Here is a 122,220-nt window from a genome sequence, read left to right as displayed (position 1 = left end):
GGGGAGGTTTGCAGGACCACCTCAGAGACACTTGGCACTTCTGAGGAGTAAGCACAGCGCTCGCCAGCTGTGTCGTAGCCCCCGGAGGTAGATCTGGAGCCCTTGGCCAATTGTTAGAGTACTATGTATGCTTAAAGGCTTGGATCTAGGCCATCCTGTACAGAAAATGCCTTTTTCAAGTGACAGCAAGTCCAAGGCCTTGGAAATGTTTAACTTTCCACTAATGTATGCTGTTAATTACGTGGATTACTTGAGTTAAAGTCATGAGGTCTTTGCTTTTTCCCTCAGGGACTGGGTCCTGAGTAGTTTTCCCTAGAATTGGTGTTGATGGGGGATTACACAGTGGCTGACTATTACAGGGAAGATGCTTTAGTCTCCTTTGTAAAGGAGAAAAATGAAGACAAAAATATAGCTTTGCAATGAATTTCATTTTCTTAGCCTTAACCATCCCTCATCATGCTGAACTGGTGCCCTAAACATGCAAAAACATTCCATAAGTAAGCAAAAATATTTATATATATTTATATGTACAAAATGCCTGAACAAGCAAAAGCCACCAAAGCATAGTCTATATCCACCTCATCTTCTCCATTTATTGACTGGGTGGGGGTAGGGTTGGGGAAAGTTAAGATTTCTCCTTGCTGAAAAAGCATCTTGCACTTTCTTTATATTACTACAAATGAGGCAAAGTAATTAAGGAATAAATGGAATAATTTTTAAAAGGCAAAAGTTTGTTAACTGCAGCTCAGCTTCTGTAGCATTTTCTTTACTGGAAAACAGCTTACTCAGATTTCGTTCCCCACCTGCTTGTAACATTAAAGCTTCTCCCTAGTTAAAGGGGAAAAAAAAAAAGGGTTACTCTCAAAGTAGAGCAAGGATGCTATTTCTAGTGTGTGCATCTGTGTTAATTGTGCAATGGCTTGTGAAATAATAGCAAGTTTGAGTTGTTTTGGAGGGTTGGTTTTTGGTGGGTTTTTTTTTTTTGTAGCCTTGAGACAATCTGGCTAAGAGATCTTAAAGCTCAGCAGTAGCTAAAATGCAGTGGAAAAGCCAACCAAGTCACAGAGGACCATCTCTAAATTTTTCCAGGAAAAAAAAAAATACAACGGAGCAGCAAGGCTCGTTTCTCTCCTGCTGAACTGAGTTTTCATTCACACACACTTCTGAAAACTGAAAATTACTCGTTTATGGTATACAAACTTTGTTTCAAAGACCTGAGGCCATCAGTAAGCCATACTGACCACTTGCTATGCACAGTCCTTCTTTCGAGGAATGTCTGTTGTGCCATGATCCATTCTTGGAAAACATTTATCTTCCCAGTGTGTTATATAACACTCACTAGAGCTTAGAAGCCACTGTGAAATGGTTTCCACTGCTGTTGTCTCCGTTGAAAAAAAAAAAAAAAAATGCTTCAAGGGCTTGCAGAAACTCTGCCACGTTTTACTTCAGCCCATTTGTGCACTTGACACTAGGGCACAATTTAAAGCCATCTCATCTCTGTTTTCCATTTCTGTTCTCGAGCCCCAACCCTTCTACCTTTACAAAGTAGTCCAAGACTCATGATTTATAGAAGTCTCAGTATCCCTAATGGGTACAACTTTGTTTTTGTCAGACAATTGCTAGAGAAAAATGAATTTAGCTGTTTCCAGACTGACATTAAGAACAGCAGCTCAAAGACAGCATTCCCATTCTTTACCTCCAGCTGCACTTCTGTGGTTTTTTTTTTTTTTTTTCCAGTGAAGAGGGTTTTTTTCCTTCTAATGTTTATTTAGTAGTCTGTCTTGAGCTGGTGAGCAGTGAAAGAAGCCTCCAATATCTCAGTCTTGCATGTCTTAGTCCCCTGGCCCTAGAGCTGATTTTAGTAGTGAGGGAGCGATTATGCTGCACTGATAATTCCACGCATCTGTGCTACTTTCTGTGCAAGGACTGCAAAGTGCTTTAACAACCTCAGCGCTCATGAGACATCATTAGCTCCTCAAATAGGAGCTTCCCCTTCCCTAATCAGACGCCAAGGCACAGCACAGATAAGGGGGTGATGAAACTGTAAAGTGGAGTTTGCACTTCTGCTGATTGAGTCCACGTTCTGCGTCTTTCAGTGGCTTGGTTCTTGTTCAAATGCACGTTTCCAAACTAGAAATAAAAGCATGCCAAACATTGTTCCACATAGCAGCCCAACCTGCCTCAAGGAGCTTAGAGCAGATAGATGGAGAATCTATCTCCATCTGATAGATGCTCTGCTATAGTCCAGCAATCAATGTGAAATTCAGACAAATAATTACTAAGACTGACATGACAAAAGCCTCTGAGGCTTAAATGGAATATGAGGTCTTCCATCCATCTCTGCTGCAGAGTTTGCTCTTGGCACTTTTCTTGTTGCTAGGACTGATGTAAGATTACTGGTTTGTAAAATGAGCCCATTCCCAATTTGGTTGAGAAAAACACTGAAGTGTTAAAGGACTGTTAGCAATGTGTCACAAAGGCAAGGACCTCTAAGCTCAAAACATGCGTATATTTAGCCTATCATTAACCAGGGTGTTCTGCACCGACAGATCACATCATTGTCATCTGCTCAAATGCAAGCCTGTCACCAGTGCTTCTTGCCATATATTCCTTCTTGTAACAGTTCTTCCCAAACCTACCTTTGTTTCCAGAGCATTATGAACTGGAAAAGCTCCTATATCATCATCTCATGGGTGGGGAACAGTTGAGAGTATCTGTGTCTGTACAGAAAGGGCTTCTTCATCTTCTGTTCAGAGATGGCTCTGTGTCTTCAGAAAGCTAGCCCTGGAGAAGTTTCCTGCCCTACGCTTTCCTTTTACTTCCCTCATTCCATGGATTTAGAGCATCCAAATCATCCTGCAGGTCCTTGGTCAGTCTGGGAGAGCTGGTGACACAGAGTTGGCCTTTCAGTTGAGTTTTATACCATTACTTAGCTGATCCTTCCTGCTATTTTGTGAATCTCAGATGAAACAGGGTATTGTTTCTGAAGCCTATACTGATTGCAATCACTGTGAAGGTGTTGCCTGCTTTGCCCCGTTAGTGCTGCCCGTCAGATTCGCATGGACCCAACACAGGTATCCGCATCACCACACGCACTGCTCCCATGGGAATGGCTGTAACATTCCTCAGCTCTAAATCGCTGTCAAAGAGGGGCTTTTAACATGGTCTAGGGAGTTTTTTGGTGTTTGTTGGGGTTTTTTGTTTTGTTTTGGGTTTTTTTTAACCCTTCTACTCTGATGGGTCTGGTGAACAGCTGTTAGGTATCATGGAAAGGCCTTAAGTGGTAAATCCCTTTTGTATCACTCTTCTGAAGTAATATTTGCTTGTAGTAGATGTCAGGGTGGTCCACACGATGTGCAGCGCAAAAAATCTTACCCATGAAAACATCACTCTGCAGAAGCACTCGTTTGGTGTAACTGCAACAAGCTTTGGAGGTGGGGGGCGCACCTGGATGAAGAACCTAGTGGGAAAGGACTGTGACACTGTGCTGTAGGGCCATGACATGCAGGACCTGATTGGATAAACAAATTGGGGAAAAATGAGTGCAAATTGGGACCCAAGCTTCTTGAACAAACAGACTTCATGTTTGAGCTAGTCTCCTGAGTTTTACAACAGAGCATTTTGTCCCATTTTCACTAGTTAACAAAAAAAAAAAAAAACCAAACCTAGAAACTGAAAGGCCCAGCCTCGTACACTAGGTTCATCTGTCCAGAACCCCAACCCACTTGATGTCCAAGTAACTTTGTGGTCTTGTTCTCCAATTAATCTGTGTCAAGGTGTGTGCAAAAGGTGACTGCTGAACAATTTGCACCTGGCTATGAAATGGAGTTACTCATTTGATGGAAAACCAATTGCAGGTCTCTTGGACTGACTTTTGCAACCTGGATTTTTCTTCTAGTTGTAAGCCAAATCTTTGCCTGGCATTGCTGTACTGAAATTAAAAATAACTTGACCCCATGGTCTGGGGTGAGATTAAAGAGAGCAAAACTCAGACTTGTGCCAGAGATGAATCTGATCCCATAGAGTTGCGGTAAATTGGCAGATACAAGGAGGAGTTTAAGGGGAAGAGCGGTGGGTTTGAGGAGGCAGAGGGAAGCTCAGAGGTTGGGCATGCAGAGGGAAAGGAGCCAGGGGATCCTTTCTAACTCTCATCTTCCCAGCATGTGTACCCCCCTCCCCTGCTGCCCTTGAATTAAAAAGGAAAGGCTGATGTTTAACACGAACAGCTTGCACAGCTGCTTTAGCTCCATCGCTGGCCTCGCTCCACACCCTTCCTTCCACTGTACATGTTCAGGAGCCATCGATCTCGGAATCAGAGCACTGCTGCACATCAGCACGGCACGGAAACACCACAGTAGAAAAAGGAACAGTTTGGATGCTGGAAAAGGAATCTCCCCTGCTACGTTTCGTTTTCATTTATTTTCAGTCTGTGCAACTTACATTCCATCAAATGCAGTGGCAGTACCAAAGGCAACGAGGGGCCTTAGCTGGCCCAGGGCTTTCAAGACGACTCCGTGGGGCTGCGCTCACAACATCAGGGCTGCGCTACAATTCTGTTGCAAAGTTCCATATTCTTTGTTATTCTAAAGACTTCCATTGAAAATGTAAATTCCAGAGGTAAAGCATACACTGCAATTGCTTTTTTTCTTTTGCTTTTTTTTTTTTTTTAATTTGAACCTCCCAGAGCAATTTTGTAACAGCCAAGTCTTTCAAGAAACACAGGTGTGACCTCTTCACAGTAAGAGATACACAACTGTGTTCCTGCATGGGACAGGGAACCACTTTTGTGACACCGGTTTTGTTCTACACAAAGGCACGCTTGCAATAAATTTTTACAAGTTTTGTACACCATGAGCTAAATTCTGAGTTCCAAAAATGTGAAGTGTGGCAACAATAACAGAATGGGTTTATAGTATCACTCTGATATCTCGTCATGTGATTTTATTTCTTCAACAAAGTTTGTTTACAATCAGCAACTTTGAAATACAGTCAGATATATTACCAGTTGCTTTTCTGTCTTGTTCTTCTCTGGAATAAGGGGGGAAGATTTTTGGTAATCCTCTCTCTGGGTGTGTGGGTGACAGGACACGGAGAAAATACTGCTAGATAAATTACAGCTTCTCACTCTCAGACCGTTAGAGGCAGAAGCCTGACACCTTTATCCAGTCACTGAGTACAAAGGCATTTTCTTTAGAAAGAACTGAGTTTATAAAGTCTTTCAACGTGCTCTGCACACAGGCATAGCAAAGGGGACTACTGCCCCCCATGCCCTCCTGGCACCCACAAGCGATGTTTCCCAGCCACCTCAGACTGGAAGGGGTGGACACAAGGATGGGGGCGCCTGTCCCAGCTCTCGGAGGTCTCTCTGCTGAACGGTCCCAGTCCTTTGGCCTCACCGCTCTGACTTCCTTGCAAGATTTGTCTTTACCAACAGTGGTGCCCACTGAAACCACAACCTGCATGCCAAATATGTGGGGTTTGCAGGCAAAACCAGACACGCATCATCTGCGGATGACAGCTGTTTCACAGCTCCAAGTTGACAAGTTACTACGACCGAGTTTAAACCTTCATCCACAGAGGGAGCAGAAACCTTGCAGGAGAAGAACGTAAGTGGGGTTACAGCAGGTATTTGCCAACAACGACAATAAAGATTTCCCCCAGGCCTTGGACCCATGTTCCTCATTCTCCTGTGGCCACAAAGCCCTGCCCCAGGGACCAGGCCACGGAGCATCCTCCCAGCATGGGCTGGTGTGTCTCAGCACTGACCTCTTGCTGTGGCCTGTCAGGTGTCTGCCCTGTCTTAACTTGCTCGGGACATATCTTCATAGTGACATATCTTCATTTCTTCAAGAAATTTAGTTTGCATTTAAGTTGTCCAAAGGAAAAAAAAAAAAATCTAGATTTTCAGGAAAAATAAAACATTAATGGAAGGGACCAGTAGTGAGCCCTTTGACCTTTTCAGTATCTGTGTGACCCCAGTGTCTAGGAGGTGACTATTTGAAGTTGCTTAGCTAGTATCAGAAAAGGGGAGGGAAGCAGATTCTGGCATGTTCAGCAGAGCCAAGTTCTCAGAAATCTTTGTGACATATGGATGGATAGCTGAATTGACAGCCCTTGGTGTTCTGTGGACCCTTCACACAATCAGCTCATCCAAGAAACGGGTTCCTTTTCTCCTGTGCCTTGTATTTTTTTGCACCGTAACAGTCACTGCCAAATAGATGGGGAGGAATCCATAGGTTTTTACTTTAAGACATCGCATCCAAGATCAAAAAGTGATCAAACCACAGCGCTTGCCTGCAGCACACAGTGGAGGCTGGCTCATCCCAAGCGCGCGCTGGGGCTGGAAACATGCAGGTCTGTCCTCAGGGAGATGGATTAGCACAAACACACCCTGGCTGGTGGCAGGGCTCCGTAAGATGCGAACGGCCATGCGCAGCACAGCACCTGCACGCGAAAGGAGCTCCATATGTCACTTCACAGGCACCGAAAGGCAGGAGGGACCTAAGGAGCTGATTACGAGACCCTGCAGAGGGACCCGCCGCACACCGGTCAAGTTGTTCAGCTGTGTCGTAAACCAGATGAGAATGTCTCTGAGGTCACTGTCATGGCTGGAGAACCACCCCTGGCAGCACGTCGCTTTGCTCCCTGGTCCCTGGATGCGCTGTGGCCAGAGCTAACGCTGTGTGTAATCAGGCTACGTGATCAGAGTTGCGAGGAGCAATGTGAATGATCTTTAACACACTAATTGAATAAAACAAGCAATTTAATTTGTGAATTTATGAAATCCAAGATCCGATTAACACTGAGACACACACATGAACACAACCTCAGCACTGTCATTTGAAACAGTGCCATCCTTTCAGATCAGGCCAGGGCCTGCAGTAACTCAATCTCCTGTGAAACTATTCTCAAGAGAATTTGCAATTAAAAATTCCAGCAATGTAGTCTTTCTTAATTAAGCCAAACTTAACATTCCATTTTACAGTGTCTCCTAATATCCTGTTCCACTTACCCCTTTATCCCCAGAGGGGAGTAGAGAGAGAAAAGTGCCAAGTCGCAGATGCCGCAGAGAAGGATACCCCCAGCCATCACTAAGTCAGAGCACAGGCACTCTTAAAGCACCTTCATCCCAGACTTGAAAAAGCACTTCACGTGTGTTAATGAGCAGCATCTCATCAGACCCCTGCGAAGCGAAGTCATCTCGACTCGCTTCGGAGACCACCTCCATGCTCCAGTTTCTGTAGATCACAGCACTGGTCGGATGCGCGGCCAGCACCACTTTGTCTTTGGGAGTGAGAGTTTACAAAAACAAAAGGCAAAAGGGGATGAGAATTGAGGAGTCAGAGACCTCTCTCTCTCTCTCTATTCTGTGGTTCCCAGTTCCCCAGGTGAGGGCTTGGACGGGATTCCCCAAGGAATGCCTGCACTGGCATCACCCATCAGATATTGGTGCAGGATTCAGATATTTTACCAGATTTCTTTCTGCCTTTCTCTGCAGAATTTGCTTTCTGTTACAAGTTTTGTCTGGGAATCTAAAATCCTTCCTTCATCCAAGAAGCAAGAGCAGCAGCAAAGCAGATTCTCGGGCTCGTGGGGAATTTGCCATCCACAAACCTGGATGAGAATTCCCTGCCCCGCACAGACAGGCTGCTCACCTCCTGCAGCACAGCCCTCGCCCCGCACCGGCCCGGAGGTGGCTGGTCCCGACTGCGATGTCAACACGCTGAGGCGCAACAAGCCAAAATACACTCCTTTTCCTACTTCGGTGACTCAGGGTTGGATTGCATCCTGAAAAGAAGGGTTAAATATTCCTTCTGCCAGATTTGGACTCCCCAAGAACAACAAGACAGGGTTCAAAATCGCAGCGTTGTCTCGTACCCTTTGGGAAAACGGCAAAGCAAACCACTTCAATCTCTTCTGGACAGACACAAAATTAAAAAAAAAATAAAAAAAAAACAAAACAAAAAAAACCCCAAAAACAACAACCTGCCAGGTACAATGATGCCAAATGATCTACAAAAATGGGAAGTTGTGAGGGAAACGGGGAGAGGAGAGAGACATTTCTTTAATTTGCTGTGAATAAGATAAGCATCTGCAGCCAGTCACTCCGGAATAAATTGCGAATCTCTCTTAGGAGTTGGAAAGGTTCATTGCCTAGTCATCTGTCTGTATCTTAAAGCCTTTTAACATTGAAATTGTTGGAGATAAAGACAAATACATGGATTAATGTACATATGTATCTCTTGAACATTTGGACTGAAAAAGCTGGTTTCCAAACACAAGTTGTATCTCCATCCAGCCACAGAAGGAAGTCCCCATCCAACACTCGCAAAGAAAAATGTAATTCTGTACCTGTCAGCGTTCCTCCAGTTTGTGCATTGTCTGATTCATTGTCTGAATCATCTTTTTTTTTCAGTCCTCTCCGTTACTGTGCCCAACAACCCCACCAGCTGGTACAGAGCTACTTCTGAGCCTGGATGGAAGAGAGGCGTCCCAACAACTACCTTGGCATAGCGTTAGCATAACATTTTTGTGTTCAAGTAATCACCTTTTTTGTTTCTGTCCCGTGATTAACAGATCAGGTAAAGCACTGCTCTATTCAGAAAAGCAATCTCAAAAGTGCCACTGCAGAGTTCCACAGTTTCTCTTTCAAGACACCAGATAACATCAAGTATTTACCAAACCAAACAGGGGCGATGACCCACAGTCTGCAGCCAGACTGAGTAATCAGCACTATTGAATTCTGCAAGTCAGATTTAATAAACTTACTAAAATAGGAGCAAGACTAGCACTTTCAATGAAGAAAATGTGTTACTGCAGCCAGGAGCTTGCTGCCTGTGCCTCTGGACGAGAGAAGCTCTGATGTATCCGAAATGAACTTCAGTAGGACTCAGACCAGCTGCTAAACATCTGTGTTCCTTACAGGGATCTTGGCCAATGCCCTAAACAGGCACTGGATAGTTTGGACAAGTCATACATATTCAAGCAGCATACTCTTACCTGGGATGACAGCAGCCGTTTCAATGCATTGTGCACTACAGTGATTTCAGAAGCTGCTTTTACATCACGTAAAATATTCCTGCCTTCCTCCTGGCGCGGGGCGTAGACACTTGAGTGGGCTCAGTGGGTGCCAGCAACAGCTTCCTATTGCTCGCGCAAGAAGCAAGAGATTCCTCAGCGTTTGTTCCCACAGGCCACCACGAAGGATCTGTTTCTCAGGATTTGCCCAATAGCATCACTACCAAATTTCAGTGGAAACATCTACAGAGGCCGTGTGGCTCAGCAGACCAGTTGTAAATCACGTACCGTGAAGAGCTTGCAAGGCACTGGGATGAATGTTTTTCCGATTACTTCCCAGCAGAGCAGCCTGCAAGAGTGACGACCAGGTGCCTGACAAAACTGGGTGGTGAGGGAGCCTCCCTGCTACAGCCCAAACCTCAGCGGTGCTGGAAATCCTGTCCTGCAGCTACGTAGGTGGGGACCCAATCTCGTGCCTGTGCATCAGGTTTAACCACCAGATCCACCAGACCAGCCCCCTCCTCCTCTCTCTGTGTGCTTGTCCTACCTGCTGTCTCCTCAGTTTTATTCAGAAAACTGGAACAGAAAGAGAGAAAGAAATAATTTTTTTCTGTTACTGTTCCTTTTTAAACAACGCGGAGTTATTTATAGCATGGCTTGGCTCATTGTTGCGAGACAGCAGCGCCCTTTCCCAGCTGACAGCCTCCCCAGCAGTGACAGCCTGGCAGGGTTTTGTCGCCTGCGGTAGCTTAACCCAGTTTCCCGAGTGGTTAATGAAAAGCAGCAGTGGGCGAGATCCGCGGCTGCTGCTGCTCTGCGGGACCCTACGCAAAGGCTGAAGCGGCCAGGAATGCAGGAGCAGCTCTGTCTTCTTAAGAGAGATTTCCTCATAAAAGGGTGGCTGCAAAGTCATCCTCCCTCGTTGAAAACAAAGCATCACATCTTATCCGGTGTCAATCCAGTGGGGAAGTTGCCCTTCCCTCCCGTCGGCACCTCAGGGCTGTATGATGGAGGCACTCAGAGGAGAGCACGCCGCTCCCCAGGCAAGCGACCCAAATCCTGCTTTGCCCATCGACACCGCAGGGCACTGAAGAGGTTTGTGTGCTGCCTCCTCTCCCCATCAGTTAGGGGATGCTTTCACCCTTGGCAGGCACCAGGGGACAACCCAGGGTTTGGGGCAACGCAGCCACTCCATAGTCCCCAGGGCTGAGAAGTCGTCTCCCCCGCAGAGGGACAGCCTTCAGAGGTACCAGTAACGGGGCCAGCATCACACACGCCAGGCCCTCATCCGCATGGGTGCATGTCGGCACAGCACAGCCGATGGACCCGACTTGGCCCTTCGTGTCCCGAACAAGTGGCAAGAACAGCAGACTTGTAGGTCTCCGAGCTGCTCAAAGCAGCAGGGATAAGATGGAACATGGAATGTTTTAGGAAAGGGTGGTAAAGGGTCACTATAGTGGGATGTTTTGGACCTTTGGCACCTTCATACAGGCCTTGAGTTTCACGAGATGCTCCTTGGGCGGTCTCAAGCCACTCGAGTCGAGCTGTGGCCAGCTATCCACCGTAACTTCACAGCAGCGATTGGAAAGATACACAGGACTTACATTTGGCGTGGTTGCCAAAAGTTAATTAAAACAACAAAAACAAACGAAGGAGAGGGCTGTGCATATGACAGGGTTCATCAGTCAAATCGGGTAGACCTTGTGCTTATTACATGCATCAGACCAAACTCCCTGCAGCGAGCTTTCTCTACCTTTCCACCTCCTCAGGGCTAATTTAAGAGCTGTTCTTTGCAGCCCATAATAATCCTGAGGGAAAAAAAAAAAATTAAAAACAAATTCTGTTCTGCCAAAAGGAGGAAACTGGGACAAGGGAACCAGCAGGAAACTTGTCTGGCTGCTATCTCTGGCTTTCCTAAGGAGACTTGTGCTCCAGGGCACCCAGTGAAGAAAATGGAGGTGCCAGGGGGACGAAGGGCTTGAGCTCTGCCCGCGAGGGAAGTCGGGTAAGTAGGAGCTCATCTGCTGGGAAAGGGAAGGCCACTTCCCACAGACAGGAAAAGCAGTGGGGGTTGGTGTGTACAGGTGCACACAGAAATAACTGTACCATGCAGACTAGCAGACAGACCAGCATTTTCTCTGTGGATTCCTGATGCTCCGGCAGCCTCTTCTGTGCATACAATCCCCTCCAATCCTTCCTGCGAGGGGAAAGAGCAGTAACCACCCCTGCCCTGAAATTCAGCCCCCGACAAAACAGAAATGGTCCCCTCACCAACAGAGCTGTTCACACATTGCACCCCAGCTCAACCAAACGCTGAAGACACGTTTGCGGCTGCTCTTGCTCCAGCCTTTGCAGAGGCAGGGAGCAAGGCTGACGTGCATGCCACCGCCAAGGCAAATACTGAGGCAAAGGTAGAACAGAGCAAGCAGTCTGAAAGGTCATTTTCAACTCTCATGGATTTGGACCCACCCTTTGTGTCCCTCGTGACATAAAATGACCTTTTATTTAGCCAGGTCTAAATAAGATATTCCTTTCCTCTCAATGTTGAAGTGCATGCTTTGCTCTTTTCTTAAAAAAAAAAAAAAAAATCTTTCCTGAAACTCACTCGAGTTCCTGCTTCAAGGCCATTGCTCACTCCTGCCAGGCTCAGTTCTGCTCCACACAGGTTGGACATGTCTTCAGCTTCATTGCCAGAAGTTGTTTTCATCCATATGAAATGGATCACAAGAGTACAGTACCGGCACGAACAGAAATGGTGGGGCTGTTTCCCACCAATCCCACGGTGCAAAAGCCACTTCCCCCTGTTTATCATCATTTCTCTGGCAATGGTGCCGAGGGTGCGCCATCGTGAACCAGGACCCGCTTTGTGCCACGTGAGGATACGCAGCTCATACAAGCCTTTCTCCAAGCACTGCTAATAGAGGTCTACATTCGGGTACAGCACAAAGATGATCGTGTTCAGGCTAATGGGAAATTCCACAGCATGTTTTCACAAGTCCACAAAAATTTGTTTTCTTCAGAAGTGTGTGTGAGCTCTCAGAGACTGTCCTTAGGGACTGTGCAAGGAAGAGACACCGAGAATGTCAGATGCCATCTTCTACCTAAAAGGCTATTGAGAATGCTGATTCTTACAGGTTCATATTCATAGCAGTTCTGGATAGAAAGGAAATTTTTAAACTGGCATGTGGAATTTGGTCCCTGAAGGCACTAGCCTTATGCTATTCCTAATAAAATACAAAATTAATTTCCCAGCCTTTTCTAGGCTCATTTTCTCATGTTTCATCTTTCTAAATGAAAGTCTGAAATTTAAAAACTTTTTGCAGCCATTTGCCAATATAATATCAAAATCAATCAAAAATCTTTTCGTATTTTATGCAAGAGGTTAAGGACATCACTTGATTGGCAAGCTATAGTAAAGAATGGTAATTTGAAATGAGAGCTGGAGATTGAATTCTCTACAAAACATATTAAGTATGAGTTTCTTAGTAATTCTGGCTGCACTCAGTTGGCACTGCCACCTTGCATGTTCCTGGTGATGGACTGTTGCTCACCTGGCCTGCTCTTCTCCAACATGCTCTCTGCATCCACGTATTTGTTGAGCCTTGGGTATGAGCTACCCAGAGCACTTCAGCTGAAAACTGTTCGCCGACGTGGACCAATGGATGTGCTAACCCAGCAGCTGGGCTTTGGCAACAGCAAACACCTAAGGAGAGAGCAGAGGAATTAAATTAGCACTGAGTTAATAGTTTCTCCACCTGCTCTCCAAGCTCCCATCAATCTCCAACTTAGAGATTTCCTGGTACACATTTTGCATGTTTACATGTTTTACAGCCTTTTTTTTCCATGGAAAGGGTTTTCAGATCCATGGAGTAATTTTCAATAGTGTGAAATACTTAAATTTGGTAGCTAAAAACATCCTTTTTTTTTTTGTCTTCTCATTCATCATTCATAAAGAACAGCCAAGATTTAACTCCCTATCTGTATTCTCCTTACTCTTCACAATCTAACCTCTTCTTGTACAGTAATCACGCCTTTCCAGCTCAGATCAGATGGAGCGGGATCATTCTTGCTCCTTACTGATAAAGGACTTCAAATTAAGAGGGGAAAAAAAGTGGGCCATGGCATCTGCTCTGTGCCACTCTGCTTGTAGTTGAGTTGTGTCTATCTACCCTATTCCATTTTCCCCACACTCTTAAAATTTGCCAGCATGCTGTGTGAATATGTTGATCTATTCCAACATATAAGCTTGTTCTGAAAAGTGGGAACCACGATAGGTCAGAGGTCCCAGGTGGACAAATTGTTTTTGGGATGTTCCCTAAGCAAACTGACACATCCTCAAGAGTTATCAGTTCAGATCAGTAGCCTGCAAGCATTGCTTGTGGACATCTAGCAGTGCTTTGTTTACTGTTTTCATCAAAAAAACCCCACCCTGTCTTATCATCTACAGGGCCAACATTGATTTACCTTGCTATACTGGATTTGTCAAGGAAAGTCAAGGAAAGGAAAAGGAAAGAAGTAGGAAAGTCAAGGAAAATGTACTGCCCCCCAGGAGCATTGACCCAGAGCCTCTGAGAGCAGTGTTGGAAAGCTGGCTGTCTTTATCCCAAAGCCCAAAGTACAACAAGAGTGGTAAGCACCCATGGGAATCTTACACAAGTCACAGCCACAAGGGGGCCTCATCCTATTTTTACTGGAGTTGAGAGGAAGACCTTCATTCCTCACCATCCCTCCATCTGCCTTGAGGATAGCTCAGAGAGCAGCTGTGGCAATGAATGGTCTGGAAAACCTGCTTCTCAGCTAGTTTAAGAGGCTCAGACTGTAAGGAAAAGAAGTTGAGATGATAGAATAAAGCCTAATGTAAAAAAGAATGTTTTGAGGAACAAAACTTAATTAGCAGACAAAATGGCTGTGCGTTGAAGCTAGACATTCAGCTTGGAACCAATTACTCATTAAAACAAACTTACATTGGAACAACTGACAAGAAGAGAAATAGATAACTGAAGAATAAGACTTCCTAATTCTCAGATTCATCAGTTTCCCACAATGTTTAAATGCCTAAATTTTATTTTTAAAACCAACAGTGCTAAATACTTCTGAAAATTGTACCCAGTCTTTTATATCTGAGCTGAATGCTGTTGTCAGAGGTCACATCCAAACAGAAATTGAGGACTTGGCACAGATATCACTGTCAAAGAAGTTAACAGCTTATGCTGTAGAGCACAGGACTGCTAGATCTCGTTTTACCTTAAACTATGAATTTACTGACTTTGAAATACATTCTAAGCTGCAGTTCTGCAGATGCTTCCCCACACCCTCTCACTTTTCACCTCTTTCTCTTCCACTTTGCTTTAAAAAAAACCCAAAACCCCAAAAAACCCCCAAAAAAACCCAACCAACCTTTTCTACAGTTCCTACCATGACAAAAGCCCTGACCATCACCAGTGACCTAAAGTTGCCACACTCTCTCAAATAACTCGTTCAAAAGGAAAAGCAAAACCAACTCCTTCATACAATTCTGAAACCAGCTGGCAGAGCCTAATACCAGTATGGCTTGCACCATACCGCACAGAACACCAACTGCATGCAAGATGGAGAATGTTTTTATCTCAAGATTTTCTAAACCAAAGTGTTACATCCCTTCCAAGTAGGAAAGTCCCTATTGAACATCAGCTTGATGTTGAAACTGAGACTTGGATGCAACTTAAAGACTTACTTTCCCTCTCTCGCTCTTCCTCCTCTCTTGCCGCTCCAGGCACTACTGGCTAAGGCTCAGATACCAGCAATAAGGCTGTTCTGGTATAGGTAGTAGCATTTATTATTATTATTAAAGTCATCTGAACTGGGAAGAAAAGCAGAACACCCCTCTGTTCAGGCTGTCTCACGAGTACAAGAGATTGGATTTTACAGTCTAGTTAAGCCAAACTCAAATGGCTTTCAACTACTGAAAGTAACACCACCATTATATTTCTGGGGTTTTTTTTTTGCCAACCTTCCTTACATCCCACATTGGCTCACCACAAGGCATTCCTAATTGCTCCTTCTAACTGCTGCTAGCTCACAGATCAGCACAGGACAGTGACAAAACTGCAGCCCTTCAAAAGGCCACTCAGTTCTCCAGGATAGACACAAAAGAATAAAGTTAATCTTGTCATGCTGCTTTATGGACTTAATTGGCTCATAGAACAGGCACCAACGCCAGCACAAAGGAGGAGAGGCAGGGTCAGCATCCCTCTCCTCTTCAGCAGCCTCAAATGGGCTGGCTCAGCTGAGCACGAAGCTGTCACCTGGGAATCCACCTCACATCCACTTCCGAACCAACTTACTGGTCAGAGAGAAAGGTGGCACAGAAGTTAAGAGATAAGCGTTTTGCAGAGTGGTGCTCACCACACAACCAGAGCACAAGAGATTCTTGGTAGTCATTTTCTAACCCTCTTTTTACCACAATGCCCAGATTACCAAAGGTGAGGTTTCATTAATACAGGTATGGTAGAAAACATAGCTATTTGCTACTTCCAGATCCTTTTTAATAAAAAAATAAATCCTTGGATTAAAACATCTGATGGGTGGAAGTAGAGACTTTAAATCAAATGGGTCCCTCTTCCTGCATCCAGAGCAGCAACCTGCTGCTGTGCGGCAAGAAATCAAATCAAATCAAAAGGCTATTTTGCACCCATTCAGACAACCTCTTGGAGGGCTGTACAGAGAGAACATCTGTGGACTGACTTTATTCCCAAATGTTAAGCTTGATTACTCGCAGATCTTAAAATAGCTAGTGGATGTTAAGCTGTAAATAAAATGTGCAGTCAAACAAAAGATGCAACCCTGACATTTGTGCTCATTCTGTAATCACAGCTTATTATCCCAGACTATTTTTTTCAGTGGATTCTATTCATTTGAAAGCACTCTGTACAGGAATAAGCCTCTTGCTAGGGCATTGTATAACAAATTATTGCTATGAAATGATTCATACTATTTCAGGCTGGATGAGGACCACGTAGTGTCTACATTTAATATACGCCTAAGTACGGCAAGGTAGACATTGATATTTGTACACAAAAATATAACATTTTCAAATAACTAAGGTTATGGCAGTAGCATCCCAGGCAGGAACTGGACAGTGCTCTGCAGGACTCACTTTAAGCAAGGTAACAGTCCTTACCTCAAGCAGATTACAGCCTTTTGATCTCTCCCAATATTCATCTTTCTTTCCAAACACACACAGCTAGCTTCTTGAAAATGCAACATTTAAAATACATTTTTGTTAATCCACAAAGAGGAAAGATCAAATGTTCCCTTAAAAAAGGGGTATAAATATACCTGGCTTTATGCACTGGGACAGGAAAGCAGAGTAAACCCACGCGTAGAAACTGGTTAAAAAACCATGACCTGAAATTCCAGAAAATTACATTGAACGTGAACCTTTTTTCATGTATATATTGGGGTATAAGGCAATGGAAACAATGGGGTTCTGGTCAGAAGTAATGTAAAATTTGCTGCATAGTTCATTCAGTCCTGATACTTACACTAAGAAATTTACTGAGAATAGTATGCACAGAAAATGTGTAAGACTCCAAGCAGAGACAAGAGACAGACTTCTGCATTTAACATTGGATTAGATGAAGAGCTTCTGCTGACAGAAGCCTGTTGTAATTATCTTTCAGTATTACCTGTCAGCTCACAAGTGTCAGAGGGCATTTAAGATGGAGAATCCTCATTTGAGTTCTCAGATATAGTCTGCAAATACAGGGTTGTTTCTTTTGTTTACTGCAGTTTGTCAGGGCCTTTTTTTTTGCCAATCATAAATATTAAAGATCTATTTGCTTGATTTAATTCAGACTTTTCGAAAGGTGACAGCTGGTCACTGACTTCTGGCACACAGGGAGAGTAAGTTCGCATGCAAGAACTCTCCTTTCCTACAGCCTGAAAGGTAAAAAATCTTCCTGTCAGTACAATTAAGAGAGTAGAAGTGTTTAAGTCTTTCCTGTAAATACTTCTGCAGATTATGCTAGCTGATCATGTCCTTGGGGCTACCTGTAAAGCTAAGTTTCTTAGACCAGCAGCAAAAAGCCTAGTCCTGTATGCCACGGAGCGGGGAAAAAAGGATGTGCCCCAAGAACTGATTTGAGGTGTCTCTGAAGCCAGACAGAAACATCACAGATGAGACTTTTTTTTTTTCTTTTTACCTCATTCATTCTCCTGCTTCCCATTTACCCTCCCAGAGAACATCATACCTTAGCAGCCCCCTTTACTCTTACAGCAGTAGGAGAATCTCAGGTTTTCACAGCTTTCTATCACCCACCATGGAGGATTTGCTCCCTCCCCAACTGTGCCAGTGCAAGTTCATTTGCAAGCTCCCTAAACTAGACCTGTGAAGTCTTTGCCTCCCAAAATACCTTTCTTTTAAAAAAAAAAAAAAAAAAAAAAAAAAAGGTCTTTTTTTTGGTTTGTTTTAAAAGATCTAGCTTCAAGTGCACCACAGACATCTGAATCACTACCCTGCAGAATAGAGAGCATAAAGACAACACGAGGAGATGAGGACAGGCACCCCGAACAGCTACGAGAGCTGCTGCTGCAATCATCGCGCAGGCTTGGCACAGTGGTTTCTGGCAGCAAAGAAGGACAGTGGAAGTCCAGAGAAGAGAAGATGAGGCAGGAGGGGGAGTGCCTTAACAGTGTATTTTCAGGAGACTACAGTCTGTTAAATCACTCCTCAATGTAAAGCAGCTCCATAAATAAGACTATCTCCTCAAAGTTATCACATTAAATTAAATACAAACAAATTCTCCTTTCATAAATGTGAACATACACCCATACATACACACTTTTAGAACAGGAACTTCATGAAACAACCAAGTGAACTGAAGCATTTGGAAACAATTTACAAGCTCCAGGCAGACTTCTTGGGTTTACTCAGTTGTATTAAACACCACACATTTATCTATAAAGCATTCTTCTTTATTTAAGTTAAACAATTTTTCAAGGATGGTTTCCATCTATAAAATGAACAAAGTACAAGCTCTGTACAGCAGACTTTTCAAACCAACTGAAAAAAACAGTTTCCAAACTATGTTTTGAAAATCTGCAAAACAAACAAATATCACCATTCTTGCTCTGAAGACAGTAAGAAAAGTTCTCAGGAGACTCCATTGCAATTTGCTTCAAGGGTTCTTAATTTATCTTTCAAATGGGTGAACTTCTTCAACATTACAATACTCTAAAATCGCAGTAAGTAACTTTGGCACACTGTCATGTAAACATATCAAAAGGATACCACTTCTCGTCTGTTCTCTCAAGTAAAAGCTACATACAGCTCCTATATTAAAACCCCTATGCACAGCATCCGTGGGGAATTAGCGAAAACATTCCTACTTTATATGACAGCAGTGACATTAAAGACTTAAGAGATGGAATATGGATTTTTTTTACTAGCAATTCTGATTCAGAGATAAGAGGGAGGTCACTATTCAGAGTTGCAACTGCTGATTTCAGTTAGTAGTACCCTTACTATGATCAAAGTTGCAAATGGAAATACCTCCATGGTACAAGCTGAGCGGCTGTGTTTTTTTCTTTTAAATCCTGTTTTCCAAAACCTCAAACAGTTGACTTGCTGCTGAGCCCACATTTCAGCATTTATTTTTCCAGAATATGAGCAAATCTACTGCTATGATTATGAATGCTGCTCTTCAAGTTCTCAGATAGGTTAAAAGGCTACAGATAGGGAAAGACTAAAAGCTGAAAAATAATTTATCCACTGTATGGCCTCTAAAACAGGCAAGTTTTGGACAAAGTGGATTGTGAAGAAGCGAAAGAAAAAAAAGTAGTATTAATTATTCATTAAAAGAGTCAGATGATGGATGGGAGAAACTGGATTTAATGCTCCCATCCAAAAGGTATGTAGGTACTTGCGAGTCACGACTTCAGACACACAGGGTATTTACGGGCACACTGACTGGCACAGGTAAAGCCATTTTCCCAGAAGAGTACCACCTCTGCACCTAATGTACAGATGCAGCCAAAGGAAACTGGAAAAAATCAGGAACTACTCTACTTCCTGGAACAAAGAGGGGAACTGTACCAGCATACGATAGTACAGCAGATGTTTTTCCTCTCCTTATGATCATCCTTTACGTTTTTCCAAGATCCATCATCTTACCAAAACCACTTCCTGGCACTGTATGTCTGCACTAATTTTTGTCAGTGCTCTTTCATTTATTAGTACTTATTTACCTTTCCTTTTAAAAGCTCATTGAAGCATTTGCTTTTAATAAAAAAGTATATAGTCTATGCAAACATAAGAAAGGAGAGGTCAAAGTTGGGGTTAACTTTGACGGTATTATTTTGATATAAAAATTACATCAGCTGGACTGAAGCTGCAAAATGCATGAGTTTTACAATTAAACACACATAGGATCTGCTGGTATCCAGGCTGATTCCCAGAGCCAAGCCTGAATCCATTCAAAAACTCCATTTAAAGAAACAAAATGGAAGAAAATTCCCCAGTAGTAAGTCTATAAATTAAGCAAGTGCAATTCAGAGATATTACATAGCTGCTCATCCTTGCAAATTAAAATTCAGATCTTGTGCTGTTGACAGTGACGCTACTATTCAATCTTATTTCTACAGCTCAAAAGGGGAGTTTGAGACAAAGAAATTTTTCTCACTAGGGCCCAGAATAAAACTGTGTTGAACCCACATGGCTGCATGAGAGATCTGCACTGTTTATATAATTTTGTAACAAAGGAAGACGTTTTTTAAAGACAAAGTACACAGAAATGATCAACACAAATACCAAGTACAAGTTTAACATTATCCAGAGCACATGTAATGAATTCCCAAGTTGGAATAAACAATCCGAGCAACCATCTGTGCAGATGCATTGGCTTATTCTGCTATTTTCTTTCTCCTCCTGAGTTTCATGATCTCCAGTAAGGGTGAAGCGTTAAGAAGTAGATCCAGTTTGCAAAGCAAAAGCATCCAGTGTTAGCACAGACATCATACTCAGCAGCACAAAATCTGCACCTTCATCAAGTTTCACTCTCCTAGCATTCCAATCCAATTTCTGGTTATACATATGTCAATCACTTTGTTGATAATTGTAGGATGATGTGAAATGATATAAATTGTTGGGAGTTGACAATATATATACTTTTATATATTTATATTTAGAGTCCATCATAGAAAAGTTCATATTCAAATTACCAAGTACACACAGGAGAAAAAACCTTCAAAATGACACTTCTGTTTCTGGAAACAACAAACCATGAATTCTATGCAAATGGAGTTTTCAAATGACCTTCTCCTAGTAATTTTTCCCACCCTCCCTCCCACACCCTGTTCCCCACAGGTGTTTCTTCAGATTCTTTTTTTATCATACATCAGTTGTTCCTAGATTTAATTATCTGCTGCACAAGTACGTAACTGAAGACAGAAAGGAACCATTGAAGTCTTCACACCAAGAAGGAATTGTGCTGCAGTCACGTTCAGCAACATCTTTGCAGTGCTCCAAGTCCCCTGGATCTCTGGTGTCTGCTTCAGCACTCTCCTACTTTCAGATACAGGTGGAATACTGAGGTATATAAGTTCCGTGGAAAGTTTTAAGAAATACATCAGTAATTCAATCAAAACTTTGCCCAATGTCTATGAATCAAAACAGCATTTTGCTTGGAAGTCCTTCTACTGCTGTAGATTAAGTGTGAATTTCCACTGTTGTGACAAAGAAGGACTGCAGATCTCAACGGTGAGACCACCATTTTTGGCATTTCGGCTGTCTAGACAGAGGTTGCTGCCCACGTGCCTCAGTTTAGAATTGCTTTCAATTTGTTCCCATTTCTGGAAGAGAAAATACAGTTATTGAGCTGGAAAAGCAGGAAAAGGATGAGTCCTACATCCTGTCCTTTGGCCTCTACATAAGCTTCCCTGGCTTGTGCTTTGGCAAGCTGAGAAAACTGCAATAGCAGTATGCAGTTTAGATGAGGCTTGAATAAGAGTATATAAGTTATGGCAAGCCTTGCTGAAACAACTGTTCGTTCAGCTAACACACTGCTATTGATACAGAATACACTAAATCATTTTCCTCTACTTCAGCGCTTCTCAATACGCTGTCACACCATGTTACTTGTGTGAAACCTTCAGTCTGAAGAAAAAAAAAAAGTCACAAAACCCATCCACATAACACTAATTCTGAAAATAAAGAAGCAAGAAGCACAATCACTAAAGACAACTTCACAGAAATTCGTCAGACATCAAAGACAACTAGTCAATCTGTGCTGTCAAAGCAGCTCTTCGCCCAAGGTGATACAAAGGATAGAGTAAATCCCAAATACAGAGTATTAAAAAAAGTTTTTCCTATTGTATTTCTGGCACATTGTGCCTTTAAACCTTATCAAGAAAATCTTGCTTCTTTAGTTTCTTTTTCTGAAAAGTGGCAAGAATATTCTTCCTTCATCAAGAAATAACTGAAATGCTATCTGTCTGCACAAACTGAGATACAGAAGCGAGGAAGCTCGCAGAGGATCAGAACTGATGACTTGGCAAAACCAGATGAATTGTTATAGCACTAGATAGAAGAGATGGTATGACTCTGCAAATATGATATTCCTCAGGCATGGGAAATAGATTAAGTTACAATGTTGCATTAATAAAAAGAACTGAAGAAGTCTAGTGCTGTTATAAACAAGTCACAGCTAAAAAGAAGAAAGGAAAAACCAAATACCAAACCACACTTCTGAGAGACAGACTACATGACCTTCAAACTTCACTGAACAAGACCTTTCATAAATACACTGTGGAATATACGTTCTGTTTCAGAAAACAGAATTGGTAGTTGAAGATTGTTACACATCAGTGCTGTGAGGTGAAACCTTTATACAAGGCCACTGTTGGAATAAAAACCTCTGTTTGTTCATAAAAGATTGTCACTGGCCTATGAAAATAAAAGTTGCTATTCCTGCTGCTCTCCCCAGATGTCAAGCATCCTAACTTTACACACAAACACAGAGAGACAGAGGTAAAGAGTGGAATGGATAGAAGATATGACCAGCAACGCACATTCTTGCATTCTCATTCACAACCCTCTTTTTCCCCCCACTGTTTGCAGAAAGCATTCACAACATACTAACCTGTCTGCTGTCGTTTTCCCTACAGCCCTGAAGTTTGATTAGTGAACCAGGTGCTCTGTCCACAACAGTAAGGCACAAATCCATATGTTTCACTGACTTGTCCTTTGTTAACGCCCATTCCTAGGAAAAGGAAAGAAAAAAAATGTGCTCATGTTAGTATACACAATTTTGTACAAGCTGCACGTGCTACCTCTGCATATATAGCACAGGTTAAAACCCTATAAATAGCTACATAAGAGCATTAGACCAGTTCATTGCATCCCATAGAGCAGGAGAGGAAACAAGGCCCTTTTCAAACACAGCAATTCCAGTTGTTTCAGTATTCCCAAGTCAGCTCAGGGCTGGGCTGGCTGTTTGCCCCCTCTGCTGGCTTTACACAAGTACAGCGGGTAGTCACAGTTCCTCAAGGCTTAAAATATTTGTCCAGCTATATTTTTATCTGTGTGTGTATACACACCCTCCACATCTTCTATGTAGGAAAGATTTATATATATGTAAAAAATACATATATAAGTTTATATGTAAAAACGCTAAAAGTAGCATCCCTGGCCACCTTACCCACACACTAGACAGAGCATATGCACCACAGTGAGGAACCAGTAGTCCTTTAATGGACAGGGACCCCCAGAAAGCAACACACAAAAGGGAGAATGTTACTTCCTGTCCAAGGCAGTGATGTACAATTTGATTGCCTTTAAATGCACTTAAATATGCAACTCTTAAATAGAGAGGCAAAGAAAATCCTTTCAGTATGTACTGTTGCCTCGCTTGTTTGGTCTCAGCATCCTTCTACACACAGCCTGATCTTGTGCTGATGTTCAGACTCTCTCCATGCATTTCTCCCCAAAGTCTGGTCTCCAGGATCCTGACTGGTCTTCATTTGCCTAAATATCCTGGGAGGAAGGAAGCTGGTCTATCAACTAAAGCCACACTAATTACCTAAATCATGCTTGTCACTACTTCAAATGGCACGATTAGCTTTTCTCCAGCAACTAAAGAGGATTCAGAGTTGTATAATACACAACTCTAGATATACATAGCTTGGCTACATTTAAATGTTATTTTGCAATGAGTGTTTCAGAAAGAAATTAAACGGCTAATGGCTAATCCTATCCCTTTTTTTTTATTATTTTCTGATACCATATCTAAATTTTTGGCTTGCATAATAACTTTTAAACTCAGCAGACTTAATGATTATTCCTTTTGAGAACAGATGCTCAGGAAACAATCGGGACTTCTAACCCACACGATTACAAGTAATCGTCATCAAACAGGTAGCAAGCCATTAGATGGGCATCTCATTATGCAAGCAGCAGAATAATGACAACTATGCAAAACAAAGCAAAGGCAGGAGAACTCTGTGTATCTCTGTCTCCCAAACCCTTAAGCTGAAAACTTTTCCTTTCACTCTCAATATGTTAATCTCAGATGACAGCAAAATTACTTGCCTTCTCAGTTCTGTCCAGTTTGTAAAATAGCAACAAGAATCATTAATAGTCACTTTTAACAACTTAAGGAATTAAGCAAGTTATTTTCAGAGCTTATCAGGAATCACAAGTGTCCTTGAAACAGATGGCCCCCTTATAAGACTTATACTGAATAGTGACCGTTGAAAATAGTACCAGGGAAGTGGTAAAACTCGTGTTTGAGAACCCTGCAGTCATTAGAGCCTTGAAAATATTGCTTTATATACCTCTTCACCCTTCCATCTAAATGCTGCAAGAGCCCCAGACACAAAAGAAATCACACAAGAAATTAACACACTTAAAAGCCAAAGGTATTGCTTGACAAAAGCTCCAAGCTGTGCTGGTGGAGACATCTACATGATGGCCCTTCATGGTATGAAGCACAGGGTACAGATGCTTTCCCCCAGTGATGAGGGACTAGGACTAGCTATAACAGATACGATGAAGCAAGTTCCACTACACCAGAAGAGAAGAAAAATTGCAAGCAGTGTATGTGCTCAGGCTGGAAGTAGGATAGCTCTACATAACAATTTGAACATCAGGACATATGAAAAAAGCTGTGTCATAAATCAGAAATATAAAGTTAGACCACTACTAATCTGAAACCTTCCCCTTGCACTTAAGTGCATTTGGCTTTACCTTTAGCTCCTTATCACACCTCTACACATTTGTACATAATTGTCAAACACATCACAATTTCTTCAGCCCTTTGGAGGTGCACATCTACCTTTTTAATCACTGAATTCTACTAAGCTGTTGTAAGGGGGAGGTGGAAGTAATTCTTAACTTAAATTTTGCATTTTAAGTCATGTTGAGCATAAGCCAGAGTAGGAAAAGATCTCCATAGCCTATAATATCTGAGTACTTTTCATCCAAATCCCACCCCCTCCAAAATATCGTGATAAGAATAGGTGCAAAACATAAAATATGGATTTAAAGACTCTGTTCCCTATCCCTCTTCTCCCATGCTGTTCATTTCCCCCAATCCAGTACAAATTCTGCTTGGACATAACCTAGTTTTGACCCGTTTTGCCTCAATCTGTCTGAAAGTCCTCTCACAGGGACACTTCCAGAACAAAGTGTTTATTGGTTTGTCAATGTCAGCTTCACAGAAGAAACTACACAGAAAAGAGGGTCAGATTCAGAGGAGGAGAGTTTGAAAGAGGAAGATAACTTTGTGTATCTATAGAGAATACACAACATCACCAGAAACTTCCAAGATTTCTGCACCAAGGCAATTCTGGCATGTCCAAGCCTTTCAGAAAAACAAACAAACAAACAACAACAACAACAAAAAAACAACAAACCAAACCAAACCTGCAGTGTTCTAAGAAGATGAGTGTACTTTCATAAATCTAATAGAAAAAGCCTCCCCAGATATATTCTCTTTAATGATAGGAAAAAGAGGCATCTCTCAGATGTATCACGTTGATCCGAATGCATTGCCAACATACATCTTCCAGGAAATAACTTCTTTATATTAGGCTTTGTCTGATTTTAAGATTTTCCCCTTCTATTTTAAATCAGAGCAAGCAAAATTCTAATACTTATTCAACACTAGACCTGTAACTGGTCAGCCTTCTATTTTAACAGATGTACTTGAAATACTAATTTTACATTTGTTTTATAGTCAGGTTGATTCTGAAAAGAATATCGTGACAAAGCACCACACAAAACAATGAGCATGTATGCATATATTTTGTGACTTATAATTAAGTCAGAACTGCATAAATAGATTATTTGAAATAATTAATGCTCTCATTTACAGATTTGACACATTTGCAATTAGTTTAAGAGTAGGATTAGAAAGGATTTGTTGAAACAGTCCTTTTATTGTGAGTAAATAGGATACGACATCTAGGCACCTCTGTTTTCGAGGAGAGCCAAATGAGGATTTTAGATAGATTTTTTTTTTTTTTTTGATATCCTGCTACCACAAATTGGAAATGACTAGTAAGGCACCACAGTAAAGCATTCTTCTATTTTGCTGACCTTAGGCCATATGCTTAATATAACTCAAATCTTTTCTTAAGCAAAAATCCCCTTCAAAAAATCAAACAAAAATTCATTGAAAAAAGCATTCTATACAACTCCTGGGAAGGAATTACTGGTCTCTAGCATAAAAGGAAATATTAATAGAGACAAAGGAAAGGAATGATCTGATGCACACAGAATGAATCTCTGGGCTCAGATTCTAATCCTGAAAATGCAAAGTTATATTTGAAGGAAAAGTTATTTAGACGATCTGTTATAACAACCGATCTGCTGATTGGGGTTCACCAATCACCAGTACACAGTAGCTGCTTGAGTTAAAGTTTCAATTTAAAAAAAAACAAAACAAAAACAAACAGAACAAAACAACAAAAAACCCACCACATATTGTGCAAATAAGTAAATAAATAAATGAATTATGGCATACAGACCTGGTTTCCCCCGGCATTATGACATTCATAAACTCCAACAACACCATCTGCAAAATGGCCCAAAGTGTCAAGGCAATTGGTACCCTGCTGCAATGCCCCAAAAGCTATATCTTGATGATCAGGTACCCTAAAATAAAACCAGAAATATCTGCTTAATTCAGTTTCTTTAAGTTTGGTTTTTAACTCCTTGTCTTTACTTGAATAATTTTTAAGATAACAGGTCAAAGATAAGTGATGACTACTATCTGGAAATCTCAATTATCTTTTGAGGAGGGAAGGCAATTATCTGATCATGAACTGATCAAACATGAGTAGACTTGCAAGCTTAGGACAGAATACAAAAAGACTTCTACTGGAGTTTGAGGATGAGCATACAAACTCAGCACAAAAAGCAAGTTAAAGATGACTTGACTTATCATTTAAGGTCACTCAAGCTTAATGCTATCAGTTGAGATCCTCAAGCTCTCTTGTTTTTTCAGCCAAGCTAGCTTGTAGCAGAAATATGACATTCTACATTTTATCCAAACTGTTCTTACTGTAGAATAGGGGTTAGGAATTACTTAAAATTAAAAAAAAAAAAATTAAAAAAAAAAAATCAATGTTTTGCTGATATCTATTTTCTAATGGTTGCACATAAAGTGCACTGATACAGTATGGAAATACCTAGGCAAACCCATTCAACCAAGTACAGTTGTGGACTAGAATCTATGAGTTCATGTCAAACAGTAAAGCAAGGGCATATTAGCTCCTTTTAAAACTTCAGAATACGAGTATAATAATTTAACCCAGCAGAATGAGCACAAGAGAGATGACAGAGTAAAACGACATTACACTTACAGTAGCACATTTTCCAGGACAGCTTGCAAGATCTATTTTTTTCCTGACAAATTAAACAAAAATAAATATCCTCTGGCACTTCTAAGAGAAAATAAAGAATAACTTACTTCCTCAGGATCATCCTGGTTTATGAAACTCCTTAGTATGTGTGGTTCTGTATGTGTTTCACTAGGGCTGTAATGGTCAGTGCTTTTGCATTCCAAGCCTGTATGCCACTAGCAGTTACCTGACTACACTGACACGAAGCACCCCCAGGAAAATAACAAGTGTTCTTATAAGCCACATAGTGCATCTTACCATGACACTACCAATATTAGACTGACAGCAGATAAACTATTTTATAGACTCAGATATGACAGAAATACTTACTAATGGGTTATTGAACAAAAATCTTTTTAGCCTTTCAAAAAGTGTTTCTCTTTGAGGATTCTTCATGAGTTAGGATGCATTCATGTTAAAGAAACTGTCAGCAATGTTACCCTTCATTTCCCTCTTCTCTCACTCCTTGCCCCTCCTCAAGTTAGTGATTATCCAGTGACAGAGAACAAGAGACAGAAAGAGCAGAAAACTCAGCTTCTTAGAGTCTTAGGCATCTACCCTTGTCTGCCAAACATGCAAAGGCACTGTTGTCTGCTGACTCTCTTGTCGTGTACTGAGATTCATTCACCTCACTGGGCTAAGCATGTGCTTAGGTGAAGGCAAAAGCTTTAAAAGGACAACAACAGGATACAGAACAGCATGCTTTTGAGCAAACGGCTTGTGTAGGAGACTAACTTTGGGCTCAGATAAGTTGAGTCCTTTGGACACCGATCTCTGAAATACCTGCTAGTGCAGCTGTAGTTGCGGACAGTACAAAAAGAAAAAGCAGCTTGCTAGGGAAAAATGGCTCTTCAGGAATAGAACTAATAAAAACCAAAAGGTGCCACGTGAGGCATCGCTTTCACAAATAAATTAAAAAACATCCTTTATATGCAAGGAAGGAGAAAGAGAAACTGCTAGTTTCTGAGGAGGGGAAAAAAAAAAAAAAAAACTCCAAATTATCTCTGAGTCAGCCAAAACTCACCGTAATTCAGGATAAACATTTTCAAGATACCACTTGAAGGGTTTGCAGCTAAGTCTCTTTCTGAGTTCCATTCGGCTTTGAATACTAGAGTGGGGGGAAAAAAGGAGCAGTTTTCAAAGTCAGGCTGCTGTCATCTTATACATTACAGAATACACAGAAAACTCAAGAACAGTAGAACTATATCTTAAAGAGATAACACATGAGAGCTAGCACTGCTTTCACTTCAGAAGGTGCTGTCTCATGAAGACTAAATGAATAAGGCAAAGAAGCACTTGTGACTTACTTGCCATAAGGTACATTCCTGGCTGAAGGCACTGCTGCATAATAGAAATTTTTAAACTCGTCCATCCAGACTTCTGCTGCCCTGCGTGTATTCCTAGGGAAAAAAAAATCACACAAAATACATAGGTTATATTTTCTCTAGCTGCAATAAAACCATGTCATCCATCCTTGAACTGATTTTAATTCTTGCTTGTACTACATAGTCAGGTGCCTCAAGCCAGGCAGAAAGTCCTCCATTAAAGATCCAAGTAATAGAAAACCGTTGGAGAGTAACATAAACAAAATAAATGCATTTAGAATGAAATTTGTCTTTTCCATACTTATCACTGCTTCAGATTTTTATCCAGAATTTAATATCTTGGAATTCTTTCTGCAGACTTCATGGAAGTTGTTAGGTTATTGTTTGTTGGTAGTTTTTTGGTTTTTTCTTTTTTTTTTTCTTTTTATAAAAGAGTAAGTTGACAGAAGTCATTCAGTGAGTGCTCACCTGGACAAGCAAGTTAATTGGAAACACAGAAATCTCAACAATTGGCAATATTTAATAACGTGTTTTACCTTTGTGAAAACAGATATGTTGCCATAGGCAAGACATTTTCAGTCTTCACCCTATTCCCACCAGCAGAGCATTCAAAGTTTGAAAAAGACAGAAGCTGTCGTGACATTTATGGCTATGAACCAAGCAAGTCTGCTGTAGCTGAAGTAACAGAGAATCAGTAACTAGAAAATATTTTTAATGCTTTAAGATTCAGAGATTAATTATTGCAATAAATGTGAAGAGCACTAACCCAAATTCTTAATTTCTAATCAAACACATTTCTAACTAAAATTCCTGTACTTAAGGAACTGGTGTCTTTAAATCTCCTTTTGGACTGCAAGAGGGCAATGCCTTTTTCTATCCCCTGGCTTCCATCTAAAACTCATTTACTTCTATTGTTTGTAATTTTATGCTTAGAAAATTAAGTCCTATTTCACTTGCAAATACTATGCTCTGAAGCTTATTTTACATTTGGCAGTAAGTTCATCTAAAGCAACTGGAGTAAACCCAGCCAGCCAATAACTTCTTTAATATGATTTTTGAGTTCAAAAGACAAAAATTAGTCAGGATAAAGTGAGTTTTTCTTGCAGGTTGCTGAGAAGGAAGGACCTGGGGAAGAAAAAATTCACAAGACAGAGTTCAATCATTTTTTTTCTTTGAGGACTGATTTTTCCTTGCAAAGATTGCTTTCAATATTTTGTAAGCAAAATCCCATTCAATCCAGATTACAGAGCTATTTCAGTTTATCTTCACTTGTAGTCTCTCAGGCTTGTGTGAGTGTCAGCCAGCCACTCAGCACCTGCCCCTCTTGCTTGCTCAGCAGTCAGCTTGGCTGCCTACAGGCCAGATTTTGGTGATGGGAGAGAAACTATTCAGCTTGCCAGGGCTAAACGACTCCAATAGCACTTTCAAGGACAGAATGCATGCCCGTATCATGCTTCCCCATACTCAGGGATGAACAGTTCAGACTTAGGGCAACACAAAAATGGCAACTGTGTAGATGCTGAGAACTGCCTAAACTAATAGAACCCCAACAAAGGCAGGGCACTGAAGAACACAGCACAGGGTGCACTCAGCACTTAATGCTGAGCCACAGCTAATGAAACGTAGCACCAAGAAATCAGAGGTAGCTTTGCATAGAGCAGACTGGGGTCTGCAAGGTTTGTTAGCTCGTCTGAAGCTGGGTATAAAGGCAGTGCATACTGGACTAACAAATCCTGCCAGACACAAGCTGTATCTGCCCATACCGTACAGCCAGGATGTGGTCTCCCCTCTCATGAAACAGGACTCCCACTCTCTCATCCAGAATCAACAACTTGTTTTGGGTGCCAAAAGGCAGTGCATACTGACTAGTCAGCTAAAAATAAATAAATAAATTTAAAAAAGAAAAAAGCTTACTCAGAGCACTCCAGAACAAACTGCATACAAAGGGACAGATGAAGCTAACATGTCCTGACTGCAAGACCAGCACAGATTCCATGCACCAGGTTTCTTGGCACCATGATCCTACACCTATCTGATAATACCTGTGTTACAGGGGTATCCCATTACCTTAGGGTTCTCATTCTCTCATTGCTAAAATTGATTTTAAGGCATTCTCTTACATTGGTTTGACACACAAGAAAGCTAACTGAGGAGGCAACCTTCAAATAAACAGGAACTTGTCAACCCTGCTTTTAAGTGATATGCAACTCTCCTAGCTGAACTAAAAAAAAATAATTTAAATGAAGCAAAGAATTTTAATGGCATTTCAAAATTTGAGACAGTTGGGCAGCTGAGGACAGAGGTAATAAACCACTTGCAGAGAAAGGTAGATCTTGGAAGGGATGTACCCAAGACACAGGATCTCCTTTCAAAGTCATTTTGAACACAAATGACTAAGAAAACCCAGTGTAAACGCAGAATCATCAGCCCCTGCTAACATGATGCATTTCTGATACCTGCTGTATCCTTGCAGGCACATAGCCACACCTTTCTCCTACTTTTCAGCTGTGCTACGTTTAAGTACTTATTTAAATCACAGGAAAAGCAGCATCTTGGCAACAGCCTGAAGATTAAAAAGCTGCAGAGAAGTGGGGAAAATTGCACAATGTATATATTTATTTTTATTACCCATGGTCCTTGTTATGACATTATCACTTTCAAACTTACTGTGTAACTAAAACAGTTGCACCCTTAGCTTACATCATACAGTTTAATTGGTAGATCTTTCTGCTCTCCTGACGGACACTATAAATACTGAATAGAGATGTGATGTATTAAGAGAAGATATTTCATTAGGAGCTTTTGTTTTCCCACAAGAATTATTATTCATTTTTCACTGTAGCATAGAATACAGATCTCAAAAAACAGGAGACCAGAAAAATCCCTACTATAACTACTGGAAGAAACAGGATTTTATTTTAGCAGACTATTAAATTCATTAGAGTCATCTTGGTGGCATAACCAGCGTGGAAGAATTACACACTAAGGAGGTTCCTCAATCTAAGGTGAAACACAAGTCTAAATATATTGCCAGCTTAGAACATTTTTATGAATTTAAGTATATCTGCACTCTCTGTGTTGCTTCATGTTAAACAGAGTTTGGGCTCCATATCCCTTCAAGAATAAACAAACTATTTTATTTGCAGCTTTTAACCCACTGAACCTTTAGCTGAGACTTGTACTCCTTAGCCCCCTGAGCATCAAGTTCAATTCTCTAAACCAAAACCAACAGTGACTCTTCAGCCACAACCGACAGAGCCTTGGTCAAAACATCCACCATACACTCATGCAATGCCTTCACCCACATTCCTTAAACACTACGAGGATGAATCAGAATTGCTATTCTCATCCTATAGAGGAGAAACTGTGGAAACAGCTCCAGTATGTCAGCTACCGCAGTACATTGTATCAACAGCAAAATTAACAGGCATATTAATCTAAGCCCTTACCATTGCAGTTTCTTAGGTCTATAGAAAAAATACCTTTAAACATAGCATAGGAAAGGCAAATATGATATAGAAGGATGTTGCCAGACTGGCACAAATGCCAGAATCAGTCTACATAATCACTTGCATATCACATACTGATGTATTAACAAAAAGCAAGCAAGGCACATTCATGACTTAAATCTATTCTGGCTCTTAGTGAATGATGAAACTGTTTCTGTAAAATGAAGATTTATGAGACAGTTGTGAAAATAAAGCCTTCATTAAAACCAAATAAAGACAAAGTTCTCAAAACTGAAAGAATGCTAAGCTAAGCATTTCCTTCTTTCCCAGATTCTCAGGTTATGTCTGCTAGAAATTTTGTCTTTTCAGTTCTCAGGTTCTTCTCTCAATCTGTGTAGTTGCCTCAAAGTCATTAATTTCCTTTCAATTCATATTTTTCCATGAGATAATATTGCAAATGTTTCTAAATACAAGATCCTTAAAATGAAACTACTGCCACCTGCTGATCATCTGAAGAAATCCAAACATTGCTATTTAGCTGAAGACTTAACAGTTACCTTGCAAATACGGTACCACTCCCACCAGGAAACGTGTACGGATGCTGTTTGCGGAATACATGACCCACTCTGCTGCAAGGGATGATTTCTAGGCTCCCACCACACTGCCAAACTCTGAATGAGATTTCTGAAATACAAACATGAAAGAAAGACAAACATCACAAAATATTGTAATTTCATAGTACATTATTTACAGAGAAGGATTTCAGTGATTACTGGTGAGAAGAACAGTAAGACAGTTTTCTGAGTTTTCTAGGAAAAAAAAAAAAGGCCTATCTGAGCATTTATTATTCTCCAAGCCCAGGAGAAACAATCACATTAACTTGGAAGCAAAACTTTATGTCTTCTCTTATCTGAGGTTACCAGCATTCCCCAAATTCATAAACCATGCTGCAATTTGCCAGAGTAAGTTAGGCTGTATGTACTACTACTGTGCTTTATCTAAAGGGTAAGCAACAGTAGATCCACTTAACAGATAAATTAATGATCTAGCTTATAATAAATTTTTTCATCTAAAGATGGAATGATACAGTAGACAAAAATCAAGGCATGACACAACAATCAACAGATTCAAGCTGATCACTTATTATAGCAGATGACCAAACGCTCCCAAACTCTGGCTGTAGAGGGAGTTATAGCAAGTCAATCTTGATTTGAAGACAGAATGAACAAAGACGCAACTTCTGTAACCTGAAGGTTATGGACAGTACAATTGTAAGCCAATTTAGTAAGCTGATCCAGCTAGTGAGGACAAGAAGGTCTAGAAATACTTGAACACCTTTTCCAACACAGACCTTTGACAGCAGAAGTCACCTAGTGATGACAAAGAACCTTTCCTCATTCATTCCAAATATGCATAATAAGAAGGGTGCTTCCAGTAGCACTGTTTCAATTTTGTTGCTTCCCCCTTTAGTCTATCAGCTGCTAGCAGTTGCTGAGTGCTACCCTTAGTTTCAAGTCTCTTTATAATCATTCAGTATCTTTCCACGGATTTAACAACAAGCTCTAATTTGAAGTGTCTACCTTTTCTGACTTATAGTAAGTGGTATTCCTTCCCCCAGAAGCCTTCCTCCCACATATAAAAAATAAGTCATAAAATAGCATTACTTCAAAAATTGAATTTGAAAAAAAACAACCAACCAAACAAAAAACCCCAAAGGTTAGAGAGCATGTTTTCTTGATGGTCTGTCTAGAGAAAAAGGGGAGGGGGCAGGAATTTAAACTGTTGACAGTGCAAGTTAACTGCCTTTCTTCTGAACGGTCTTTGATTTTGCAAGGATCATTTCCTATTTGTTTTACTTCAGTGATAAATTCTGTTGCATTGGGGCCAATTAGGCATATTTATGAATCCTAGACAGTCAACATAGTCCAATCTACAGGCAGATCATCCTTCAAAAATATTAATGACAATATCATCTTTGCCAGTAACTTAGTCTTGATTTTCCAGTTGAATTAACATGGGACGACAGCCAAAAGTAATTATTAAAGCAACTGAACATGACATTCTCTCCATACATTTTTCACAGCGCTGACTTCAGTCTTATGTCTCTTATTTTTAGTTTAGAATAAAAAAAAATAATTAGAATCACAGTGAACAACTGGTCACTTCTATTAAACAAGTTAGTAACAAAAGCACTTCTATATTTCTACCAGAATAAATTACACATAGATAGAAGACTTCAGGCTTTCCCATATCTAGCTGAAATTTGGTCCCATACTGCTCAAATTGTGAAAGCAGAGGAGTAATAGTTTTCTTGTACTTTGAAGCATTATTTATCGACTTTTGCTAGAAAGTTCATACAGTTATTAGCCCAATATGAGGGGAAGCTGCACTCAGTGAGCACAGGCTAGCAAAAGAAAAGAGGGAGATCTGATCCAAGACAAAGACCTTTGCATTAGACAAGCAAGTCAAGACTAAATGCTCAAAATCTAGCATTAGACTTACTGAAGTATTAGGAAATATACACCTCTAAAATGAGGTAAAGTGACATTCTGTTTAAAAATAAAGGTTAAGCACTTTCTTTTTTAAATAACTCATTTGAAGGTTTAATCCAAAAACTCACTGTCATCTATTGAATGTATGTAGGCACTGAAAAAGTATTTGTTTTATAAGTAATTTAAAAATATTTTGTGTCAACTTTTTTCATTGTTCATAGCTTCCTCTAGTGTGTACATTAATTTGATTAATTCTCCTCCAATAAATGGCCAGAAATGTAAACCTACATGTATACTTTCTGGCACCTTTGATTCTGAAGAATCTCAAAAACAAGTGAAAAACAGTTCTACGGGAAAGAGCAAACAACTAGTAATTAGGAAGATGTAAACTAATTCTTATTTGCACCAACACGGCTTCTAAAACCTGCATGGATGTTTAAAAAAAAAAAGTAATGTACAGCAATTAAAAATTTTAAAAGCCCACGAACTCCCTTAAGACATCTTTTTGCCATACTCAAAATAATAGAAGAAATGTTACTATTGTAAAAATATCAGTGGGCACAGTGTTTCATGTCCAACATTCTTCAATTGCATGAGGTTATGTTACACCTCTCAGTAACAGATTTGCTCTATTGTAGTGTGTCATCAATATAGAAGACAGGGAATGTCTTACTTGCTCCCTTATTTTAGAAAATTTTTAAGAAAAGCCTAGGTTTTCCAAATTAGACCCAAACTTTCTAATGGCCCTTCCAGTTCTCCAGTGTATTCCAATCCTCCTATGCTTACCAAAAACCATTGTAAAGATTCTGAAAATTAGAGTTTAGGAATTCAAGACAAGACTGAACAAACCTTGATCCACATTTTGTAGAACAAGCATGTGTTAGTCTCATTTAGCAACAATCTGAAAATGCGTCGTATTTTCATGGTAAGAGCTGTCTCCTGGCTAATTTAGGCAAAATACTGCAGGCTCATCTTGAACTTTGTAAACCTGAGACTATACTAACATGTGAACAAAATCTCCTAACAGCTGCTCTGTACATGATTAAAGCAAAAAATTCTAGCAGGTTATTTGCATGTAACATCAAGCTGCTGATCTAGAGACATATTTGAGAGTAAAGTGGCCTGACAAATGCGTATGCTGAGTTTTAAACTGCACATCACAGATATCCGGTATCTGGTGCATGAGTCATTTATTGCCAATTAAATCATACGCCATGGGATTTTCACTCGCCTTCAGTTAATCTGGCAGCTATGAACAAATTATTAGCTGTCTGCTGTACTGACTGCCTTTGCCTTTTCAGGGTGCTGAGAAAAAGCACCCTAAAGTCTCCATCTTCCCATGGAGGAAGAGGAACAGAATGCAGCAGGAGCAATATAAACAGCTTTCTGCATGCAGTCTTCTCACCCTGAGTGAGGAGCTGTCGCTTGTGCCCTTTCCTGCTCTCAAGGCCTCAATTATCAAAGCATAAAAGCAGCTGTTACATTTTCAGAAAAAACTCAGTCACTCAAGTACGTGCTTGCAGCTAATCAAATATTTAAGTGCCCTAGTCGCAAAAGAAGATTTCAGAGTGAATGTGAGTATTGTTGCAGTAATGTGAGTATTGTTGCAGTCCAATTACTACCTAGGACATTAAAAAAAAAAATATGATATCCATATTAACACAATTTAGCAATATACTGCCAAAATAGTTAGAAAACAGAAACACAGAAAGTAATTGTTCAAAATATATATGAGGTTTCTTTGAGTGTTGCATAGGAAGGTCAGAGACTGGACTGTAAGGATGCCTCTTCCAGCCTTTAAGTTCCTTACAGGAGCGTTAAACATTTGGCTACTGTGTCTCCATACTTTGTGCTGCATATAGCAGACATTTCCCTGTAGGCCAAGCATATGCTCAATGCATATGCATATTTCAGTAACTCGAAATAAACTCATGGGTTTTTACAAGTTCAAGGTATTTTAGGATTTTGCAGCTAGCACATGCAGTAGAGAAGTGTCTATCCTTAAAACTGGTCCTAAAACATATTACTTAAAATGTCAGAGATGCATATCTACCTTAAAGAACTAAATTAATGACAGACTGGAAGTCTTGAAAAGTTGTAGAGTTCTGCTCCTCCCAAATATTTTTTGTTATAATACAAGTATACTGGTCTTAACTGGAGAAAAACCTTGTATAATGCTGTAATGTGAAGAGCTGGAAAAAAACAAAAAAAAAAACAAAAAAAAACCACTAAAGCCAGATTTAACCCTCAAGTCAAAGAACAAATGGTTAAAGCACAAGTTCTCAGTCCCTCCTCTCTCCTCCCTAAATCTCACTCACTCAAACATCTGAAAATAAGGGATTACAGCAAAAATGCCTTCTCTACCATAATTATCTCATAGGACTACAGTAGCTGTATAAAATAAAAAAAACTCACTAAGTTTAGATGCCAGGCAGTATAGCACTATTAATGCTTATTAGTATTAAGAAACAGATTATTCTTCAGTCAGCTTAGTTTTAATTGACTTCTTAAGGTGTATGTAAGAACATTAAACTCATGAACTCTTGTGTTCTACTTTTCATTATTAATTTCAGCAACATCTTAAAACATGCCTTAAATTGTCAGCATTTTAAAACATCATTGTATTTTAATCAATAACTTTAGATGAGGATGTAACTTTCAAGCAAGATAGCATTTTTGAAAGTAATTGCCTATCTACATTGAGTAATTTTTTTATTTTATCAGGCAACATCCATTACAAAAAAAATTTCATGGCTTAATGAAAAAATACTTTTTTTCTCTCACATTTAGCGTATAATTCCTACCTAGCTTTAATTCTTTCATTGAAATAAACCTTTCTGATTTTGCCAATAACGCATGTGAAATTATAACTCTGGTTTTAACCCTCTTTGCACAACATCAGGCAGACCATGACTCTGTGACAGTAAAGGCAATCATGAAAGCTGCTTTCTTTCAAGACTGATCCAAAGGTAAATAATACACATACCTAAGTTTTCTCCACCCCAAACATCCATCATCATGTCATACTTCCCTAGTTCTTCAAAATAGGATTTGTCCATCACAAATAACCCACCAGCTATCATGGGTGTCCTAAACAGACAAGAAAAATTAAATTAAATACTCACAGAACCATGAACTAGGGAGATAACTATTATGTGCACTTCAAGGCTAATATCTCCTTGAAAAAATTTGCAGTGCTTTTGTATGCAACTAATTTTGCATGTATTACTTCAAATGTTATCTACAGTCATTTCTACGACATATATATCACTACGACCATCTTCTGAGGCAGTTTCCAAATCTCCATTTGGCTCATAAGCTCCTCAAGTAAAGGGTGGCAATTTGTGCCAGCAATCAAACATTAAAACTGATGCTGTATTTTTAGCCCTCAAAGCATACCAGCTTTAAACAAAATGACATCTACTTTTTGTTAAGGATAAATAACATACTAGTATGCTTTAAAGTATTTTTTAAATACAATTTATTTCTGAGAGTCTCATAATGCAACATAAATGTGAATAAAATTTCAATACTAATGAAAGTGACACTTAAGATTCCCTTTCAGACTCAGAGAAGATGATTTCTAACTTTATTTAGTTGCAAACTACAATCTATTAGAGGAAGAAGTGGTGGTACAGACATACTTTATGGGAGCAACTGGATTTCCTTGCCGTGCTCTTCTTTGTTCTGGTGTCATGTAATCCCACTTGAACACCAGGTTCCAATCAAAACCTTCAAGAAGAAAATATTAGAATACAATGTTAAAAAGACTGTAGTCATCATTCAACTTGTAGTAACAATGTTGATGGAAAACACTGAGATCTGTAATTTAAATTAAAAATTTAAAAACTTGCACAAACTTCTGGCTAGAAAACAAAAAGAGCAGGAATCCAGATGAAAGGTAAAGAAGTTGACAGGACAATTAAAAAAGTAATATCAAATAAAAAAAAAACCTGATTTCTCTTATTGCTATCTATTACACAAAGTAACAAATCCAGTCAAAAAGTGACAAACCAAAAGCCTTATATATGAATCCAACACCTCATATCCTTACATCAAACAGAACATCATATGAAGATCTCCCAGCCATTACAAATGCTTCCAGCACTCTTTACTGTACAACTGTATTTCAACTCTTACCAAATGATCACATATATTTATGTTTACACAGGCTTTACGCAGTACTCTTGGTACTCCTCTATTAGCAGGAGCTCTCCATCACGGAGGTCACAACAGGTTATGTAGCTCCCACTTATCTTACTCACATGTAAGTATGTATACATACACGTGTACACCCAGCAGCAGCCGGTCTGGTCCTTTCGTGAGTTAAGCCCAGGAGCCCATAAAGATCACTAGAATAGACAAGACTAATAGGTCACCTACAGCAGCTTTCTACCTGACAACTATCTGAATTACCTCCTTTAGGCAATGATACACAGCTGGTATAATACAAACCTCCAATAGGAACAACTTCCCTAAGTTTTTGAGCTGGGTTATGCACTTAAGCGTGAACATCTATTAAAAAACTACACAAGGCCCATAGCCATCTCCCAGTACACCTAGCAAAATCGGCCTTACACCAACTGCCTGCTGCCAAACACATTTAGATCCTATGAAGTCATGTAATGAATGATTTCCAGATTTCTGGTGCACAGATGTCAATAGTTTTCTTTTTCTCCAGCATAAAGATAAAACAATTACTTTGTGAGGAAGTGGGGAAAAAGCTAACATAAACAGACAATAATTACAGTCCTACAAACTGTCTGCATCTGTAAACGTGCACAGTAACAATTGATGCAGAGAGCTGAAAACTAAACAGTTTTCATTTTAACTCATAAGATATTTATCACATATGCACAATACAGAAATTATCCTGAACAGTCTTTACAGCACACATGGCAACTCTTTCACTCCATGTTTGAGTATTTCATGAAGTGTTGCACTGTAAAAATGAAAGACAATCTAACTACTCTAAAATTTCAAGTAGCAAAACAGCAAAATGTCTACAATCAATAGTGCTGCAAAGCCTCCAGCATGAAAAGTAAAAGAAGCTCAAATATTTCCATGCAGTTAAAAAGCTGCATTTCATCATACATACCCAGCAAAATTACTTGCATCTGTGAAAATCTGAAAAAAATCTACTCTGTTCTCCAGCAGAAGCAGTAGAGATAGAGTTACATATACTCCAGTGAACACAAGAGGTCTCTTTTGGAACACAGCACTCTGTTACAAAGTTCAGACAAGTGTATAAATTGTCTACCCATAAAAACTGGTTTTCCATCTCCACTTTCACCGACTCTGGGAAAAAATCTGCACTCAGTGAGATAGCATCAGTAACTCTAAGAGGAGTATTTTTAAACACAAGTGCATATCCAATATGAAATTCTATCCAGTGTAACAGGCATCATAGGAATACACTAAATTATTAGATCTCAATTAACTACAGTTTATTCCAGTAATCAAATTGTTTCTCAGGGTGGCATAAAGGCTTTTGCCAACCCCCTCTAAAAAAAAATTTGTAACAAGTGCATAGATTTAGTATTGGCCAGACTTGGGAATTATTTCAGCCTCGTCCACTTTTAAAAGTTTGTAGCATTTGCTAAGTTGCTTGTCTTGCGTGATTAAGTACTTTCAAAACAGACCAGGCACAAATGCTGTCCCAGCTGTCTCAGCTCTCCATGCTTCAGCCACACAGATATTGTATCTAAAGTTGAAAGCATAGTTTGGTTTCCATGATCAGACTTGGCCCCAGTGAAAGCTTCCCATGGTGCCAAATGCTGTAGTGGCTCTAACAGGGTAATCTGTCCTCTGGGAACCAAAAAGAAATATATTATTCACATTCCAAAAGACCCCCAAATACCTTTAAACACTGATATGTGCAAAATTCCTATTGTTAACATTTAAAAAAGACAGCTTCTCACTCCTCAGTCCAGAAGTATGGAGGCTCTATGCGCTTTAAATATATATATATATATATATTTTAAATCTATTTCTATTCTGTACAAGAGGAGAAAATGAGCACAAAAAAATTTAAAAAAATTAGGAAACAATTCTGAAGATAGGCATGAAAAGCTGTAACAAGTGAAATGATCTCTCCATCTTCTCACACTTCACTTAAGAAGAATTAAAGAGCATGAACCCCACAGGAACCAATCAAAGGTTTCAATGAAATAAACCCTCCTCCTATTGTAGACAACAATAAAATCCACATAATGGTATAGAAATTTCCATACTCAAGGCATAATGAATAGATTGGGTAAAAGCCTTAATGTTTTAATAAAATAATAGCACAAAACTATACATTAGCATACTGTGAATACATGCACGGTGGGTATTATTTCAGAAGATTAATTAAAAGGATATAGAACCTCTCATCTCCAGATTACTGACTGGAAATGGAAGTATATGTGATAATTATGCAAGTATTGCTTTTATTTTAGTTTACTGGAACAACACTTGGAGCCAGTTAGAGACTAGTAACTAAGAGAACAGACCCAAAATTGGTCTTTCCTTCCTCACTCAAGAAAGTCCATTTAGAAAAAGTTGAAAGACTGCAGGAACAGCAGTATAATTTCTGTATCATTGCTCATCTCATATCCTTGTGCAGGCAGTTCAGTTTGCAGGGTTGTGGGAGCAATTATTTTTTAAATAAGGAAAAGCACAAAACAGCTATTTGAAATGCTAGCTTCTTGCTTACAATGAAAAAAGTACGGGTAGGATTTTTCTTTTTTTTTTTTTTGAGTACTTCAAGTCTTTTTGCTATTTGCTGTCAACAGTTTACACTAGCTAGACACAGTGAAACTAGTACTTCTAAACTCAATTTAACAGGAAATTTTGTAACTGTAAAGGTAAAAACAGTACAAATTTTCAAGGTCACATGTTACTCTCTTCACAATTACAGATCACGGCTAAGAAACATTTGTTTTTTAAACACATTCCAAAGCTTTCAGCTTATTCAGAAGAGTTTAATTTTTTAAGCAAACCAGCATCTTGAAAAAACTCATAGGCACTGCATTGCTGATGGGCTTCTACACTAGAGAGCTATTAAAGCCTGTCTTATCTAAAAGGAGAATCATAAGCTCTGGCCATAAGCTGCTTCTGACACATTTACACAATCTTACAAACATTGGAATGAGTACTGCACATCGGTAAAAGGCAGCACAAACTTATAAGAATTAGTATAATAAAGATGAATTGCTTTAAAGCAGAAGATAAGGCCAATTAAAATCCAAGCCTAGAAACAACTGACCTATAGAACTTGAACTAGGTATATGAAAGGGAAGAATAGTACATCGATTGCTCATTCCACAACTGCAGTGATTATGAGCTTTGATTCCTGATGCTTCCTGTTTGGTTTTTTTGTTTGTTTGTTTTTTTAAATTTCTATTCCAGTACAGGTACATACCGCCTTTTAAATCAGCTGACGCCCCCACGTACTGGAAGTTGTCCATATTAATTACATCAATAATAGGAGACACAACTCTGGTCTTGTCCTAAAATAGACATTAGAAAGTAATATTGAAATAATGAAATCAATATATAAAGACTCAGGCAGCATGAGATGTTGAACAATTCACCAGGATTTCATTAGCACAGTTCCCCCAGCTCTCCCTCAGCTTCAACTTATGGCTCTGAATAGCCAGTGCTGTGAACAGCATTGCTCCGCACTGCTTCAGAAAGCAGAAACCACACAATATGGCTGGAAATCCTCTTTCTGTTCTAGGCTACTTATATTCAAGTAATCCTCCTCTTCTGACTTGCTCTTGAAGAAGGCAGCAAACTTGTACTTCTAAAGGCAGTCGAGCAAACAGCACTTCCATTCTTACTTTTAAAACCAGCTCAAAGCAAAGAAGCATCCAGGCAATTCGTATTCTCCACAGCAAATCTCTAGTCACGCAGTGTACTATAGTCTTCTGATTTCAACCTTTAATGAACACCTAGGCCGTTCTGTAACCAGAAGAGTCTTAGGTTAATGCTAACCAGTTTCACACTAGGAGAATCACATCTTATCTCTTAGATAAGAGAGAGAACCTAAAAAACACCTCACACAAATGAATGCTATTAATCTCCAGCAGCCAAGGTTCCAGTGGTACAGATACCTCGCATCCCTCCGTCCAACTACGGTCTCGTATGCTACTCTGAGCAATGTTAATTACCTTTCCTGATGTTTTTGTACAAATAGTTTAAAAAAAAAATCTCTCCAAGAACTCCACATGCATTATCCAGTAGAACCACAAGACATCAGTACTCTAAAAAAACACTCATCTAATATTAGAATTACAGTATCATGGTTAAGCCAGTTTGTCTGACTTACTGGGGGAGGGAAAAATAAGTTACATTTACACACTGATGCATAACTTTTACAGTAGTTTCATGGAACATTTTGCTTGAGTTCAAAACAAAAGTTTGAGCTCCACCATTTAACACCATTCAGACAAGACAGATAACTTCAAAACAGTGTATCACCAAATCTGTGACTATTAAAAAGTGTTTTGAACGAACAGCAGAAGTTTTTGTAACTTTGTTAAAAAGAAACAGTTCTCATGGTTGAAAAACCATATCAAGCTAAACGTATCCATTTTAACAATTTATTTCATAAGGTTGTCCCCAAACAACTATATATATATATATATATATTCTAAACAGTAGTTCAGCAAAGCATCCCCATTGCTAATCAGTATTGTACAGAACAGATTGGAACTAAACTAGGATAAGAATAACTTGAGCTCATAACAAGAGACTTAAAAGTAACTCTCAGTCAAGTGCTTTGCTTGGTCCAAGAAGGACATTAAACACCTGTTTTCATTTACTGAATCTTAACTATTCAATCTGTGCTGATTTTAATAAGCCCTAATTACATAGTTGGCATTTACTGGGTCATTCTGTCTCGGTGAGCAAAAGGTCACTTCTGTATCAGCCGAAAGGAGAACCCAAGAGAATCCAAGCTGAACACTAAGCTAAAAGCTGAAGACTCGTTACTGATATCTACATTCCTTTTAAGTATCCCTGCAGCTATACCACCCAGGCCAAACATCTGCTTTTATGAGGGATGTAATATAACATCTATTCAGGTCCGCTACTAAGTATTAACTAGGCTGGTGAAGCAAACTAGAAACACAGACAAGAGACCAACCTGTCCTATTCCTCCATCAATCACATTTTAGCTCCTGTTTATCTGTAGCCCTAAGTCCATGTTTATAATGGCAAGCGTACAGTTTTGCTAATTGTTGTACTTAGGAGGCAATCATGATTTACTGCACCTTAACTGCAAAACCCTGTGTTTGTGTGCCCTCCTATACCATCAAATCACTCCAGGTGCACCCATGACCTTATTTTAGACATTCTATATACAGTGATAGAATTAGAAAACTCCTTTATTTGAAGGCTGATGAGACAGAAGATATCCAGCCTATCCAGTTATTCACAATGCATCCATCAGCACGAAATACAAAAATTAAACCACCCTTCCCTTCTTTCCTTAGTTGAAAGTGAGACAGCTTACTCATCTATGCCCATCTATGCTCTCTAAAAACCTTTTCTGACTAAAATTTGCATCTGCTCAAATGGTTCTACTTGGCACAGTCGAACCTAGTGGTAAGAGTTGCCCCAGCTATCAGGTGTCACATTAGGTAGAGCTTCAGTTAGGCTTCAACTTACATGCTGCATAAGCAGGTAGTATGTTGTCTCTGCACATTTGGCACTTCCTCAGGCTTTTACTGCTGGTCTGATTAGTTCTATCAGTAGCAGTGTGACACCATGCTAAGATCACTTGCTACACTTAACGTATTATTTAAACAACTTACAGTTGTTTCTCCAACACAGAAATACCCATGTTGTGAGCATTCAGTTCGATGTACAATCACCACTTTGTTGGCATGGAAATATGCTGTTTCTTCCATGATTTGAAATTATAGATTTGCTCAGTAGAAGCAGACAAAATATTTGCACGGTCTTAAGGTGATGCTTTGTAGGGCACTACAAAGTTGTTAATGCAGCAACTGCTAAAAAGAGCTTGTGTGTCTCCAAAGTATAGGGAGTTCATTCACTTATAATACTAAAAAGCATCTACTCCCTTTAAATTATCCTAAAGAAAGATACTTATTTATCCATAACATGATTAAATGAGAAATTTGATGTCCATTTTAGAAACAAAAACAAGTAAAAAGGAACTTTTCTTTTTGTAATCTCCTGTTTTGCTCTGAGGGGTTGCCACCATAACTTGTAACGTAACACACAATTTGAAAACCATGTGCTTCTTGGTGAGGATAATGGAAAGAAATAGCCTGTGAATATTGCAGCTCTTTAGTGCCTGGAAATTTGTAGCAGACTTTCATTTTAATATTTCATAAGGAGGTTATGTATGCTCTAGAGAGTTAGAATATTATATACTGTTCTCATAAACCACCAGAAATTATCCTCAATATTCAGCATACATTGCTTCCTCCTGCCCCTAAAAATCTCAAGTCACTTCAAAGATTAAGCTTCACACCACTCTTAAGAGAGAAAATATAAATATTTTCCTTTCAGCTTTGTGTCAGTTAAAAGTTGACTCATTCAAGGTCACAAAATCTGAGACAGATATTGAAAAAATTCCACATATCACTTCTTAATCTTAGTCCTTTCTTCCTTTTAAGATATTCTTTGTTTAAGAAGACCTTCCTAAAAGTGATATAGGACTCTCAGCTATGCTATGAAAATGGATCAGTTCAGTTCTGCACCAGAATCTTCCAATTTTTATTTTTCTCATAGAACTGATGTATTATTAGAATATAACAAAGTTATTAGAAATCAAAAAAGTCAAGTAGAAAAATGTTCACGGAATAGCTAGTAGTTACACATGTTTTCAAGATAGTGTATATTTATTTCTATGTTCACATTTTGGAAGAGCTGAAGGGTTAAACTCCACTGGCTCCTCATTTAATCTCCCCTAACCAAGGCACACACACAAAAATCTAGAGGGTATAAGAGACAGCCCTAGGGAACCAGGCAGAAAACCATTCTCCAGGCGTAGCAATGAGGGAGAAGATATACCAGCTCTAGGTTACACAGGTATCTACACTCTGAACTCTAAAATATTCACATTGTATGTATGTTACTTCTGCTTTAACCCTTTGCTCAAATTGCTGAAGAAAAATCCCTAGTAGTGTCAGACCCCCCTAGGAATGCTAAGCAAGCACAGTCAGTAGACAAAGATACTCTAATCAGGCAACCATCTCGAAGAAAACTGTGGGATGGATCATCCTTCAATTGAAGAGGAGAGCTTCATGCCCCAGATGCTCGTAACAGAAGCAAGAGGTCAAAGGCACAGTGGTTCCAGCACACCAGACAGAGTATTGTAGAACTGATTCAATTCAGACTGTGTGTGTTACAACATAAAAAAAAAAAATTATAGCTTCCCAGAAACAACTAATCCCTCAAAACTCTGACAGAGTTAAATGGCAGATGCCCCATCCCTGAAAACATTCAAGGCCAGGTTGGATGAGGCTCTGAGCAACCTGATCTTGTTGCAGATGTCCCTGCTTTGTGCACGGGGGTGGGACTAGGTAACCTTTAAAGGTCCCTTCCAATCCTAACTATTCTACGATTCCATGATAAATGCCAAGTGGGCAATTCTGGAACAAAAGGAAAAAAGAAAAAACCTCACACTCCATCACATACAGAACAGATGCAGCAATGCATGAGAAAATACTGTATTAATGTATAGTAGACCTAACCTGAAAAAGTTACCTTTGAGGCCACAAATTCATGTCTATTCAGCATCTTGTCATTGAGACTATCAAGAAAATGCCGCCAATTAACATCAGATAATATACTGTCTGTACTGTGAGCAAAACCAATCCATTTAAAATAACAAAGAGCTATCATATACTATATGTAAACACTACCCATGCCTTAATTATTTGAACAAGCAGAAAAGTTAGAAGCTACTTTGTCAAACCCAACACTTGTTGGCTGGGAATCTTCCCAGATGAAAGTAAACTGGAATTCCACATCAATTATTTATTTAACAGTACATCATCAAGCTTTTAAAAATGGAAATCTATATTCATACAGCTCAAAACTACTCAATGGCACACATGACTAGTGTGTATCAGTGACAATTGTGACGAACAAGCTTTGAAGGCTCTAATAATTCATGTGCTGATAAAAAGTAGCTGCTGCACGAAGCAAAATATGCACCAGTTTCTCCCCAAAGTATACCACATGTAACGCTGGATCTTCACAAAATTATGAGCAATTTAATAAGAGGTTTTACATTCTGTTATGATGAAAAAGTAACACTTTTTCTTATCCCATATCAGTTTCAGAAAGCTAAATGAATATGCTCTGAAAAAAAGTCATAGACAAAAAAAAAAGATAAATGGCAAAATAGCTGTCTTACTAAAAGTAGAGTTTTGTTGATCAAAATTACCATTTCTCTTCTGATTTTTTGAACAGGTGGATGCTTCAAGTCATTTATGCAAAAACACTTTAAAACAGTTCCCACATCCTAAAATCCATTAGTGCTTTAGCTGCAAGCATTCTCCACTTCCTTTTGAGAAATATTTAATGCCTTCAAGTTTATTTTCCTAGTTAATAATTACAGAGAAACTCCCCCGAACCCTTCTGAGGCTGCAACACTTTACAACAGCACAAAAACAGAAGGAAGTGCTTTGTAACTCACACTCAAGGGCTTTGTAGGCTCTAGGTACTTTAATAGTGTCCAGGTTTGAGCTGACTGAAGTAATTTCTACTCCAAAATAGAATTTTAACTGCTGATATGTCTTAGGCAACTTACAGTATTTCTGGAATACACACTAAAGCATCATAGAACCAAACAGAATAAGGAATATCAATCATCAATTAATAGATTCTCTATTGGCATATTGAGTATATGGGTGTTACTTCCTTTTTTCCCCCCACCTCTCTCCCTTTTGAGGGGACGTACAAAGGGTAGTGTAGGGAGGATAACCAAAGAACTGTGCATTAACAGGAAAGTAGCTTAGCAAAACCATTTTGACCAGAAGCATTTTGAAAGAAAACCTGTCCAGGAAAGGGAGTTTACCAGAAAGGGAATGCAATTAAGAAAGAAGAAAAAAAAAAAAAAAAAACCTGTCATTTTGAGTGTTCCCCAGTGCTTTTTGGGATCACACATGATTCACTTTCCGCTTCAACGGAGTTCCTCCAGAGCAAGTTAACAAGTATAACCAGCCCCTGGAGAAAACAGTACACTTTCACTCTCAATCCTCTCAATTGCTTTTCCGGGACACGGACTAAGCGTCATTTTCATAGCAGCTGAGAGCCCACACTCCCTGATAAATTCCATGAGAATTTTGTTTTCACAGCTCAACCTCTCTCCTATTATCACACTGAATCTTAATAAGGCATAAATACCCAGGTAAACTAAATTACATTGAGATGATGTTGGTTGTGGAGAACTACACTCTGCTCTGAAGATTTTCAACACTTACTGAGTAGGTCCCTAAAGAACCAAAGATGCATATATTTGAATTGCTTGTAAAGATAATAATAAATATTCACATTTTATGTTCTTGTGTTTGCAGATTAAATGAACAAAAAAGTGGGTTTTAATCACGGAACACTCCGATCATCTCCATCATGTCACTTCAGAGAAAAAGCTTCCTCAGAAAAATGCATAAAAATTAATGTAGTACAAACCAGATGGCTTTAAAATTTAAAAGCTTACTCCTTCAGGAAATTACTTTAGAAGAACCCTTTACTAACCTCAGCTACTCTTTCCAAAAGCGGTTCCAACCAGTGTTCATTGCATTCACAGTGACTATCCAGGAAGGTCAGTACTTTTGCTTGTGCTGCATCTGCCCCTCTGACACGGGAGCGCATCAAGCCTGAGAAGTAAAGATAAAACATTTGAATTACTTACTGAGGAAAACAATCAACAGTAGTGAGAAACTATTGCATTCCAAGTTAGTAATGAATTAAATTACTCCAACTCAGATGGGAGAAAGACAGAAGTTCCATTATCAAAATAAGAATCTACTTAACAATTCGACTAGTTAACAAAATGACTTTACAATGATCAGCTTGCAAGCTTTGAACCTGCTGCACTCTAGTCTACAGGTTTCAATCTGATTTAAGTAAAAGAATTAAAAGTACCTTTAAAAATAAACTGATACACAAGTATAGCTGGGCCTGTATTAAATAAATGGTATTTATACTGATAAGCGTTACTCAAGGCACCATCATTAACTTATCCTCCCCACTTTTTTGCTGTCCCCATCTCCATCCCAGTTCTCACCACAGTATGACCACGGTTCTATCAACTTCTTCTAGAAATCACCATGGTTCATTAACTCATGTTTGAGAGGCTTTCTCGCAACCCCTTTAACTGTCTTTCCCATATGCTTCTTGCAACTCTCTTGTTTTGTGGTTTGGTGTGGGTTTTGGTTTTGTTTTTTTTTTTTTCTCTTATCCTGAAAAGATTTATTTAAGCAGCAGCTTCTGGTAAAGCCAAAAGGTTCTTCTCTTCTCTACACCTCAATTACACAGATCCTCTCACTGATTTGCCCTGTTCTTTTCCTTCCTTCCTTCCCTTCCAATATTTGTTCGTTGGATGATCTTACCATTCCTTTAAGTCCCTTGCTATATTTACACAAATACCCCACAGCTTCCCACCTTTTATTCCAATAGAGAAAATAGCCAGCTTCCTCTCACTCCTTTGCCAATTTCCTCCTTACTTTTCTCTACGACTATTCAAAATTAATTGATTTCATTGTCACTCCAGAGCAAAGCCAAGTAATTACTTGGGTTTGTTCCTTTCTACATTGTTTCCCTACCAAGTCTGCGCTGATTTGTTTGTTGTTTTTTTTTCCCCCTCTAACTGAAACATTGTAAAAGACTCAACCCCATTTCTTTCCATTCCCTCTCCAAAATAAATCTGCAAAATATGACTCTGCCAAACAGAATACAAGATGCTTAAGAGGAAAAAGCTTGTTTGGTCCATTCAACATTCAGCAATAAACAGCCTCATCAAGATCCCCGTACTACCTGTTACCACAAACAGGAGTACTGCACCGTTGTAGACATGAGTTGTGCTGATGCTCTCTGACAGTACATTCTGCACCTTATCTGTTGCACATTGGCAGCTAACTATACCTCATTGTTTTTATGCTGTCTTCCTAATTCCATGTTCTGAATCTCTTCTGTTATGGTTTCTCCACATCAAACCATTTTTCAAGCACTCTGGCTATGTTTGTCTTACTTTCACAACAACTCCTCCCTTCCCAGAGAATACTACTTCTAACTTATATTCTTATAGAACCTACCTTCTTGCTCTGCTTTCATAGAAAACACACAACAGTGCTTCTAATTTCCTTTTTGGGAAATGCTTAGGTCATTAAGTCTTACACAGTCACATTCAGTCTTACAACAGAGAGTTGAGAAGGTTCCCCTGAACATATATTCACAGGCTACCATGCCCTCCAAAACACATCTGTTCCCACAACAAATTCTGGTCCTACATATGAGACCAAAAGCTACTATCACATATTTCTAAAAGCAAGGCAGTCAATGTCATCCCCTCCACAGACACCATCCCTTCATTTTAATTCTTATTTTAAAACACATTGCTCTTCTTTGTTGTTCATACTACTGCAATACTTTTAGTGTGGTTGATTTTACTGATTCTCTTAAATTTTACTTTGTATGTGTCTGAGATATCAGTATCAGCCCACTTAAAAATGAAAACCAAAGCGAGTATCAAACTCAAGCATAACAAGCCAGCAATCAAATAAAATCCTAAAATATTTTAATTTTTAAAATTATCATCTGGTTGCACATACACACACCTAGGCAAAACTTTAGACATACAGTAGATCTCACAGGTAATAATTCAATCCTAATCTCACAAAAAAACCAAGTAAGGCAGTACTATACTCTCAATTTGCAAATTGTTGTTCTTTTCTGACATACTAAAACATTCGTCAAGTCATATTTTATTTTCAGATATACTGATAAATTTTTTAAGCATGAATGAAAATTCAGTTCATCTGAATATGCAGTACAGAGTTAATATTCATAATCACTAAAAATAAAAATCAAAAAAGTTGTTACTTCATTCCATTTTTTCCATGACTATTATCTCCATCTAAGTGCTGTACTAATCAGATTAATGATATCAACTTACTCAGAACTTTGCAACTACAACAAGTCATAAGACGCCTGCTTTCCTAACAAGCCTTTGTTCACAAGTATATCCCAAACACTGAGAGGCCAGTTTGCAATAACTAATTATGAGACAACACAAGGTTTGTGCGCGTCATTTCCAGTTTCTGACAATCTAATGACTCTAGCTGCTCCCCAGGCCAAGCTGGCAGCCTAGAAGTTACAGCGCCTATAAAAATAAACAAGCACATAACTGCTAACTCAGTCAGTTATTTCAACTGCCAACTCTCAGTTATTTCAAACAGTTGTAGAATAACAGTTGCCTGTATCTAACACTTCAAGCTTCATAGCCAGGAAGCTGGCTAAGTGATATGAGACCATAATTCACAAAGCAACAAAGAGGAAAACAAAAATTTAAGACAAGTTTGTCACATGGCACACCAGCTTCAGCAAAAATGGCATACGTGGTTCCAGTCCTCTTGGCTGCTCAAACCCTCTGAAGTCTGTCAAATAAACTGTTTGCCAGGGTACCCATCAACTAGGTCCTTAAAATTATCTCTTATAAGGGAACCAGTAAAATAAGAGAGCTATTTTTAAGCTGGATCATTTCAAACAGAGTTTACAGTGAGATCTTTACATACCATGGAAGCAGCTTAACTGAGGATTCAATATAGTAAGAGAAAGGAGAGGCTGAGAGTGAAACGCAGTTTTCAAGTCAGTGAAAGTCAACAATGGGCAACTGCAGGCACACCAACATGGCATTAATCAGAACTAGTGTTTGTACTTGCACAAATGCATTTGTTTTTATTGCTCCCACTAGGAAGTTGATTTATACAGTGAAAATCCCCCCTCCAATATGGAATGTATAGCAGAATGTTCCTTTAAAAGACTTGAAGATTAACAGATAAGGCAGCACAGTGGAATTTGTATCTTCCCTCAGATTAAGCCTACCTTCTCGGCGATCATTTCGAAGAACTCGCACTTTTTCAATTTTTCCCAAGAGAGCACCATCCTCAGCTTTAAAAAAAAAAATAATTTAAAAAAATAATCAAGTGATGAGAACCAGCTTGATATCCAACACTGTATACCATAAGAGAGGCTGTCTTCAAAGAACAAAAAAAGATTTGCTGTCGAAAATGTTTATGGTCATAAATAGTTAAATATAAGACACATACTTAAAAAATAATTCCTACTTGTCTCACCAGAAATAAAGAAAAGTTACCAAGCTAAGAAATTAGTACCCTCATTGTCATTTAAAGCAAATTTAATTTTACACTCCTGAAATACTTTTTATTTATATAAATACTTTTAATTTATATAACAGTTTCTACATTGCATAAGAAAAAAAAAAAAAAGACTTCTATAGAATTAAATAAAAACTTTTCTTTGCACATAAGAAAGTTCACTTTTTAACCAACATTAAGGCTTAAATCTATCCTAAGCTACCTATAAACTAACAATGCAAATGTAGACATGAACTTCCTTCAAGAGAGGTCCATTTCAATCATTCAAGTTTGTATTGTGATATCCTAGTACTTCTAAAACCTTGACTTATTTTCAATTCAGTAATTTTTCCAAGAGACTGATGGAGATGAGTATTCACTTAAAGCAGTGCTACAAAAATATTTGGTGCAAGCACCATGGGCTTTATTTTTTGTCAGATAATGTACTATGTAAAGGCTGTTTTCAATTATACACTCTGCTCCTTCAGCTAGCAGGAAGTAATGAAATAAATCTGAAGTATTACCACAATGATAGATATGGAAGAACTAAAAAATTGCTTTTGGATCAGTCTCTGCAAACTCCTATTCATGTGACCTATTAACTGAGTCACTTGCTAGCATCTACAGAAAAATCTTACCAGAATAAACAAAATCAAGTTAATATCCTGTAAAAGTACTTACAATCATTACTGTAATCATCCACCAGTATGATTTCCTTAATAAGATGTGATGGGCTTTTTTTAAGGACACTGAAACAGACAAAAAAAAAGTTTTCAATGCTAAGCAGTTTTAATTTTCCATAATAATGTCATAAAAGCAGTTAACTTTGCTAAGCCACAGTAAAACCTAGCCAAGGATCTCATCTTCAGCATCAACTATTGGCTTATTCTTATGGAAAGCATTTGTGAAGAGAGGCACATGTAGAATCGCTCCTTGCAAAATTCCAGCCTCCAGAAATAAGTGGATTAGGTAATTTGTAACATAGAAGTCTTGCAGATAGCTTTAGGTCAAATATCACCTGAGAATCCATCTTCCGTGAGTTTTTCTTGAAACTAGTTACACAGCCAGCCTCCAAACATCATCTAGTAATCAGTTCCACACTTTCCTGCATTTGTAGTTAAGGGGAGTGATTTTGTTTGTTTAACACTGCTATTTCAGAATGTAAGAACTGGAGACAACAATGAAATTAAGGCTCAGCTTTCCCTCTGCAAATGGTTCAGAAAAGCACAATGGATTGTTACTTCCCTTCCTTATCATAAGCTATTATCTGACACAAGTGAATGGCCTTTAGCAGGGCAAGAGGACAGCAGGGGGGACGAGGCGGGGCAGGGGAGATGAAAAAACAAACAAACAAAAGGTCTAAGGTATACCTGACAACAGTTCGAAGCAAAGCAGACCTTGCCTCATTATGAAAGGTGATCACCACACTAGTGGCTGGCAAATCTATCCGCCATTGTTTCCGCTGACACCTGAAAGAAATAATACCCTGTCATTTAAATACAGTATTTACACCTCAGGCTCAGCAGACAGCCTTCTTCATGAAGCAGTTATCTATTAAACTCATAGACACACACACACTACTTCTACCTAGGAAGAATGAAATATCTTGTTTGCAAGTGATTGCAAGATTATAATAAACTCCTGCCACTTCTGGTAGCTGTCTTAGTACACAACAGACTAAGAAGTCAGTGTCAGATAAAGGCAAGTTCAGAAAACTCACCAGACTATCATCACTGCAGTATGTCATAAATACCTTTCATGCAACTGAGTATGAAACCAGAGCACTTATTTTACATTAAAAGCATTCAACAAATTTAAGCAAATGAGTATATTTTCAATGATAATGCATAGGTTCCCAGGCTACTCTATGTCTCTTCAGAACGGCACATGTCCACTTCTCCCTTTATTTTTAAAGCGCCTGTAGCATCCTGGTCTTGCTTAGAGATAAAAACAGTTTTCTGTTCTAATAAGAAGTTGTAAGGATTGTAACACTGAGAATTTGAAAAATAAAGATAGTTGTTACAACATTGAGCCAACTAAACATAAAACCACATCCTTCCACATCATAATGAAATATTCCATGTATGTCAACTCATTTTTTTATCACCTAATAGCCTGAAATTAATATAATAAGCAAAAAATAAACAAATCCCCAAACACTTCCTGCATGACTACGTCAAGTTAAGCTGTTTAAATCCATTGACAATAAACCTAAAAGAGACACTACTCTTCTATTAGAAACTAACAGTAGTAGAAAACACTATATATTGAGTTTATGTTGAATACAATCACGATACCGATCGCCATTCATGCAGTAGCATACACGAGTGACATACTTCCTCACATATCCTTTATTTAACATTAGGGGCAGAGTTTTAACAGGCCTAGTTGTCTTCAGAGGTGATAAACCCAGCTAGCATACACCTGTAGCAAATCCAGCAAGTAATTCTGTACTCCGCACAGTACTAATCAAACCAGCTTTTAATGGAAGACAGGTAAGTTATGTTGCTCCCTAAACTTCTGAAGCTAGGCCTCTGCCTATATAAAAGGCCTCTCCAAATCTAATTAAACACCTGCTACATGCATCATAAGCCACACAACCTTCAACTTCTTGGAATCAGAGAGCAAGCAGCAACGTGCTTTTTGCCCTTGCCCACCCTACAAAATCTCAAGGATCTACAGTTTTCGACACAACACACCCATAATGTCACACACATCAGCGCTTGCTATGAAACAAAACATCATTGTGCTGTGGTGACTTCTCTTGAAGTAAAACAAAATCCATGTCAACCCTACAATTACTGTGTCAGATCAGCAAGGCCTTATCTAGCTTTGTTTCTCAAACAGTGGGCATATAAGACGGCTTCATCACTAGCACCCAGCACTGAAGTAATAAATCACAGATGTCTATGCGTTCCTAGAAAGTAAAGAATTGAGAACTTCTTTATCGTAAGCTTCTGGCAATTCATCTAGACAGTTACTAGATATCCAGCTATTATACACCAAAGCCTACGGTGCCAAAAGAGATATTCTTTTTTTCTGCTAAGTTTGAAATTGCTCAGAGAGCACAAGCCTACTGTGCATGTAGCTATCACATGAAGCACTTGCATTAGAATAATTTAGAAAGTCACATTAAACTTATACTCTTTGCACAAGAGAGCACTTGAGCCAGAGCACATCTTAGGGTGGAATTACTCAAGGCAATGAAGCCTCTCAAATTTAAGAAAATCCAAAAGAAAAGCACTACTGCATATTTCTGAAGGAGAAATTAAGACATTTAGACTTCTAAATAAAACTGGAGGAATGTTCCACTGAGTATTTCTGCTCTTAGCTCTTCAAAAATCCCTGCTTTAACTGACTCAGTAGCAGTCTTATTCTATTCTATTGTGCTAACAGCTCCACAGTTAAAACTCAAACCAAATAAATGGGGATTAGATTTTCTTCCTTCAAGTTACAGCACTTAAGTTCAAGTTCTATTTTATTCAAATGTATTTTCTCATTCTGCGTGTAAAATTAAAATATCAATCTAGACTCTCAATACTTAGGATAGGTCTTTAAAATCAGTTAGAACATGAAAAGTACATTCTTTCCCCCAGAAATTTGAGTTGCTGGACTAGTTAATATCCTTGACAAATTTTCTGAAACCTCCATGGTTTGTTGAAACTATTTTTTGACAGAAATATCCACTTTATCAGTGCAAGGAAAACATACACCACAACAGATATCTGGGTAACAAAGGGACAAGGAAGTTTGTTTCTTCTCTGCTTAAGAATAAGTCTTGAGTGTGAGGTCAGAAGCTTCTAATACTTGACGAATTAAAAAGAAAACATGGTTTAGTCCAGCTAAAGTACTTACCAGTAATTCTCAGGAATCATGCTGATACATCAGGTAAGAGATGTGATCAGAAACTAGTGGTCTAAAGTAAGCATGGTGGACATCGGTCCACAAAAACCGTGGAGCATTTCACCCTTCATCCTACTTGGGAGACTATTTTACACTGACAGGAGGACAGCTCCGGAAGTTTCCAATTACAGCTCTGACACTCACATTCTGGATCTCTAAAATCTACCATGACAGAGATAGCTCTCAGTTACATGTCATAAACAGACTGCAACAGAAGGAAACCCAGAGGTTTCTCAAAGCTGTTGGAAGCGACAGTTCTGAGCATCAGCTGGAGTGAGAATCCACATTCCTGCTCAGACTTCCTCTCTCTGCTGCCGTTCTTATGTTGTATCTGCCTGTTTCTCACTTCTCCCTTTTGCTTAAAATAAAGGCAAGCAGCTTAAACAGGCAAATGAAAGCGTTTTCTAGTACTGTTCACAGGCTTTCACAAAAAGCAAGTAGAAAACTTCGGTCTTAACCTGATGCTAGTAGAAGTTTGTCCAATGCAGAAAAGACTAAACAATGTAGTATTCAGAGAGATGCATCATTACATACACATTTACATATCTAACGCAGAATCCTGATAAACTGCTTCTAAACAGCCTAAACAATTTCAGCCTTTAAACAGTATTATTATGTAGTTATTTTAAAGTCAAACGGCCTCTTAAAGACATCAATACAATTAATAAAAATTTGCTTAAGCAGAAACAAGTATTTCCTTATCCAGTTTTTTTTAGTTGAAGATAAAAGATTGAAATAGCACCATAAGAGATCTTAATCTTAACCCAGCTGCCTCCAATTTTATTGAAAATGACATGCTTGCAAGCGTCACATGCTCAGATCTGTAACACATTCTTCTTCCTATGGCTATTGCTCTTGCTCTTTGCATTGGACAATTCCCAAACAAATATTTCATGCAACTTTTCCAGTTTCTGCAGTGGATTTCCTTGCTAAAATAGAAGGAAAATGAATTGCAACATAGCAGCGAAAGCATCATGGACAAATTGCAGGAAAGATTGCTTCATTTTGGGGTTTTTGGGTTTGTTGGTTGGTTGATTTTTTTTTCTTAAGATGACGACCATTTACAGACTGATGGGCACTTAAATCTGCTCCATGTCTAAGTAATAATCACAGCACAGATACAGCCTTTCCCAAGAAACATCTTTCTTCATTGCAGGGTTCTTTTCCAGCTCCATTTAGTGAAAAAAATCCAGGCAGATCAGCATATAATCACAACACTAATAGTTAAAACAAACATAGCCACTGTAATACAATGTCTCCTGTCATCTCTCTTATTCAAGTTCTTCTCAAAGGAGAGCATTTGCTTGTTAGACCCCTCAGAGGTTATTAAATATCTAGAAAAATTCCAAATTCAGCATATCTGAATTATAGAAGCTTCCAGAAGTTGGTGGTTGAGCTTTGCTCTTGTGGGAAAAGAACATCTGGTCTAAAAAGTTAGAATGCATTTCTTGTGGTGAAAAAAAAGTATGTGATCAAGAAAATTCAGGAGTAATTTTAAAATCCTCAGTATACCTGGGCCATCGTGCTTCTCACTGCCTTCAGGACAACAAGCAAAACACCAGATTGTTCCTACTTTTCCATCCAATTAATGGCAAATTATACAAGACTTGCTTTACTCTATCTACAGATAACTCGCTTAAAAGAACCTAAACCCATGCTATTATACAAGGGATTTAAAAATGACACAGTAACTGCCTGAGTTTTTTTTTGTTTGTTTTGGTTTTTTTGTTGTTGTGGGCGTTTTTTGTTGTTGTGTTTGGTTGTTGGTTTTTGGCTGTGGTTGTTGTTGTTGTTGGTTTGTTTTTTTAAATACAAATCTCCTTTGCTATGCCATTTCTGATTAAAGATCTTTCTGGAGAAAAAGCAGGCACCTTCCTTTTCTCTCTCCTTCTCGTATCTCCTCCAGCTTCTTCTACCTACAAAGAACGCACGTTCATCCTAACTGCAGAATTAGTTAGGCAAATGAACCATACACAGTCGGATAATTTTATGCTTTGAGACTATGCTGGCTTAGTTTTTAAAACCAAGCTCAATCTGCTTTTTAAGTTATGGAAGTCCTAATGAGCAACTATTGTTTTAATATTAATCAGTTCTGCTTAAACAAGATTAGTGGAGGTCACTCAAATTCTTTTTAAAATTCAAGTCTTCCCTACCCACAAGAAAATAATATGTTTCCTTACTCTCAAGCATACTGTTTCCTGAGTCTGCACAAGCAGTCTAACATAACAAAGATTTTTAAGCATGTGAAGTGTAACTCTGTCTTATGTTCACTGGGGTGTGCATAAACGGATTCCTTTAGGTCTGGAGTTGACAATCATCATGTACTTAGAACAGAATCACAGAGCAACTGAGATGAGAAGGGGCCCCTGAAAATCTTTTAGTCCAAACTCCCTGCTCGAAGTAGCCACAGCAGGCTGTGCATTGGGCTTTGAATATTTTCATTCAGAGAAGAGAGACTTTGCACCCTCTCTGGGCAACCAGCTCCACTGTTTGATCGTCCTCATAGTGAAAGAGACTTAAAAATATAGAAACCAAGAAAAGCCATCAGATAAACAGAAACAAAAAGAGACTGAAATACAGCATTGGTTTGGATATAGAATATACACTGATGGTAGTCATGGAAACAGAAAAACTTGAATAAGATTCCTTGTTCTTTAACCCACTGTTCAAGGATTGCACCATAGTTTACTGTTCCTGTCATTTCAAAAGCTGGAGAGCTCCTTCTTTAGAAAAACCACCTGCTGCTCAAAAGCCATAAATACAAAAAGGTTAATCCAAGTCAAACATGGCTCAGCTTGGCACTTACTGATCATGCCTCGTGTCAGGAATGCTTCGGTCCATTCGCAGTTTGTCACTTTCTACCTGATTGAACTTATTGCGGGCATAAGGATCCTGTCCAGATCGCACCATGGTAGCGCCAACATAAGCATCTTGATCAAAGTCTTGCCACCGAACCTTTCCTACAATAGAAAAAAAAGAAAATATCCAATTTAATCTTCACAATTTAAAGAACACGATTCAGCAATCCAAACATAACTGATTAAATAGCTTGGTTTTCAATTTTGCAACAAAGTAATTAAACCTCAACAGTATTGTTAAGTGTAACATCAACAGTCACTTCTGCATATTAAATTCCTCTAGAACACCCTGAGAATTAACACAAAATTGAACCATTTTACAGATCTCAATTTATACAAGTGATCACTAGACCATGTGTTCCGGTTTTGTTTATTGGGGGGTGGGGGGAGGCTAAGGTGGTAGCTTCTGTAGGAAACTGCTAGAAGTTGTTCCCCTTTGTTCAGTGGACTCGGCCGGGCCTAGGGCAGACCCGCTGTTGGTCAAGGCCGAGCCAATTGGTAGCAGAATGTTCAGTGATAACGTATTTAAGAATGGGAAAACAGGAAAAAAAAAAGGAAGAGAAGATGTGAAGCAGCTGAGTGGGGGCAGAGCAGGAGGCATGAACCTTGTGGGCCTTGCAGGCCTCACCCTCTGGCCTCCTGCCAGGCAGCCGACTGGGCTTGACTCAGTTCGGCCCGGCTGCAAGAAGTGGAGAGGAGATGAGAAGTGAATAAGATGTAAAAAGATACTGAGAGGCATCTGCCAGCCTGTTGTGAGGAACGGCTCTGGATGCCAAGGTCAGTTCAGAAGGAGGGGGAGAAGTAATGCGGCTCCTGGCCAAGATTCCCCTGCAGCCTGTGGTGACGACCATGGTGGAGAAGGTTGTCCCCCTGCAGCCCATGGAGGTCCACGGAGGAGCAGAGATCCACCTGCAGCCCGTGGAGGGCCCCATGCTGGAGCAGGTGGATGCCTGAAGGAGGCTGTGGCCTGTGGAGGGCCCACATTGGGGCAGCTGACGCCTGAGGGACTGCACCCTGTGGAAGAGATGACCCACGCCGGAGCAGTTTCACAAAGGACTGTGGCCCGTGGGAGGGACCCCACGAAGGAGCAGGGGAGGAATGCGAGGAGTTCTTCCCCCGACAATGACACAGCGGCGTAAAACAATGCGTGATGAACTGACTGCGACCCCCATTCCCTCTCCCCCCTGTGCCACTCGGGAGGGGAAGGTAGTAGAGATAATGTTAAGCCCGGGAAAGGGGGGGGGGGGGGGGGGGGGGGGCGGTGTTCTCTTGTTCCCTGTCTCATTCTCCTGCTAGTTTTAGAAATAAATGAGTATTTTTTTCCCCAAGTCGAGTCTGTTTTGCCCGTGATGGTAATTTTAAGGATTTCTCCTCATCCTTATCTCAAACCTCGAGCCGTTTTTCCTTATATCATCTCCCCTTATTCTCTTGAAGGGTGGGGGGAGCGAGAGAGAGACTGCGTAGTCTGGTCCCAATCAGGGCTGAACTACAACACCATGCTTCATCTTGTCTGTTCTATTTGTTGATATTTTTAACCCCAACTACCACAATTTCCACCTAAAAAAATCCCTCCACGTATCAACAGGCATTAATATGGCAGATGATCTGACTATAAAGTTATCCAAGTAACATTTATTTTTTAAGATCAGACCACACTTCAAAGACGTTATAATTTAATTTACTGTCTCCTTACATAAGTAAAAGCACAGTCCGTTACAATCAAACCATTTGAGGAACAGGCCTTTCAGAAGTACCATACAACATCATTCTCAAAAACCAGCATTTCATGTAGGCAGAGCACTAGATCACTCTCCAGCATGACCTAACTGCAACCTTCTTTACAATCAGGACTGATTCACAGATTAACTCCTCTTTAACCTGGACTGTATGATTACGTGACTGGTTGTGGCACTAACATGGAAAGGCAGATTAGCACCCAGACACCAAGAATAAAATTTCAGGACTTTCACCATCTTCAGGTGTAAAACAGTTTTAAGATGTTTAATAAATATACTATCAGTTCTTATCTCTGGTTGAACATTTACTTTTTTGCCTATTGACAGCTAAACCTATGTTCTCTACAGCAAATTTATACCACCTTTAACTCAAAATCAGAGCTTAAGTTCTAATGTAATACAGACATTCTTGTTTTAACATGGATGTGTATAAGAATCTCCTGCAAGCATGTTGCAGTGAACACAGCCTGCCATTGGCATAAGAAGATAGAAAGCAAAAGCCATCTTTTAGTATCACTGTTTATTACAGATGTTTTCATAATTAACACACAAAGTTTTTGAGGTACTTTTAACTAAGTTCCCTAAGTAGCAGGTTGCCAGATATGTCACTTCATTCAAGCACAGCTTTTAGACAGGTATTATAGCTCAGGCATATCCTGAATTAAGCTGATATGCATAGAGGGAATACTACTCTAACAGCTACTAACGAGTCAGAGGTGGCTCAGATGTTTCAAGGTTTGCCTTTGCTCCGTCTCTCAACCTGCACAGCATGGAAATTAAGGCAGGCCTCATTTGCAGCTTTCTATCCATAACCTATGCCCCAGTTACAATGCATTAACTCTTGCTAGAAGATTCTGATATTGAAAGAACACTTTCCATCATTAAATAATTGTCCGTTGTTTAACCAGACAAATACCAACTTGATTGAAAATTCCCTATAATCTCAGAATCATCCAAGGAGACATCTACAAAAGCAACTTGGACCCAAGGTGTAATGTGGTTATCAGATGGTAGTGGAGGTTTTAAGGCAAAAATATTAAGGATAGATGGTTATATTAAGGGAGGTGGTTTTGGGTTGGTTGGTTTGTGTTTAAGAAACTTCCAACATCCAAGTAAGGTCACAGACTAAGAGAAAAGGGCCCATACTTTTGGATTACTGGTTTAAGAGCTAAGTAGTTAATAATAAGGAACGATTTTTACATCTGAATTATCATCCTAAAGAAGTTAAAACATGCCCACGCACACACAGAACGCAGAACTAGAGAATTAAACAAAAACAGACTGCAGAACATTTAACAGACATTTGGTGAAGCAGCCCAGAGAGGAAACTATAGGAAAACAACTGAAAGAAGAAATACAGATTTCCAAATTCCACTTGCTGAAAGAACTCTAAAAAGGAAACTTTCCAGCTGCCTTTGGTAGCCCACAGATTGCCAAGAGTTTTTCTTAGCCTTTCAAGTTCTTTCTTCAAAATATTTCCAGGAATTTACTTTGAAGATAAGTTTACACCTCAGTCAGCTATCGCACTAAAAATAGCCCAACATAGAGTTACACAAAAATTACACTGAACCTCACTTGCAGTAAGACTATACAAAATGCAAAAGTGACTTGATTCTGGACACTAAAAGAAATAGAAATCACAAGATCACCTGCCCATATAACTCTCTCCCCTACCACTTCCCAAAGCTTTTGTAACCTCCTTGGTAACTAAACTATACTATCACCTTTGCTCCTAATTTATAATACAGCTTCAATCTGGAACATATATTCAGTATTTTCTGAAATACAGGACATTTTTTAGACTGCTTTTCCAGTCTAAAAAATAAAGACTTTAGTGCATTTTACAAAATATAGTCTACACTTGAAATGCATTTACACTCCAGCTTTCAGTGGATCTTAATGCTACGCCTGCTACAGGACTGCCACCCTCATCCGCTCCTCCAGTTGCCTTCCATCCAATGGAAAGAGTAGCTAAAACACAAGAGGTCATGAGGGCATCACATCAGTGGTTTGGGTGATGCTGTTGCAAGCATTCCTCTTAAACAGGCTGTATTCTTTATGAACTACAACGCGCAGCTATAAGCTGCCCACACAGTTTACAAATGCTAACAGCTCAAGTTAACTCCTGGAAAATGAAAGGCTGATCCAAAGCTAAGTATAATGTCCAGCCTTACTTTTGCTAAACGGCTTGCCTTTTTGTCAATTTATCATCTAAATTTTGAAGTTAGAAGTGGTTTAACAAACCTTTTCCAATAATAGGTATCATTTCTCTTATATGCTTCCCTGAGGTACACAAATAGGAGCATATTTGATTTTCACTTCTTCTGGGGAGTTAGCTGGCTCTGTAGTTCCCCGAGTTTCAGTGACTTTGCCAGGCAGAATAAGTATCTGAAAATGCAGCTAAATTATTTCCAACTGTTCTGGTTTTGTGTAGTAGGGGGGCTACAGTGGTAGCTTCTGCAAGAAGCTGCTAAAAGTTTCCCCTTTTTCTGGTAGACTCAGCCTGGTCTAGGGCTGACCCACCACCACCCAGGGCTGAGCCCATTGGCGACAGTGATAGCTGGCCTCTGTGACAATGTATTTAAGGAGGGTGGGAACAGTAAGAAGTGAAGAAGAGGCGAGGGCAGAGAGGGGGAGGCATGAGCCTTGTGGGCCTTGTGGCCCTCATCCTCTGGCCTCTTGTCAGGCAGCCGTCTGAGCCCAACTTGGCCTGGCCTGGCCAAGAGAAGTTAAGAGAGGAGATGTGAACCCTGCTTTGGTTTTACTAATAACAAATTGAAATAGTTTTCCCAAAATAGAGTCTGTTTTGCCCAAAATAGTAACTTGAATGATCTCTCCCTGTTCTTATCTCAAACCTCAAGGCTTTTGTTATGTTTTTCCTCCTCCATTCTCTCACAGGGCAGGGAGACGAAGAGACTGCATAGCTTGGTTGGAGTGGAGCTAAACTATGACACCAACTTAAATTAAGCAAGTTTGTAACTTCATATTCAAGCAAATGTGTATTCACCTTTACTGACACCTAACATGAAAAATTATTTTTTTAAAGTCAACAGTAAATGAACCGGAGTCTGCTACCAGAGCCAAATAGAGCCAAAAAAACCAGCAACAAAAATCAGAGCCAGTTAAGAACCTGAAACCAAGGTATGGTGCAGTGCTAAAACTTGGTTTTGAAAATAAGTGGGGTTTTTTTGGGGTGTTTTTTGTTGGGTTTTTTTTTGGTTGTTTTTTTTTTTTGTTTTGGGGTTTGTTTTTTTTTTGGTTTTTTTTTTTTTTTTACAGACTGTTCTGAGCTTGAGAAGCTGAGTATAAACTCAGCTAAAGAAAAAGGTGAAACACAGTCAAGGTGCTTCTTTTTGTCCCATGTATTTCCCAACTCTGAAATCTTGGAGAATGCAATTTAAAAAAATAGCGCAATTCACTGCTATTATTTTCAATAATAAGCTAGCCGGTTTTAAATAGGAAGCATATTTTGATTTTTTTTCCCTCTGGCATAAGTAGCTGTATTTAATAAATAGTGCTAGTTTGGCACATTCAATTCCATTCCAGTTTCCATCCAAGTAGAGTTTGACATAAATAATTTAAAATGTATAATTTACTGTTTTCCAAGACCTTAAAACTAGCAAATGCAACACTAGTCCAGAAAGCATAGAGTAAATTTGAGAAGAAAGGAGACCACTTCATAAGGCTAAATATACCGAAAAGCAGTGACAGCCCACAGAATACAACAACAAGTGAATTTGGCTTCAGGAACCAGGAAGGAGGCAAAGCTCAGCTCTGCCTCCAGCAGAAGGCCCTGTCAACCATGTGCAATATGAATCTGATCTATTAGGGATGAGTCAGATAACAGTAAGAGCCAGCTTAAAGTGAGATAGAAAAGAAGAAAAAGCACAGCAGATAAATCTGCACACAACCAAGTGGCAGGCAACAAAGAGTAGGAATAGATGGATAAAAAATCCCCTAAATAGCTTGCACTCCTCTTACTGACTCAATACAGCTTAAAAGCAGTAGAATACTCAATATAAATACGATTATTTTGACTTACAGGCATTAGGAGATTCCAGATCTTCATTAACTAACAAAAAAAAAAAAGGAACTGTTTGAGTAACTGCTGAAACTCCTGTCGTTACAGAGAAGTGGTTATATAGTGTTGCTTTAGTTATCCATGCAGCCAATTCAGGGTCAGCCTAACTACAAGAGCTAACAACTATTTTCACAAAACAAGAAACAGACTTTTCAGCATACAAAAAAAAGTCACCAATTGATAAAGGATGGATACACTCTGATGTACCAAAGGTAAAAAACCCAACAGTTTAATATTTATTTTAAAGCCATTTTAAAGATAAAGACAATTCCTTAATTCCTAAAAGTTCTGAAAGATACTACGCTGCATAATGCTGAAACCTGAACTACAGGTCTCCTAATCTCAGTGGAAAAGAAAGAAAGTTTTGAACCAAAGCTCTCCTAAAATTTGATTGCTTTGCTTTAAAACAGTGCAAAGAATCTGCAGAAATATGAATTCTAAGCTTCACTGCCATAAGGATTCAAAAGTTTGCCTACACAAATTTAAAATAATCAAAATAGTGATTTGAGAGTGCATAATTCTGTCTGTGTAGCCTTTGATGTTTGATTCGAGACTCTCATGCTATTTTGCAGTAACAATTCTCCTGCCTGTTAAATCAAGCCATAACAGATTACTAATCAACAGACGAAATTAAAAAAAGCCCTGACCTGCTCTATTTACACTTGATTTTACTTGTAGCTTCAACCCTTCTGGCTTCTGATATCTCTTTCAACCTGTGACCCTTTCCACTTCTTTTAATACTCAAATGGCTACTTAGGGCCACTGGAAAAGGAAGGTCTTAGAAGAAATGTATAGTGTTTCACCCAGAATACATAAACATTCAAAAAGGGGAAATAAGAATAGTAGCTGGAAAGTACAAAATTGGCTGACCTATAATCCCAGTAACAATATTTGCAGGGAGTTCTGTTAAGGGAAAAAAAATACTTGGAAAGATCTGCCAGAAACAAAGTTAAATAAGCCAGGCTCCTCAGCTTCAACTTTTTAGGATTTATTTGCCAATTCATACACAAAGTAAAAGTTTTGCCAAAAAAGCATACACACATAACCAGAGTCTTGCTTCCCCTCTCCACAAAGCAGCTAAGACAAGGTAGGCCAATGGATACAGGGAAAAAAGGCATGAATGTCAAATAGCTTATACTGTACCAGGAGTCTGAGACTGTAAAACAAAAATCATACCTCATATGTTATTGGGGACAGAAGTTTCCAGCTGCTTAAAGGAAAGTTTACCTTGGTTAATTCTTTCTCCAAGACCTACTAGTATTTCAAACATTTGGCTAAGACAAATTTGTAAGCCAAACATTAGGATTAATAGAAGAAGGGTAAAAGCTATCTGATCAGAAGCTGTCCTCCTTCTATGGTAAACTTTTCAACACAGTGTAAAATAATTCAAATCCATTTTACTATTTCAATAGTAAATTGAAATATGTCAATTCTAGCTATATATTAAATCTCATTGATGTGAAACAGCTAAGCTAACGTAGTTCATGGAAGCAGTCATATGAAGTAAAGATTCCTTATCACTTAATTTTCCTAGCTCATCCTCAATATCATTTCTCTCAAATGAAACAAAAATCATGCTGCTTTGTTATTTGCCAGCATGTGACAAATACTGAATAAGCATGAGAAAAATAAGGTATGCCATCAGTACATTCAGAAAAAATGCCACATCAAAAGCTAGACAAAACTAAAAAAGTATGAACCTTGGTTGAATCTTCAGTCAGAAGCACAGTCCCAAGGTGACTTGTCTGTTGCCTGCCAGCATTATCCATCAAGAGAAATTAATTACGTTTCTACCAGAGGCTTTTACAGCACCTCCAACCTACTGCAAGAGAATACAAACGTACTAGCAAAGAGTCACTTTCTTTATGGTTTTAAACCCAAAAGAGCAGTGAAGCAGGTAAGATTTAAAGAAGCTGAAGCTTTAAGAATAGAGAAGTACATATTGCTAAAATAATCCTAGCACTTCTAAACTACAAAGAATGATTAGAATCAGAACAACTACTGCATTTTACAGCTTTCAAGGATAAATGTTTTATAGCTACAGATCTTTCAAAACAAAACGTTACTGCAATACCTGGAGGTAGCGTCTCCACACTTTGTGCTTTGTCCTCCCCATCATTGCCACGCACGTCTTTCCTTTTGAGGTCGATATCATTTGGGTCCTCCTGAAAAAAAAGTACATAATCTTTAAAATAATCCCCTTAATTGATTTAATTTTGTGTTTTCAAGGCAAACAGCAGTAACTGAGTTTTGTGGATTTTAAACTGGTGAAACAGTCCAAGAGAGCTAACCTTGGATTTAAGTGAAAGGATGATTATTTCCTCCATTACTTGAAAAACATAAAAAAACAAACCAGAAATTTAAGACAGGTTTTTGCATTTAATTTATGCAGCAATTCTTATTGGAAAAAAAAATGTTTAAGAAGCAACTGTATTAGGAAATATGGATTTTTTTTTTTTTTAAATCAGTAATACTCAAATAAGCAATGCAGGCAAAAAGATTAAACAAAACCTGAAGAAAGCCCTACTCTAGAAAGGAACAGTCCAAATAGGAAAGCTATCTGAAAGAGAACTCAGTTTATCTAGCAGTTATATCTAGAGTGGCAGCCTTACTATTGGAAAAAACTTCCAAAATGTCTTCAAGTTGCCATTTTCATGTGTTCATTTCAGTGGAGCTTATTCTGGGCTACAAGGGCAACTCTGCTGGATTTGCAATTCCAGTAATATTGATAATACTCATTTAGACAGGGGGAAAAAGTTTCATCTCCTCTCCCATCCAATTTCTAACATTTATCCAACAAAATCTCATTTTCCTTTCAATAAGAAAAGCCTCCACACTCTTGTATGCTCATTACCACAAAAACACAAAATGTCAAGCTGAATTATCCCATTACACATTAGGAAGAAGTAGCGAAGATGGTAACTTTTTTTTCTTTGAAAGATAATTAGCCACTGTATGTCGATTTGCACACTACACTCAGCCAGCTGACTTAAGTGCCATCAGCTTCTGTTGCTCTTGCACACTTGCCAAAGGAAATTCTGTTTCTTCTTCTACATCTACACTGAAGAAGTCCCAATTATAATACTGATTATTTGCACAATCCTGCTAAAGACAACATCTTTACTAAATCATGTAAGGCAACACAATATCATGCCTATACTTATCAATAAATGCACCTAAAAACTTTACCAGGCACCAAAGTCAAGCAGTGCAGAACAGTTCATATCTCTTCTAGGAATGTGTCAATCTCCAGAACACGGTGATGGTGTACAAACGGAATACCGTAAAGTGTCTCTGATATCCCAGCTCATAAGCCACAGCTAGGAATTCTTTGGGTAGAAAAGTAGTCGGAACAGGCCAAACTTACGTTAGGGAACATTTCCACCACAAATGGTATCATTTCAGCACATCCCCAGGTATATCTGAGTTTTCCATTGTGAACTCAGCCTAGGTATCTACATTAAGTAGGCACTAATATTTGGAAATTTGTTGAAAAAAGGCATCCAATTACTAAAATACTGAAATGTAAAACTGAATACTGATGCTTTGTTGTTATTGTTAATAATTTTCAAGAGAAAAACAGCCACATAAACACTAAATCAGTTAAAAATGAAATGCTACAAAAGCATGTTTTTCATAGCATCATGTATCAAGGATACTAGAGAGAAGGCATTTGTCCAGGTTTTGATAGTACACGTCACCATGCTGGGACACCCTTTGGACCACTGCGCCTTGTGGAGGTCAATAACTTTGCTTAAAGAAAGATTTAAGACAACAGAAAAAAAAAAACACCCAAAAACCCACTCCTAAAACCACACAAAACATGTCAGGAAAATTATCATGGCTCATGCTGGTGAGGGTCTCTCTCACTGTTCACCAAGTTCCACCAGCACAGTGAAATAGAAGCTTTCTATGGTTCTAGAAAGGTGTATTTCAGTAGTTATTTGGCTTTGTGCACCATTTTAAAGACAGAAACACTATGGAAACACTTCGTAAGTGCACTTATCAACTGCAAATTTAGTGCAATTCAAGTGCAACTTAGTGCAAATATTAACTGTAGCTGGAAGGAAAATCTTCCAGTAAGAATGTCAAGTTTTGCAAAATTCCACAAAGCTCTTCACTATCACTGTAATGAGTCTAAAAAAATACTGAGGAAAGTTGAAAAATAAATGCAAAACATTTGTTATCAAAAAAACTGCAAGAGTTTCTCCTGTAATTAAACAAAAACTACTGAATGCTTCCTCATTCATTCCCTCCTGTCCCCTTTAAGTCTTTAGGGGAAAACTGCCTTCCCGTTAATCTTTCTATCTGAGGAGGATGTGCAATTAAGTATAATTATTTACCAAGTTCTTTCACTTTTCTAGGAAACTACTTGGATACAGCCTTCAGACCTTCTAAGGCGAGCCAAGCTGCTGGATGAAAGCTCCTACTGCAGATTGCTGGATGTTCAACTTGCCTCCTGGGACTCCCTATAAAACAGTATAGTGATGGGAGAGTACGGGATATTAACCTCAAACCTTTGTGCCCTAGATTAGAGCCTTGCGGCATTTTTCTTCTCCAAAAGAAATCTGATGTTCTGTTATAAGCACTAACTTTCACCCAATAAAGCATTTGGAAAGTATACATGGGCAACTCATGCCTTTTAGAGGCAAACAATATGTTATATCCTTTAGAGAGTACTTGAGTGCACAAAAGGAGAAGAAAGCAGACATTAAAACTATAGACATAAATACAACCAGTTTCTTTACATCTCTGACTGCAAATTGCTTCAGCATGTTAATTTGGTGTAATACACAAATGAATCATATGGTCAAAAGACATTCCTATGGTGCCATCATCACAGGACAGATTTGATTTTTCAGCTTGCTTGGAGTGAAACAAAATCCCAACTTATAATGGGATCTTAAAAAGCCTCTTGCATTTGATGAGCAATCTTCTTGGTAGAAGATAACAATGCTTGCACCGACAAAAGTCATGCACATAAAAAGCTAAGCTTAAGGCAAGATTGAAAGTAACTGAAACAACTTAAGAGGAGGCACAGGTCTTTAATCACAAGAGCACAAGAGGGAGATTTAATGAATAAAAATTTAAAAGAAAAAGCTAATGCCTTTTTCTACATTAAAATACTATTAATACTATTAGTACTTAAGACTTTAAAATATTATTTTCTTGACATACTAAAAAGCTGACAATATCAGGCTCTAACCTAAATATGTAAATACTATAAACACACCTGGACAAGTATTTTGAGCTTATTAAAAAAATAAAGAGGTCACTGGCCAACTAGCAGAGACAGTAACCAAACATTAGACACATGTGGAACACCAGTAGAGTAACGCATTTGTGGTCATTATTCATGCAGTTATTTTCTCAGGCCAGGACACATACACAATATCACATACACATATCACAATAAGCACACACCAGCTATAACGCACACGTTGTAGTGATTCGGCATACGTTAATTCCTGATTCAGTACCAGATGACATACAAAGAAAAAATTACAACCTTTCAACTCAATTCAGTGGGAAATCTTACAACAGTATTTTAGTAATACTTTAGATGTACCAAATAAATCTAAACAAAATGTAATTTTTAAATTCAATTATCTAAATACCTTTGCTACTCCAAAAGTTCAGAATTTAACATGATGTACATTCACTTACCAATTTGTTAAAATATTCTTTGCAAACCATAACCACAATTCATCATGGTTAAATTGAAGAAAAATTTGGGGGACTTTTTTTAGGCTGATTATCAATGAAGTGCAGCAACTTTTTCTTTGTAAACTCCCTGTGCCTCAGAAAGCCTGCATCGGTTTACAAATCTTGCTATTGCCACTTTTCTTTTCCTGCTCAACTCACCCACTCCATTAAAACTACTCTGTAGACTGAGTTTGAGATATGACAAAGATGCAATATGAAACTCCAGTTTGAAGAACCAGACTCAAAAAATCATTTCATGAAATGATTAGTGACACATTTGCTGCTGCTCTGACTGGCACGGGGAAACTGAGGATGAGGTAGTACAAATGCAAAGCAGGATTCAAACACATTTTTACAGCATTTCTCCACATCTCCTACAATATACAATCATGTTTAACATGAAATTTCAAACTAGCACCATTTGAGTTTAGAAAGTTGTAATTATACACAGATGTACATTAGTGGATAATTTCATTACCATTACTTAGATCTTCCAGACCACTTACCCTTCTGGTTCTGGTGCATTTGCTTGCATTGAATCCTATATTCCTTGCAAGGATCGCAAAGCAATTAGTGTTTTGTCAATTGTTATTTCACTTGGCACAAAATAATGATAATAAACTGATCCAAGTCCCTAGGTATTGCTCCTATATAAAAAACACTTAAAACCACTACTGTTTTTCCTATTTCTGTCTCCCAACACTTTTTTCTTTTAATTAAAGTTTCAAGTATCACGGATTTGACATTTAACTGCTATGTATTAGATCTCATTATAGCAGAGATGTCTATCCTACACTGGCTTCCTATCAACAAGAGAACAACTTACAACATGTAACTTCACTAGATATATAAAGATAACACACGCCTTAAGTGGCGAGTCAACACAGACTTCAGCAAAGCTCTTGTGGTTGAAACCATCTCAAGTGGGAGCTCAGTGTGCCTCTAATACCAGCCATTCCTCTCACAGACAATCCAGATGCTGAACAACATGCAACATTCGGGTGCAGATGGTTGGGAGCTATGGCTGCACCACGTGCTACCTGGGCAGCTGTTCACTGTCTCTCCCACAGAAATGGCAGCGAGCCAGCCAAAAACATCTCAGAGGCTAACACAGAAGTGCTACCAAAGGGCTAAAGCCATCCAGCTATCCTAGACACATGTCAAACCAACTGCTTTGCTCATCACCATGGACCAGCACTTTTCAGAGAAGTTCATGCAAAATACAAAGTGGGGAGTTACACAGAAAGTTCTACTTGCCTTGGTACCATATACTCAGAGTAATTGACAAATGTGGCTTCATGAGACAAAATACACACTAAGGCTTAATATCTGTTTTGATACTTGCTTTTAAGATCTTGGCCAAGGGCCAGCTGCAGACAGATTTTCTTCTACTGATGATTTTCCTAAGAGGAAACTGAATACTGGCAGGATCTTCAGAGAGCATCATTTGATCCAGCTGGCCTAATGCAAGCCTTCACTGCATCATGAGTACAGATCAGTCAAATCAGTTGATTATTTTGAAAGAGTTGCTCTCACTGCAGATGACACTCCTCTCAGCATTTCATATACTTCTGTTCTGATCTTGTACTTGGGGCCAGATACACAGAAGCACTTTGATGTTATGTAGAGCAGCACTTTGCAATGAAGCAATTTAACGCCTGCTACAATTCAGATCCCTAAACCAAGCATGAAGGCTCCTTATAGAGCTTAGTTACTTAAGAAAAGGACCCAATGCCAAGCAGAGTCAGACAGCTGCCTAAGCCACACGCACAGCTAAAGCCCAATCTTCTTTGTTACTGCTGGCACTTAATATCTGTCTCTTTTTTCCTCCCAGTTCAGTTTGCAATCTTTTAATTAGATATCACCTTAGATGCTTACAGAACAGCTAAGCTGGCTCTGAAGTGCCAGTTCCTCCAGTCCAGTGCATTGCCTTGCTTTCTGACCCAGCACTCGCTTGCTGCCTTCCAAGAGGTCTTCAGAAACATGAATCCAAGTCTCTCTTGTTGTAGTAAATTAATCCAGCTTTCCTCTGTGCCAAGCAAGCACACTAGCAATTTAATGTAATTACATTACATGGCACTCACGTCTTCCCTTGTCAGCAAAAGTGTTTTGTATGAAACTGAAATAAAGCGTGCTCTGAAAATGCCTGGAACACTGCTTCTCACAGGCAAGATGAGCAGGAAATATCCCCAAAACAAATGCTGAGTTCCTTTGTTGCCAACTTGCTTAGCACTAGTAAAATACACATTTCCAAGTGCATCAAGAAGCAAAGCATAAATAAAGAACACTGAAAATATCTATACTTTGCGATATTTGATTACCATTGTTAGATGTAATGTCTGAAATTATTACAGCAAAGATGATTTAATTTTCCTTTCTTATTCCTTTACTCAGTTTAAGTAAATGGCTGCCAAAGGTACATTCCTTTCATATGTTCAAATATTCAAAACAAAAATAGAAACTTCCAGCAGGGGGGAACAAACACACACCCTTACGCATACCAGAAGGTTATTTTAAATTCTCCAAAGAAAGGGGGAAAAGTAATCAAGATTAAACTTTGATGACTCCATATATAGGAAATATGTTTAGACATACTCTCAGTGAATACTCTCAAAACATTTTGAAAACACCAATTACTACAAGCTAGTGTCCAGGCAAAATTAAATGCCTTAGTGCCCTACCTTCTCTGTAAATTTTACCTTTACTTAGGGCAAAGTACACATTTTAGAGCTTGCAGACACTATTTGAAGTACCAAAACAGCTATACAACTACCAAAATAACAAGTCAAACTATAAAACCTGACATTTTATAAACGCAGAATGATTTTGACAAAAATAATGCTTTATCTGAAGTCTCTGGTATACATGTATACATATCCTCTGAGGAAGGTCTGATCCAGCTTTGCAGCAGAAGTCTTTTTGTACAGCAAATGGGATCAACTGGAAGTTCTGGTTCAACTTCATTTAAGATTTCTGGGCACAATAAACTTATTCAACTGGCAAGAACCAACGAGCAACAGAAACCCCCAGCTAGGGCAGGTAGGGCTATTCAGGCAGTAAGCTTTTAAGTATAGGTAAGCTGTTAAACACAAAGATTTGCATTTCAGTATATTTTAGGGAACTAATTAGAATTTGAAGATAAAGTCATGCTGTTACTTTTAGGTTATCCCCCAAATCCCCATGTTGGTTTAATATACACCGGGTTATTCGATTGGCCTGCAAATACTATGCAGTTTTAGACTGTATTTCAGTATTTTACAACAAATGATAAATTCTTCTATAAGCATCTGATATCATGTAATGTGTTCCTAAAGGTACAAAAAGCCTACAACACTCTTACAGCTCCATGAGAATTCAAGTATCCAGCTCCAAGGTGACTTCTGATAAACCACATTCCCTTTTGCCTAGAGATTTCACCCACTCTGATAACATGTGTCTAAACTAATGGGTCAACCTTACCATCTACCAAGAAAGTAGAAAACTAAATGTTACTCGCCTTACAAAATTGGCAAGCTAGTATACCACTAGAAAGAGGAAACAAAAAAAACCCCAACAAAACCCACAAACCCAAAAAACACCACACTCTTCATTTTCTTCAGCTGCACAGTGAAAAAAAAATAAATTAAAAAAAAAGCTGTTGGAGCTGAAGTGGTCATTTGACTGAGGACAGTTAAGACAATGCAATAACATACACCCCTGCTCAGATAAAGTGGGGGTGGATAAGAACACATCTTTTTGCCAAAGGCTACTTCTAACAACATCACCTAACTCAAGTCTACAATGCCTAAAGAAGTCCAGCAAAAAATCTCTGGAGAGTTTGCCACAGACGGAAGCAGGACCAGCATCCGCTGTGCCTGAGGACCAGAAAGCAAAACAGAATCTCACTCTGACTCATGGGAGAGACTGTCACCTCCTCACAGAAACAGCAGAAGCGAGAGGAAAGTCTCATGCACCAGAAAGAACACAAGTGCAATGGAAACACTGCAGAGAAGGCATTAAATGGCTTTGCTGTTTTGGTTTTTTTTTTTCCTAAGACCATTAAATCCTCATGATTCATGAAGCTGCATAAATGTATAATGGTGGATGGCAGGAGGGGGAGAGAAAAAAAAAAAAAAAAAGAAAGGGTAAATTCTCAAGTGCATCAGGAACTTTGAAAGCAAGGAATAACCACCTGTAAGGATGGCAGCATGGAGTCAGAAACAGTATCCAGTATTTCCTGTTAAATTTATCCTGTCTCAAAAAAAAAAACCAAAAAACAAACAAAAGAAAAAAACCAAACAAATAAAAAAAAACCCAAACAAACAAAAAACCCACCTCACTTCTCTGCACTACCTGCCACAGACTATGGAAATAAAACATCACAAAACATTTCAATGATTATTTAAATTCAAGATAACATTTAAGTCTATTATCACTCAATTTTAGTTCCCAAAACAAAAGACTAATGGAGGCAAAATAAGAAGTTTTTTTCAGTAATTAATTCATAGGGTTTTTAAAAATAATGTTTATAACAGCCTTCTATTCCAAAAATTGTCAGTGCAGACACATAGCTCCACAATTTACACAGTAAGTGCACACTCAGCAGGAATGGTGTTTAGGTTGCTCTTTTAGTTGCACTAGATTGGGAAAAAATCCAAGAATAAATTAATCATAAAACATAATTAATCAAAAGGAGCTGGGTGATCTGATCTGTTATATATACGCCAGGAAAAAAAAAAAAAAACTTAAACAGTAAAAAAGAAAAGTCAGGAGGAAGTCACTAAACTTTACCATTTGCAAGTTGTTAAAAGCATCTTATTGGTATGTCCACCTCCAGTCATGTCTCATGATGGGTTAAAGAGCCTTCTGAGGTACATACTCAGGCAGCAGTATTAATTTTAGAATGACTATCTAATACCTACTGCTTTTCCCACACTTCATCATGCTTTTGCAAAGAATATTTTAAATTTTTTCATTTGATTGATTTAAGCGATCAGTTTCTGGACTGGGACAAGGTAGAACAAGTGCGGACAGCTCCCAAAAAAGTAGAGTATGCTTTCATGCACAAACAGTATCTGCCCAGTGGGCTTCTTTCAAAGTCCATAGTTCTTGTTTGAGAATTACTGTGCCTATCCACTTTCTCACTTGAGCGCTTTCCAAAACAGGAAATCTGAACATTCAAGTAGCTTAATACAAGTACACAGACTCCAATTCAGATCCAAGAGACAGAGCGGGCATGTCAGTCATTCAAAAAACTAATTAGATTATACTAAACTCCTGTTTAACACTCACAGTTAATTTTACTTACAGTAAATGAGAGATCCCATGGAACAACTAGTCCAGCAAGGGGAAGAAACCAGAAGGACAATTTAATCTCAAACTGCTGCAATGCTTTGCAAAGCAAGCATGGAGCTGGTGCCGCTTACTCTGACAAGTCAGCTGCTTTAAGAGCCAGCTGCTGCTGAAAGGGGCTGCTCACACATCACCACATGTCCATCCCAAGCTGCTGGACTGGCCCCACTTCTCTCCTTATAGGCAGTGGTGTGGCCGATCAAGCGATCTGATTCATTCAGCTGACCTGACAGTGAGCTGGGGCAGGTGGTATGGATGTATTATTTAACTGGTTGGGCCTTTTTTAAACTACAAGGTCAACTACTAAGTTGTCTGAGGTATTTGATGCAAGGGAAGCAGCAGTGAGGACAATAGGGAAGAAGGTGCTTAGAGGGGTGTTGCCATTACAAGGAAAGGATTACAAGTTTAGTTACATTAAACCACCCATCACTCCAAACCAGTACATATTTTTCAGCTTGAAAGAAGGCAATTACTCCAACAAATGCTCAGGCATGATTTAATGCCATCTCTTGTTAATTCTACAATATCAGAAGTGTCTGATGAATTAGCCTGCATTTCAAAGTCCTGTCCCTAATCCGCTTCGAATTCAATTCATCACTGCTTGCTCTTAGCTCTAAGATGGATTCTCTAAAGAAAAGGGGAAAAGAAAAAAGCTTTCCCACAGGAGAAAAAAGCGCTGAAAGCAAAGGGTGTGGTGCTTTGTTTTAATAGTTACGCACACGAGAAGTCATGTTTTCTGGAAGTCCAGAAAGTTAAATAATTTAAAGAAAAGTGAAGGACTGAACAAATAAGCAGAACTCAAAATGTATGCATTTAATAACTTAAGTATACTGAAGCATTCCAATAACTCAGGTATTTCAATTCTCCATCTATATACTTCTGAAGGAAGCAGCAGGCAGTCCCTCCTCTGCAATACAAGAACCAGCTGAGGCAGAAGGGAAGGATGAAGGAGGCAGGGCGGGGAATTCCCATGCCTTTACATACATCTTTAAGCACAGAGAGCAGAAAGGGAAAGTAATTAGAACTAAATAATTTTCAGCTTAAATTTTGTTTTATAAATATTTAAACCTGCAAATGTAACTGAGATCAAAAGGATATATACATTTATCAGAAATGTAAGTATATGTAAAGACAAAACTGCTGTGGCAGTCACGTCCACAGCTTGTTAGTAATCAGAACAAGGTGAGTATTATAACAAAACAACATGGAAATAGGATCCAAGAGCACTATCTTGGATGAGGGAAAAAAAAAAAAGAGAAAAAGAAGAACAGGTTGAGTGTTTTGTTGGATCAGATCTGCAGGGTTACGATGCAATGAAGCAACACAACATTATACCCCATCTTCTCAGCCCTAACAGAAGGTTATCGAAGGCATGTAAGGAAACTTAAGACAGATTGAGACAAGACAATTAAAGCTGCTGTGTCTTGAATCTTTTCTGTAGCATGCAAAGTATTGCTTTGTTCTCTAAGAAAACATCAGGAAAACAAAAAGTGAAATTGGCTTAAAATCTTAACCTTTTTAAAAAGGGGAAAAAGTTAATCTTCAGATTCAGAAACTGAGCCACTGAAAAACAAGAGAACTATTTCCTTCTACCTCTTTCAAGAAGGACATCTTTAAATAAAAACATGGAATAAGCCCCAGAAGTCTGAAAAATTACTTAGTATCTCCTCTAATTAAATTACCCTATGACAAGCTTGCATTTGAAAGATGACTTCTGCCTTCAATAACTCTGTGTATTTTCCCTTCCATCCCAACATCAGGATTTATGGACAAGTCTCCACAGCTCTGGGCATGTGACAGAGTACACATAGTATCACTATTTAGCATCAGTGTTTAACTTCAGATTCTTATTTTTTTTAAAATCAAAATGAATAAGTATTGTCTACAGCAAGTGTAAAGTTTTAGGATAGTCCAAAAATTCTGACAGTAAGTGATATCTGCCAATGCATTCAAACATTAAATGTTCCATCATACGAAATCCACAGATAAATGCCAATAAAATCTTTCAGTTTTGCCAGCCCTAAACAGCATCATTCATCTGAAATACTCTGGAGTACTAAATCAAAGCTTGATCCCATGATGAAATGAATGTCTATCACAAACCAGGCAAGAAGTGTGAAAGGCAGATCCCGGCATCAGGAGGAAAAAATACTAATCACTACAGAAGTAAGGGACATCTACCCTTCCTTCAAATTCCTTCTGCCAAATTTTAGCACTACAATTTGTATCTGAAGTAGACAATACAGAGCTTTGTATCTCTGCTCAACACAGAACAAAACTACACAATATTATACTTTTGAAAGACACCATTCTGCAACAAGGCATCAAGTGGAAGAAAAAAAAAAAAGCAGCTTTTTTTTGTCTCCTAAAGTTAACAACCAAACCGATGCTACTACAGGAAGCCAATGTCAGAGCACTCTATTAGTAAAGTTTCGACCACGCACAGACCCACAGCTTCAAGGCATGAAATCAGGCATTTTGCCTTGCTGCTACACATTCTGCCCCTAGCACACAGCGCTGCTGCTCCTCCGAACTGCGCTTCATTCATTTGTCTATACTTTTCTGAGAAAGTACTTCCTTCAAGCTGGGACCCCTTTTGTGCAGTCCTGAGCAAAGGCAGATAGCAAAGTGCAGAGGGGACCAGCAGGATTATGCAGCTAAATTTTAAATCAAGTGTATAAATGGAGATTAGGCTAGATACAATTTAGGTCCTGCATGCAAAACCACTGTGTATCAGGTATCTCTATGAGACCTGGGAGAACACAACCTTAGTTGTGAGACAAGGCTAACAATACACAAACTGGTTCATAGGAAAACAAGTTTTTCAGGACTGACGGGAAGATGTTTAGAAAGGACTGGGAAATTTACTGAAGCATCCTAGGAATCCCGCACATTTGCAAGCAGCAAGCTGGAAGGCGATTTCACACTACCCAGGCACACTGGAGTTAATCCCATTCTACAAAGAGGTGGGAAACCTCCTCCTCCTCGGTGTTAAGTCCCAGCAAGAAGAGGATGGGGGCTAAAGTCTGCTCAAGTTATGGCCTATTCATCTGCAGCCCCTCAGAGGAGAGGTCACCAACCATGCACCCTTCACTGAAATCTCACACAATCTCCACGAAAAGCCCTTATCATAGAAAGTGACCTAAAAGGGGGAAAGCCAGAACTAAAAGCTGATCCAAGCATGACAGCTAAACCAGGTGCAGAACAGAAAGCTTTTGTGCTGCTAGCAAATCTACCAGTAAGGAAAAGTCTTGGAATTTAACAACTCAAAAGACTCCAACAGGAAAGATGACTCCATCTCAGATTCCACTTTAAGGCTGTCTAGCTCATAAACTATTAGAAACGTCTCAAAGTTGAAATTTAAACCCTTCTGCAGGATTTTATGAGCTACCATATTCTAGAATTCATTGGCTCAAATAAGGTGGTTTTTTTTACTACCAACTTGGAAATGGAATATTAGCCTTAATGTTGGAAAATGCCAAAAGATGAAGCAAAAGCCATAATCTGGTTTGGAAGTCATGAATGGTATATAAAAGATAAAAGCAAAATGTCACTCATATCATCTACCATTTCCACAATACATACTATCCCGCTATTTTCAACTGTGAGCTCTCTGCCTCCTCTCACTACATAAACCCATATACTGACATTTAAGTCAGAAGTCATCCCAAAGTGAGAAAAGAAGGATTTGAGGAGAAAAAACTCAAATTCATGTGTGTGCATGCATATATATGCACACACAAAAATATATACATACATGCACACATACAGAGAGAAGTACACTTCACATTAGTGGTCAGAAGTTAACTCAAATCGTGCACTTATTTGTGGCAGAAAAATGGGGGCAGGCACTGGTTGGGAGACCAAGTGCAGTTTCAAAATAGCAACAGAAATTCTAACCAGTAATTTGAGCTACCACTAGAAGACAGGGGGGAAAAAAAAAAAAATTGCTCTCTGGCAAGTGAGACAAGAGTTGAAATGTTGACCACAGCACAACAGCAAATAACAAAACTAAGGGATACATTACTCCAAAGAAAAAGTCTAAGAAGTAGCAACAAGATTTCACAAAAACTAAGGAAAAAAAATAGTAATATCAATTGTCTTGAACCCAAGCCACAGCAGCACTCTCACATTCAGCTGGTAGAATAAGAGTACATTTACCTTCCTGAAAAATACATTGTCACGTGGATGAGAAAAGTCCTTAAAGATGAGAGAGTAAGGACTACATGATATTAAAGACTGACAATGTATGTCCACACAATAGAAGACAGGTCCAAATCACAAATTAGCTCCAGTAAGAATATAGTCATCAGTTTGATGCTCGTACTGACTAGCTGGCTTCACACTGAGAAAGGTGACTGCACTGCTGTGAATATTTTAATTATGTAAATATACTAATTCATTCATATGTTGGTGATCAACAAGCAAGATACAGTCAGGTAAGTATCTAACACTACAAACAATTTTTTTAAAAAATAGCACAACTCACATGACCATAAAGAGTTTATGTTTCATTAATAGTATATTACTTCTTATTTGTCCTAAGTTTTCATTTCGTTTTCTGTAACAGTCAAAATAGTAGCAAAACTGACAGAATTAAATAGTTGGTGTGGTGGGAAAGAACTGTGGATTATTTTAGTATTGGCTATTCCACAAAATACTCAGGAAAAAAAAAATATATTATTTGAGATAGCAATATTTTTCTTTCCTTGCATCAGTCTGAAAACATGTGTTTTATTTATGCCCTCACATACACTGCAGATGTGGTCCTCAGTTTTGCACAGCAGTAACACCACTTCAGTAACACCTGAAATCTGATGCATCTACTCTTTTCCAATTCTCATCTGACCAGAACATCATCTCCACAGGATAGCAACCGTCTTTCCAGTTAAAAAGGTGATCGCTCTCTTTAAATCAGTCTCGCACACCATTATGAAGTGCCACTGTGTCGACTAAATTTATCAGACATCTCATCACACCCCCCCCTCCTTTCAACACTGGACCGTGCAATTGGATTGCTACGGTTGTATTTTCCACTTTTGCTGACTGTAGAGACTGTTTAATCTCTTTCATACAGAATCTCATTTTATGTAGATCTTTAAAGCAGGCTCATCCTTTACAGACACATAAAACAGCTGTCCAGCCTTAACAGTTCAGACAAGAGGGGGATGAAGGGACCAAGTAGTAACGTGAGATACTACATGCAGATATCAAGACAGTTGCATGATTGGCTTTTTAAACTACTTCCTTTGTCATTGTTCTTTCAAATCATCTGTAATCCCTCATCATAAGGCATTAGAAGTGTCAAGTTTCATCAGCTAGTGCTTCCACTTCAAGGCTGAATGACAGTTTTTCTGAAAGCAACAGGTTATAGCTGTAGACATCCACTATCTCAACCCTGAAAGCTAAATCCTCTAAGGCAAAACAGAGGAACCACACTCAAACCAAAACATCTTTTCTGGATATTTCTTAAGTCCTAGAACAGCTTGTTTCACCTAAAAGATTTAGAGCAGAGAATAAGAAACAAATTGTTCATCAAAACTGGAGGGATCCGAACTACATGAGTCAGAAGTTCTCAGATACTGTCTTATCTTCCTGATGACATGTGTTTTGAACAGTGTGGATAAACAAACTGGGTATAGTTGAGTGTCCTCAATTTTTAGACTAGTCACACTATCCAGAAGTTAGAGCCATCAGATTTTAAAAGGCCACACATTTATCTAATTTCTTACCCCATTTTGTTTGTAGTTTGGAAAAAAAAGCACCACAGCATACAAGTGAAACTGAGCTTCAGAGAGTTAGTACTTGGCACAGCCATACTTCTCATTTACGCAGACTAATAATTCAAAAGCTATTTCTAGACTAATGAGTAAATATGATCTGTCAAATTCCTTAAATTCTGACTCACATCGCCAGATAAATAGTGGAGTTGCAGCCTAAACGCAGCTTTACCATCATTTTTAAGACTTCAGTAAGACTAGACCAGATAACAGAACTAAGAAAGCAGCAGCATTTAAGCCAAGGCCATGAGAAATTAGGCTTTGTAATCTCAACCCACAAGGAGTTACAAATATTTCAATTCACAATATAGCTGTTCCTTCAGGGAAATCATAATCTGATCTGTCCTTATCTACTACATTGTCTAGTTTCAAAGAACTTGACAGACATGAACTATTGAAGTTTATTTAGAATTGAACAATAGATTCAAAAGATGAAGGAGGAAGAAGAACAAGGAAGGAAAGAAACAAGATAGTCCATCAAAAGAGTTTTCTGAGGCAGGAGGAAGGCTAAAAAAAATACTTACACAGAGATGCAAAAAATTTCCTAGAGAAAAAGAAGGAAGACTTCAGAACCACCAAGTAACAACTCAAAGCAAGTATTTCTTTGACATTTAATTCTCACTACTGGATACATACGTTTCAGATAACAGCAGCTGTAAAAGGTTTATTATTAAAACATAGACCACTTAAATTCACTTGTTTTGCACTTGCAGGAAAACACAGCTAAAGACAGACATGGATTAGGTCACCTGCTCTTAAAGTGCGTGCTGTTCTGTTGATGAGTATTATTCACATGTTGAGATTAAAGTTGAAAAAACTAAGTGCTAAGGAAAATTCTGAAAGATAAAATCCCCTAGATTTACACAAGCACTAACAGCAACATTCACAAGTAATTTAAAAGGGGAAAGGGGGAGGACACAGGTTACCTTCTTTAGCTACTAAACTACTGAATGGTACTGTCCAAAAGCCAAGTATCTGCTGCTTTTGCCAGCCCTAAATAATACAGCTTGGTGACTTTCTTCTTTCCCTTTTTCCTTTTCACTCATGCACTCACACTTCTTTCCTCTAAAAGGATGGATCAGTCCCTAAAACTGCAGTTGAATTCTCTGATGCTCAAACTGATCAGGTGCCAAGGAATCAAGCTGCAACACAAACAGGAGCAAGTTACAGCAGTGGTTTCTTACACTGCTTTTGAAAGCCACCAGCTCTACTTTCTCAACCTAACATCAAAACCTGTTCCGATCCTCTATTTCACAAGGCTGCCCCTTTTCCTTTCTCCAGATGTTGTTTGGTTGCTGGCATTAAAAAGAGGAGTTGCTTACTGTCAGCATTAGCTGCACCTGAAAAACCTATGTATTACAATTTGAGATGGCCACAGTTGGTCCTAAAACTGCTAAACCGTGTTTACATCTACTGCTTCAAAGCCATGCACTCAGCAACCACCATTTTTACAGTTTCTTGTGCTTGTGACTCCTCTACCATCAGCACTTAAGGCAAAATGCTCAAATTGGCAGCTCTATACCCACTGCTAACCGTTTGTTGCAATGGCACATATTTAGAAATAATGCTGAGATTATACAAAGGTAGTCTCCAAACTTTATTATACAAGGGGAAATGCAACTGGGCAAGTTTCCCTTCATAAGCACAATATAATAAGTTGGTTTGGAATATGTGTTGCACAATATTATTGGGTTTATTCCTCTATCAGCTGCTTTCATTACTACCAAAAGAATTCTCTTTTTTGGCTGGAGCTGCTGAAAACAACAACTGGCCCACTGCTAAAGACAAGGTAGGTGAATTGTCAGACATACGCAGGAATTTAAATGGAATTTTAAAATTCTAAGTAGGTGAAAACCAATAGAATACTGAATATTTGTTAAAATTCGTGACCTACAATGGGAGCAATAGGTTTTCTGTTAAGGAACACATTTATAAGTAAATTGTTTTTTAATCAGACTATTAGTTCAAATGCTTTTCAGATACAATAATAAGAGTGTCTTATTCAATGCACGACTACAAACAGCAACTGCAAGAATAATCTCGGTTCATTGCTTGGTTACAGAAAGCCTGAAGCAGTACACACGGACAAGTTTATTGATTAGTTTTGGACATCGGAAGATCTTGCATTTATGAAATCAACATACTTGAAGCAAAGAAACTTGTACCCTGCAGTTTGCACTTCACGTCAAGCATCAGTTTATTCCACTGATGAGAAAGAAGGCAATCCAGTGTTTAGATTTTCAAATATCCTTTTGTGCTGTTTAATGGTAAGATTGTATTTATGGAATAATGAGATGCCCTTGACACCACTGCAAGTAAAAAGCAGAGTAGATTTTTTTTTTTTAAGACTAGGATACAAAGTCTTATGACAATTATTCAAGACTTGTGTAGTGAATTTAGTATTCAAAAACAGTTTGTTGGCAACCACGCTTCAAGCTTTATGAATAGCAAGCAGCACCTTGTATTTCTTAGTGTCCCTTTACACGGGGATGAACCTAAACCTGAATCTTCTAATATTAAAGACTTCCAAGTTGAAGTAGTACATTTTTCCACTCTTGTTTATTTTAGATTTGTTAGCCCAGTTTTCCTACACGTTAATAGATTTTTTTACTACCATCTTGCAGTCCAATAGGTTTCTGGATTAAGAAGGTTTGTTTGGTTGGTTTTTTTAATTCACTTTTCTATACGGAGTGATTTAAAATAAAAGAGAGTTGCCCCTATAATAGTTTTGCTCTCATATACTTATTCTTCCTTGCCCTCCTCCCAGAACAAAAACACGCAGTACCTCTCAACCAGTTTACACACCAGCTGGCAATTCTCAGGGATAATTCTGGGGAACACCTACTGCCACCACCAAAACCAACCACCTCATATTGACAATCTCTACCGTATCAAGGAGGGTGAGCATACAGGGCAGGGGAATCGATACAAAGATTGATCTGGAGAACATAACCTATCAGCCCTCAGATGTGATATCAAGAGGGCTCTCTTCTGAAAAAAAGATAAAGCTTTTCACTTTTTAACCAGTTTTTAGTCCTTTTTACCTACTTGGATCTATCTAGGTTAAATTCCAGGAAAGTCTGTAGGGAGAGCAGAGATAAAGGAATTTGAGGGAAAAATGCAGAACTTGCAGAAGCAGAGTCAAGAGGCTTTTCAGAAGAAAGAGGCTCGTCTAGAACTCTCTAGAGAGTGGAAGGGTGGGGGGGGAGCAGAATACTATATAATATTTACTTGTAAAACCCAAACACTCACAGACACACATACCCCCACACACACCTCTAAGGACAAAAAAAACCCAGCTGTGTACTCAGATTTAATCGTGGAAAATAAAAGCATCTCAGGATTATTCTACCATAAATTTATGGAACGCAGCAGAGATCATAAGGAATGGTTCTCCAAAATTAAAAAAAACTAGAGCTCTGCACCAGCAGGAACAAGAGAAAACAAACCTGCTTTGAGTTAAAGATTAATCTTAATCATGGATATCGACAAACTATAAACTGTATGAATACATATTCCACACTAAAGAAAGTAAATATTTGTTCTCTTTATTAAACCATTCCTTTGGAGATGAAATAAAATACTGGTTATTTTTACTTAACTTTGAGTTCTTACATTTTCATCCCCTTAAAAGGAGAACTGCAACCCTGATGATGACATATTTTCTTGGAGAAGATCAGTACAAGTTGCAGGGCTCTGAACTTTCTAGAAAGTATACTGAAATATTGTAACCTTTTGAAGAAAATCATGTCTTTATTGCCAATCATCCACTAAAAGCATGTATTTCTGTAGCTAGGGTAAAAAAAAAAAAAATACATTGTAGGAAGCAGGAAATACACCAAGCCTCAGGGAATCCAAATGAGAGAGCTAATGGAAGAACTATACCACCTTCCTCCTCCACACGATTGATAAACTGGACATGTCTGTCTCCCAGTGAAGTACTAGCTTAAAATTAGGTTTTCCCTGCTCTTTCACCAGACTTTTTGCAGTTTACATTCTTAATTCACTTTCTATGCTGGTTCAGCACACAGAAGGATGTGTTACATGGGCATATTGGCAATATGCTTAGTTACAACTAAAAAAACACTTCAAAAAACCTTTAAAGCTTATTTTTCATGAGTTCCAAATATGTAGAAAAGGAAACTTGGTTTTGTTGTATGCACAATGCCACTGAAATATTAGCCTGTTCAAATAGTGATCGACTCATGATGCTTCTCCTGACTGCAGTAAATCAATGGTACAAAATATAGTTTAACAAGAGCAATATAGTCCACAGGGCTTGTTGCATTTAAAGATATTTTAAGGACTAATTGATTATCAGCAAGAACTATGGATGTACATGAGATAAAGGCAAAGGAGCAGAGCTGACAGACGCTAAAGAGCATGTTTGGCCAGGAGCTCTTCACCAGGGCATGAAGGAGAGCTCTGCTTTGACAGACAGAGCTTTTCTAGTAGTGACTCAAAACTATTAGAAAAAAATTTTCAAGCCAAGTTTCTCATGCCTTCCATCTTGATTTTTCACCAAGTGCCAATAGAACCACTTTTCAGCTTCCAGTTTCATCTTTCCAGTTTCATCTTCCACTAAAGGCAGGCTCAGGCATCTCCAAGTGACATTACATTACAGTTTGGAGTCCAAACTGTGCAGCGATGTTAGCTATGACTCTGGTAAAAGCTGTGAATCTCAAGAGCACCCAAGTACTGACATGTCAACTCAGACATTCAGCAAAAGTCTGTTCTGCTAGACCAATTACACCAGTCCTCTTCACGTGGCAGAGCTAGCACACCCAAGGGCACACTGTGGCAAAAATGTTCTAGCATATATGGATAATGTATCAGGAGGACATGGTCCAGCCAAGGTAGCAGGCTTGAATCATCAAAAGGAGAATCTGGTCATTAGGACAGTCCTCTTGACTGCTCAGAGAGCTCAGAAATAAAGGAGTTTGTGCCCCCTGAAGCTTTGCTCTCTTTCTCTCCAGCCCTTGGAAGAACTACTAAATCTCATCTATTAGGCTAACTCAGAAGATGGATGTGCAAGATTTTTTAAAGTACATAAATTTTAATTTTCTGGTAGTAAATTCACTTGTGTTTTAGTGATCCCTACTGAATAAAAAAAGAAAAAAGGATGTATTTTCTCAACAGAATGTTATCCTTTACATAAAAATTGCCTTGATTTTTTTTTTTTTTTTTTTTACAAAAGATTTCACACACACAAGAGCAATGGAAACTGAAGGAGTGGGCAAAACCAAACCACAATACATATATAACACTTATAAAAGGCACAAAACTTTGAAATATCTCATTTGACCTATTCATTTTCCAGGTGCTGTCCACTTACAGGTAAAGTTTCAAAACAAGTCTTCCTTATAATAGCACTAAGTACCAAATTTTTGTAACTAAACAAGCATCTGTTGGAAACAAGCTAGATTTCCATCACAAGATTTCAGCTTAAAAGTAAAAACAGGTTCCATCTCAGAAGCCTACATTTCCAGAAGCTAACACAGGCTACAAGAAATCATTCTTAATTGTTCTACAGCACCTTACACAGCAACACTGACTAATATGACAAAAAAAAAAAAAAAAAAAAAAATTTTCTCCTTTTCCATTGGTCCCTCATGGTACTTTGACAAAGCCAAATACCACAGCAGATGCATAAAAAGTCCCTGTCCAATAAAAAAAATTAGATGAACAGCTGTTTTTGTTGCACAACTAGCAAACTGTATGGAAATATATTCCCTTCCTAGGAAAAAGAGTTACAAGGGAGAGAACAGAAAATGAAATAGCTGTTCTGGCAGTCAAGACTTCTCTTATCCTAGAAAAACATACCACATGTCATCCATCGTGAGAAATGTATTAATAAAGAAATGAAGAGTCTAGAATCCTGAGGCTGCCAAGCTTCATTGCAGCACAAGACAACCAAGTTTGGCTTCCTCTTAACTCCTACTCATGATCTTATCAAGTTCTTTTATTAGTCTTCCAATGACTCACATCCAAACAGATCTTCATATTTTAAATGATTTTTAATTAAATTACTACTGATAAGATTTATATAAATGTGAACAAGAAGAAAAAGTACTTTATCAAAACAAGATAGGGAAAATGCTAGAAAAGGGCTAACCTTAAAACTTGTGTGAATGCTTATCTGTGTGTTGATAACATTCCTGCTCACAATACTCTGTTTAAATTAAGATTTATTAGAAGTACACTGGATATACTTCCCGGTCTACCAATTAAGGCATTGCTTGGTAAGACAATTCTGTTTTACGGATGATTGAAGAATATCTTGGCAAAACTGTAAGAGCTGTCTAATTTACTACATAAAAATATGATCTAGTAACATTCCTTTCCATCTTGAGAAGGTGACTGTAAAGAGAAGTATTTTCAACTTTTGTTCTTAAACGTTTGGAGGAATGCATACTGTAGACATTACTCCAACTTTCTAAAGATAAAGCTATTGGAATATTACAGAATTGACAAACATACAGCAACAGTTAGCTTTTCCGTGCAGTTAATACATTCTAGCCCATCCACTGTCCTTGACACAGTGCTGAGATTTAAGCATTTCTTTATAAGATGTCCCCAGCATTGAGGTCTCTACAAACACACTTAAGAGTTTTCTCTGGTTTGGGGTTTTTTTAAGTGAAGAACAGATACTCCTGACATTAGTTTTTTGCAAATGAATTTTAAGACTTCAGAATGAAGGCACGACAGCCATGTACTGCAACGTGATTCATTTCTTTCCTAAGCATTAACTGAAGAGCAAGAGCTGAATTAAATTGTTAGGCAAATCTGCCAGCACAAACAAGAACTTGAGTAAATGGTAGTTTTAATTCTGCCCAAAACACAGCCTCTTAATTCAAAAGGCTGTGTTTTGGGCAGAATTCACTTCAGTGCCTTCACAATGACCCACAAAAGAGCTGTCCCCAGAGTTCACAGCTCACTGCCTGGCTGCGGTCCATCCCCTGCACCACGCAGAAATTGGCAGTGCACGCTGCCTCAGAGCTGCCAGCTCAACCGCGTGCTCTGCCAGGAAGCCGTTACTCTGTGGACTCATACAAGCCTATGGGACAGAGCAACTGATAACCAATTAGTCCTTAAAACATCTTTAAATGCAACAAGCAGTGGGGACTAGAGTGCTCTTGTTCAACTATATTTTCTACCATTTATTTACTGCAGTCAGAAGGAGCATCAGCTTTTGCTCCACTGCTACAATTAGCATGCTCAAATCAATTGTGTGCAGTTTTGATGACATTTAATCGTTTAAACACAGAAGTGCCTGGACACGTCTGCCCCACTTACATTTGCTGTGCACCTAGTGTCCCTCTTATGAGGCTATTCATGATTAATACAACTTAAGCCTGATCTCTGATCAGCTCATCAGCCACATCAGCAATAAATCATAGAACCATAGAAAACTTATCTGTTAGAAAATACACTCCTTAGTTGCAATCAATGCAACTGAATAAATACGCCTCAAAAACACGCAACCCTTCACTTCCCTAGTAATGGTCTACACTGCATGACCTACAGGCTCACCTGTTGAAATAGAGAAGTTAAAAATATCTAACTAAATAGCATAAAAAGCAGAACACAGACTAACAGCCAGTTTTGCAATCCACCTGGCACTGTACAGTGCGTGTTAACGCACAGGGCTGTGGTCTTACCCCAAATAAGCAGTGAAGTGCCACGTCAAAAAGATGATATATTAGATTTTTCTTAACTTGTATTGCTATAGAGTCTAAATGACATTTAAGGACATAACTGGGCCCTAAGCTCTACTGAATTGTTAAATACAAAGCTACTTTTCTAGTTTTCCAGTTAGATTCACATGCAGCCTTATTCTCATTCTGGGAAAACTGTCCCAGAATGAATGTGAGATAACAAAGGCAAGTCTGTTTGTCAAACATCCAGAATTATTATTTTGGAAACAAACAGACATGTGCAATTTAATTTGATTTCACTTAGCAAGTGCTAAAAGCCAAACAATGTGATACTAATTAGTTCATGTTGACAAGGAAGGGAAGCTCCCAGTTACTCTACGGATTACATTTCTGAAGCCAACCTTTCCCAACAAAGACAAAACTTCTATACTTACACCGAAATACTTGATGGAAAGATTTAAAAACTCTGCAGAATTAAGTTTCTGCAAATTCAGAGAAAGGTACTACGAAGATAAACTTTGCATTACAGTACTTCATTTACTACTTCAATGGCTGTATCACACTTTTAGAAGACAAAAGTCACTGTTTCACATGACTATTAGTTCCCTGCAAAAATTAATGATTTTGGGAGGTGGGATGGGTTAGCCTCATTTTCAGATATCCTGATTACAGGATGCTGTAGCATTAAAAGCAAGCGCTATGCTACAAATATATATGCAATACTTTCAAGGAAAGGAAGAACTCGGATAGCAGTCAAGATAGCAGGCAGGTCCCCATATAAGAGAAATACAAAATTAAAAAGTCAGTTAAGAACCTCTTCAACATTACACAGAGACAAAAGAGTTAAGCAGAAGTCAATTAAGACAGCTCCTTCTCATCTTAAACAAGCAACTCTCCCTAAACCCCTACCTTCCTTCCCTCCCCACCAACAGTTTATGTACAAAACTAAAGAGTCCTAATCAAACTTTTTTTTTGACTGAGGTTCAGTAAGAAGTTTGAAGCTTGAAAAGATAAACTAGTTGGCTTACTGTATCATACAAAACACATATCAAGTTAGATGAAATTTCATTTAAAAAAAAGCCTCCAGAATAAAGCTTTAGGGATTTGCTGCAGCTGGACTCTTGATGAAGAGAAGTCATTCATGAAGGAGGTGGAAGTAAAAGCAGAGCTATAACAATTATTCTACTTTAAAACTATGAGCTAATACTGCAAATAATTGGGGGGGGGTAAAGTAGTCAAAGCAACTCTGGTATATAGTTACGCAAACACACGCACAGAAATAGCAGTGAATTATCTTCATCCGTGCCCTAAAAAGGTAAGATACCCAAACCTTGATAGTTAGAGAAAGAAAAGTGTGTGTGTGTGTGTGTATATATATATATATATATATTTTATACACACACGCATTTTATATGGGGAGATACATACACACACACACACATATACATATATGTATATCTTTCACCCCACATATTAGGCCTATTTGGTCTAAGTTTAAGATAAACCTTTAATCTAAGGGGCATTCCAAACCCTACTCTCCAAGAAGACTGGAAGTAAGTTATCATGTAAAAACAGGTCCTTCACATAAACCTCCTCTCAGAGGTGCATGTCGTTAGAAGTCTGTCATCATTTATTGGTAAAGGGATTTTGAGCATTTAAGATCCACTGAATTGCTGAAGCAATACCGCAGATTAGTACTATGATGTTTCTAGTAACTTTCAGTTCTGCAGAGCTGCTCTGGGGAAAATCCTGATCTCTCTGTGGTACCTTCAGAGTAATTCAAAATCCTCATGACTATGAGGAACAGAAGAAAGTCAGACAATACCATGGGTCCTTAGAAGGCACAGTCTCAGTATAAATACTTTGCAAATTAACCATGGAGACTTATAAGCATGCATATAGAAGTTAGACATAAGTTTCCAGTCCAAAAATGCTGAGCAGCAGTTTCAAAGTGTTTTAATTTCAGGAAGATGTTTAAAGAATCCAGCACCCAAAAAAGGTACAAAATACCTTAAATGAATAATTATCATGCCTCTACAAAGGAGCTCGAGAGCCACTGGAATATTACAATCCTCGCCATAGGTTTCAGTACAGATCAAAAATGAACTCCTGAGACAATTTCTTTTCTCCTGCAGGCACAAGTGCAGAAAGTTGCAAGTGAAAGGGTATTTCCTTCTCTACGTGTATTTCAAGAAACACCTTTGCAAGAGGCTAACTGGAATTCCCAGAGAGACATTTTATACCAGCTAACCTAGTCCCTCTGAGTCTGTAAAAGTAATGACACTCCTCTCCTGTTTAAGCTAAGGAAGCTTTGTCTTAATTTATCAGTCATGCTCTAAACAAGTGTTTTCATAACCAAGAATCCAGACCACTGCACATTTCACAACTTCAAAAAGAAACAAACTTGAAAGTTATCTTTAACACTATTCCTGGCAACTTTCAATAAAAGAACAGCAAGAAGTGAAATACAATAGTTTGTGGTTTTTTTTCAGGTGAAGTCTGGCTCAATAGAATATCTTAAAAGTTGACCCCAAAAAAAAGTTTGTTTGTGAAATGGCTCTCTGCCCTAAAAGTTTTCCTTAAGTTTTTTACATGAGAGAACAAAGGGTAAAACATCAAGTTCTAGGGGTCTTAGATTTGTCAAAGGACAGACTACAAATTGCCACATCTTAGTAGAAGACAGAGATGACATAAAAAGCCCAACTCTTTAAAATGGTGCACCTTCACATTATGGATCAGAAAACATTTTTCTTCATTGAACTGTAAAGGAAGAAGTCATTCTTCCCCTCAGTGAACAGACTGACTGTGTGTATCTTTTCTCCTAATTATCTGAGAATCTGAAGTGTCAAGTTTTGTGTTAAATAAAGGGTCTGCTTAGCATGGAACGCAATTTACACAGACATGGCAGAAATATCATGGTTCTCACACATTTAATTTGTGAAAGTTTCTTTCCACTAAAAAAAAAATCTGACAATCATTATAACTCACATCTTTCATTATTCAGCTTGCCTAAATTCACCTTCAAAAACATCATTTTGTAGCTGACAGCCTTAAAAAACAACACGACTTCTTCAGAGCACCATGGAAGTGGCATCCACATTACTTCAAAACCAAGTATATTCATACAAAGTTGTGATCAGGAAGGTCTGCATATAAATTGTGAGAAATAAAGTATGAAAAGAGTAATAACATAAGGAACTAACAGAAGTAATATTAAGCATTATAAGCATTTAGTGTGGCCAGCAGGTCGAGGGAGGTGATTCTCCCCCTCTACTCTGCCCTGCTGAGATCCCACCTGGAGTACTGTGTCCAGTTCTGGAGCCCCCAACACAAGAAGGACATGGACTAGTTGGAGAAGGTCCAGAGGAGGGCCACAAAGATGATCAGAGGGCTGGAGCACCTTTCCTATGAGGACAGGCTGAGAGAGTTGGGGCTGTTCAGCCTGGAGAAGAGGAGGCTCCGGGGAGACCTGATAGCGGTCTTCCAGTACCTCAAGGGGGCCTACAGAAAAGATGGGGAAAGGCTGTTTAGTAGGGCCTGTTGTGATAGGACAAGGAGTAATGGTTTTAAAATAGTGGGGGGTAGATTTAGATTGGAAATTAGGAAAAAATTTTTTACAATGCGAGTTATAGAACACTGGAACAGGTTGCCCAGAGAGGTGGTGGAGGCCCCATCCCTGGAAACGTTCAAGGCCAGGCTGGATGAGGCTCTGAGCAACCTGATCTACCTGGGGATGTCCCTGCTCCTTGCAGGGGGGTTGGACTAGATGACCTTTGAAGGTCCCTTCAAACCCAAACCATTCTATGATTCTATTATTAATCATCGAAATGTAAATCATCTTTGGCAAGTATACCATTTCTGTGCCAGTTTTCAAGTTCTCAGACAAATTAAGGAGGATAGACAAAAGATGATGTAATAACTGAATTTTAGCCAAAGCAAGAATCTCACATAAAGAAAGACAGATTTCCATTTCTGCTGATTTTTCATCTTCATTTGCACTGTTGACCATTTTCCTCCTCCTATTATTATCAAAGATCTTCAAGTAACTCTAGAAAATTATTTCCTATGGACCTTATTCTTCAAAGACATTGAGGGTACAGAACAAGCCTTTAGCAACAAGCATTTAAACAGGTAAGCACATCTCTGTCTGTGTTAGAGTCATTTTCTGTCTAGATCATACAGTATCTCCTCTAAACGTCTTTCTAAAATAACAGCAAACCACTAGGAAGAGGAGTATAATCTCAAATTAAGGCAAAGAGTCTCAGGGCATCTCTCTACTTCTTTTATGAGGGTCAGACATTAGATTTGTTGTTTCCTAAAGATAATCTTTCAGGAGTTAAAAAAAAAAAAAAAGCAAATTTACAGTGAATCATCCCTGTTCAAATCCCAATACTCTTACTCAAACCACTAGAAAAATAGCAATTTACTTATCCAAGAGATGTTATTAGTCATCCAGGAAACTATACAACCTACAAAAACCTGACCACTACCTACAGCTGCGATAGTTATAAAAATCAATGACAGAGTGTTAGATTAGAGACCTTTTCCCAGTACCCTTCAAGAAAAGACTCACTTCCACTGTTCAGAGAGAGTAGCAGCTCAGGTGGATGCTACACCTGCAACCAGAGCCTACAGAAACTAGGCTGTATGGGCAGCCCTCTGGAGTCCCCACAGGCAGGATGTGACAGTAAAACCCATTTCTTCCCAGAAAAACAGTCCAAGATCAGAACCACTACACCTTTGTTTAGTACTCCAATTACTAACAGAGTCTTCAGAAACATCCAGGTCTATGGAAGACTCATAGGAGTCGGCACATGCAGTATCAAGAAACTGATTGAACACAGATGCTTTTACAGCCAACGTGCTAAGCAACAACATAACCTGTCAATCAAGGGAAAAGCTGACCACATGCATCTACCAGGTTTCTTTCCTGTCATAAAAGCACAGAGAGGAAGGGATGAAGTGACTAAGGAGAAGAGTTAAGATACCGTGCAAGACAAGAAAGAAGAACACAAATGGTCAGAATATAAAAGGAAAGACAAATTGCAGTGCACTTAATTAACTGTAACCTTCCAGTTAAAAAAAAAAAAAACAACAACAACAAAAAAAAACAACAATCACTGAGTTCAGAGGTCCCAACTAAAATGGTAAAACGGCTCTGCTGCATTTCCAGCCAGAATATCAGTCCCTAACTGTTGTTTTAAACTGAGGTCAAGTTTTCAAGTCTTATCACTCAAAGGAGATTAGTACAGAGGGGGAAAAAACAGCATTTGACTTCAGTGACAGAAACAAAATTTTAATTGTCAAAACCATCTTGAGAAAATGGCAGATCTATGCACAACTGGCTCTAGTGTTTGTTAGCTGAAGACAAAGAAGCGCAGTTGAGAAGCTGCAGAAACAAGACACAGCTTCTCATGCAAAATAAATTTGCCAAGTACAATATTAGACAAAGAAAATGCTATTGATACAATTTTAAAAGCAAGCCATTAAGGAATACAGAAGCACTCATGCTCGCAGCAAGATGCTTTCTATGTCAAATACAGGGCCATTAAAAGTTGCTTTGAAAATTACCACTCATAAGGTGCAGAGGGAGGGGAGGTGCAGCAAAGCTTCAGAGGGTACACTAGCACTGCTCATTTCCTGGGCAACACACTCACAGCAATGCCGATGGCACAGTCAGGAAGGCGTTTATAATACAAAAACTAAAAAAAAAAACCCCAAACATTTAGAACAGACTCACAGATTTTATATAGTCATCACAGAGGCATGCAGCAAGCTGCATCTCTAAATCAATTCCAAGAACAATCAATACTCCTCTAACACACCAGGCAGGCTAGATAAGTAAAGTTTTATTTTCACAATTGCTTGTGAGTGTGTCTTACAGCGAAACAACAAAGCAGCCAAAACCTAGATCTACTTCAGTGCTACGAATAATTTTTCTGTGGTCACTCTGCCATGAAATCACTGCAATCCCTCTATTTTCTGAGTCAACTAAAGTAGTACTATTGCAAGAAGTGCCAAGAATATTTTGCCTTATCTAAAATTATAAACCTATATATTCACAGTAAGTGAAGAAGCATTTTAAACCTGTAAGGCTATGTGTGATACTTTTTTAGAAATTGTTACAGAAATACTATTGGATATTGAGTTTGTACTTTTAAAAAAGAAAAAAAAAGACATTCTAGCATGGTAACTCACTATATTGCACATAAGATACTGATAATTGAATTTCCATAAAACCTTCTTTTAGTTTAGGAGAACTAAAAGGTATATCTTAAGCAGTTTATATCTTAACTCTTGAAAACATGTGCCAAGTTAACAAATAGAACATCACAGAAGTGTACTGACAGAAGTAGTATCAACTTTTATCCTCTGCTCCTCTAGAGACTCACTTCAGGTATACAAGTTAGTTGTGCCAGCTGGCATACCAGAAAGCGAGTCTTACACTCTACAATGCTGAAGAGCATCACTATCACTTCATCCTCTTCTAGACTCCTGAAAGATGTCCTCAAACACCAATCCGTTTCCTGCAGTTTCCACAGGCAGCTGCTTTCCACAATGAAGTGCAATGTTACCTTGCTAACTCACAACTGGATCTCTCATTTACAGCTGCTCTATATTCCAGTTTTGTGCAGCACAAATTTGTGTGCTGCTTGTGAAACGTAACTGAACTTTCCATCACTTGAATTCTGTTAGTTAGTAAGCACCCTGCAGAAAATACTGATCTGTAGCAGAGGAAAAAAGCATATCCAGAATTTCAAGAGTGATGGTAGGAGAGGCAGAAACTGTTTGCCCACTATTTTGGCATGGCAGGGGACAGAGAACAACACTGTTGAACTTCTGGAAGGAAACATAGTTACATGCCCATTCAATACTCTACTAGGACTATGCTTTAGACCCCACTGATGGAAACTAAAATCCATTTGCTCTGGGCCAACTCTTTGCTACCTTGGACTTCAGCAAAAGAAGTGTAGAAGTGACTGGCAGGAATAAAAAGAACAGCCGTACAGAAAGAGGTGCCCAACAAGTATCACCATTTCATGGCAGCTAAGTCTACAGCTTACTGTAGTTCAGGCCACCCAATTACACTGTGATTCAAATTGCTTTCATTTTTGCTTAGACAGTCGCCAAGTTGTATTTTCATGTGTTCAAGTACAGGCTGGAAGACTATAACTATAACAGGAATTTGCACTTTTAAAGCAGGTTTTTGCCAGCAAAAATCTAAAGCACTATAATTAGTCAATATTTAATTACCTCTGACAGGCAAGAAATGAAGATGTAATCAAGAATGATTAGAAAAATTGTGATTTCAAGTTGTGTAGCTTAGCGCTAGCAGTACCTTGTAGAAATCTCAGAGTTCTAATTTCACAGAAGTTAGCACAACAGTTTAGTGCGAGGAGTTTCTGAAGACGCAAGCAAACATCAAATAAAAAAGGCAATACTTGTTTCTTCATCTAAACTTGTAAGGCTTATACTCATGTATACCCTGACGGCTGATGAAAAAGCATCCACATACAGAAATACCACCACAGACAGCATGTAAGGACTACATTCAGGAGATTTGTTAGTCACTGAGTTTGTGTTTTAATTTCTTTCCAGAATTTTACCCCGAAGCAATTTTCTTTTCAAATAGAGCAGTTTCAAGTTACTGAACATAGATGAGTTCAGACCGGACTCACATTCTCATCTATGCCCTTCAATCCTGGTCAAGAATCAAATAAAACACATTCCCTAGGACTTGAATAAATTTGTCATGAAGTTTCCTAAGACAATACCAAGTAACATGATTTCGGGAGATGCAATGGCATAATAAATGCAGACAAGTTTCCAGCACAGTCAATATTAAGCACTGGATTTGAATGCCTATGTTGTCGTAGCACAGGAGCAACTATTACGCCTAACCAGTAACACTGTTATGGCACCAACTTTTTGCTGACAAAGAACTCTGGTAGATCCTGGCTACCTAGATCTCATTTAAACTTTGAAAGGAGACATGCCACATCTGACTCTGTCAAGTATGATTTAACATCACAACAGTTTCTAAATTTCTGAAGTGCTCCCTGTCCTCCTGCTTTACTTACGTGGGACATCTGTGGATGTTGCCTACCTAGACTCTAGTAAGGCCTTTGACACTACTTCCCACAACACTCTCCTGGAGAAACTGCCTGCTCGTGGCTTGGACAGGCACACTCTTCACTGGGTAAAAAACTGGCTGGATGGTCTGGCCCAAAGTGTTGTGGTGAATGGAGTTAAATCCAGCTGGTGGCTGGTCACAAGTGGTGTTTTCCAGGGCTCAGCATTGAGACTAGTTCTGCTTAGTATCTTTGTCAATGATCTGGACAAGGAGATCGAGTGCACCCTCAGCAAGTTTACAGATAACACCAACTTAGGCAGCAGTGTTGATCTGCTTGAGGGCAGAAAGGCTCTACAGAGGGATCCGGACAGGCTAGATCAATAGGCCGAGGCCAATTGTATGAGGTTCAACAACGCTAAACGCTGAGTCCTGCACTTGGGTCACAACAATCCCATGCAACGCTACAGGCTTGGGGAAAAGTGGCTGGAAAGCTGCCTGTCAGAAAAGGACTTCAAGGTGGTGGCTGACAGCCAGCTGAATATGAGCCAGCAGTGTGCCCAGGTGGCCAAGAAGGCCAATAGCATCCTGGCTTCTATCAGAAATAGTGTGGCCAGCAGGACAATGGAAGTGATCATCCCCCTGTACTCTGCACTGGTGAGGCTATGCCTTAAATACTGTGTTCAGTTTTAGGCTACTCACTAAAAGAGACATTGAGGTGCTGGAGTGTGTCCAAAGGAGCAACGAAGCTGGTGAAAGGTCTAGTGAACAAGTCTTATGAGGAGTTGCTGAAAAGAGGCTGCAGGGAGACCTAATCGCTCTTTACTACTGCCTGGAAGGAGGTTGCAGTGAGGTGGCTGTCAATCTCTTCTCCCAAGTAAAAAGCGATAGGACAAGAGGAAATGGCCTCAAGTTGTGCCAGGGAAGGTTTAGATTGAATATTAGGAAAAATTTCTTCACCGAAAGGGCATTGGAACAGGCTGCCCAGGTACGTGGTTGAGTCACCATCCCTGGAGGTATTTAAAAGATGTGTAGATGTCGTGCTTAAGGACATGGTTTAGTGGTGGACTTGGCAGTGCTAGGTTAATCGTTGGACTTGATGATCTTACAGGTCTTTTGCAACCTAAACAAATAGATGTGGCTCGCACCAGCTGCATCTACAGTAGTGATTTAGCATGCCAAAGGGGTACTGTACTCCTTGGTGTAAGTTTGCATTGTGTCCCTATCTGGAGTTCTGCAGCAGTTACTACGGCACAGCCCAAGCGTGCTCAAATCATCCCCCCTCCTGGTGAAACCAAAGCTGAAGTCCTACGCCACCACTCTACCTGTAGTTCCCTACTTTTAACAAAGACACAAGATCCTCCAATAGTTTGTTCTCTACACAGGCACAGTGCACTCCAAAGACTGACAGCAATGCAAACTTTGCATGTTAGGAAAGTGAATATGAAGTCCTAGAACCATAATGGAACATAGCAAACAGCCTCTCTTCACCACTCAGATCAACAAGAGAAATACCCCTAAACAACTTTTGACATCAGTACTATGTACATATCAATACCAAAACTAGTTAATGGGTTCCTAAGTTAACTAACTCCTAAACTTGTCCTGTATTATAGTAGGCTGTCAGTGTTGGGTGGGTGTTTTCATGAAAACCTCATTGTTCCTCAAAATACTCCATCTGTGTGGATCAAACACACCAGCAAATGTTTCAGAAGTAAGCTGAGGTGAAGTTTTAGAAGTGAATTAACATTTAGTCTTATTTACATTTCCTAAAAAGTGATGATAAAGAACAGGTGTTTGGTCTACCCACTGTCACTTTAAAGGCACAAGATCAAAAATAACATGCTTACATTCATTCTATGATCTACCCTCTTTTCACTAAGACCCATCTGCTCCTTCAGCTCTACAGGGCCCACTCCCTGTGCTCTGCCAACTCTCTTCTCCTGAAGCAGAGCAACTATTCCTACTGTGCTGTGTTCACAATAGCCCTTTGGTACACATCCTTTCATACTGTCTTCTACCCTTCTTCAACCTTAACCATTTTTTCTGAGCTTCCCTTCCCCAACTCTGCTTTCCTCCCTCTTTGCTTTATGGGTTGCAGAACAGCTGGGTCTAGCAACATCTCTTTTACTAGCCCAGTAGTACTGCCCACTAAATTATCTGTTCTTGCTAAGTAAGTATTGATACACAGTAATTGAGATCACTTAAACCTATTAATGTTAATAAGCTGATTAAAAGAGGGTTCCTGCAAAAGCCCAGAGCAATCAGCTCGCACCTGAACGAGACTGCTTTTAGTTAGACTGACAATCACAAGCTAAACAGAAAATTGTTTCCTCATGATCATTGCTTTGCTTCCAAATGATGCGTTGCCTTATCAGAATTTATAGACAGAAATAAAGGGCACCGGCTCAAAACTCTTAGAAAAAAAAAAAATCACATAATGTTAGTGACACATGCTGTTAAGGCAACCAAACTTGAACAGCATGGCAAGGTAGAGACATGGCCACTTACCACATTCTCTTGCAGTCGTCCAACAACCCAGTTATTAAATGACAGGCCTCACACACATGCTTACTGGGCCTCTAGCAAGACTAGTAACTATTTTATATCAATGGTGCTATCCTGTGCACTTTTATTTCCTCAAAATGTAAGAGTGAACGTATCTGTTCAGGTATTCCACATACTTTCTTCTGCCCACACACTTACTGCTCTGATTTTATCACTTCTGTTTCATTCAGCAATTTACATCTTTTAAACACACATGCTGATATTACCTCCAATAAAAATATACAAAGTTGTCAGAGACCCATGGTCATGCTATTAATGGTACAAAAGCTCCTTATCCCCAGTCATAGCTCCTGTGTTCAAGAGAAGCTTGCACATTTTACTACACTGTAAATGAGCATATAAACTGTTCACTGGAATTGTTGACTACTCTCTTGCCTTACTGCCTTTCCACATTTTAAAGTTATACCACAGGTTTCTACTCACGTAGGAGTTGGACAAGCAGAAAATTAAAAAACAACTGAGTTTTACAGTACTCTTACATAACAAAAGGAAGGGAGGAAGTAGAAGAGTCGGGAGTAAAGTTGAGCCTGAGAAGAATGGAGGGGTGGGAGAAAATAATTTTAGTTTTTGTTCTAATTTCTCACTATCCTACTCTGTTATTAACTTGCAATAAATTAATTTTTGGAAGTTGAGTCTGTTTTGCCCATTACAGTAGTTGTTGAGGGATCTTCCTGTCCTTATCTCAACCCACAAGCTTTTTATCATATTTTCTCCCCCTGTCCTGTCAAGGATGGAGAGTGATAGATTAGCTTGGCAGGCACCTCATGGCCAGCCAAGGTTAACCCACCACAACAAGCATAGCTGAGTGATGAGCTGTAGTCATTTGCTTGACTTGAAAATGAATAGCCCCCAAACAAGCTTGGTGCTTACAGAAACTCCTTTCTACTCTGTGCTGCTAAGTATTTTTTTTCTACAATGCTCTCATGCAAATGTAGTGTTTTATCATGGACTAGAGAGTCAAATCTTCCTGACAGTGTAAGGCACATCCAAAAACCTTATTGTAATCCACCCTAATGTGCTGGAGAACAGCAAAACATATGCCACTTACCTCAGAGAGTCAAGGCTGACACTTCCATCATTCACAAAAGCAGGAAGAGCAGGTCTCATCTCCATTGCAATGCTGTGTGTTTCCAAGATGCCAACCATGTCTGCTGCAGCAGTTATGTGGGCTTGCACTCTACTGTAGTCATGGATTCACCCCAGTCCTTTTGACAATAAAATCTCACAGAAAGCACATCCAAACTTGCTAGCGGCAGCAATTATTTTGACTGATTTCCATCTACAACAGCCTTTTTCAGTGGCACTCACTAGGACATTCGCAGCTATGAGGAAGAAGGAGTTCACAGTCTATCCATAACCCAGCATAGATTGAGAATAGAAAATTGTCACATTACTAGAAAAAGGATCTCCACAGCAAGAAGCTAAAAAAAAAACAGAATGCTTTTTATAGGCTATGGTTATTACTGTACCAAAGAAGAAAGGGAATTTGTATGCCTGGCTGTGAGGCATTCTTCACTACTTGCCTTTTTATATTAAAAGAGCTTCCAACATGATACAAAAATCACAGGGTTTGTCAAGTTGTTCATAGGCTTGCTCTTTGGAGTCTAACCAGATAGCATCTTCTACCTCATGTTTTAGTCTATCAACCACACTGCATACTCCCAAAGCAGGGATGGAATGGAAATCTAGATTGCCCAGGAGGAAAGTCATTGTGCTTTCAGAGGTACTGAAATACCTTCAGCATTAGCTGACAGTTTCAGCCCTTGAATTTTGAAATTCATTACTTGGATTTAAAAAAAATAATTGCACTAATAGGAATATCTGCAGCCATGTAGCCTCTCCCACCCTTCAAAGAGGAGAGCTTCATAACTGCTTGTAAAAATATACTCTGCACAGTTGCGTGAGCAAGACACACTGGGAAAAATTATCTAGAGTGCAACACCAGACTTCCCTTTGAACTCAGTAACACTCCTCTTCAGACTCTTTCTTCTCTTTATGTTCTCTCTCCTCCACAGGAAAAGCTACAAAGATTCATAGCTAAAAATCTGTTAAAAAGAAATCAATTCAAACTATCTCAAATAAGAGAGGAAGGTGGTGTGTGGGAAATAACAATGCTGGGGGCTAGACATGGGCACTCAACTTCATTCAGACATAACATGCACTGACAAACAGCTGTTATTGCCCTCTTAAAGGGCAATACTGAATAAAGAGAAATTTACAGTGAAAACTCTCAGTCTCATAACAGTTGTGATTAATCAATCAGCTCTTTCAAGTACATTTTTCAAAACCAACACCTAGAACTATCAGGAGTATTAGTTTATCAAACACAGGAGCACCGATACCAGGTTCAAACTAAGAATTCCACTCCCCTCAGTACCTGCATTTCCTGAGAAATTAAATTCTGAAATAGGGCAAGGAAAACTTCCTTTTTTTCTTTTGTATAAAACTTCAATTGAAGTCCGTGCAGAACGAGAAAGCTTTGGTTTTAGGAACATTTTTTTCCAGAATGATTGCCTTTGGAGTCTGTGGCAGCTTGACAATTAGCATCCCATTTCCCAAAACTTCAAGACGAGGACCATTCCATCAGCAGCCTGAGGCTACCAAATGCACCTTCCGCAGAAGCAGCCAATTACTGAACTAGTCAATCAGTAGTTACAGTGAATTGGGCACATTTAAAATCCTCTGTCTCTTAACAAAATAATTATGTCAGTTTATTTGCTTTCTGCACAAATATAGAACACTTATTCACCCATTTAACAGGCAACTGCCTTCGTAAGACTTGCTTCCTGATCAGAAAACAAGTATGGCAATACTACTGTTACGGCAATAGGAAAGAAAGACTGCTTGAAAATTGACCTTTCCACTGGAAAACCACACCAGATTGACAAAAGCCCTTAAGAGCAGTCATATGGACAGATGGAGCAAGGGCAGGCAAGAGTTTCTGCATGTTGCTGTTAAAAAAAAAAAAAAAAGAAACAACAAACAACAAACAAAAAAAAACAAAACAAAAAGAAAACTCCCAACCATTGAACAGATTGCTTTTTTCTTCTATCAGACAAATGCTTATACCGGCTTCACTGAACAGAAGTACAACAAAGGTACAGCTTACAGTCAAAGATGTTAAAATAAGATTTTAAAATCCAGAAGCCACTTTCAACTACTTATAATAACCAAATAATGTTTTAACTCCTGAATCTAGCTGTTGACTTATAGCTTCAGCAGAGGCTAAATTCGAGGCGGTTTCTGCATTGTGGTAATTGCTACCCATACATCTCTGATAATCTGCAGCAACAGAGCAGGCTTCTCTGCGGTTCACATACCGTACTCTCATCAGTACCCGCTATAGACAAGTCTCAGAGATGAAGAGCAGAAATGTTAAGTTTTCTATCCCTCACAGTAAATACAAGTTCCTGGGTTTGAAAACCAGTTCTTTAAGTCAAGCAACCAAAAACATCACAAAGGCAAGGGAAGCTTCAAGGAAAAATACTGAGGGTTATATCTATTTTATGGAATGAATATATTAGAATGAGCAGAACAAAGATAGTTGATTTTGTATGCAACTAGAATAAAGAAATAGCTACATCACCACTCTTCAAAAACATGTTTCTAAGCCTTTGGAGATACGCCATGCCACACAAACACAGACTCCAAGACTGCTACTAGAGCAGATTTCTTTGGAAAAAGAAAGCCTGCGATAACAACAAATTCAGATCTGGCAGAAACTGTTTTTCAAAATGTCCTTGTGAAGCCATCTTTAAGTTAACCTTCATTCAAAATCTTTGATACAAGTTCATACTTAAGTTAGAAACATCAAATTGCCTGATGTAACAAATTGAAGCTTTGCCATCCACCCTTCCCAGCACACACACACACACAAAAAAAGCAGTTATTCAGAGTGAGAGTGTAAGATTATTATTCAGGCCCTGGCACAGCATTGTGTCACTCTTTCCCACCAGCAGGAAAATAACCATGTTATTTTTCTTTGTTTCTGAAGTTCCCCTTTTCACACTAATTTGAGGATTCTCTGAGCAAGAAGGGGAAAAAAATATTTTTGTTTTATGACAATGTTTTACATTATTTCCTCCTCAAAGGTACTGATCTGCACTAGTGGCCAAAAAACCTGAACAGGCAAGAACCCTATTTTCTTTTAAGTCAATGTCTATATGTATGGCTTGCATCAGAAAAAGTACTAATGTAAAATAGATAACCCAATATAAAGTAAATAGAAAAAAAAATAGATAACTGGCAGCCAAATTCTTTAAAACCTAGAACAATAAAATAGCATAACTTTGTAGGAAGACACTCAGAAAAAAGCTATTTGTGTGGACAGGAACTAGATGCCTATTTATTGGCAGCAGTCAGGTATCAGGTGGAAGGGAGAAAACAGAAAAATCAGGTACCAGATGCAAAGAAAGCCAGTCAGCACAGAAGGAGAACCTACTTGGCGATCTTTATAAATCAAACCAAAGCCCCTTTCCCGGGGCAGAGCTGACTATGCTCCTCGGTAGAGCAATGAACTAACCCTCTGAACATAGGACTAATATTTTCCAGTATTATCTTGAAAATGAACATTCATTTTAACTTGTAAGTGTGGTAGCCTCCGCACTACTTTTATATAACGATTCAAAGAGAGCCTACTAAACCTTACTTGAATTTCAAGCATTGGCCATGCACCAAGATTTTTTTATGACGACGACTGTATGCAGAAGATGCTGTTCAGGCTCTGCAGAAGAAAGACTTTGTTATAAAGAAAAACATGCTTCTTCAAGGCCTCCCAGGAGCTACTTGGTCTCCCAAAGGTTATCACTTTCCATAACTCTCAAGGAGGAAAATAATTGTGTATTTTAAGATTTCATTCCTTTTAGTTAACACTACACAATGAGGAGAGCAAGGAGAGGGAAGAAAGAACTGTCAAATTTTTAATTAAGTATACTTATGCATTAATCATGACCATATGGTCATATTATCATGCCGTGAGATAGTTCAGTAACAGTGCATTGCCTCCTATAGACAAAAATAAAGTTCAAATGACCTATCTACATGGATTTTACTCTACTTCAGTTCTCTATTAAGGAAATTAATGCAATGTCCTTATCTCCATGACATTTCAGGTCAACATTTCTCTGGTTTGGAAAACACGTTCAACCACAACTGTCTAGTAACCCGAGATCTAGAAAATATGGTGTTGATCTGCAGCCTTACGTAGGAAATTGAAGGCTCTGACACCTCTGTTGCTTGAAACTGTATCACAGAGTAAATGGTGATGTGAAAGAGAGAATCGGACACATTTTGCCATTCTCAGTAAGAAACAAGCTCCAACATATTTAAGAAGCCTTAAAGACTGTAAACAGTACAGTTGCAAAAATATCACAAGCAGATTAAATTAGCTTTTATTTATAAGACATAATACTTTCCACTTGCACTCAATGCAGACAGTTTATAAAGTAAAATAGCATGTTTACATCAATTGGTAAAAATATTTTGGAAGAGTGGTGCTTGTTATTTCTCATTGCAATAGTAGAAATCTCCATTCCAATTTATTTTACAGCAATGCAACAAGACAGATTTTGTTTTAAGTAACAAAGGTGGACGGAGAGGGATGCTGAACATGCAACACACTCAGAATTAGTACATCTCTAAGAACGCAACTGCAAAACAGAGCCTTGGCAAATGAACGTTGTTGTGAATATACAGCTTCTCTCAATGAACAGCCCAAGCCTACCATTGAAGTAGAGTTTGGAAAACCACATTGTAAAATAGCAAACAGGTTAAAATTTGCAGACACTCAACCACAGGGGGGAAAAAAAAATAAAATAAAAAAATTAAGTTGGCAGTTTCACATCCCCTTCATAATTGCAGATCTCCTCTCAAAACACCTTCTGATCAATTCTGAAACAAGCTGAAGTAACACAGCAATAAGATAGGCATTGACATTTCTAGCACCAGTGCCACTTACTAGCAGAAGTGATGGCCCAAGAAGCAAGGCAGACTGAAAAACAAGTTCAATGTCAACTGCTTTGTACCATGGAGATGCACTGACTATGGTAGGAGCCACAGGCATCCCATGCTCTACCAGAACCTAATTCATTACATGCCAAAAGTTACTGTGAATTCCCAAACAGCCATCAATGAAGAGAGAGGAAGAAAAAAAAATAAAATAAAAAAAAAAAAAGAGAGAACAGCTTCATTTTAGCTTTCAGACATGTATTCTAGCTTTAAAGATAACCTAAACCCAGTATTTCAATGGTTGGAGTCACAGTGATGGTTACATACAAAACTGATCCCTCTCTCTTAGAAGATTTTCAGTACCTTACTTTTGTCACAGTTCAAACTCACTTTGCTTTGTGGGTGTACCCACTCAACTGAATCTCTCCTGTGATTTTTGAAGCATGAATCATGGCTACACAAAACTCAGATTTTTATTGATCACTGAGACTTGAAAGTTTTTTTTTTTAAGTGTACCCAAAGGTGGGTACGATCCAAACCACCTGGCATCCTAGGATGAAGCACCATGACTGTCATGTCTTTTTTTAGTTTTGTACACCTCTACACCACATATTTAATTTCTCTCTACATACACCATACTTTTTAGCTGCCAAAAAAGACACCATAGCATCACAATGGACGTGGTTTCCGTTTCTAGAAACCTCCTTCTCTGCTAATGCAAATCTGAAAGCAGCTGACAGTCTACGAAAAAAACCCACTGTCATCATTAAAATCCAAACACGACTGAAAGAAATAAACCCATCAAATGGTCAAGAAGAGGGATACAACAGCCCAAACAACAAAATATAAACATGAAGAGAACAGCTTTCCACTCATATTTGCTCTTAATGGGAAATAATTGTTCTTGTCTACAAGTAAACTGGGTAAATGGGTATACTGAACGCTCAGCCTAGAACTACATTGTTATTCTTAGCAGGGGGACTATTTATTGTTTTGTAAACTTCAAAGCTAAGTGAATTTAATAAGATAACTAAAATTATACATTGTTTCCATTAGTATAAGCAAACATCAACCCAAAAAACATCTGCAGCATGGTACACTCCCCAGATTTCCTTCAGTTCAACTGGATTTGACTTTCACACAGAAACCAGGTAATATAGGCAACGTTTTATACTAATGGTAAGACTAGTATAAAGCATATTTGTTCTCTCAGGGCTTGTGATGATTTTCAGAGACAGAAAAGGGACGTAAAAGGCTATGCTTCTTCAGCATACCTTTCTTCGCTTTTTGACCTACAGCTTATCTTCACCCAGTTTCTTCCTTTTCTTACACAGGATGTTTTGTTGGTGACTGATGTAAATTACGTACAACAGATACTATGCCTTTTAAAACACAGTAGCAGCCTATATCATTATCTTTTCCTTTTGTGTTGCAGAACACAATAAAGTGAGTGTTGGTGTGTGCTAGGTACTACTAAAATTATTAGATTCTTGCAGCCCTTCTTCCTCCACAGAAACTCTGGTTTTGGGCATCAGAAATAGAAACAACCACTTCCTAGTTTAAGTTACTTACTGGAACTGAAACACTGAGCTCTTTTTATCTTTTTTCATATTCTACCAGTATGCAATTATTTAATGCTTAAATCTAGGATCATAAGAGTCTAGTTAATGGCAAACAATCAAGTTGTCATCTAGCTTTTTCTTTATAAGCTTCTGGTCAGATATCAGATTTCCCAAGAAGTATTTACCATAGATTCTTTATGCCATAGCAGGAATAGTGTCATGTCAATACCAGTAGCTTTTCTTGCAGGGAAAAAAGAGAACACGCAATTTATTCGCACAGTATTTTTTTCAGCTAAGATATGAAGAGTACAGCCGCTACAGATTCAAATACAAACCCAAGAACACAGCACAGAAACTGTGCAAACAGAACTAATACAACTTCTGCCGTACATCTTCAATCCTCAAAGGAGTAAGAGGGCAGCCTATGTTACAAGTCACCTTTATTATCAGAATGGGCACAGGAGCTAGAATTTCCAGAAAAATCAGGCAGAATCAAGTTAATGGCTGAAAAAAAAAACCTGTATGGTGCTACATGCAAGATGATTATACTACAATAAGTAAACATAAAAATTGTGATTATTAATATCATGATAGAGACTAATTACTCCCTCTATAAAATGCTAAAAGGCATCTGCATTTTTACTAGACATGAGCCAGTAATTACCATTTTCTTCAACAGCAAACAAGAATAGTCTTGGCTAAAGTATTTAGGGGATTAAGCTTAAAGTTAAAGTGGACAAATTAAGACCACATACTTAAACATGCTAGCACTCAAAGGAACAGTAGAAACACAGCCCATGCTATATAATCCACCTATTCAAACAGCACAATCGGGACAATTCCCACCTCGACAGTAGTTCTATCCATGCTAACATCATTGCATTAACTGACAAGCACTGCTGTTCACTGGCATAGCTGGGAAAAGCTATGTTTTCCTGGCAAAATCCAGAATTCAGAAAGAGAGGAAAGAAGAGAATCAACTACTTCATCATTGAACTACATGCAAAAAATAGCATTCAGGCATGTAAAAACCACTAAGTTCCAAAACCAAAAGGGAAGCCAGTACTAGCACTTCTTATCATTTAATGGCCATTTTCTTCACTACTTGTAGAATAGTAAAAGCCTATTCAAATACAGAGAAAAAAAATTACTACTAAATTATTGTCTTAAACTGATAAGCCTGAAAAAGAAGACTAAACCATGTCACAAGAAAGCAAACATGCTGACATCCCAGCTGCTACAGCCTACTGCCAGTAAGAGCATGAGAACACGCTAAATGAAAACATCGCACTGTTGCCAGAAGAACAGTTATACCGACATACTTCCAAAAAAACTCCCACTGGAGACTCTTCTTCCTTCAGCTGACAAAAGAGCCAACTAAACAAATTCAAAACGAGTAAACTGATATCCGCAAGCACTACCTGATCACAAAAAAAAAGCTAGGAAAAAAATACTATTCTGATAAGACGCTTATGTGAAAGTATGTTTTCTGGACTGATCATTTAACACACCCTCTTTATCATCTCCCTCCATGAAAAAGAACACATTATTTTAACCTGCTGAAGACAAAAGCAGACAAGTGTCTTTGACTCACTGGAAACCGCAGAAAGCAAGTTGTGTTGCTGCAAAGTTCACACTTTTAGGCAAAAAGAAGAAAGTCAGATTTGTTCAAATACTGTATGAGAAACAGCAGCAAAGTATCAGTATCTACATAAAGGCCACTTTCTTTAGTTAAAAAAAAAAAAACCAAAAAATAAAACCAAAGATCACACACACACACTTTTCAAAAACCAGTTCTACATTTGTCCTCACTTGTACAATAAAACAGAATCTCTACCTAAAAGCTTGGCTTACCTAAGAAATTATTTTTTAAAATTAAATCCGCCATGTGTCATGATGCTCTGACAATCTATTATGACAGCACAAGAGGAAAGCAACAGTCATACAGCCAAGGAGAATTAAGGATAAAATCAAAGTAAGATGGGATATAACACTCAAACAGAAAAGTATTAATAATTGAAGCAAACTAGACACTTATTAGCTGCTTTGCGTATATAAACAAGTGCTTAGAGTCTTGAAAAACTGCCATCATTTCAGTACTTGTATGGATTATTTTACTAGAAACTGCCATCTTAAGTGTAGGGTTTTTCCTTAAGTTCTACTAGTCACGTCTTTTAAAAAAAGAAAATGATGTCTTGGAAGACTATCTAAAGTTCATACACCCACTAACACCCAACACCTTGCTTATTCATCATTAGGAACTGGCTTTCATCACAAACTGAGCGCACTAAAACCCATGTTTCCTTACAGAGTTTTAGATGTCTTCAGAAGACTTCACCAAATCTTTTGTGCAGCAGTTCCCTTAATAATAATAATAATAATAATAATAATCTTCAAAGCAATTTATAATTGAAAAGCAATCAGTTCAGGCATTGTAAAGTATTCAAAGGAAGTAACATCCAAACTACTCCTATACCCCAGGACTTATTGAACAACATCCCTAAATTGCCTTTTAAATACACCTTTTGGAACACCAAAGACATTTCTATAAGTTAAAAAAAAAATTATCCTTACTGAATACATAACATTCGGCAAGTAGGGAAGAAAAGAGTTTTGCATCAATTTTCATGCATACTTATCCAGATCTGTCACTGAAAACTTTTGTCAGTAACTGGGATAACATCATCATGAGATGACAGCCACAATCACAGTTAATCGGAACAAATGCCATGATATTTCCAAACTGTAGCCTGCATCCCAGTTGTAGCTGCTCTCAGAAATAAACATTAGAATATCACAATTGTAAACAAAGCTGAATATGTGCGAACTGGAGGTCTCAGAAGCAGTCAACATCAGCCACGCTAACATTGGACACTAGGTATGGTTCACTGCATGGCTTGGCTACCGTATCAGATCCAGACCCATAACACATTCTAACCCTCTTCTCTTGAACTCATAGCAGCATGAGGCCCCACCATACTTCAATGCTGAAGACCAAAAAGCTTCAGCTATCTTTTCTATACGATGTGTAAATTGTGACATTATCATCTGTTAAAGTTCACTCAACTCCCAAGTTTTAATCCAGAAAAGCCAGTTCTCTAATATAGTTTGTTGAGATATACATAGATAAAAGGGTCTGGTTTTGAGTGAAAGGCCACACCAAGAGATTACCACATGAGAATTTCTACTCTAAGACCACAGCTGACAACCACACACATGTCTAAATCCTACTAGGAAGAAGCCCTCTTCTAAGTCTATGGTGTAGAAATAACCTGTTAAGACCATTCAATCTTTCGCACAATAGAACTGGGACTCTAGACAATGCTGTAAGGCAAACAGCAGTCAAGTCTCCTGAACAAGTGGGGGTATCTTTTCACCAAACTTCCCAATCCTGTTGGACAGTGCTTACAACACCCAAGTTTATGAAGTAATACTTATACACAGACAACATTGCAAATGTACTACTTGAAATTGTAAAAATTATTTTCTATGTGCTTAACTTAAAAATACCCCACAAAACTACTTTGGCATATCACTAAATAAAGACAACAATCATGGATAAATTTGAAACATTTGCAACCATTATGGAATAATAATCACATATTAAAAAAAAAAATTAAAAATCACACTCCGAGACCATTCATGTGTATAAAACCAGGTTTTGCCTCAGTTTCTGGCTCCTGGGATTGCAAGCACTCATGAGAGAGAACATTAAAAGAGTGCAGAGTGATTTTTATCATCTTGATTTTCTAGCTATTGTCCCCAGGATACAAGTAGTACTTTTCCTAGACACTGCTATGATCCGCATTAGTTATCTCAGTAGGTAACTGAAATGGATTTTTAAGCAAATAGCTTTTGCTGTGTTTAAAGCTAGGTACCTTTAGGTCTAGGCTAAAGTGAACATCAAGCTCCATCTCTTGCTTATTTTTGCTAGAGAACATTCAAAAAGTTCTGGGAACAACTGAACAATTGCACCTTAACGAGGCATACAGCATCCTCACAAAGTCTCTCACAAACCTCACAGTCATCACGGACAAGCCCTTCAAAAAAATCTTCTCCTCTCATCAGTATAAGTATTGTCCTAACATATTTCTAACTCTTGTGATACCTCAGTGGTGGTATCAACATTCTTCCACTCAGTTCAGTCTTCCCACTAAGAATCTACCAGTCTAAACAACGCTTGTGCTTAAGTTTCTATCAAAAAAAAAGAAAAAAAGAAAAAAGTTTCCTCAAAAAATGTTCAGGCACACTTTCTACTGTGCAAAGAAGCCAAGTCCCTCCCCCTGCTCTTTCTGCACATTAAGCATGAGATCTAAGGATGTAAACAAGTGCTGCTGTTTGCTACGCCACTGCTCACTACTTTTATTTGAAATATTTCTTTCAGACTCTAAATGCCTTTTTATTTGACTACCAATACCTGCAAGTTCTTATGATGTGCTTATTGACAGAAAGCACACAGCTCAGCTAAATGGGTGGGAGGATTGTCTTTGACAGACATCACTAAGAGGTATTAAGAACAGTTCTTAAAAGTGTACCAAGTAATAGCCAAGCTCCAGCTCTCTCATGGGGTCCACCTACAGAGAACACCAAAAGCAAGCTAGATGATGCATCACTGGAATGAAAAGGAACATTTCCCCAATTAAAACTTTAAAAAAAATTCACTAACACAGTGTATATGGGTAGTAACCATTCCACATACTGGAACAGTCAGTTCACCATTTGTTGAGACTATATAGAATCATAGAATGGTTAGGGTTGGAAGGGACCTTCAAAGGTCATCTAGTCCAACGTCCCTGCAAGGAGCACATCTTTATGTCCATAGCTGTCAGCAGACCAACAGGCTAAAAACCCGAATCAACATTGTGCTCTCAACAATACAAGTCAGAGGATTAAAGAACATCCCCCATTTGCTCCAAAAGGATACCGCTGGAGAAGGTGAGCAAGGCTGCTGTTGATTGATGGTCTGGAATGGTAACCAGGAGGACTGATGCATTCCACTATAGCGGGAGACACGCCACCACTCATGACAAGAACTTATTACACTGTCTGGACACCACAGGTAAATCTAATTTTGCAAAACACTCCAGCACTTAGGTAATATAATGGAACCGCCCCCACATTTTTGGTAGATCCACCTACCACGGTAGTGGTTCTGTGACAGGGATGTTTCCCAACAGCCGAACAACGATCTGTAAGTATACAGGCTGGCCCACCATTAGTTAGTAGCAGCTTGCTACCAAATGGAGTAATTAATGAAAAGGAAATTTTCCTTTGCCTTACCAAGGTCTTAAGAGAACCTAAGTGTACTTGAGTGAACAGACTTTTCCACTTCACTTAAGAGAAGCAGGAAAAAGAAAAGCCAAGCTATTTAAAAACCTTAACATTTCATCTCACTAAAGCATCTGTCCATATATACACTTATACATTTATTGACCATTCACAAACTGACAGGCCAGCTAGAGTAAATTTATTTTAGTAACCAAAACTAATTTCAGCTGTGCTGATTATTTCCAGGGTGGCTAAACATTTGGAACTTCATACGAGGAGAAAACATTTTCTCCTCATCAAGTCATAGCTCTTTGAGAATTTGTACACAATAGCATTAGCTCTGCGCCAATTATTTGTATAATCTTTCCTTGGCTAAAGTCTTTTTATTCCAAGTAGATCTGTTACTCAATACAGTCTATTGCGCCCTGCTAATGCCTGAACTCAGTAGAATCTCTAGTTAGTCTTTGCTTTCCTTAAAAGAGTGCCTAGGTTTTATGACAGTTTTACAGCTTCAGAAAAGTTATTTAACCACTGAACCTGCAATCTTTTCAACAGGCTCTTTTTTTCCATAAGAAATCATAGTTATAAAGATGGGGAATTCAAATTATTGCTTTTGATGTGCACTAGATAGCAGTTTGGGGGGATATATGGAATGCTCTAAAATTCAGACTTTTACTGTCTCATTCCTTTCCCATTTTGAATTTCATGAGTGGAGCTCAAAACCAGCATCTGCCTGGACAGTCCCTTTACACAGATGTGCTCTGACAAGTGGTGGAGCTATTTGAACTAGCGTATTATAAACTTGTTTCAATTACAGTAAAGGCACCTTAGGCAATTTAAACTAGAGTATAAAAAGGGATGGTGAGGAAAATAAACAGTTTAGAGATAAAAAGGCAACTGAAGGAAAAAAAAAAAAAAAGCGTTGACAGAAACGTGCGCAGGCTACATCCGAAGGCTATCATATGAACAAGTTGCTTTGTTTTCTCAAAAGAAAAACAACTTTAACATGTAAGTTGATGCACACCAAGAAAAAAAAAGTCTGCCTTAAAGCCACAATGGAAATTTAAAATATGCTATATTCCAACAGGACATATATCTGTCACAGTTTACAGAAAGAAAACAGATGCTGACTTTTTTCCACTTTCTTCATCATTAATGACTGCCACAACACCCAGTAAATAGTCCAGGACTGCTTCATTCATGGTAATATTACTTGGCAAATAGACAATTGAAGAACAACAGGTAAGCATGTACTCAGTATGCATCAATAACACACAGGTTTCATAAAATAATTCATTCTGCAAATAATGGGGGCGGGGGGGAACACCAATACCACACATTTAAATATCTTCACTTCCACTTAGCAGGAGAGGTCTGCCATATGAAGCTTTCTTTGAAAGAACCTTACAGACCCAGAGAGAATATGAAATGGTTCAGTTCCCAGTGTTATCTACATTGTCTTATGCTATGCCTTCAAATTCCCAAACATATAAACCAAACACTTTGATGTGGACATTTAACTTTTTCTTCAGTCTTCCCTCCTCAGTTCCTTTGAATTCCTTATTCCTTTGAAAGCTTATATGAAAGGGAAAAGAAGGAGAAAAGAAGAGCACCTACTAATTTCAAAACAAACATAATGAAAGAATGTACCCAAGTTTAAAAATTTATATAGCTTAAGATACCACCACTTTGCATTACATGATGGCAATAAAATAATCTGCTTACCATTTCCTTCACACCCACACTAATACTCCATCATATATATGAATACATTGGGATAGTTCCTACACTATCCCAGTATATTCAGTTAATGACATTCAGCCCCATATTCCTGGAAAAAACCACACACACAAAAAACAAACACACAGAAAAAAAACCCCAAACAAACAAAAAAAACCCACACCACAAATGTCTCACTGCTTCCTGCAGATTCATTTTTAGAACTCAAATGTATTGCCAACACATGGCACTGCCAACATAGTGGAGAAGCCATGTATTGCCAATAAGTTCTAATAAAAATCACATTTAGTAACAAGTTATCAAAGGCCAGGGAGCTGAAAAACTCTTTGTACAACACCTGGCTATACACTGATTTGTACCACTATAGCTAAAGTACAGTCAAGAGTAGGTTATTTAAGAAAATACTTAACATGGAACAACTTAAAAATACAAATTTATAATTTACATTGACTTTGAGGAGCTTACACTCATCACCTGAGTTGCACAGGGTCAACTGTGTCCCAATGTTTTATTTTCAAGCAGATTTAACTTAATCAAAAGGTATTGGATATTAAATTATTTATAAATTATATGTAGTTACCAAAAAGGCAACCAAAAAACCACCCCATTTTCTAGGCTGTCTGCTGAAATTACTATTTTTAAACAGTTTCTAGGCATGCAACAAGGGTTACTCTCCCATGACACCCAGTACGGATATAAAGGTCTCTTCTGTTCTGCAGCAGAGTATCATTGTAAGCAGCTTTCTAGCAGACAATACCACATCTCTGACCTGACCTACCAACATCTCAACAACACAGTATCAGATATACACAAGCACTTGGATACCAGGTAAAACTGTAAGCCAAAGAGAAAAGGACCCAAAGAACAGACAAGACGAAAGAGGAAAAAATAATCAGTATTTCTAAGAAAAAAAAAATGTGGACTTATGTAATTTTGAAAACAGAGATTGAAGTTCTCTAACCTATGTTTAAATGGTTTATATTTTGTTTTTCTAGGTTGGTCTAAAGACCAAGTGATGACAATTTCATTTCAGTAATCACCACTGAGATGGATCTTTAATATTCTTTTACTTCATATGAAGTAACCTTGTGCCTTTTCTAAATTAGAAAAAAGTGCTATTAGATCACTTTTCATGTTGTATTTTTGGAAGGATCTAGAACACATGGAAGGAACAACTGGCATTTATCTGCAATACAACTCAAAACACAAGATGAACAAACCAGAACAAGTAGGGTACGTGGCACACTTCATTAGTGCACTACTTAATTTTTAAACAATGTGTGTCAAAGGACATCACTACCACTTAAAACTTTGTACACGGAGATCACAGTAAGCAGCAAATCACAGCAGCACCAGAGAAGTACAGGAAATGACTGCAACACGCACATGAAAGGGAAAATCTAGGGGAAAAGCTGGTTAACTACCCTGTGTCATATGAAACTACTGAAGAAGTCATTCTTGTTTCCCCAACCCCTTCTGCCATCACTACAGCCCTGCTCTCCTCCTCCATTTATGAAACCAAATCGCTATCAGTAATCCAAGAGCGATAGCATCTGTACCAAAGCCAGAGATATCCATTTCTAATCTGGCAGGCCACAGGGAACAAAAAAAAAAAGAGTCTTCTAGCTAAGAACTAATTTCTCACTACCCCTCCATATCAAGAGGAAAAACCCTGACTGAAGCATTTCAAATAGTAGGGGAGAAAAAGGGGAGAGCCCAGTACAATTACAGACCTAAGCAAGCTGCACAAAATCTGCATTTGACTGTCTTTTTGTCACACCTGAAGTTAAGTTTTACCAAGTAATCCACAAAAATAAGTGACTGCCAAGATAGTCACTTTATCAAGTGACATACGTTAAATTAAGAAAACATACACATATGACAAGCTTCAAAGACTCATTTTTGCATTCTAGTGAGAGGAGGACAGGTTTAATATTGAAGTGTCTGAGCATTTAGTGTCTTTCTCATTTGTTATAGAACTATATAGAAGAAAAATATCTATTAGCTTAAACCGTTACCTGTTATCCAGAGGAAGATCCTTTTCCATCTCCTTGCACTTCCTAGGAAGTGAAAGCCACAGAAAGGCTACATGATAATTTGACTTTTTCAATGTTTGACGTCTTCACTTGTCTAAAGATCAAGATACTGGAAATCACATCCAGTGTCACATCATACGAGAAACTGAAGTTAACTTTAAAAATGATGTAGCAAACTAAGCTTAGTATTTAGCCATTAAAATGGTCAACATCTTTCCTGGATTAAAGATGACAACAGAGTTGGGAAGGTTACTTTTAACCCCATTCCGAAAAGAAACTCTACTGCCTTCATGCACCTTTAGAGAAACAGTCAAAAGAAGTTACACTCTGCTGTTTCATTCTCTGACAAAAACAGGTTAATGCACCCGAAGTTAAAACACACTTCCTTTTTTCCTCCTACTTAAACCTTCAAAAAGAAACTTGGGTATACTAAATGTGTAGTATACGTAGCTCTCTTGCTCTCCTTCTACATATGTCATTATGTATAATGGCAATAACAGCCTCATTTAACAGTAACTGAAATAGTTCAGGGGTTCCAAAAAAAAGGAAAAAAAAGAAAGGAAAAGAAAGCTTTGTGTATGCTGAAAGGAGTTATTCTAAAGTTTTATCCTTGAAGAATAAGAATTTACAAAGCTTGCTTCTTTTTCCCGTTTTCCCCGAAGTGATTGAGTCACTTTTAAACAGTCATGTACTCAAGGCAAAGCATCACCTTTTACCTTTGGATTTACTTCATCTCAGCTAGCTCCACGGTACAGCCACCTATCAAAAGCCTGCTCCAAAATAAATTTAAAAAAAAATCACAGCACAGAATACAGAAAGGAAAAATAGCACTAGATACAGGGCAATAACTAGTTTTGCAGGAGAAGCCTGCCTCCTTGTGGCTCAGCTAACTGTAAATTTAATTAGATTTCTCCAATTCATTCCATTACACCCAGTAAATCTGGTAAGCCAAGAGAGTAACAAGCTTGTAGTTTGAGGCGGTTTGGGTTTGGTTTTGGGTTGTTTTTTTTTTGGGGGGGTGGAGGGTGTGTTGATAAAAAGGAAAGATGTTTCTAGTTTTAAGAAGCACTGGAAAAAGTAACCCATCTCTGATTACCAAAAGATTGCTTTTAGCCTCCACATCTAGGAGGGGCAGGAGGGCACAGAGGCCCAACTTAAAAACAACCGATATTCTTTACACGGCAACAAAAGCAAAAGCTTGTCAACACTCTGGCACCTAAATCCAGAAGGCTCCAAACCTCAGCTCAGCTGTGGCTTAACTTAGCAGGCCTCTCCTGATGCCTTAGCTTTCAACAGTAAATCCCCTTTCTGCCTGCAGGTCTCCTTCAGAGGACGCCTAGGAGAATTTCACTCTTGGCAGCAGTGAAGCATTTGGTGCTTTCAACAAGATGCAGACATTCCTCTGTCCCGCCTGAAAAGGGCTCAATTACACGAGGCTACTTTCTTAATGCCTAGAAGAGTAAGTTCTTTAGAAAACAGCTGGGGTTTTCGGCTGGTGGTTTTTTCTCGCTCTTCAGTCCAGTCACTCTACTTTGCAATAGCTTAGTGGTTAAATAACTCAAAACCTGTGTGACAAATACATGAATTCAGATCCACACCAGTCTTATGAGAGGATCACATCATCAGGATGATTTTGGCTTGGGAGGGTATGAGTAGCTTTCTAATCATCTTGCAGAAGCTGCTGCATTTTGTACAAGTCTGAGACACAGACCATGAACTGCTTTTGCTACGCATTAGGAAATTCATGTATTTAAAAGAAAGGACATTCCAGTCTCCACTCCAAAGGGTTTTTAATATAAAACGTATTAAGTGAACACAAGAGGAGCCCATATTTTTCTCAGTCTCACAACTCCTGGGCTTGCAACTTGCTTTCTTCTGTGTCGTAGCCTCTGTTTTGGGAACTGTTTCTCTAACCTTTAAGCAAGTGAATCAGACTCACTTTTTCCAATCTGCCACCCAGTGATCTGGCTGGAAAAGGAGAGAACTGAACTCACGGCTCTCATGCTTACAAACACTTTAATTGGATATTCACTGGAGGGGAGAAGAAAATAAAATAAATAAATAAATAAGACAACACTTCTGCCTCCTCCAAGCACATTTGGAATGAAAGGTTTTGACTCTATCCTTTTCTACTTTACAAGGAGGGAAAAAAAAAAAAAAAAAAAAAAAAGATTGTCACACCCTAAATTCCAGATGGGGAAGACAATTTCTTTCTACCAGTTTTTACACTGAGGTCCAAAATGAGAGGCATTGCACCATTTACACATTTGCCAATGAGACAATTTCTATTTTGTGTGCTTTAGACCATTTCATGCCTGCTCAGCTTCTACCAGGCCAGAGAACCGCACACAGGGCTGTGGGTCCACCACTGTTGCCAGGGGACGAAAACTTAGGTAAGGCTATACTGCACGCTGCAACATCCAAATAGCTCCATAAATCTCATTAGAAAGGTTGCAAATGGTGAACCAAAATAAGCAGAAACTTACATTAACTCTGACACTACTCTAATAAGAAAAGCAAAGAAAAAAAAAAAATCACTCTTTTCTCTTACTCAGGTGCAATCCTGGCAAGGGGCAAACACCTTCAACTCCACTGAAGGGAAAGGGAATTGGTGGTGTTCGTCACATCACAGGACTGGCTGCTGTACCAAAACAAGTCGAGTATGTCTGGATAACACACTAGGTCTGTATATGGGTTGGGGGGCGGGGGGGGGGGAAGTCATCCTTATGGAAAAAAAAATTCTGTTTGTATAACCACATTTGTAATTAACATGCAAATTACTTGCACAAATGAAGAACTCTCCCCTCCCGGCTTCTGTAATTTTATAGACTGAACATGGCAGAGACTTCAATTTATTAAAAGCGATGTTCTTCTGTAAGCAACTCTGTTTCCATTATGTTGAAATAGTGGGCAAGTAATAAGGACTACATGAAGTCATACGCACCAAGAAATTTACTACAGCAGGGTTTCTGTTTGTAAGTTTAAGACAGTTTGTGTTTCTGCTTTATACCAGGGTCTGACACTAAGTTAATAAGCCTTTTATTGAGATTCAAAAGCTATTACATTACACACATCTTCCTCTACTTACATTTGCTAACCTATGCTGAGGCCCAGGATTAAATTTTACGCTTCACTGACAGAAAATAGAATCCTAAATCACCGATCCACACATAATTGTTAATTTCCCCACTTGTTTCTTGTGGTCACAGTACCTACTTTCCTCCTTATCACAGCCTTACTTTAAACTTTCTCATTTTTAAACCTAGCACCGAGCTTCAGCTCAGGCCTATGAAATGTCTCATTTTCTTTACATTATCTTTACAAAACTCCCCCAATTACCCAGACCAGTACGGTTTACTAAGTTTTGAGCAGAATGATAACAAATTACACTACCAAAACAAGTATTAGGATCATAGATCTCTTGAAACCATAATAAAAACTCTTACCAATATAAATCATAAACAGCAGCAGGTTCTAGTAGACTACGTACCAGACTTTTACTCAAAAAACCTGGTTTCTTTTCTATTTTATTCTCACCTAGTCTTCTAGGTGACCTTGGGCAAATCACTATCCCCACATTGCAGTTTCCCCAGCAGTAAAAATTAATTGAACAGAGCTGCAAATCTGTCTGGAAACTCCAAATGAAACACACCATAAGAGTTAAAAATATATTTCCCTATCTGCAGATATATTTGCCTTGATAGCTTTTCTTTATCCCATTATACAGCAGCAGCGTAAGATTGCTTTTACTTCCTAAATACACTCTGGTGGTTCTTCAAGAAAGGCTTTAGGCTACTGCCTTACTTTTTATCACATGCTTGATCTATTTCTGCTACTGTATCTACTTTGAAGGACCAAGAGCTTATATTTAGGGATACAAACTTAACACTTACTTTAATATATTAGTCAAAAGTTGCGGTTGAAGACATTCCTAAACTACGGGAAGAAGAATAAAACAGGACACATCAGAACAGAGAGCCAATTATCAACGCACAGCAACTCATTCTCTAAACCCTTGCTCACATAAGTAATCTTGTAAGCAATTGTGCAAGCATTTGGTTCCACTACCCGGCACGGGCACCAGTCAGAAGATTTTCACTGGGAATACACACACAGATGCATCAAAGCAACATAAAAAGATTCCACCTCTTATACACTCAGACTCAAGAAACTCTACCTTGCATTCAACAGGAGATTGCCATTTATTAGCAAATAACACTGCTTAACCACAGTGCATTCCGCTTTCTTGCCCTCTTCCCATTTCTGGGTTTGTCTGGGGTTTTTTTGAGAAGTGATGCAATTATGAGATGCTTTTTCACCTTTCCTATTCCAAAACATAAAGCTTGAACAACAGTTTCTAAGAGAACTCAGCTTTGCTAGTCTTTGGAGGGAAAAAAAGTCCACAAAAAAAAAAAAAGAAGCACTTACTCATAATTTATTTTTCTAAACAGAGTTAGTGGAGAAAGTTGCCACTTCCCACATCATGCCACAAAAACCAGTTTTGATTGACACAAACGCGAACTATGACGTACTTCCAGCTATTTTCTTGATCAATGAATTACTACAACACATTGCAAAAATTTACTTGGTAAGTTGACGGGGAGAACAATGCAGAATGACTCCAGTACCGTCAAGAGACAGCTCCTTGAACATTAGCAACCGAGGCGTTACAAAAAAAAAAAGGAAGAGACAGACAGACCTTCCACCCCACAGACACGAAATGTGCCAAATCTAGCTATTTCCTGAAATATCACCGAGCCCATCAGAAAACTGAATCCTTCTGGGGCAGCGCTCGGGAGAAAGGGAAACCGCCGTGCATCCAAGAGGGAAAAGAGAGGGGGGAAAACCGGATCCTCGCGCATTCCCTAGGTGGGAACGGGAGCCCAAACGACGCCGACGCACCCCCCACCCCCCCACCCCCCCGCCCACAGCAACTTCCCCCGACCCGGGACGTGGCCGGCCGCAGTTGGATAAGGCAGCGACGTGACGAGGCTGAAACCGGTCTGAAGTCCACAAAGAAACCATCTGCCTCCGGGGAACGGGCCGGGGCCGGGGCCGGGCAGGCGGCAGGGAGGAGGGACGGGCGGGGCGGGACGGGACGGAGGAGCCCGCGGGAGTTTCACCCCGCCTGAAAGCGAGCGGCACCCCACCCCGCGCGCGCCCTGCCGCCGGGGGTGAGGCCATCCCCCGGCCGCCCCCAGCTCGGCCCCAGCCGCCGGGACGCGGAACGGTTGCGCCTTCCCCGCTCGCCCCGCGCAACGGCTCCGGGCTGGGCTCTCACCTTCCTCCCGCCGCCGCCGCCGGCCAGCGCAGCGCTGCCGCCCGAGTACATGTAGTAGGCGATGCCCAGCACCCAGAGGAAGGCGAAGCAGAGCAGCAGCCGAGACCTGCGCCGCATCCTCCCTCCCGCGCCGCCGCCAGGCCACCAGGAAACGGCCAGCACCAGCCGCCGCCTCCGCTCCTACCGCCGCCGCTGCCGCCGCGCAGGGTCAGGGGGCAGAGGGCGAACGCCCGCCCCCCGACCAATCCCGCGCCGCCCGGCCCCGCGGGGGGCGGGGCGGGACTACCGGCGTCGCCATGGTTGCAGCACGCTGGGCCACCGCCCCCTCCCTCATGGGCCGGGGGGCTGCGCGCACCCCGTCGCTGCAGGGGGCGCGCAGCCCCCCCCCCCCCCCCCCCCCCCCCGCCCGACCCCACCCACCGCCGCCTCGGGAGGCGGGTGCCGCGCGCCGCGCCGCGCCGCCAACGGCCGGGCCGCGCGGGCCGGGAGAGCGGCAGGCGCGCGCCCGCAGCCGCTCCGGGGGCCGCCCGGCGGGCGCGGTACGGTCTGGGTCCCGGTCCCGGTCCCGGCCCCGGCCCGCCGCCTCCCACCCCCTCGCCTGCTCCCGACCGACGGCGAGCGAAGTGTCTGCGGCCGCGCTCCGTGGAGCCGTCTGCGGGTTCCCTGCGGGGCTTGGGGCACGGGCAGCGCCGGGAGCGGGACCTCGGGGATGAGGAGATTGACACGAGTGGGGCTCCACTCGTAGGGGCCGGTCCGTTGGTAGGGGGTCACTGCCTGACAAAATGAGCTTTTCTTGCTGTTTACCCACTTCCACCCTTAAACACCTCAGGGCAGATGCTGACTTGGGTTTCGCTGACTTGTGTGTGCGCAGCTCGTGCTGCTGTTTTTCCACGCCGCCGAGTTTCCTGGTTTTTGGCATTTGCTGCTATCTCCCTCGTGAGACATCAAGAAATTGGAAAAAAAACTAAGAAGGGAAGAGACACATTCCCTAACAATCAAAAAGCACCTCTCTTTCAGAGCCGTGGTATCCGCCCAAAGCAGAATATTCCTGTTTTTTAAACGTTTTATCTGTTATCTCACCTCTTTTTTCAATACTCTGTTTTACTACCACCCATTCTGACTGTACTGCACACTTCTGTCCTCTTTCTCTCTATGGCAATGCCAGACCTCTGCCAGTCCAGCT

At 39.1% G+C, this 122,220-nt stretch overlaps 1 protein-coding gene across 1 annotated transcript; it reads right to left on the bottom strand.

The window, feature by feature from the left end:
- Positions 1-20,375: 20,375 nt before the first annotated feature.
- On the bottom strand, positions 20,376-121,187 carry GALNT2 (polypeptide N-acetylgalactosaminyltransferase 2). The gene is made up of 16 exons (XM_086745947.1): positions 121,038-121,187; positions 66,165-66,255; positions 58,222-58,375; positions 52,883-52,981; positions 52,194-52,261; positions 51,241-51,306; positions 47,893-48,014; positions 41,573-41,660; positions 37,812-37,899; positions 37,154-37,257; positions 32,233-32,359; positions 28,209-28,301; positions 27,926-28,009; positions 26,026-26,152; positions 22,137-22,256; positions 20,376-20,847 (listed from the first exon to the last, which is right to left on the bottom strand). The coding sequence occupies exons 1-16, from the start codon at positions 121,152-121,154 to the stop codon at positions 20,692-20,694; spliced, it is 1,704 nt and encodes a 567-aa protein (XP_086602073.1). The 5' UTR covers positions 121,155-121,187; the 3' UTR covers positions 20,376-20,691.
- Between the last annotated feature and the right edge of the window lie 1,033 nt (positions 121,188-122,220).

Source organism: Chlamydotis macqueenii, chromosome 3, assembly GCF_036417535.1.
Source record: "Chlamydotis macqueenii isolate bChlMac1 chromosome 3, bChlMac1.mat, whole genome shotgun sequence".
NCBI lineage: Eukaryota > Metazoa > Chordata > Aves > Otidiformes > Otididae > Chlamydotis > Chlamydotis macqueenii.
Note: the sequence above shows the minus strand (reverse complement) of the source record. Positions and strands in the feature narration are given on the sequence as shown.

Coding starts and splice junctions, on each gene's coding strand:
- GALNT2 (XM_086745947.1), bottom strand. CDS start 121,154: ATGCGGCGCAGGTCTCGGCTGCTGCTCTGCTTCGCCTTCCTCTGGGTG. Junction 28,010..28,208: donor AGGAATGTACCTTATGGCAA/GTAAGTCACAAG, acceptor CCCCCACTCTAG/TATTCAAAGCCGAATGGAAC. Junction 20,848..22,136: donor GGGAAAACGACAGCAGACAG/GTTAGTATGTTG, acceptor TTTCTCTTCCAG/AAATGGGAACAAATTGAAAG.